The 143,297-nt window shown below is 32.1% G+C and overlaps 14 protein-coding genes across 18 annotated transcripts; 8 read left to right on the top strand and 6 right to left on the bottom strand.

The window, feature by feature from the left end:
- Positions 1–3,717: 3,717 nt before the first annotated feature.
- LOC130813218 (RNA-binding protein BRN1) lies at positions 3,718–13,387 on the top strand. Its single transcript, XM_057678994.1, has 9 exons — positions 3,718–4,146; positions 4,378–4,460; positions 7,635–7,686; positions 7,835–7,960; positions 8,105–8,184; positions 10,472–10,654; positions 10,739–11,057; positions 11,226–11,369; positions 11,443–13,387. The coding sequence occupies exons 1-9, from the start codon at positions 3,975–3,977 to the stop codon at positions 11,568–11,570; spliced, it is 1,287 nt and encodes a 428-aa protein (XP_057534977.1). The 5' UTR covers positions 3,718–3,974; the 3' UTR covers positions 11,571–13,387.
- A 4,116-nt stretch (positions 13,388–17,503) lies between these two features.
- Positions 17,504–18,016, top strand: LOC130813632 (uncharacterized). The gene is made up of 2 exons (XM_057679468.1): positions 17,504–17,822; positions 17,874–18,016. Exons 1-2 carry the CDS (start codon positions 17,504–17,506, stop codon positions 18,014–18,016), a joined length of 462 nt encoding a protein of 153 aa, XP_057535451.1.
- A 4,509-nt stretch (positions 18,017–22,525) lies between these two features.
- On the bottom strand, positions 22,526–26,727 carry LOC130813310 (rho GTPase-activating protein 2). The gene is made up of 4 exons (XM_057679118.1): positions 26,211–26,727; positions 24,253–24,373; positions 23,793–24,143; positions 22,526–23,491 (listed from the first exon to the last, which is right to left on the bottom strand). The coding sequence occupies exons 1-4, from the start codon at positions 26,522–26,524 to the stop codon at positions 22,973–22,975; spliced, it is 1,305 nt and encodes a 434-aa protein (XP_057535101.1). The 5' UTR covers positions 26,525–26,727; the 3' UTR covers positions 22,526–22,972.
- Positions 26,728–33,195: 6,468 nt separating this feature from the next.
- LOC130813349 (peroxidase 56-like) lies at positions 33,196–35,187 on the top strand. The gene is made up of 4 exons (XM_057679173.1): positions 33,196–33,488; positions 33,680–33,871; positions 34,085–34,250; positions 34,714–35,187. The coding sequence occupies exons 1-4, from the start codon at positions 33,243–33,245 to the stop codon at positions 35,121–35,123; spliced, it is 1,014 nt and encodes a 337-aa protein (XP_057535156.1). The 5' UTR covers positions 33,196–33,242; the 3' UTR covers positions 35,124–35,187.
- A 62-nt stretch (positions 35,188–35,249) lies between these two features.
- On the bottom strand, positions 35,250–42,194 carry LOC130813348 (uncharacterized). Its single transcript, XM_057679171.1, has 12 exons — positions 42,009–42,194; positions 41,826–41,925; positions 41,633–41,741; positions 40,133–40,221; positions 39,952–40,008; positions 39,714–39,822; positions 39,526–39,627; positions 39,258–39,322; positions 38,846–38,949; positions 38,680–38,744; positions 37,898–37,952; positions 35,250–35,701 (listed from the first exon to the last, which is right to left on the bottom strand). The coding sequence occupies exons 1-12, from the start codon at positions 42,064–42,066 to the stop codon at positions 35,541–35,543; spliced, it is 1,074 nt and encodes a 357-aa protein (XP_057535154.1). The 5' UTR covers positions 42,067–42,194; the 3' UTR covers positions 35,250–35,540.
- A 4,986-nt stretch (positions 42,195–47,180) lies between these two features.
- Positions 47,181–48,510, top strand: LOC130812879 (uncharacterized). The gene is made up of 2 exons (XM_057678512.1): positions 47,181–47,463; positions 47,566–48,510. Exons 1-2 carry the CDS (start codon positions 47,254–47,256, stop codon positions 47,791–47,793), a joined length of 438 nt encoding a protein of 145 aa, XP_057534495.1. The 5' UTR covers positions 47,181–47,253; the 3' UTR covers positions 47,794–48,510.
- Positions 48,511–59,087: 10,577 nt separating this feature from the next.
- On the top strand, positions 59,088–68,319 carry LOC130813631 (sugar transporter ERD6-like 15). The gene is made up of 11 exons (XM_057679467.1): positions 59,088–59,156; positions 59,324–59,377; positions 59,464–59,477; positions 59,645–59,977; positions 60,956–61,049; positions 62,354–62,428; positions 62,549–62,633; positions 62,876–62,991; positions 67,691–67,744; positions 67,847–67,906; positions 68,185–68,319. Exons 1-11 carry the CDS (start codon positions 59,088–59,090, stop codon positions 68,317–68,319), a joined length of 1,089 nt encoding a protein of 362 aa, XP_057535450.1.
- A 12,555-nt stretch (positions 68,320–80,874) lies between these two features.
- LOC130813239 (gibberellin receptor GID1B-like) lies at positions 80,875–83,590 on the bottom strand. The gene is made up of 2 exons (XM_057679026.1): positions 83,172–83,590; positions 80,875–82,570 (listed from the first exon to the last, which is right to left on the bottom strand). The coding sequence occupies exons 1-2, from the start codon at positions 83,208–83,210 to the stop codon at positions 81,569–81,571; spliced, it is 1,041 nt and encodes a 346-aa protein (XP_057535009.1). The 5' UTR covers positions 83,211–83,590; the 3' UTR covers positions 80,875–81,568.
- An 11,346-nt stretch (positions 83,591–94,936) lies between these two features.
- On the top strand, positions 94,937–109,097 carry LOC130812536 (LEC14B protein). Its single transcript, XM_057678041.1, has 10 exons — positions 94,937–95,051; positions 95,416–95,956; positions 96,082–96,201; positions 96,348–96,425; positions 98,194–98,367; positions 100,591–100,668; positions 103,181–103,356; positions 103,887–104,042; positions 106,598–106,658; positions 108,463–109,097. The coding sequence occupies exons 2-10, from the start codon at positions 95,543–95,545 to the stop codon at positions 108,604–108,606; spliced, it is 1,401 nt and encodes a 466-aa protein (XP_057534024.1). The 5' UTR covers positions 94,937–95,051; positions 95,416–95,542; the 3' UTR covers positions 108,607–109,097.
- A 4,189-nt stretch (positions 109,098–113,286) lies between these two features.
- On the bottom strand, positions 113,287–115,149 carry LOC130813703 (LRR receptor-like serine/threonine-protein kinase ERECTA). Its single transcript, XM_057679548.1, has one exon. It carries the CDS (start codon positions 114,737–114,739, stop codon positions 113,549–113,551), a length of 1,191 nt encoding a protein of 396 aa, XP_057535531.1. The 5' UTR covers positions 114,740–115,149; the 3' UTR covers positions 113,287–113,548.
- A 1,733-nt stretch (positions 115,150–116,882) lies between these two features.
- LOC130813352 (histidine-containing phosphotransfer protein 1-like) lies at positions 116,883–122,354 on the bottom strand. Its single transcript, XM_057679176.1, has 6 exons — positions 122,019–122,354; positions 121,780–121,910; positions 121,619–121,687; positions 121,220–121,291; positions 117,329–117,401; positions 116,883–117,205 (listed from the first exon to the last, which is right to left on the bottom strand). Exons 1-6 carry the CDS (start codon positions 122,079–122,081, stop codon positions 117,155–117,157), a joined length of 459 nt encoding a protein of 152 aa, XP_057535159.1. The 5' UTR covers positions 122,082–122,354; the 3' UTR covers positions 116,883–117,154.
- Positions 122,355–123,162: 808 nt separating this feature from the next.
- LOC130813867 (receptor-like cytosolic serine/threonine-protein kinase RBK2) lies at positions 123,163–126,975 on the bottom strand. Of its 3 annotated transcripts, XM_057679769.1 has the most exons (9): positions 126,474–126,967; positions 125,948–126,037; positions 125,786–125,845; positions 125,526–125,680; positions 125,027–125,106; positions 124,791–124,926; positions 124,552–124,701; positions 123,572–124,030; positions 123,163–123,484 (listed from the first exon to the last, which is right to left on the bottom strand). In XM_057679769.1, exons 1-8 carry the CDS (start codon positions 126,817–126,819, stop codon positions 123,926–123,928), a joined length of 1,122 nt encoding a protein of 373 aa, XP_057535752.1. In that variant the 5' UTR covers positions 126,820–126,967; the 3' UTR covers positions 123,163–123,484; positions 123,572–123,925. The 3 variants fall into 3 exon arrangements, with proteins under 3 accessions (XP_057535752.1, XP_057535750.1, XP_057535751.1); XM_057679767.1 differs by having other exon boundaries at positions 125,786–126,037; positions 126,474–126,975; XM_057679768.1 differs by having other exon boundaries at positions 125,786–126,007.
- A 4,358-nt stretch (positions 126,976–131,333) lies between these two features.
- Positions 131,334–136,990, top strand: LOC130813285 (sugar transporter ERD6-like 7). The gene is made up of 18 exons (XM_057679088.1): positions 131,334–131,635; positions 131,738–131,800; positions 133,025–133,114; positions 133,181–133,240; positions 133,320–133,385; positions 133,520–133,585; positions 133,712–133,787; positions 134,091–134,155; positions 134,231–134,323; positions 134,458–134,538; positions 134,673–134,757; positions 134,860–134,903; positions 134,992–135,054; positions 135,132–135,191; positions 135,481–135,534; positions 135,647–135,706; positions 135,792–135,906; positions 136,616–136,990. The coding sequence occupies exons 1-18, from the start codon at positions 131,492–131,494 to the stop codon at positions 136,729–136,731; spliced, it is 1,401 nt and encodes a 466-aa protein (XP_057535071.1). The 5' UTR covers positions 131,334–131,491; the 3' UTR covers positions 136,732–136,990.
- A 1,895-nt stretch (positions 136,991–138,885) lies between these two features.
- Positions 138,886–143,026, top strand: LOC130813286 (sugar transporter ERD6-like 7). 3 transcript variants are annotated; one of them, XM_057679089.1, is made up of 16 exons: positions 138,886–139,020; positions 139,312–139,374; positions 139,498–139,587; positions 139,823–139,882; positions 140,086–140,151; positions 140,306–140,381; positions 140,922–140,986; positions 141,082–141,174; positions 141,268–141,348; positions 141,698–141,782; positions 141,894–141,937; positions 142,018–142,080; positions 142,176–142,235; positions 142,483–142,533; positions 142,650–142,764; positions 142,889–143,026. In XM_057679089.1, the coding sequence occupies exons 1-16, from the start codon at positions 138,964–138,966 to the stop codon at positions 143,002–143,004; spliced, it is 1,185 nt and encodes a 394-aa protein (XP_057535072.1). In that variant the 5' UTR covers positions 138,886–138,963; the 3' UTR covers positions 143,005–143,026. The 3 variants fall into 3 exon arrangements, with proteins under 3 accessions (XP_057535072.1, XP_057535074.1, XP_057535073.1); XM_057679091.1 differs by having other exon boundaries at positions 142,634–142,764; XM_057679090.1 differs by lacking the exon at positions 139,823–139,882.
- Positions 143,027–143,297: the final 271 nt, after the last annotated feature.

The raw sequence follows: 143,297 nt of genomic DNA, 5'->3' as shown, positions 1-143,297 counted from the left end.
TCAATTTGCCATTCATCAAATAAATCTCTACAATCATTAAGGTATATTTCTAAAGCATGTCGTTGACGGGAGTTCAAATCCGCAATCCGCGTAGGTAGTCTTGCCACTTGAGCGAATCGACTGGCCCATTCTTTCGCGAACTGAAAACACAAAAAGACAATGTGCGTTATTAATTCATTAAAAAAAAGAACCTGGAAAAAAAATTGATAATAAAACTCACGTAATCAGATCTGCTCCGACCAGGACCAGGACCAGAAGCCAGCAATTCGTCTCGGGATATGTACGGGTGCGAGCACACTCTAAACCATTCAACGTAATTAGGTTCAGTCTCTGAAGGAACAGTAGCCCGTCGAAGTCCATGCTCTACAAGGCGGGCACTGTAGGGGAACCTACTCCACGCCTCCACAAATGCAGCAGCAGAAGAAGGAAAGGTCGCGGAGTAGGTTCCGTGTGCCGGTCGAAGAGCCTTGGCTGGTCTAATAGGAGCCGGAGGAATAGACTGCACGAACCCAATCTGTCGCAATGCCCGCTCCGGCAAATACACCTCCACAACATCAAAGCAGGTGATACCCCCGATGACTGTGGTGCGTGGGTGCTCATTCAGCAACGCAGCAGCAGAAAAATTGTAGGGAGTCCATTCAACCTGCATACAGTCCAAGTTAAAAAAAAATTTCCTACAAATAAAAAACAACATGCATGACAAAGTGTAATGTAAAATACCTGAGTCTCTGTCATTGAGTCCAGAACCTTGCGGAACTCCATCAACCTGTCCAGCTCACGACCTACTTTCTTCGGCGTCCACATCTCCGCCCTAGTCATGTTTGGCACATCATCTCGGCGAGGATGAGGGCGGAAAGCGGGTAAGTACTCATAGATCCATGTCTGGAGCAATGTGAGGCATCCAGCAATGGTCTTGCAACCAGCCCTAGATGCCATTCCGAGCTGCCTGTACAAGAACGCCAAGGTCACCGCACCCCAGGCCACGTCCTGTTCATCGTCGTTGACGACAACTATCGGGTGAGGTCGCATGCCAGTCCTGGTCTTATCCGCCAACAAGGTAGAGCCGATGACAGCCATGTAGTACGCTGTGGTCTGGGTATCCAAGGCCTGCGACCTATGACACAGTCGCATCAGTTCAGCAACGCTTATGCATCCGCTGGTGAATGAACCTTTACGTCGAAGCTCAGACAGAGGCTCGCCGACCAGATTGGTGATACCAACCTCCCACTCCGCCTCCGAAGGCTCAGCCGGCAGAAAACCATCAATAGAAATGCCCAATATGCGTTGCACGTCGTGCAACATAATCGTCATCTCTCCCCAGGGCATGTGAAAGGTGTTCGTATCCGGCTGCCACCTCTCGACGAACGCCGATATCAAAGCAGAGTCGATGTGCTGGTGCATAATGACCGGTAGTCGACCGAGGGAAGTGGAAGGTAGAAAATCGACTAGCTCATCGGACATATCCCTCAGTCCGATGATGGACTCCACCGGTCTCTTCCTAAAACGGCACTCCAGAATCGGAGGCGTACGCTCGGAGCCGTCATAAATAAGTTTAGCTATGTGCCCGCCATAGCTAGGGATCAGTCGCGTATCTGTCGGCCCCCCGGGCTGGGGTGATGTCACTAACCAGTCCGTGTTAGTGGACTGTGAGGGCCTGCCCCGTGGCGGCTCATTATCGACAAAACTTCCTCCTGCACGCTCAGATGCGGCGGAAGAACTCGGGCCGCCAAGGGCAAATCTGCCGTCGGGGCCACGAACTATAGTCCAGTCCAATGGGGCAGGCTCAGGAGCTTGGAACTGAACATCATCAACATCATTATCATCATCACTATAAACCCCCAACTACTCTGGAGGCTATCAGCCTGGTCATCAAAATGAGTACGCACTTGGTTCAGCGTACTCGACCTTTGGGCCTCACTGTGTTGGCCGCCTCTTCCTGCCTAGCCCTCCTAGCAGAACCCGTGACCCCCTCCCCTCTGAGTAAGGTAGGCCTAGAACTATTACCTCTCAACAATTGCCTAAAAAAACCCTTTCCTTTTCCTTGATTACCAGCCATTTTCTACAATTTTTTACGGTTTCATTCAATATTATAAATAATAATATTTCTAAAAACATAATAATCATAAATAAAATATGGAAAAAAATAACATAAAAAACAAAATAATTAATTAATAATACAAACATAAACAATTATATAACAACAATAAATTAAATTATTATTAACTATCACAATAACAGTAATAACATAAAAAAAAATTATATTTATAATAATAATCACCTTTTTTTAAAAAAAAAATCAAAAAAATTATTAATAATAATCACCTTTTTTTTTCCAAAATTAAGTACAATATTAACATTTTATTAAAAAAAATATATAAAATTATTAATAATAATCATGTTTTTTTTTTATATTTCAAAATTTAAAATTATTATTCCTAAATAAACGGAAAAAAAAAACAAATTTAAAATAAATAAATAAATAAATTATTTACAATATTAACATTTTATTAAAAAAAATATATAAATTTATAATAAAAATCAGGTTTTTTTTTAAATTTCAAACTTTAAATATATTTTTCCTAAATATAAGGAAAAAATTAAAAATATATATATATATATATATATATATATATATATATATATATATATATATATATATATATATATATATATATATATATATATATATATATATATATAATAATCAGGTTTTTTTTTTAAATTTCAATTTTTAAATTTATTACTCCAAAATATACAAAAAATTAAAATAAAAAAAAAAAAAAAGAAAATGAGTCGCCCAGATCCGGGCGGCTGGACCCCGGTTCAGCCGCCCAGATCTGGGCGACTCATTTTCTTTTTTTTTTTTTTTTTTCTGTAAAATATAAATAACATATATATACACTTACTAAAAAAAAAGTAAACATTACAACATACAAATTTAAACTAATAATTTATAAAACAAAACATAAACATATATTTAATAATAAATAAAAATAACAATAACAATAATAATAATAAAATTAATGATAACAACATTAACATATATTTAATAATACAAAATTAACAATCACAATAATAATAATAAAATTAATAATAATAACATTAACATATATTTAATATTAACAAAAATAACAATACAATAATAATAATAATTAAATTAATAATAATAAAATTAACAAAATACATACGGAAAAAAAAAAAAAAAAAAAAAATTGGAGTCGCCCAGATCTGGGCGACTCCTATTTTTTTTTTTTTTTTTTTGATGATTAAATTTAATTAAAAATAACTTACCTCGATTGATAAATTCCGGATTGAACTTAATTTTTGCTCCCAAATTTTGCTTTTGTATGTTGGTTTTTAGTTGTAGTGAGAGAATTTTTAGTGTGAGTGTGGTTTATATAGAAAATTTTAGGTTTAATGGCATAATTGTAATTTTTTCAAAAACCAAGGGCAATATGGTAATTTACTAGGGGGTGGCGAAAAAATGAATAGGGTGACGAATTATAAGAATTGGGAAAAACAAAGCATTAGGGAATTGGACAATCAATAGATCACATCTTATGATTTTTATGTTTATAAAGACATAAGACATGGATTGGCCCCCACTTCATCCACCCTGTAAATTAAATTATCCATCCCATTTATTTTTATATATTTAAATCCAATTTATTAGGAAGGTTACTTTTCTCATTTAATTGCCATTCTACTACCCCTTTATTTTAGGCCTAATCATCCTAATATCAAGGGTATTTCCGTAAATACGACCAATAATCAAGTCCACTAATCCTTGATTGACGAAAATTTAAAATAATATTATACGGAAGCGAAGATCCAACTTTGCCGTTTAGAAAGACGCCATTTTCAGACGACCAAAGAGGAGAGAGAAAATTAGACAGTTGCATTTGTTGAACAGAGGAGAGGGGAACTAAGGTTACAAAACTGAGAAATTGACGGAGTAGAATAAAGCTTCATTAATGGCGGAAGAGCAAAAAGGCGAGCGAAGGCATAGTGAAGAAAGCGTCAAATTATTTGTAGGTCAAGTACCTAAGCATATGACGGAAGCTCAACTTCTTGCTATGTTCAAAGACTTCGCTTTGATTGATGAAGTCAATATTATCAAAGATAAAGTTACTAAAGCTTCTCGAGGTTTTGTATTTCAATTTTGATTTCTTTCTTCTCAATTTCTTGTTATTATTGCTAATTGCTATACCTGTTTTTTTTGAAAAATTTGGTTCGGTTATGTGTATTTTGGTGATTTTTAATCGAGGATTACAGACAATGCGAGTTGGTTTTTGTTGATCTGAGTTCAGATTTGCGTTTATTTACTTGTTTTGAGGTGCTTTTTGCTGCTGATTTTGAACTTTTCCTGGTTTTTAGGATGTTGTTTTGTGATTTGTCCGTCGAGAGAGGAAGCAGACAAAGCGGTCAATGCTTGTCATAATAAGAAGACTCTTCTTGGTGTAAGTATCTGTTTGATCTCTTTTTACTGTTTTTTTACTTGTTTCTTTCTATGATCTACTTCGCTTTCTGCATTTCTATTCATCTTCTTTGATTAATTCCACTAGTTGATTTTGCTGCATCGTTTATATTCTTCCACCAATTTGTTTTATGTCTGCTAAGTTAATTTTTAGTAATGTTCGCTTGTTAGAATCTTTTTAGGTGTTTACTATGCTAATCGTTTTAGAGAATTTTACGGTATTGAATTTTTATTGACAATGTAATTCGTTCAAAATTGAATTTGCTCAACTTGCGTTTTAGCTAGATTTGTGGTTGTGACTTTGATATTGAAAATCAGCCACAAAGTTGGAGTGTTTTGATTTGTTGGGGGATACAAAAGTCTTGCATAGTTGGACTGTAGCTAAGCTCTTCCCCTTTTTTTGAGTAGTCCAGTGACCAAGAACCAATAGTTTTTGGTGTCCATAAGAGATCTAATTTGCATCGAACCTGATATTGAACTTGGAGTGGATGTGTTTTTGAGTTTTATTGCTAATTACTACCTTCGCCCCTTTGAAATTTCTACACTTTTCTTTTTAATTGCTATATTTTTTGTAATTCATACTGTTCTCCTGATTTTGCTACAACTCCGAAATGTCTCTATTACTTTTATTAGTTCTCGTCGACACATATTTTCTACTTTAATACAATCTACACATTTTAAAATATTTAACTTATTATCCCAACAGCCAAACTATTTGCTAAATTCATGTGCTATCACAAATATAGTAATCCCAACAAGATGGAGAAGTTGAGTGTTTATCTATAAATAATCCATTACGAGCTATTAGTTTGCCAGCATAAATGATAATTTTCAACATTTATTTTGGGACTAATTCAAAAGGTGGTGCAATCATAGGAAAAATTATGAGTGTCCTTCCAATTGCGGTTATGGTCATGATGCTTTAAACATGGCGCCTCGAGGAGTCGCGGTGTTACAATTCATTTTGCTGTCGTTGCAATGTGAATTGTTAACTTGAAAAATATCATGATTCAATTTTTTACAACATATATAGAAGTATAATTTATATAAACCTTTTAGAACCTAATACATATTTAAAAAAAGATTATAATGACTAATTTGTTAAAATAACAACATACAATGGCTTTTAATCCATAATTTTAATCACAAATTACGTAATGGATTTTTTCGGAATGATACCATCAAAATCGTTCACAAAAAGCCGAACAACCTCACTTTTTATTCTATGGATGCAATAAACGATTACCAATTAAATTTTGTTTATTCAAGCTTTGAGATTGACATTTTACTTAATTATTAAGCCTATCTTTGCTTGAAGATACAATTTCTTAAAAGTTAAAATGTTCAATCACCTACTATTAGATTGTTTGATATTTATACAGAATAATTATGTTAACGAAAATTAATATTTATATAAAAAAGTGAAAAGATGGGTTATTGCCGGGGGAATTATTTCCTTTTTACTACTATCCTCCGTTTTATTTAACTAGTTTTAGGGTTCTTTGAATCTTTTTCATTCAATACATCATAGTTCATATTGTTGGGGTGATGATTTTAAAATCCTTCACAAAGCACCAATATAAAGGAATGACCTTTTCTTTATTTTCAAATCCAACCTTATTATAAGGGTTTGGTTCGATTCTTTATTGGACCCTAACGTTTCAAATCCAAGTCCAATTAAAAAATTAAGTGTTTGGGTTAGAGTCTGAATCTAATAGAAAATTCAAGGGTCTAGATTTTAGACTTAAAATCCTCTTATGAAAATGTTTCTATAGGCTTTGGGTCCAGATCTAATTTTCTGAACCCTTAATATCAGTCTTCAGATCTTGACTCGATCTTAAAATTAAGGTTTGAGTCTAGACCTGACTAGAACCCTAAAATGCTCTTTCCTTTTGTCATTGCACTTTTTATTACTCAAATGGATCTTATAGATTCTCTCAACATCAATAGGAAAAAACATGTGTTAGTAAGGGCCTTTGTGCAACCCATATCACCTATCAATGATTACCTTCACCTTCACGTCATGCTTCAAACTACTCGAAGGGGAGATAACCTCCCATGTGCCCTCACAACGTAGCCTTGCATCCTTCCAAAGCAATATAGATTTTCCTTCTCCCACGCTCCATCCAACACTTCTTTCAAGTAACGGTCTAGAACTTTACAACTCCTCTATGCATAGCTTGGGTTGAAGCCAATAGGAATGCTCCATCCTAAAGAACGAGGAGTGTATCTTTCTTTAAGTGTTTGAGCAAGAAAAGTATAAGGGTTGCTATGAAGACGGCATAGTTGCTTTGCTAGAAGTGCCATGTTAAACTTCTCAAGATCTTGGAAGCCCAACCCTCCTTTCTTTTTAGGCTTCAACATATGATGTCATGCTTTCCAAGAGATCCTCTTATTTGAGTTAAAGGCGCCCTACCAGAAGTTCAGAATGATTCTCTCCATTTCTTTGGAAGAGAAAATAGGGAGCTTGACGTTAAGTTCTGGGACATAGAGAGATCTTCTTCTAGATCCTCTATAACATTCTCCTGAAGGCATTTACTAAGGATATTTCACGCTTCTCAATGTTTAGTTTTTGATATTTTAGGACATGAGACTTGATCGCCTTGGCATCTCTCATATTGTCCCTTGAGAATATGATGTTGTCCTTTGCAAAGAAAAGAGTTACAAGTAATAGATATACCGTACAATATCTTATTTGAGGACTAATAAATTATGTTGCATTACCATTGACAAGGAAGGAATAACAAACTGTGGAAGCACATGTCATAATCTGCTCCTCGCATCTAGTAGGAAAGCGCATCTTTAGCATCATAGAGCACAAAAATTCCATTCAAGTCAATCATACGCCTTACTCATATCAAGTTTTAGGTCATTCAATGAGGAGTGAGATGGAGACATGTGGTCAAATATTTTTAAAATAACAACCAATCATTTTATTTTAAAGTTGTTGTGAGAGATTAATGGTCAAGTTCATTTTTGGTTATCAATATCTTATTTTATGCGATTGCTATCTGTTTACTCGGTTTGTATTTTGTATTACAATATTTTGATGTTTTCTTCAATTTCACCTATTTGGTTCTTGTGATATTATGCATGTGTTAATAGTTTGTGCTTTCTCTTGTTTGACAAATTTTAATACGTTACTATTTGTCCTCAGGCATCAAGTCCCTTGCAAGTGAAGTATGCAGATGGCGAACTTGAAAGACTAGGTCTTGCTGAATTCTTTTCCTGGGTTTCCTCTTACTTAATATGGCTTCTGCTATAGTTTGCAACATCCTAATGACAATTCTCTATAAATTAAAAATTACTAGTTTGTTTTCTTTTTTTGACTTATCCTTTAAAATCTTTCTTTACCAGAGCATAAGCTTTTTGTTGGCATGCTTCCCAAGAATGTCTCCGATGCTGAGGTTTCTGCTTTGTTTTCTCAATATGGAACAATAAAGGAGTTGCAAATCTTGAGGGGGTCACAACAGACAAGCAAAGGTTTCAATAATTAAGTGAATACCTAATTTTAAAAAGTTTGTTTATGCACAATTTCTTTCCTGTTTTTGCAACGTGTTCTTGTATCATGCTTGCAACGGTTTTTTTGGTCACTTGTTTATGTCAAAGTTATCTGATGTGTGGCAGGATGTGCATTTCTGAAGTATGAGACTAAGGAGCAGGCTCTTGCAGCCATGGATGCTGTCAACGGAAACCATAAAATGGAGGTTTGTTCTTCTATCTTATTGTGAACTTGTGTATCACCATTGAAATCTAATAAGCATGTTGTTTTTAAATAAAATCCTACTAATATATTTGATATATTCTGTTTTTGTAATTATGTGATGTTCTTGCTGTTGCCTTGATACATTTTTTAGTGAAGTGAAAAACTTAATGTAATTTGCCAGTCATTATTATACTTATATCAGATTTTGTTGTCAAATGGGATCTTTAGTTTTCATTCACATTTGGTTGGTGTAGGATTTTCATACAACAGTTCAGTGCACGGTCATGTGTACTTTTCTGTCTTGTGGGCTATGGTCTCAGTTACTGAATAGGGATTACCAATCTCCCTCTTAATAAACTTGTTTTTTTAAACCCACATTTTTGGACTCTTAAATTTTCTTCTGCTATTGGATGGTCCTCTTGTGAGCAGGAATTGACATTTAAAAAACCATCTTGAATATGTAGGGTCAAAAGCTAATTTAACATTTTAGCATTGTTTGGCTGAAAAAATGGACCTCAAAAATTTTGTTCTAATCCCTAGTAGCAAGGAAGTACTTCTATATGAGCTGATGGCTTTTCATTATTATTTCAAGGAATTATAAAATGTCAATAAACAAAATTTTATAAAGATAAATTCAAAAGCAATAATGATGATGAACAAGTACATCAGTCGATTCTAATCAGTCATGTCTGGGGAACACCCTTGTATACTAGTCAAATGTTGTTAGAAAGACCATGTTAGGAACTGACCCAGGTAAGTAACTCCCTCAATTTTTGTATGTTCATAGTTTGTTGCAATGTAATGTTGGGACAAGGAAAGAGAGGGTGGGGGTGGGGGAGAGGAAATGAAAAAAATTCAACATGGGTTCATTGGGTGTACTTGAACTCATTCTTAAAAAGAGAAAACAATTCAGCTTAGCAACCAATTGAAAAGCAATCATAAAATCCAAATGGATCCCTAAATTTCAAACTCGATCGCAAGACCCAATATTTTAGTCACTAATGTGCAATTACCAAACAAAGTATACTGGAATGAGGGTTTAACAATTTCACTAGTGACCAATGTTTTACGTACGAATCTAAGTGGTATAAGTCCCTAATATGCCAAACACTTAAAAGCAGAAACAGTTGAAGTTCCACTTTTGCCAAAAAAGGAATAAAGTAAAAGTGTAAAAAAAGTCCAAGACAGTCTATAAAAGGAAGATCTTAAAAGAACAAATGAGTTTTACTTTTAAACTAAAGTGTATTTAATGAAAAGTGAAAATAACTATTTATTGTATGTTCGTAGTCCGACATTGGGTTTATATGTAAATGTAAAGTTCGTGTCATTAAAAACTATTAAAGTTATCCTTATGTTCAACTTAAAGTGATCTAATTAATTTTGAAAGGTTTGAGCTTAATGTATCAATAAGTTGTGGGCCAAGAATGTGTAATGGCTTATTTTATGATCTATGACAGTGAATACTAGTTTAATATTATATATAGCTGTAATAGGCCTTAGGTTAGACATATTCAATTTTTTTCTCCATGCCATCTCATTATCGGAGAGATTCAAAAAGTGAGAACATTTTAGATCACTACATAGAATGCGTATCAACTTGAAAAATCTAACCGCTATCGTTCTCTAAAATTTCTCTTGTGCAAATGAGTCATGTAACCTTCGGTTTTGTCTTTTATTTGTTTTTTAATTCAACATAATAGATCATGTTTGTTAGTAATGGTTTTCACCATTTATGTCCCATCATTTATTCCCTTTGTCCCCGTAAATATGCAACACCCAACATTTGCACAAGTATTAAGAAAATGTTGGAAACACTCAAATAATGTGGATAAGATTAAAAGTGTCAGAAGTCTGTGGATAAAAATTAAAGAAAGTGGTGGGAACATTAACCAAAATAAAATTGTTGCAAATTAAAAGGGATAATGAAAGTAATACATTACTTTATAAGAGAAGCTTAAATTTATTGTTTCTCATCACAAGGAACTGATGAATTGCCCTCCCATCAAAAGGATTATGTATGGTTATTCATTGTAATTTATCTCTGAGCTAAAGGAATCAATGCCATTGTCATTTGGTTTTTAGGCTGTGTTTTTTAATAGATAACTCTGTAAATCTAACTCGTTTTGTTTTACATGACTTTTGCTTTCATTCAATTATCTGTGCAAGTATGGTACAAATCTATGGCGCCGATGCTTTATACATGAAAATTTCTGTGGTTACTTCTGAGATTTGTGTGGTTTGAAGATCTTTACATATATGTCATCTAACAGTTTTGTTTCTCCTATTAGGGCTCAAATGTTCCTTTAGTAGTTAAGTGGGCTGATACCGAGAAAGAAAGGCAAGCTCGAAGGACTCAAAAGGCCCAGTCACGTGCTTCAAGTTTGGGAAATGTTGATCAATCACGGCATTCTTCCTTATTTGGAGCCATGCCAATGGGTTATGGTCCTGCATATAACGGTTATGGTTACCAGGTTTGTTTTCTGAACAAGTACATTGTCAAATTTCAACAATCTGTTCAACAAAATTCCCAATTAACAATGTCTTCGGAATTTTAGGCTCCTGGAAGTTACAGCATTATGCCATATCATATGCCCCCAATGCAAAACCAATTCCATAATATAGTTCCTCCTGTAAATCAAGGAAATGCTTTACGTGGTGTAAGACCTGCTCTTTCTCCTGGGGTAGCACCAAGAAGTTATGTGGGATCTGGTTATCCTACAGTGCCAAATCTTCAATATCCTATGGCATATCCTGGAGGGATGATGACTCACGGACCTGTTAATGGTTCTCCAGGCTCCATACCATCTGGTGTTGTAGATAATCCCTCGGGATCGTCTCCTGGTGTAGGTTCAAGTTCTGGAAGTCAGGTCGAAGGTTGGTAACTTCCCATAGAATTTGTTTGCTTAAATGACTTATTTTTCGAACTTTGAATGGGTTCAATATTGCATCAGAAATATACCAGACGATGACAGTTCTTTATGTATTTGAAACTTTTCTGTACAATTGTTCACTCGTGATTAACATATGCTTTCTTATAAATAGGACCATCTGGTGCTAATTTGTTTATATACCATATACCTCAAGAATTCGGTGATCACGAATTAGCAAATGCTTTTCAGCCATTTGGCAGGGTCTTGAGTGCTAAGGTCTTTGTTGACAAAGCAACAGGCCTCAGCAAATGTTTCGGTATGTCATTCTTTTTAATGCATACTGCTGACATAGTCAGATTGCTTGGATCTTATTTTGTTGCATTTTACAGGATTTGTTAGTTACGACTCCCCAGAAGCTGCACAATCTGCTATCAGTATGATGAATGGCTTTCAATTGGGAGGTAAGAAGTTGAAGGTTCAGCTAAAAAGAGATAACAAACAGAACAAACAATATTGATTTGAAGGCATACCATGCATTGGATGACGGTCAGCTTCAAAGTCTTCATTCAAGCAAGAGAAGTGAGTGGTACAGAGAAATTGGTATCCACTTTGCGCTACTCTGCCCAATTGAAAGTTCCAGCGGTTGTAAATCTCGCAGGCTTGTAGCTGGTGGTGCCGAGACGACCAATGTACTTGTATTTTATGTATCATGTAATTCATTTGGATGTTTAATTCTTAATTTATTGATTCTTCCTCGAACATATCATGCAGCTATGACTCTGTATATTCTGCAAAAGCGAAAAAAGGGGTCGTTTCTTCATTATTTAACTCATTGATCTTTCATACCACAACTAATCCCAACAACCCCCCCAACTAATAGATGTAAATTCTTTTATTTCTTGATTCTTGATGGATTTTGCTTGATAAGCATGATCTTAAAGCTGTAAATATTTCTCTTTCTTTGGATTGTTTGGGTGCTGGTAAAGACAAATTTTTCATAGTTCGAAAAGCCCAAGCAGAACCGTATGCACAAGACTTCTTTCAAAAGTTCAGTGACCTATTCTATGCTGTCGAGATTGTGCTAATCCTGCTAGACTGAAGAACTCTTGCATTATACTCCTATATATCGAGGTAATTATTTTTAGAAATTAATTTATTTTGATAGCATGCACATCATATGTATATTTTTACCCTACTTTTTCAAAATTTATTTAAGTGCTGGTTGCTTTCTGGAGGTATACAATGAAAGACAGGAATCTTGCAGGTATATCTTATTCAACTTTTTTTAATCCGCAGAAGTTGCAGCTAACTTTAGTATTGATTGCTTGATTAAAATATTTCTCGTGTGATATTTCTTGCAAAAAAAAGTGGATCCTCAGCATCTAGACATGAGTAGGTGAAGAGCCTTTGTTGACTGATTTCTAGAAGTCTCGCTAAGGTTAATGTGAGGGCTTCATTGAATTTGGTTTTATGTCATTTTTATGGAAAAGTCTAATGATACACTTATAGAGCTAAATATTTATACATTTTTGGTTGTCGGTTGTAATGAATTATAGTAAAATGACTTAATAATTCATTGGAAAAATTGCCCTCAATAATCCAACACTTATTCGATTTCTCAACAATAATCCTGACTTTTAATTAACCATGAATAATACTAGTTAAGAAGGGTTGGATCTCGCTAACATTCGAAATTACTTTGAACTTGTTAAACAGGTCATTTAGGAAAAAAGAAACTTAAAAATTAATCCAAAATCACTAATTTGAGTCAATCCACCACCATTGTCATCATCATCTTATCCAGTGTATCTCGCCCTTAAAACTATGAGCAGAGTCTGGAAGGGAAGGATGGCGACAACTCATACCCATAAACTGAGAGCGCGGCTAATAAATGCCTCAACTCGAGAAAGATCATGAGTATTACTTACAAAGAATAAGACTGAGTGAAGTTAACGTTAACTCCACAAGCATGTATCTTATCAACCCACCATCATTGTCATTGAAAGGAAAGATTAGTGGAAGCCATTTCAACTACCACTCCTCCCCTTCCCCCTCTGCCACCAATCTCATTTCAACCTTCGTAACCCTTTAATGGTTCATCTTCATTTTTTCCCTTCTCTTCATCTTCAATCTAACAACACCAACACTTTAATGGCTTTAACTTCATCCTGAGCAATCATAACCCTTTAATGGTTTTATTTTTCATTTTATTTCTCTTCATTTACAAATTACCTACAATAGTAGGTAAATATATTTGCTTGGATGCTAAAAGGATCCCTGAATTTCCGACCCCTTAACGAAACCAAAACCGTAAAATCGGAGGTGTTACAAAAATACCCCTTTTAATTCATATTATTCATGATTAATTAAAAGTTGGGATTATTGTAGGAAAATTAAAAAAAGGTAAATTATTCTGAATAATTTTTTCTAATTCATTTGCATTTTTTATTTCTATGTAGTTGGAGATAGTGTTTATCATCAAGAGTCAATCGAAAACAACTTTTTTCTTAATTATTATGATATTGGTAAGATCGTGTATATTCAACACCTTAGAATTGAAACCATGCCGAGACAAAAGCTACTTGATTTTATATTTCTGTTACTTAGAATGCTACTGTGTTTTTAAATTATAGACTGGGGTTTGATTATTGAATTTTGATTGCCAGTATCTATAGGTACTTCATTATGTCATTATGTGAAGGATGGCACACATCTTTAAGATTATGGCCATCATTTTAGACAAATACTTCTCTTCTAGATTAATTTTTATACTCGTGTACTTTTCCCATTTTCTTTGTTTGAAAGGTGACGACCCGACTGGCTAGTGGCTATCTATTGATGTCTGCATACTGATGTATCTTCAGCAAGCTGAAATGGACCAAATGGCAAGAGGCTTGAGCACAAGTATACTTTTTATCTAATACTAACTTCGTTCCAAAGTACTTACAACATTTGCTTTTTCACAAAGTCTAATGCACTAATTCAATCATTAATATCTCAAATTATATATAATAAAAATTATAAAAAATTAATATTAATAATTTTTACATTGAAACGAATTAAACAAGATTTTACTTGATTATGTAATCACATATTAAAAGTGATGAATGAATAATGTAAAATATAAAATACTAAAATTAATTTTTTTAAAGATTTTTTCTATAATTTTCCAAAGCCTAACAACTATTTTTATCAAGTATTTTACGCAATTATTAGATGATTTTATATTTAAAAGCTACAATTATACAATCCTATATAAAACTGGCGATTATCTAGTGTCAAACAGACCAATCGGCGTGTTTAATAGAGATTAGAGACAATGCTCTTAATTTGTGTTCCATATCTCTTTCCAAAGTAATGCTCCACTAGCTAAGCTCCTGCGTATGTGTTCAAGCTTCCAAGCCAACAGGTAGATTATGTAGTGGAAAATGCAATGATTAAAATATAAGTGTACAGAAATTGAGCATTAAATAGCGATTATCATACATAAATATGAATATTATAATTAAGGAAAATGATTAGGGCTATCTATAACCAGCTAATAATAGAAAAATGAACATTACTCCAATTAATAGATTAATGTGATTTTGTATAATTTAAATATAATGCTTGTTATATAACCTAATTAAGTAAAGAACCCAATCTTTGAAGTCATTATGTGTGTATTTGGCGTAAACTTTAATTATTTTTTATCAATTTAATTTTGGTTAAATATTAAAATTATTAACATTGATGTTCTACAATTACAATTTAAAACATTTTTTAAAATTTTGGAATAGCATTTAGTAAAAGCTATTGGAACTACTTTCTAAGTAACATTTTACAAAAAATTATTATCTTTAGCATTTAAAAATAAAATTTAATATTTTCATATTTAATATGATTACTAAATTACTATTACGACCAAATTGGTTGAATGGAGTCATATGTTTATGTTTACATATTGCACAACAAGACACAAGTTTGAAGACACTTGTTTGTTTGGTTTATTTACTATGATTCTGAGTATGTGTAAGATATCAAATCGCGTAAGACTCTAAAAATTTAAAAGTCTCAAATATTAGTTGACAATAGTATATATTGTTTTTGCTTTAGTTTTTTCAGGTATTAATTTTTTCAAATTTTCAAAAAAAAAATAAATCAAACAAACTTTAAATATTATAATTTATTTTATTCTACCCTTATATATTATCTTATAATTTAAAAAACATATTTATCTCATGCTTAATTGCATATGGCCTTATCCTCTTAATTGAATAATTGTTTTTCTCTAATTGGTTGCTCCGTCCTGTCTCTACATGGTTTCCCATATTTAAGTCAGTCCAATTTGATTTGGTGTACGTCCCGACGTCCATATCAAAACTCATTGAATGATTTGATAAATTTGACTTTGAGAAATTAAATTGCGCTCATTTTCGTACCCACACAAATAAAAGCGTGCTCCTTAGCCCAAAACGAAGTCGTATTGGTCAAACTCAAGACTCAAGGTACTACGCTTCACCTTCGCTGAAGTTAAGACTTGGCCTGTTGGCCACTTGGGTTCCATACTTCCATTTAAGATTCCTGTCCTGGACCCGTGGTCTGTGCGGTTGGTAGCACTCAAAATTGAAATAAGGACTTTACTTTATTTTTTAATTTTGAAGCTTTAAACAATTAATTGAAATTAAGTAAAAGTACTATATAGGATTTTGTGCACTCTAACACTTCAAATATGTCCAAAATTATGTCTAGCTGAAATAGTAGACTATTTAAAATTGATAATAGTAAAGACATTTAAATATAATTATATATCAAATTCATTCAAAATAATAAGAATATTATTTTATGGTTGTTAAATAATATTTCATCCCTGCATAAGCAATTTTATACAAGAAAAAACATTTAAATCATGAACAACAATAATAATATACCTATTTCCTTCACATTTTTTCTATTTGTTCATATATTTTAATTGTTAGTTTCAAAACTTAATCCACTTCCAAAAAAGTTTTATAAAAAATATAATTGTGATATGTTTATTTTCAAAAGTCGTGTGCAAATTTTCAAATGAGACTCTCTCACGGTGAGATTATTACTATTGGACTAGTCCAATGTAGATTTATTAACTTTAAAGTGATTATATAAGAGTATAGTTTTAAAGTTGTCATTTTTTTATAATATTAAAATAATTAATTATAACTTTAAAATAATCATATATATATATATATATATAACTTTAAAGTGATCAATTAAAAAATAAATTAAATTATATAGAATCCGAGTGACAATGAGACAATGTTTGAAAGTTGAGGGTGAAATTATGCTTTGAAAATGATAGAGGGTAGGAGTAATTGTTTACCAAAAGTAAATTAGCATGTGAATTGATGCAATAAAACGCCAAAAATAGGGATGCTTCCTTCTAGATGGTTAGGCTTCTTCTTGCATTCAACTTGTAGAAGTAAATTGGCTTCTAGAAAGCCACCACACCTGTAAATTGTGGGCTCCATTAAACAATATCAAGTGTTTGATTTGGTATCATTATTGGTCTCCCACACTTTACTAGGAGTAATATGCAAAATTAAATCAATTGGGTGGGGCCGGTCGGCCAAGAGCATTCAATTAAAGCAACCCATTCCAACCTCTCCAGCTGGTCTTGTACGAGATTGTTTCATTATGAAACGAGCTCATATTGTTGTTTATTTTTTAATTGATTATTTTAAAATTATAGTTGATCAATTTAACATAACAAATATATATGCGTCAGCCCATTAAAGATGAGTTCGTCCTGAGACTATCTCATTTAAAAAATTTTGTTTTTTTTATTAAGCTCCTTTTGTATGAGTTCGTTTTATTATGAGATATATCTAAAAAGGATTTATTTGAAAAAACAAAAATATTAACTGATTTACATTAATTTTCCAAAATTATTTTTTGAAATTTTCTTTTATATTTGCTTTTTTAAATAATTATAATTTGAATTAACCCAATATAAATCGTCTCATCGTAACAAAAATAATTAGTATTTTACTACTTTTTTTGTTTATATCTTCATAAGATTCAACTATTTAACATTTCATAATCAGTGTTTTTATTTATTGCATTATCAGACGAGACATTTTATCAAAAGAGAATGAAGTGGGACCAAGAAAAAATCCGTGATTCATAAATAAAAAATAACTTTTTTTAAAAGTTTCCATTACACCTAAAAAAATTCCATTAAAAAAATAAATAGCACTATCCCCCCCAAAAAGAAAAAGCAAAAGTTGAAAAGCACACAAGCAAACGTCACCTTTCGTTCCCTTTTGTTGTCAAAGGTTATCTAATTTCATTGTAGTATCATAGGATTATATAAGTATTACTATCATTCTTCTTAAATCCTTACATACTCTTCTTCAACATTCACAATAAATATAAATAGTATAATTAATTACTATTATTTTATTGCAATTAAATTAATTAAAACTTCTATTTATGGAAAAAAATGGTGATCCCAAGAAAAAGGTAATGGTTGATCTATCTCCTTTCTTTCTATTAGAAGCAGCTGGTGATTCTGAAGGTGATCTTGATGATACTCATCATCATAACATGCTCAAGATGATGGAATTTGGATCTCATGATGACCATGAAGAGGATGCTGAATCATGTAGCTATGACGTATGGGATGCTCATGCTAATGTTGTTACTGCTACTGCTACTGCTTCTACATCATCTCATATCATCAATGAAGGAAGAAATGATCATCATGTATGCAGAGGAATTGTACATGGGAATGATGAATATGATGATGATGGTTATGAGGATGATGATGATGATGATGAATTGATGATGAAAAATTTAAAAGAAAATGCAAGTAAATCAGAAATAATGTCAACAGCAAATACAGCAAATAGCACAAGAAAGTGTTGTGTGGATTCAAGTGAAGGTAAAAAAATGAGTGAAAAAGAAAGGAGTAGGCTCTTTTGGGAGACTTGCTTGGCTTCTTGATTACTGTCATTTTAAGTTTTTTTTATATTAACACAAATTAATTGTTTTAATAGGAATTAGGAATCCAACCTGAAGTATAAATATAATAATATAACAAAATTGGTTTTTCTGTTATGTTCTTTTGTCTTTTGTTATGGGTTTTATTATTATTTTTATTTTTTTTAAGTTTGTGAATATGGGGTGATTGTCAATTAATTGTTTTAACTATTTAAATTGGTTTAAGGTGTTTGGCTAATATATTTTAATATATTTTAAAATTTGATGGAGTTGTTTGGTTGAGATAAAAAGTAAATTTAAATGAAATTTCTTAATTTTTGAAAGTTATCTTCTTTATTCGATTTCTAATTTTTTACAATTATAGTTTATGGACACTTTTTTTGATAATTAAGTTCCTACACTTTGTAAGAATATTCTGGTTTTATTTTCACCTATGTCTCCCTTTTTCTTACCCAATCTTGTAATTAAAAAATTTATTAATTATTTATTTATAATAATTAAATAACCTACTATTTTAAAAGTCAAAGAAAAAAACAATTAGCAAAATAAACATTTTTAGATATTTGATCAATAAAAAAGCTAAAAAAATGAAGCGTTAAATTAAGAAAAAAATTCAATTACCAAATAAAGGCATTATAAAATGCATAGAAATGAGAAACCCAGAAATTGGTTTTTCAAAACTCGCCAGTCAACAACCAAGTGGCAGAAGCAGAGGTATGAATAACACTACTTGTAGCCTATAGGTGAGAATTTATCTTATATGATTTGAAATAAATTTAATATTTACTCCGGTCCATATTACTTGTATTAAATAAATTTTTACGCAATTTAATGCGTTTGTTGGATTGTTTATATTTAAAGCTATACATCACTAAAAATTATTAATATTATAAAAATATGCCTACAAATAAAATAAGATCCCACACGACTATGTTTTTTTCTCGTACAATAGTCGAAATATGCAAACTATTATAGAACGATGAATAGTGCAAAAGTTTGGTGCATGTAATTTGAAACGGACGAAATACTATTTTCTTTGTTAAAGTTTCGAGATCGATTCTCACCTAGTCTTCTCCTCGTATTGAATCTAACGCCCTCTAATCGGAAAAATAGTAGTAGGTGGGTTTTGGGCATTATGCTCCACACTTTCAACACCTTTTGAAGTTTTGAACATTGATTTTCCTAACCACACTTTCGTTTATAGAAAATTATAATGCGAAATTCGATTTGATTTTAGTCTAGTGAATATTGGATTTATATTACTTTATTAATGAGAGGAACATCTCTATTTATACATAATTAAGACTAAAAATAAGGAAACAAAATATTAACCAAAATCTAAATAAAGGAAACAAAATAACCTTAATATCCTAAATATTTAAAAGGATCTTAACTTCCTAAAACGTAATATTCTGAAATAATATCTTTATTTTATTTTACTTTCTATTTTTCTACACTCTCCCTCAAGTTAGGTCTCGGGATCACCGAAACCTAACTTGCACAATATCATTCAATGCTTTTGATCCAATTGTCTTTAAGAGAAAATCTGCTAGTTGATCTTTTGATTTCACTGAGGACATTTTGATGATCTCTTTGGCGAATTTGTCATAATTGACTTTCAATTTTTTGAAAAAGGTCATAAAATAGATTTGGTTGGTTTAATTTTTGTTTTGGATCAATAATTTAAATTTTGGGTTTTTGGATTAATTGAGATTCAAAGATAAAACTGGGTTGATTTTGTTTAAAGGGTAGATAGGTAGAAGATATGGGTTGGTGGGTTAATTCGCGGGTTAGTGGGTATGGGGTTTACAATCTAGGTAGTTTTAGATTAGACAAGGATAACAAATGAGTAGCCTCCATATCTACTCATTTTTAGGGAATATACTCTTAATTTCCATATTTAGTCTTTCTTTCTCTATTGATTTTTGAGATCCTAAGTTTGTGGGTTTAGGGATTTGGTTATCCTTGCTTACTTCTGCCTTTGGAGAACCTTTCTCGGTACGTTTTTCGAGTTGGGGTTTGGGTGTTTTTGCTTCTAGTTCGTTTGTCCCTTCTTCTTTTGGAATTTGATTTTTGTCTATCTCTTTACTCCCCTTTCACCATTGACTTGCGTATTCACTTCTTTTATATTACTCCTCGTCGCGACCTCACGCTGGATGGCGACATTCACGAGAGGTAGCGAAATTGGCCCGTATAAAGTATGAATCCAAGTCCATAATTCAAGGGCAGTAGTAGTGAATTAAATAACGAGATCGATGATGTCAGAGTTAATACATGCGAGAATCCATGACATGACCCTGCTATCATATTGTTTGCATTGTGGAGTTATGGTCATCGGGGGAATGACGGTGATATGATTGAGCATCTCCCCATCACCAAGTTCAATTTCCATTTCTTTACATCACTTGGTGTAATTTTTTCCATTAGAGTTTTCAAATACTTTTTTTTTTATTGATTTTTGGGTTTGTATCGATTTTTTGGTTTCTTTGTTGGAAAAGGAGGATAATTTGCTCAACCTCTGCCAATGAAAACATCATGTTTTCCATCTGATTTTTTTGATTGGTTTGGTTAGATTGGTTTTGTTTTGATTTGTTTTCTTTTGTTTGAATCGATTTTGGTCGATTATGATCAATGATAAAATACCGATAGAGTTTTTCCGTCCAGGAAAACGTTACAACGCTGGTACCATGTAGAAAATCAAAATGGGGAATTCGGTTTGGTTTTAGTCTGGTGAATACGGAATTTGTATTACTTTATCAATGAGATGAACATCTCTATTTATACATGATTAAGACTAAAAATAAGAAAACAAAATATTAACCTAAATCTAAATAAAGGAAACAAAATAACCTTAATATCCTAAATATTAAAAAAAAATTTTAACTTCCTAAAACATAATATTCTGAAATAATATCTTAATTTTATTTTACTTCATATTTTCCTACATCTTTTATTTAAATTAATTTCTACTGACTTCCAAAATTTCTTTTATGACATGCTTATCAATTTCTATTTGTTTTATAATTGTGTTGACTTCAAGTAATGAATACTCCACTTCAAAAAAATAATGAATACTATAAATTATACTATTCTACGTTTATTTGAGTTTGCAATGAAAAATTGATATTTGATTTTTTATGCAATCCAATGTGTTATTTTGATTATTTATATATTGAATTATACACATCTAAAAATTATAAAAAAGTTAATATCATGAAAGTATGCGATTAGACGTTTCAAACAAAATCTCATTTGACTATATTTTATCTTACACAATAGCCGCAATATATAAAATAAGCTTGAACGATAAATAGTGTCAATCACTACAACATAATTTGCTTTTAGTGGGATATATGTAGTGACATTTAATTTAAATGTCGCTACTTCAAATTTCTAATAGTATATATAGAGGATTTAGTGACATTTTATTAGACGCTTGAGCAGCATAATTTAAAATCACACTAAAGTCTTTTGTGACATAGAATCTAGTGACATTTGTCATAAATGTCACTAGACTATATTAACAATTACATATGCCACCAAAGATCAAATAAAGTGTCATTAAATTACATAAAATTTGCTCTAAATAAAATGATATTTAATTCTCTATTTTATTAAATGTTAAATTAAGTGATATGTCCCAAATTCATTTCATATTACATACAACTCCTCTTTTGATTCTAGAAGTAAAAATACTACACATAACAAGCCACTCGGCCTCTTTTGATTCTCTAAACAAGGGATGGATATTGGATGGTTATGGCCACTTTGCCTTTTCACTTTATTTGATATCTTAAATCAATCATTAACATCACTAAATTTAAATGATTAAACATTACTAAATAATTAATAGTAATAAAATTTACCGTAATAAGAATGTAATTGAACTTAATTTGACTATTCCAAATTATAATTAAATTTAATTGATATTATATGAGAGAAAGAAGTTTAGGAGCCAATTAGACCTGTTAAAATGGTCGGTCAATCGAGTTTAATATTGAGTTATTTTCAATCAGGTCACTACAGGCCGGATAAATTTCAAGTCAGGTTAAAATCTATGTCGGTCATTATCAATTTGAAATATTTTCATTTTGGTCGAACCAACGGTATTTAGTTATTTTAAAAAGATTAATACTAAATTTTTTCAAAGAAAAAGATAACAAAACTCTTATAAAAATATCAATTAATACTTAAGGCTTTAACAAATAAATAAAAACTAAATTACAAAAATTAATAAAAAAAAATTATTTGGCCCCAATTAAAAAATGAGGTCAAAATTTCCATATTTCAGTCAAATTTTGATTGAATTTCAAGTCAATTTCAAATCGGATCAAAAATTAACAAACGGTCCTTCCCTTCCGGGTTTCCCGAACCGCCCCAACTACTTTAGCTCCTGCATGTGAAAGGATGATGAAGTTGCTACAAATTCTACTCCAAACAACCATTGTCAAAGCTTGGAAAATCTTGCCAAGGACTTCATCAAACATTCAACCAAGGACCAATACTTGTTAGTAGATCAACTAACTACATGTTTTGAAATACTCCAATTTCAACATTAAATTCTTACAAATACACAAATTTTCATGGGAAAATGCATAAACTTTTATGAGACTTGAACTTTCAAGTTCAAATACTCCAAATCCTACAAAGTCTTCTTTTTCAGCTAGACTAGAAAAGGTCAGTGTAGCAAACTGACTTTCACCTTGACTATAAGGAGTATTGAGTCTTGACTTCTTAATCCCTAATGCTCTAACTAATTTACAAACACAACAATCCACATACAACAACACATATTCATGTCATTCTGGAACAACCTCTTTGACCTGACCTCTTTGTTATCACTAACAAGGTTTAAGGTTGTAAACATACGATCCTATAAAACCCGTCTTAATGGGCGTCATTTAATGGCATTGAGATAACAGAATGTTGGTACTTTGAGAAAATCGAGGCTCCCTCATGTCAACTGATCATAAACAATGGCAATGAAGTTGAAGTCTCCACCAATTGATCCATTTCTATATCTTTTACTTTGTCGTACCTTTCGGATAAGCTTTTGGTGTCGAAGAATTTTCCGTGCTCACTTGATCTATAACTCCATCTTTTACTGTCAGCAATCAATATGTTGGTCTCATCCTTCTGGTTACCGATTCCCTTGCTCTGATTCAAATGCTGCAAGAAACATTCCTCTATTTCACTTAAGCAAGGAAATTCTTCTTCATGTTCATACTCTCTATTGTGACAATAATCAGCTGACTCGTCACAATCAGAACCAGCCCCTCTTGATTCATAGTTAGTATCGATTTCACGTTGGCTGTCGTATTCCTCCTCACTCTCTTGGCCTGAAGAGCGGGATGACATAGGTGAATAGTTATCATCAGTGACGGACTCTTCACGTTCCCTTAGAGTTTTTGTTATTAGGGTTTTGAGTAAGTTCATAACTTGAACAGCATGCATTAGCGCTGTCAATGGATCAGACATCTGCATCAACGGGGCAAGAAAATAAATCGGTTTGAATACCCCTTAGAAAATAAACAGACTTTTCTTACTAGTACATAATGAATTATTGGTGGGAGCACTGTCACATGAGCCACTAATCTCCTAGCAAACCGCGAATCAAAAAATGCAAACTATGGTCGGTTTTGGGCTAATTTAGGGTTCATTTTGAGCGAATAGTGAATTCAAAAGGCAAGTGAATTATGTTACACTGGGAATTTCGTGTAGCGTTTCAGTTCATGATCTTCTAGGTATTCAGAAATTGAATGCAAGAACTTTGTTATACCTGAGTCATGTTTGGGGCGAAAACCATAGCAATATTTCTTGCATTCATCTTGTTGAGTTCCTCATCCTCTACTACATCGGTCATAAGATCAATTGCCCAATTAAGAAGTGCAGCTTCCATTGGTTTAAGCTGCTTCACAAGAAGAATGTAGTCTTCTTCCGTGTTGCATTGAAGAACTTGCTCTGGCGAAAGGCCATCAAGCACTCCAGAAGGGAGTTCCCGAAACCAGGTCTTGATTAAGCCGGCTAAACAGTGCACATCTATGTCGTCTGGCACAATCCCCCTATTAAGCTGGTCTCTAACTTCTTGTTCTTGACCGTTTTCAGGGTTTATGCGAAATATTCCTTCTGCCTGCATTTAAACATAAACCCTTCGATATAAATCAAGAATATGATAGTGCAATGAACCAAATGAATGTATAAATATTCCTTTTCCCAATGAAAATTGAAAATCCATATACCTTAAGACCACCTTGAGAGTACAGCCTCTCTTGCATTAGCAGAAGGATAATGGGAACACTATTTCCTTTGGAATCATAAGAACATTGCATTGATTCTGCTGAAACACCAAACACGCTAACACTGCAAATATAAGAAAAAATCAAGGGACAAAAAAATTTCGAGAGGTTAACATTGCTACAAAAGTATTATAATGTTTGTCAAAAACAATCTCTCATATTGATTTGTTTTGGTTCATACAGCCGAGCCATTTTGTTGGATTATGGCTTTAGCATTACTGTTGTAGTAAAGACTTACTTTGTAAAACCTTCGTACAATACCATTTTAAGTAACATTTAGCCATATATCACTCCCTCAGTAATATCTTTACAACTTGCAAGGTAGTTTGATTTAACTATATTTCAAAATGGTTCGTTTGGTAATAACCAATGATTATTGCAATCCTTTCAGCCTTAGTGTTTCACCAGATTAATCTTACAAGCATCACAAACAAAACAGAAAAAAAAAAAAAAAAAAAAAAGAAGTTCACCCATCTTTACTAAACCCATAATAAATGGCAATCAAATATTTTATCCATGAAAAGAATTATGTCACTCAATGATTCAAGAAATGGCTTAGTAGTGGCTTAGAATTGAATGAATTAAATAAATTGGCTAAATCATTTTATTTTATACTTCTAATAAAAGAGGTATATCATCTAAAAATTGGTCAGTCGACCTTGAGCGGCACGAACTGGCATGTCGGCATCATGCATGTCTATAAACAATAGCATGAAACATGAATACTACACCTCATGAAGGAATTATGTGGGCATTGGGCAACAATATGAAGGTAATAAAAGAAAAAACAATATCATTAGTCCTCCCATTAATAAAGGTGGTTCTGTACACGTGAAAGGTGCCCATCGCACAGAGTCTCGTAAATTAAAGGGCCTTAAATATTAGTCACAAAATTATGAATAAATATAAAATAAATAAGCTTTTAAAATTAAGGTGTATTTTTGTTCCGCCCCTCCTCCTTAACAATCAATTACAAAATACTACAAATAACATTCAAGATGATTTACGCAATTAAGGATCACTACAATAAAATTTGATGGTAAACGTTACAAACATTCATTGGTTCATCCCTCTAAAACTCGCCTAGGTAATAACTTTAAGTAGACACCTAAGTAACATTGGGTTAATTGAATGTTGTAATCTTTACGTGATATAGAATAATATAAGTATATACATTATTAGATTTTAACCAAAGAAATGATATTCCAAGTCTCCCATTTTGGGTACAAAAGCAATATCTCATAACTAAATCCTAGAGTGAGGTTATTATTTGTTCAATAAATTGTACATCATTACATGTAAGTAGTTACTCAAGCATCTAGTTGTTAAAAGGGGAGGAAATCCATCCCCATGATCGACCATGATAGTTTTCTTTCTTCTTTTTCTCTAGTATAGTGCTCAACTACTCATAATACTACAAAGTAGTAAACCCCATTTTACATTAATTTGCTCCTCTCTAAATTCTAATCAAATACCACAAATTGAAAATTAGGTTTTATCTCAATTAGGGCAAAAAAGCAAGATCTTAATTGGATTCTCACCTAGCCTTTAAAGAAAAAAAAAAAAAAAGGAATCCTAGGTGAAATTCTATTGGGCATTAAGCGAGGATTTTAAATTTGAAATGTCAATGGTAGAAGAGTAAAGGATTCATTAAAGTCATAAATGAAAAAACCTCGCTAACTACTCTCTTATTATTTATTAACCTTGAAATTTAAGTCTGGAATAAATGACTCTCGTGAAAAACTGCACCAACTAGTCAAGAAATTTAATAGCAGAAAATAAATATACTGCATACAAATTCAAAATTCAAATAAAGCTAACGAACAGATTAAATTCACAAAATCAATAACAAAACAGATTTAGAATTCAAAACAAACCGAAATAATTATGCAAAAATTTACCTGGCACTAGGAACTTTGCGAGGGATTTCAACTTGGAATTCAAGGGGAAGACCAAGAAATCCATGAAAAGGATCAAAAGTAACATGAGTAACATGCTGAACATTAGTAGGGCAACCAATATCCATAGTAGAAATAACTTGTTCCCTTGAATCAACACGGCAAGAAACCATAGATTTCCTAAGAGCAGCTAAAATTAATGCAACTAATGATAGCTGGTTTTGTTCATCCGAAGAAGATGGTGTTGGGGTTTTTGTAGCTGCACCTCCTCCTCCGCCGCATCCTCCGCCTTTAGTAACCATTACAAGCCCAGTCATTTCTCTCTCTAACTGTCTCTCTCTAGTATTGTGTAAATTTAATTTAATAATTTAAAACAAATGAAAATGGGAAGTTTGTCTGTTTGATTGTTTGTTGTGTTTTAGGAATTTAAACTTGGGATACTTTTAAAATTTCTGGGGAATTGGGATTCAAACGGCCATTTGTGCTTTCAAATTTTTGTATGGACATTGACATCTTTTACTTTATCTTTTTCTTAGAGTACTATTTATTTCCTGTTCTACCCTTCTATTGACGTAATTATTATCTGTCAAATAATGGACCAGGCCCAAAGAGAATGTGTCGGGTAATTCAAAACCCTTGGCCCATCAACAAAACACACCCGCAAGCGAAAATTTGAAATCAATAAGTGAAAAAATAAAAAAAATTAACAAAATAATCTAAGTTTCAAACTTATTCCAAAAGTAAGCGTAAAATTTTCAAACCTGAAGTTTGGGGCTGTTCGCAGTTACTAACTGCGAACAGCTATTTGGTCTTTTTTGACCTGTTCGCAGTTAGTAACTGCGAACAACCCCAAACATCAGGTTTGGAAATTTCACGCTTACTTTTGAAATAAGTTTGAAACTTAGATTATTTTGTTAATTTTTTTTATTTTTTCACTTATTGATTTCAAAATTTCCCCGCAAGCTGCATAGTGCCTCTCCTGAGAGACCGTCTTTATAAGAGACGGCTTTCCGGGCCCATGCCAAATCATTAACAAAAGAAAAAAAATCTAAAAAACTGACGCTTGTGGTTGAGCCTATTTAAAGTTAGTGTTATAACCTATTGGAGTTGGTGTTATAACCTATTAAAGTTGGTATTATAACCTATTAAAGTTGGTATTTGGAGTTGGTGTTATAACTAATTAAAGTTGGTATTATAACCTATTTGGAGATACCAACTTTAATAGGTTATAATACCTACTCTAACAGGTTATAATACCTACTCTAACAGGTTATAATACCAACTTTAATAGGTTAAAACACCAACTCCAAATAGGATTATACAGCACGCAATTTTTTTATAAGTTTTTTTCTGTCATAATGGGTCGACCCATTTGAGATGCATCTCTTATAAAAACGGTCTCAAGTGAGAATTTGTGCAAGCCACATGCTTGTGTAATGGGCCGAATATGGGCGTAGATCAAACTTACGATAAATTCAATTGAACATAGAAAAAATAAGGTTTTTTAAAAAATTCAAAAACTAAACTTAAGAAAAAATTATTTCCTAAAATAAGCACTTCCGGAAAATTGCTATCCAGAGCAGCGTTTTTGAGTCCTATTTGACTGCAGCTGAGTTTGAAGCTTTGAAGAAAAACGTTGTTCAAGCCAGCGGTTTCATTTGCTGACCCTTTGACTGCCCTCGTCTGCATTTTCCTACTATTAATTTTTTTGTTTTCTTTCCAACTTAACTCCTATCTCTTAAGTCTTGACCGTGGCTTTTGACCAAGAAATCGCTGATTAAGGTAGTGTTTTTCTTGATTTTGTTTTTTTTTTTTCATCTACAACGCCTGTAAATATATACTTGTAGTAAAATGAAATATATGAACTAATTTTTATTAATTTTCTTATTCCAACACCAAACATATAACAATTTAAATAAAATTACATAAACAAATATATATATTTGACAAAAACAAAGATCCCTTGCATCTCAATTCCCGATTTGTCGACCAAAAAATAGCCGGAAATAAGTACCTAACAGTAAATGCGAGCATAACGCTTTACATCTGCATCCTCAATATTGGGGACTGGTAAATGACCAAAGTTGTTAAGCATCCACGTTACCTTCACCGAAGACACAATTATTACTTCGTCAGGTGATAAGACCCCGAACATCCTATGTATCCGCTATTCAGTATGGCTCGGACTAGGACTAGTGACAGCCCTCCTACTCACCGATAGGTCGATAAGTATAGTAACATCATGCAGTGTGATGGTCGCTTCACCTACCGATAGATGAAAGGTGTGCGTCTCAGGTTTCCATCACTCAACTAGAGCGATAATCATCCCTCGATCTAAAGGCATTTGACCTATTTGATGAATACCATACCGCTCACACACGTATCTCAAAACACCTATCGTCTAAGGCATCTAATCACTATCGAGGGGTGGTGTCGTGTCTGAAGCAATGTATTGGAGTCTAATTGTCTGATCCAAATAAAATGCAAAGGATGTGTATGATGTGATATTAACACTGAAAGATCTATAGGATATATAGGTCCAGAATTCTTCATCCTATATTCATTAATGAAATTTGTTCACGTCAACATCAACATCAACATTCATTCTTTTCAATTCAATTCAATTTTATATTCATCCATTCATCAAGTTCATATTTCAAGTAATCAACTTCATTATTTATTCATTCAACATATATCTCAAATAATAAACTTCATTATTAATTCAATTCAACATAAATCCCAAGTATTTAACAATTTCAACAATTTATTCGTTCAATTCAACCTTAACATATATCCCCAAATAATCAACAACAAACATTCAATTCAAGATAATAATAATAATAATAATAATAATAATAATAATAATAAGAAGAAGAAGAAGAAGAACAAAATAATATACAGGACACTTATATGAGCAATTTTGAGGAGACGCCCAAAGTCCCTTGTGACAAGTTTGTATGAAACAGGACGTCTACCCCCAAAAGTAAATTTGTGTTATGGGTGATTATGTTAAACAAACTGAGAACAAAGCAATACCTCAAACCAATTCATGTGTTGGATGATGATACGTGCCCTATGTGTCTCTCAGCAACTGAATCCATCCAAAACTTGTTCTTTCAATGCCCCTTTAACTCCAAATGCCTAAAGGAACTTCAGAAATGGCTTCGAATTAGCACTCTCCCTTGTAATTTGGGTGATATTATGAAGAAACGTTGAAAAGGTGACAGATTCCGCTTAAAAGTTATTATCTCTAGTATTATAGCTTGTGCTACCATCTCTGGCAAACTAGGAATCAATCAGTCTGGCTTCCCCAGATGAGCACTATTGATAAAATTATGCATTGTATCCGTCAAGAAATTAGAATTAGATTTACTGCTTTATACCCTGTACAATCTCAAACCGACTTGTGGTTTAGAGATCTATAGGTAGTAGGTTTTCCCTTCTTGAGGCTCTCTCCCCTTTATTATGCATAGAGTTGTTCATTCGGGTGATCGGGTCGATTTCGGACGGGTGTCATTCTGTTCGATTGAATTTCGGATCGGTTATTAATCAGATGCGTGTTACGGCGGGTCACATTTGAGTCGGGTCGGTTAGTCACGGTTCAGTTGAAGATCAGTTATTCGAGCTACCGAGTTTGCATCAGTTCGGTGTTGGTTGAAGTTCGAGTCGAGTGTCAATCGGTCTCGGGTTGTTATCGGTTAACTATTGGTTCGGTTTGATCAAGTACAGATCGGATTCGGGTATTTTTTTTCAAGTTGAATTCGACTATGAGTTACTAATTACAATCGATCGAGTCAATGTCACATTAAGTTGCTAGTCACATTAAGTTGCTAGTCATTTTTTAATTCATGACAATATTCTCTTTACTTAAGGAAAATAGTTAAAATGCAAATCAATTAATAATTATTACTTTGTTATTTTTACTTGTTTGACTGTAAATTAAAATTAAAGTTCTATCATTTTTCATCCAATTTGATTAAAAATAGTTTATTAGACATTAATCATTGATTATTTACTTTAAATATATAACACCGTGTATTTTTAAAATTTAATTTATGAAAATATCTATCGCTTTATTAGATTAACTAATAAGATGATTGAATATGAGTTAATCATACATCTGTGTTAGAACTTGGTTCAGGTTTATATCAGTTCGATTAAAAATTGGTTCGGGTTAAGTTGGTTATAGCCGGGTTGAGTTCGATTTCGAGCATGATACGGGTCGGATATGACTCAGTTCGGTCACTATTAGGTTCGGTTAATTTCGGTTAACGGTTACATGTCGGTTATAAAAATCGATCGCAGTTCGGATTCAGTTTTCTATTTTCAGTTGTCAATCGATTCAGGTGCAACTTTGATTCGAGTAATGTCGGTTCGATAAATCTAAAAAAGAGACGCATTTTCGGGTCGGATAACTTTTGGTTTCGGGTCGGATTTCCGGATCGAGTCACATTTGAATAGCTATAATGATGCACGTGAAGAGTGGGCTTGAGCAACCCTACCTAAAAGGTGGGCTCTTGTTCCATACTGATGCAATCTATACTTTGAGGTGAGTTCCTTTGTTTTTATAGCTTGTATGGATTTTATTTGTTGCAATGATATTTTTCATTCTCCAAAAAAAGAACAAAATAATAATATTATTAATAATAATAACAATACTAACAATAAGTAAAATAAGTAAAAGTCAATATAAAAAATTCAATAAATATACGTAATAATAATGTAAAACACAAAAATCCTCATTTGTAATTCTTTTAAATGAAAATTCAAAACTTACCTCAATAGTAATTACTATGATTAATGAAGTAAAGACTGAGGATTACAAGCCCTGCACAAGAAAAACACACATTAATAGCCGAAAATATAAAACCATAATCGTGATTCTTAAAATGAAAATTCAAAATTTACCGATCTTCAACCACGAAATTGAACAATAAAAAAATTTACTGATCTTCAACCACGAAATTCAAAATATAAAACAATAGATAACTGTCGTAATTTACCACTAAACTTTTTCTTTTTTTAATAAATTAAAATTAAATCAGCTCATATTATGTCATCTCACAATAAAAAAATCTTAAAGAATTTGTTAAAATATCTTCATTTGAAAAAAAAATAGCAATTATTTTCAACTACAAAGATCATAATTTCTCAAATAGAACTTTTCCGAAGTGGGAACAAGTCAAATTGTTTGTTTGTTATAGACAAAGTATTTTGTACTTCTTCAACCTTAAAAATAGGAAAATTCTTCTTTTTTCTTGCTTATTACTCAAGATGAAATTATGAAAAAAAGAATGTTTCTTTGGGTGAGAGGCATTTAGGAGTAATTAGCTAGCTGTTAACCGTTAAACACACACAAATCTTAGCAAAAAATTATAAATAAGTGGATATATCATCATCACCGAATGTCAACGCGAGATATATCAACACCATTATTCAAAATATAATGATGCTTTAATTATAAACAAACCCAAAAGTAAACTCTTAGCTTAATATTCATCCTCAAACATCCAGGCTGCTAAGTCCTTATCATACACTTGATTAATGAATGAAACCTTTGTGGCCATGTGGAATGATTCAAAGAATTGACTAATCATATTTTTAAATTAGTAACGATATGAGCCAATTAGCGTTTATCTCTTTGAACACTTAATTAACTTTGAAATTAGTTAGAAACTTTGAATTTATATCGTAGACCATTATTAGTAATCTTTGCCATGTTTATTATTTACGCCTTTATCTTTGTTAGTAATATTTCTTTGGTTTGTAATTTGTCTTCATTTTTGAATTTCCTTCACTTAAATTTATCAAGGAATCAACTCAACCAAAAGCTTACGTTTAAGGTTAAGGCCACCAGATATGTTATATACTTTAACATGCACCCTCACACGAGAACGCTTTGAGCTATAAGTATGGATGCATCACATCCCCTCTTTATACAAGGCGCTAAATATTCCACTTTAAATGAGGAGTAGATGAGATTCGAACCCGTGACCTCTTGTTTACACTGGCTTCTGATACCATGAAAAAATCAAATACAAACAGTATTAAAAATTTCCACATTTAATTTCTTCGACATTGTCCTGCTTTTTGTCTTGTCTATAACATGATTCGTGTTCTTTGATTTCACTTATGCTATGTTTGGGAACGATAATTTCATTTAGAAATGAAATTGACTCAAATTTATTGTTTGGCAAATTAAAAATTTTTAAATTTAAATTTGGATCAATTTCACCATTATTTTTAAACTACTTAAAGTTGAGAATTTAAGAATCACTTCTCAAACCTTATCATTCTCAAATTCTTCCTTTGTGATTTCATAATTAAAATCCAAAATTTGAAATGAAATATTTATTGTCAAACACAACATTATAGATTTTCTCGACCCTAGGGTCTTATCGACAACAACCTTCTTATCTCTTTGATAAAGGTATGGTCGTCTGCCGTATTCCACACCTCCACTTCAATGTTCATTCCTAAAATTTTTTGGCTCTAGGCAAAAAAAAAAAAAAAAGACATTTTCTCTAGAGGGTTAACTTCGATCTTTATTGAGCATTTGGCCAAAGCAAAGTTTCAACATTACAAGTAGTGTTCTACGTCTTACATGAAAACATTGTTGAGCCCTATTTAATTCTGGGCCCTACCTTGTATACAATCAAAAATAATCCTGCTTTATATATCCTAATTACAGCTTTTATGAGCATTATATACTGGATAAGATGATGATGATTTCCAAATAATAAACTAATATGTCAACAAACATTCTGAATCGCTCCAGCGTAATTCGCTCAATAAGGAATAACTTGTAAATGATAAAGCTCGTGGTGAGTACATGCATTAATAAAGATTATCTTTGAATACTAAAAAATAAATCCAATTATTGTGGAATGAAATTATAATAATTATAAGGGATGAGAAATATATTATTATATACTATAGTCTATATGTGAGGCCTATAAAAGGAGCCTGTACTGTACCATGCAACTTCATATCTAAATTCTAAAGTATTAATTTTATACACTATAAAGAAAAAAAATGAGTAGTAAAGTTTTATTATTGCTATTTTTAGCAATTTCTAGCTGTTTTATGTTTTGTAATGCAGGTTATAAGGGCTATCCCAAGTATAAAATCAAGAAAAATACGCTGAAGGATCATTTTTACCGTAAAACTTGCCCTAATTTAGAAGAGATCGTGCAAACTGTAATCGAGAGACATGTTCTTGGCAACCCAAACTTGCCTGCAAAGCTTATCAGGATGCAATTCCATGATTGTTTCGTTAGGGTATTGTTTTTTCTTTTTTTTATTATTGGGTTGGTCAAAAGGATTGAACTAGATGAAAATCAAACTCATAATCTTTTATAGAAAATAGTACTTACTCTCCAACTAAGATTAAGTGCTATATACTATAAAATCAAAGAATGTACTATGAATCTATTATAACGCATAGAATTAACACAATTACATGCATGTAGGGTTGCGATGCCTCGATATTACTGAACTCGACTGCTGATAACCGATCAGAGAAAGAAGCACTACCGAACCTAAGTATATCTGGGTTCGAAGTTATAGACGAAATTAAAGAAGAGGTTGAGAAAGAATGTAAAAGGGTTGTCTCTTGTGCTGATATCTTGGCTATTGCTACTAGGGACGCAGTTTCATTTCCAGTAAGTCATTTTTATCAAATTTAACTTAATCCACTACTTATCATTTGAGATTGCTATTAACAATGACATTTTCCCTCATAATATATCACTATCAGCAGCAATCTCAAAAGGACAGAAAGCAAATTTTAGATGAAGTTCGATTCGTGTATTATTTATGACAATATTATTAACATAATCATTATTATTTCTTTTTTGTTACAAAAAAACAAATAGCATGGAAGACAATTATGGAAAGTGCGCACCGGTAGAAGAGATGGAACAATATCATTGGTTTCAGAAGCAACAGCTAATATTCCATCCCCATTTTCAAACTTCACTGTCCTTAAACATCAGTTCCAAATGAACGGCCTTTCTGTTCGTGACCTTGTCGTTTTGTCAGGTACGTTTAACTTCATCATCAAGCTATACTAGGTCAATCTGGATACCACTGGATACTATTACACGGTGTACCAAATCAAACATTCTATCTTAGTCTTACCATATCATATCTATGTTGAACTAACTTGTACGATACATTTCAGTACTAATAGGTTTTAAATTTAATGAACCGAGTTATTATCCAGACAGATCCACGCCTAGATTCTACCCCGACTATTAGTGACTAAATAGGTCTTTTATATTATTTTATTTTTTTTGCCAAAATCACCCCTTCTAATACAAGAACCCTACATTTAAACTGAATAGAATAGAACCAAACTTGCAATCTTTCTGTTACTTTAGCTTGTGATACCATATCAAATAACCAACTCAGCCAATAGTAAAAGCAGATAGTTAGAGCTTCATGATATAGTATATACTATCAGATTTGATAAGTCGCTTAATTGACTCCTCTCCTACTGCAGGTGCGCATACAATAGGACGAGGACACTGCAACATAATCCTTAACAGGCTATTCAACTTCACAGGAAAAGGAGACCAAGACCCTTCATTAAACCCAGCATATGCAGATTTCTTAAGAACAAAATGTAATGGAGGACCCACTGATCGAACCACCACAGTAGAATTGGATCCAGATAGCTCATTCTCCTTTGATAGTCATTACTTCGAAATTTTGAAGGATGGTAAAGGTCTTTTTACATCGGATGCAACTCTCCTAACTAACGAGAGAGCTAAACATATCGTGTTTGAGCTTATCGATCCTGAAACGTTCTTGGATGAATTTGCTGTATCTATGGAGAAAATGATAGAAATTGGTGTACTTACTTCTCCAAAACAAGGCCAAATTAGGAAGCATTGTAGTATAATCAACTAACTAATTTAGTTGATCTTTGTAATGGAGCACATGCTAAACGATGTTTAATAATTTCTTTTTGTTTGTTGTGAAATGCTACTTCAAATGTTGCTTGTGTTATTGTTAACGATTATGTTAGCAAAATTGTCCAAAGTTACTTCGAAATAACAAAAACTTCATTGATTATTACCCCCTCCGTCCCCATAAAAATTGTTAATGATTATCTTTCCATTTGTTTTTTCACATGTCAATGCGCTAATTCGAGCAACAACATCTCGAATTGTGCATTATTAAATATTATACAAATAAAATATACAGTTAGGTGAATCAAACTATGTTTCACCTATTATTAAAAAACTAATGCAACAACCAAGCTTGCCTGGCTAATCTAATAGGAAAAAATTCCAAAAAAATATGTTGCTTGAACAATTCTAAATTCTAAAGGCATGGATTTGGAAATCTAGAATGAACCTGGTTAATCTCAGCAATTACTTCGGCTCTTAGCTTAATTTGGCATGCATTCAGAATCTCCTGAAGCTGGCACATCTTGGTAGCACCAAATACAGCACTTGCTACAAGAGGGTGCGCCAACACAAAGGCTGCCAAAGCACAAAATAAAGACTTTAGTTTCGATACCGACTAAGATAATTTTGCATTTTTGATTCGGAGTAGGCTAGACTCTAGAGAATCCCTACAAACAAAATAAGATAATTGGATGCGCTTATATTGACTAGAGCTTGATACGAGCAGATATTCACATAGAATACACATTAATCAATGAAAAATTCACAGATTAGGTTATATACATGCATTTTCAACAATGATCATTAATGTTGACAGTTAAATGTTATGCTCTAGAAGCCCTAGCATCTGGAAAGACTATACCACACCCTACAGAAGTGCCCAGTGCCCTAGTAAGATCATATCCTTCAGGTGATGAGCATTCAAGGCACCTCTTCAATTCAACCAAACAAGGAAGAACTCATGCATGCCGGTTATCTCACAGAAAAGGATAGCAATAATGAATCCTCAATCAATAGTGGCTAAAATGTAGACCCAAAAAGTATCAAAGGTCTAATGCAAGTTCTTGCACACTTAAAGCAATTCTGCACTACAATTTACAGTGAAGAATAGTGAACACAACCGTACCTCGAAAAAAAATGGTGAACACAACCGACTAACCACCGGGAGATATCACCGAGCTATACTCTCCTGTATTCTGAAATCTATTCCCCTCAATAACCCCCTCCACCCCTACCCCTAAAGAAAAACATACTCTTAACATTTAGTCGCTTCCATTAAATGCAGTTATTAAGTTGCTTTAAAGGTAGGAATTGCACTCCGCATTAATGAAGCACCTGGTGAAACACTACCACGTAGCCCCCATCTTTTCAATGTCAACTGACTTGCATGCACTAAAAGTCAATCCAGTTTATAAGCAACTATTGTGCTCTGCTATACGGACCAGTCACAGCTCCTCTTCTCGAGCCAATCCTATTACCAGTCAGTCAATATAGAAACTTACTAGAAGCTGGTGCTATTTGTGCAGCTTGTGTCACTGTTACGGAGATAATGCTTCTGCAGCTACCTAGGACATGGTTTGTAATTGAAGAACTACCTCTGTACTTGGCTCTGAAACTTCTGCACTCCAGATATCTCATTCGGGATATACTGGCAATAAAAGAGAGATACGCAAGACCCTTGAGCAAGATGGCTCCACTTTTCTATATTATTACTACAGTATCTTAAGAGTTAAGTGCCAGTCTAATTATCCTATTTTAAAATTTAACAGTTCCTCGTGGATAACTTCCATATGGACTTCCAACTATAGTTCTTCCAGAAACAAGATTGAGCACCAACACTAAACCCCACACTAAATTGATGCTTTCTAACACCTAGAATGAGAAACAAACACGACATAGAAGAATTAATGAATATCCTTTCTAACGAAAACACTCTGATTTCGAATCTAAGTGAGAGTTTGGTGCAAGGTGATGAGTGCAAAGCAGAAGCTTAAGGATTTCAGGGATAAGAAATTGTGCCGGCTTCTACAACACTTTCGCGTGGGAGTTTCAACTTTTAGGAATGTCTCAACTGTCCTACATGCATATAATAAAGCAGTACTAAATGCAAAACTAAAATATTTCTAATAAAATAGGGAATATAATAGCTATTCTGACATGAAAGGTTGAAGCGTTGCGTTAAACAGTCGAATCCCTAATTTATAAATGGGTTGTGCAGCAGGTCGCATTTTCTACAACTTCTAGCTTACATGCTTTAAGTGCTCTATCTGCAACATTTCTACACTACAAACTTGGAGATCTTGTTTTAACTCTATGTCTAAGTCTCCAACGGCGTAATAAAAACCTAACATGTGGAGCAACTTTTATTTTAGCTTGTTAATAAGAAAGTGGTATACTGTTTCATGTACAGGCATCAATCTTTTAGGATTAAGGCTCGGGGATGTTGTGAATAAAAAAGTAATGACCCTGAACATAGATTTACAATACAGGTGTACTTTCTGCAAATCCCACGACAGCTATGGTCCCTCTGTTGCTAAAGAGACAATGACCTCAGGTGCAACAAAGTCCATATAGAACAAAATCTCAGTTTCATGAAGATGGAATTCTACTTTCTGAAGAACCAAGTACCCACAAGATTCGTTGTGCAACTGTCACCCCCACAGAAAACCCTCTAGGCATACATTGTTCAAGCTTATACATGCAGAATCAACTGTAGAAAGAAATTAGGTTCAACAAAAGAAAAGGTGAAAATGAAAATGAGATTAATCATACCTATTGCCATGGAAACTGGATGAAGTCCATACTTTTCTGCAATCTGAAGGTATTCCTGCAATAAAAAAAGAATACTTGGAGAGCAACTACGAGAGTAAACCTTCTTCAAAGTCAAGGTTCCATCATGTTGCATGACTCATGCATACATCATGGGTGTTTGAAAAATGACTTTTGTATTGGCGTATGACTTGTTGGTTGGTAAAAAAGCCAAAAAAAAACGTAATTGGTAAATGACTTACCAGCCGGCTGGTTTTTGACTAAAAAAGGCTACTTTGATAGGCTTTTTTCGGTGTTTTTGGCTTCTTGGCCCACTATTTCTCTAATTAACACTAAAAAGTCAACACCTAATTCTCTTAACATCTCTTTAAACAATTGGTTTATCCAACAAGTATTAAAGGCCAACAAAAACAACCAATACTTTCTTTTAATCAAACAAAGCAACTAAAATGTTAGCAGCAACAAGCGACAACCATCAGTCATTTTTGCAAAAAAGGGTGTTCGATGAATGGATTTGAGTTCGTCTTTTGATTGAGTTTAGCTTTGGCTTGTTGATTAGTTGAAAAGCCAAAAAGGCGGTTGAGAAATAGTTTTTCATAAGCCAAAATGAAAAAGTAGTTCTTTGTGACTTTTTTCATTGTCTTTTGGCTTATAAAGCCCACTATTTTCCAATAACAACCAATAGCAACTACTCATTTTAATATCTACACTGAAAGAGAATAGAACATGAAAACATTTTGAACAGTTCTAACAAAGTGCTTCATTGGTCAGAGAAGAAATCATACCCTAGTGGCTACCCTTGCTACAGGACTTGATAAATTATATCTAGATTCACCCTCTTGGTATCTCCCTGTTTTCCGACAGAGAAAATAATCAACATTTAACATAGAAAATAAAAAGTAGGAATCATAAAAACTAACAAGTACCTTAGAACCATGTAAAGTAGCCTACCTCTGAAAAGATTTAATCGAGCATCTGCTGGACCTCCTTCACCCATGAAGTATTTACCTGATAGTATTCCCATAGCCAGAGGACTATAGGCTAACAAGAAGATGCTGCAAAGGAATGAACAAATAAAAAACAATAAACACCTTGACTGAATCATTTCAACACAAAAAATGAAAAGCAAGATGTAGGACAGAGAAAAAATAGCAACTTAAATCTATAATAACTGACAGATAAAACTTGTTAACAAAACAATCATGGTCAAGAGTAAAACTGCACACCACAAACTTTCTTTGAGAGTTTCTACCATAAATTTCAGAAAAAATAATTCTTAGAAAGATGTTTCCTTCTCAACCAACAAGAATTCAGATTCCAGGAGCTAATACACAATCACAAAATGAAAAATGAGAGTATATACCTCTCATGATGACAACATTCAGCCAAAGCAGAATCAAATGTCCGACAAAGTAAACTGTACGAGTTCTGTGAGATAAAATCACTGTTAGGAGACATCTTTCACAAATTTGGAGTAGCAGATGTGATAGATGATACTATCACTAATTTTGCGTTCTACAAGAAAATGTGAGATATAAACACTCATATATCTACATCTAAAAAAACAAATGAAAATAAAGAGAGATCCCAGAGTAGGACATGGCAGTCAAGGAGGCAGTGAGGAACAGAACCTGCAAGGACACTATTTTGGGACAGCCCTGAATTCTGTCAGCAACTTGAAGAAACTTCATAACACCATATGGTGTTTCATTACTCAGTCCAATATATCTGACCTACAATTAAGATAACAGCACTAGTAAGCTGCCTACTAGAAATTTGGAAAAAGAAAAAGAGAAAAAATGTGGCCTACAATCTCTACCTTGCCAGATTCAACCGCTTTAGTGAGTGCATAAAGCTGCTTCTCCATAGGGATAGAAGAATATTGTCTAGTTGGATCATATTCAATTTCTCCAAACATGGGGACGTACCTGTAAAAGATACAAGATACAAACCACTAACGCATGAAGCCATATATTTATTCAAAGAAAAATACAATACTGTCTATTACACTACGCCAGCAATCACAATTGATAATACAAATAAAACAACGTACAAACCGATCAGGCCAGTGAATTTGATAAAGATCAACATAATCAGTTTGCAGGCGCAATAAACTGCATAAAGTTAAGAGGATATAAGTTTGAGAAGAATAGACAAAATGAAAATTTAAATAGATAGTATCGGTCAAGAAGATGGTGAAATCAAAATATAAAGGAGATGAGAAAGCATTGGAATGACCTATTATCTATAGCTTCGGAAATATTCTTAGCATCCAAACACTCTGGCCCACCTCTGATCCAAGCCATCTGTCCAGAAGGCCCAGCAACCTGCAGAAAAGAAAATTACTATTCCTCAAATTAGAAATCCATATTTAATTGAGAAACATGATCAATATGTTCTTCAATGGAGCCAATGATTCATAATTCTTTGGTTTCAAATTATATTGTATTATGTGAAAATAACTCAATAGATCATGTATATATATATATATATATATATATATATATATATATATATATATATATATATATATATATATATATATATATTATTTATTTGAACTAATCAACAAATAATCGGAAACAATTTCTTAGCTATAACATAAATAACTATTAAGATTGCATACATTTCCCCCAAGTGGGAGCCTTTGTATGAGTCACTTAGTGGCATTAGAGTAATGAAATAATGTTAACTAGCTATTGCAATTCCTATTCCCTTCATAACCTTAACACTTCCCTTTTGATCTGTTTTATGATAAACTTGACAACCCTTTCTTGGAACTTGGCTGCTTTGACCAAATGCAAGCAATTGAAAGGGGCAGCTACTATGTATATTGTGGCTGTGGTGTTATAATTCCTTTTTAAATATGCTAAATGCATCACTCTTCCTTTTCCCACAGCTTTGGCGATCATTGAAAACATTGTTTGGCACACCAAAAGGCTCCTAATGTGGTAGCTACACGCACTTTAATTACTTTACTAGGGAAAAGGTTGCTCTGGGAAATTAGGGGCAAACTTCTAAGTTAGTATGCGGCAAATTTTTCTTTTTCAAATACGGCAACAGGTAATATTGAAGTTATTTGGCACCTATATACTAATCCACAAAGAGAAAGAAGTAAAAGTGACAGAAAATTACAAGCAGCCAGGTGTATTCAAATGCACGCATTAGCTTATAACATAAAATCCTAAAATACTTCTATGATGCAATTTTCCAATATTTTGATACTCCTATAAGTATTAGCCCCAAATAAAGGTTCCTCATTTCATATTCCATTGGTGTTTGGTATGAAAAGTGAAAATGAAATGGAAAACAAATGCAAGATAAAAGTAATGTTACGTGTTATTATTATTATATGTTTGGTATATATAGATGTAAGGGAATGAGAAGAAATGAGAAAGCCAAAAGAGAGAAACAAAGAAAAAAATTGGATTTTATGAAAAATGAGGGGTAACAATTTGGAGGTAATGGGATTAGGTTAACTCAATCTCATACCAAACATTAACTAATAAAATATGAAAAGTGAATCTGTTACTTGACCCTATAAATATCATACCAAACACCCCCTCAGTCACTCAGAGTCTACTACTCTACTTCATCTCTCTCAAAAATTGCTCATCTAATAACAATATGAAAATTTATCAAGCATCAACATAAAAATAACAAACGGAACAAAAACGCAATGTGGAATAAGACCTTGGAATAATTAAATAAATAACAATGCATAAACATTAACACAACCTTAGTAGCCAAAACAACGGCATCTCTGGGAATTTTCCGGTCTGTAATCCAACGACCCAGATATTCTTCGCTCCTTCCCTGAGTCTCAGCACGCTGCGGCACCGGATACCTCGAAAATCCCACAAAATTCAAACGGAATAAAGATAAGATGATAAGACACAAATTGTACATCTTTTCGAGTATCTTGACATACATTTCTGCAGAATCGAAGAAGTTAATGCCAGAATCAAAAGCTTTATCAAGAAGGCCAAAGGATTCACCAAGCGAATTCTGTTCACCAAACGTCATGCTTCCTGTGTACATAGAAGGATAAAGTAAATTATGCCGCAAAAATTAGATGAAAAAAGGTACGTAAATAGGTGAATTGAACAAGTACCAAAGCATAGCCTGGATACGGTCATATCAGGAGCAAGATTGAAGAGAGGAACCGCCATTTCTCTCGGTGAATTCAACGAAATCGGAAACCCTAGCAATATCGTGTAGTTATGGCGGGAACTTGGAAGTTTGCTTTATCCGTTTTTGGGTCGGACACATATGGGATTCGCAGCAGTTTAAGATTGAGTTGTTTGGTAGTTGGTTTTGCCGGTTAATTTTGACATGTTAGTTGGATAAATAGTTAAAAAATATATTTGGGAAATGACTTTTAAGAAAGCTAAAATGGTAGGAGTAATTTTTAAGTGAAAATTAAAAAGTTACTCCAGTTAATTTTTTTTGCTAAATTTTAGCTTGTGAATCTAATTTTTAACATATCATATGGTAACTTTGTACTGAATATTTCACAATTTTTTAAAAAAATCAAGCCTTAATTTCGAGGTTTATCATATTTAAGATCATGTATTTTTTGTAATTAAAATAACAACTATTCTTGTGAGAGACACTCTCTCAAAGAGACGACCTTAAAACAAGAAACTCACATTCTTATTTTATCTTTAAATTATATTAACTAGGATAGAACCTCGTGCAATGCACGGATTTTTAAATACGTTTATAGTCTAATGAAATTTTAGATTGCAAATCATATTTCACATTTTTTCTAAATATTCAAAATTATAATTATGGTAGTCTAATAATATAAATGGCTGATTTTAATGATCAATTAATTTAATTTTATGTCATTTTAGTTTAAAATAACAATTGAAAGGGACTATTATGTACTTCAAGTAATTTCCTAAATTGCTATATAATTTTATACACAAAGTAATTTTGCAGTATAATTCTCTAAATTGTGTAATTCCAATTACATTGAAATAAATGTAATTTATTCTGTAGTATAATTTTCTACGCGATATAATTCGAAAATTTTATCAAACAATATAATGTTCTATATTTTCCATTATATATTTTTTTAAACAATGCATTTATATACAACTGTGTAATTGAAATAACTGTGATTTATTGCATCCATTAATATATGATTTTTTCCGAAAATATAAATTTGTAAATATGGTAAGTGTAAAAAATGTAAATAAGTCAACTTTCATTATTGAGCAATAAAAAAAAGACAAATGACATGATCACAATCAAACTTCCTTTTTTCTATTATAAAGTAAAATTAATATAATGTATGATTGAGCTATTTAACTCATATATCTAACGCATCTCTCAGAGAGACTGTCTTTCACAACAATTTGTCAATTTGTGTGTTAGATACTTCCTCCATTCCAAAAAAGTTGCAACGTTTACTTTTTACGCGGTCCAATGCACTAATTGCATTCTTAATATCTCTAGTTATGTATAATAAAATATTATAAAAACTTGATATTTATAATCTTTGCATCGAGACGAATCAAACAAGAAACCGTCTGACTACGTTTTAACTTATAATTTAAAAATTAATTACATATTAAAAAAGATATGTAAATAGTATAATAATTTTCAATGTTGCAACTAAAATGGAACGAACAAAATATTTGTTTATTTTCGCACAAGGGCTACATGCAACCCAAAATTAGATACATGGCAATAAATAATCTCATCTTTCATCAAAATACAAATCCTAGTTATTTTTCCAAAAACACTATAAACCAATTTTTGCTAACAAATCATTCAAAATTTCTCGAGTAATGAATTATTTTTGTGGTTCATCGTCAAATTCTTTTAATTATAACACACATTCGAACTTAATTAAGAAGAAAATATCCTTCTAAGTTGTCCATGAAACATATTAAAGGTGGATTTTTTAAAAAAATCTTATTCAACTAATTCAACTTAATCTTGATTGTAAAAAATAAATTAATCTATCATTTTTCAAATTTTCATTTATTTTGCACAATATTTAGAACCACAAAGGTGAAATTATTGAGTGACAATTTAGACTAAATTATCAAAAATAATACAATATTTTACTTATTTTATAACAATGATATCAACTTTTGATTAAACACGAATAATAAATTAACTGGTGTTTCCCTATAATATCCCTCACATGTTAAAAATCAAACAATACCAAATTATATGACAAAAAATAGTAAGTTAGCTAATAAACTAAAGTTGACATTATTTAATGAAAAAACCCTTAAGTTGGTATTATTCACGATTAATCAAAAGATAGTAGTATTGTTGAAAAATTAATGAAATATTATATTATTCACGGTAAATTTTCTTTTAAAATATCATAATTTAGTCATCAAATCAATCAATTAGTTACAATATATTTCTATTACACAATGATTGCCTTATATAATTCAGCTCGTCTTATGTAAGATCGTTTTACCATAAGATGGACTCATATAATTAGCTCATTTCTTTACTTGATTGTTTTAAGATCATAAGTAATCATTTTAAAGTTATAAATAATCACTCTAAGACTATAAAAAAGTGAATATTTTAAGATTGTAAGTGATCATTTTTACGTTATAAGTGATAATTTTAACGTCATAAGTGATCACTATATTAGGCTAGCCCAATAGAAATGGTCTCACTATGAGACCATCTCATTTAAAAATTAGTGTAAATAATTAAATTTAATCAATTATTAGGCATCATTGAAATTTAAATTAAGTAAAATTAACTTGGTTTAAATTAGACAATACTAAATTAATTTATTTCATTATGTAACATTAAGATAATCAATTACAAAAGATTGAACATATTATGGAGTCAAATAAATCAAAGTTAACATTTATTAAAGTAGAAAAAAGGAGTCAAAATCTTAAACCTAGCAAAAAGATGAAAACCCTAACTACCTATTTATATTCAAAACTCTAACTAAACATACTCACCCATTAGTCCCATGTCAGTGATGTCACCCTTAGATCACTCACTATCAACATTTCTCCATCGTGTCAACTACAATTCTAACTATATTCCCCTCATTCTCCCAATGATGTTTCTACTCTAAATACCTCTTCCTATCAAAACTAGGAGAGATTAATTTAGATACATTTTACTTTCAATTTATTTATTTTACATAAAAACATCGGAATTTAGACGTCCTTTACATATCATTAATATTGTGGAATTCATATCTTTGATCAAGTCTTATCTAATATTTCAGGCTATTATTGTTATCATTCAACCTAACTCAAATTATATATATTATTAATTTTATTGTATAATAGCAAAAAGAAAGGTTGATTGTATGTCATTTGTCTTTTCTTTATTGAACGGTATTAATAGAATTTCACTTATTTGCATTTTCGCACTTATCATATTCACAGATTATATTTTCGGAAAAACTCTACATTTATGGATGTAATAAATCACCAGTATTCCAATTACATTGCTGTATATAAATGCACTGTTTAAAAAATTATAATGAGATTTTACTGATTTGCATTTTTACATTTACCATATTTACAAATTATATTCTCGGATAAATTAATACATTTATGGATGCAATAAATCACAATTATTCCAATTACACTATTGTATATCAATGGATTGTTTAGAAAATTATAATGGGAAATATATAATGTACTGTGTAGAACATTATATATAGTCTGTTAAAATTTTAGAATTACACCGCGTAGAAAATTATACTACAAAATAAATTATATTTTTTCTAGTGTAATTGGAATTACAAAATTTAGAAAATTATACTGCAAAATTGCAATATAAAAGTATACAACAATTTAGGAAATTAATGAATCATTAAAGTAGTCATTTACAATGTTAGACTACCATAATTACAATAATGAATTTTTAGAAAAATGTAAAGTATATTGAACCAAATGACATTTTATAAAAATAAAAATGTATTTTCATTTTAATGGCAGAAATTACATTCAATTAAAAATAGTAACTAGCAGTAAAGGATTAAGAATTCTCATATGATACAAGAATGCTGAAATATGTACTACATAAACTCTTTAATTAACAGCCTATTTTGTGTTTCTTTATATTTAATTCTTTTTTAATTACAATATACATATGTAAATACTTTATTACGCACCTTCATTTAATATTTTCATTTGTCTAAAATTTCATTAAAATATTAACGAATTTATAAATTTGTGCATTGCACGAATTTCTATCCTAATATCCGATTATTTTCCCACCTTTTATATAGAAGTTTCATCAATGATTTTTCATTTAATAACTTGGCTTAAATTAGGAAATACTATATTAAATGAAATTTATAGTACTCCCTCCGTTCCTTTTTGATCTTCCACATTACTATAACGGGTAGTTTCAAAAGTTCTTCCACTTTAGAATACTTTCTATTTTTAGAAAGTTTTTATCTCACTTTTACTCCTTAAAATCCCCCTTTTCTTTTAATGTACCCATTTTCTTTTATTTATAATTATTTTCTCTCTCATACTTCCAATACAATCATTATTTCACACTACTATTTAATTAAAATAATACCCACTACAACCTCATACTTCCAATACAATCATTACTTCCCACTATTATATAATTAAAATAATACCCACTACCACCAAATATTCTCTTTTTCTTAATCTTTGTGAAATACTCAAATAGGAAGAACAAATAGGAACGGAGGGAGTAACATTTAGTTCTAAAAATGTCACATTTAAATTTAGGTGATCAATTTATAAAAATATAACCAATCAATTATCTTATAGCAATTCAACCTTTATATTATTTTTTATAAAGACCTGTATAACTTGTAATAGTCAAATTTATCAAAACCATCTAGAGTAAAAACCGTAAATGTTATATTTTTACAAGATGAACAAAATGTGAGAATAGTGAGATTAGTTGAATTCAATTATTACAGTAAGTAATTTTTTACAAAAATTAAATTTATTTTAGTAATTTTTGTCTATTTTTCTTTTTAACTGAACAAAATTAACTATTGCTTATTGAATATTGAATATGTCTAGAATTAATTTTATCATAAATTTACGTTACAAGGAATGCAACACAAGATTATTTATTTATTTTACTCCTATTAAAATTTTGGCCTTTGGAGAAAATATTAAATGGTTTGAAATTGAAGCGAAAAGTCCCGAATATTTAAAAAATAGGCGGGCAACCCAGCTTAAATTCCACGCTGGCAATCCGTGTTGTACCGATTCAACCAATAGAATCCAACCGTACTCCCTATATAAACAATTCCTCCCAAACTTCCTTCAGACGCATAAAATTCTCAGTTCAAATTCTTCGTACTGTTTTCTCTCAGAGTTCAATTTCATACCTTAAACCATAAAAAAATGGCCGGCAAAGATGGAGTTACAGCAGCCAAGCATGGCAGAGGCAAACCAAAAGGAGGCGAGAAGTCAGTTTCTTGCTCAACCAAAGCGGGTCTCCAATTTCCAGTGGGTCGTATTGCTCGTTATTTGAAGAAAGGTCGTTATGCGCAGCGTGTTGGTTCTGGTTCCCCCGTTTATCTTTCTGCTGTTCTTGAGTATCTTGCTGCAGAGGTACTTTTTAATTCTCTCTTTCGATTACTTGTTTTGATGCGCACAGTTGATTTGTGATCTAGGTTTTCTGATAATTTGAATGGTTTGAATTTGAATATCTAGGTTTTGGAATTGGCTGGAAACGCAGCAAGGGACAACAAGAAAACTAGAATTATTCCAAGACATATTCAATTGGCTGTTAGAAATGATGAGGAATTGAGTAAGCTTTTGGGATCGGTCACCATTGCTAATGGCGGTGTTTTGCCCAAAATTCTTTCTGTATTGCTGTCCAAGACTACCAAGTCTAAATCTGATAAGACTGAAATTGGAAGTGCTTCTCAGGAATTTTAGTATTTTTTTTTGTTAGGTAAATGACACATGATGGGTTAAAAGGGGATGTTAGGTGTAGGCTGTGTTTAATTGGAGTTTTTCGGTGGACATATTTTGATATGGGGTTTGGGTTTTAGTTGAGTGCTCAATGCGGTGTAATTCTGTAAATACATCAGTTATGATCATGAACAGTATCTTCTAGATAAAAATTCCCAGGATTTTATAAAAGAATCTTCATTTCTTTAACATGGATTATGCTATTACTAATTAACCAAAATCCATGCTGATTGTTGCTACTTTTTATAAAAGCCTTGTAGTTGATATGTTTGTGATATGTTTTAGCGTATTAATGTACTCCACATTCTCACAAGGTTGCAAGGGTCTAGACGTCTAGTCAAAACCTCAATGTGTTTTTGTGTGTTTAAGTTGTAACCAATAGCTACACTAGAATATATTTTTATAGGCGGGACAAGTTTGAATTCATATGAATTTTTATTATAATTATTAAAAGGAAAAATTTTAAAACTAAGGGTTTATGGTTGACTCTGACACCCTCAACGCAGCCTACGCTTGAAACTTCAACATAACACATAGGTGTAAAACTCCTTTTCTTTTATTTAAGTTTCGGGAATAATTTTTAAGTTATCAAATGTTGAAAAACTTGCTTTGGTCTGATCCATTTTGGCATGAGCTCTGTCATTGATATGACGTTTTCTTTAATATCTCATGCTTTTGCCATATTAGGCTAATTAAGCCCTAAGAAAGAACAAAAAACATTAAAAAAAAATCTATTTATTGAACTTTTTAATCTACCATAGAGAATGAAGTATGCGAAATTATTTTTTTATGAAGATATTAATTAGTTTAAAATTGATTACGAGTCATAGCTCACCCTTGAAAAAATGGATATTTTTTTTTTAACAATTTTAGGTAACAATTAGAATGTTGTAAGTATAGAGAAATAGGAGTAATAATGAAGGAAACAACTAGAAATCTAGAACCGTTACAATTCAATTACAAGAAGTAAAATGTTTTAGGCCGGCCAGATCCGTCTTAAAATTTTGAAGCATAGGAAGGTAAGGTATGCTTTATGATCAATCTGAATAAATGTAAATTTCTATCTTAATAGAAATTGTTTTGTTGAAAAATATATTGAAATAGATTTTTGTTAGGATGAGTTAGAATTGAAGGAAAATGTATTCATTTTAAATTTGTTTAATCTAAATTATCTTTTAATGAAAATTATAAATGATGATTCGTTTCATTTTGTTTAGTTCTTAAGAAAATAATAATTTTGAAAAATGGAGATGTTGAAGTTGAGAGACCAAAAAAAATTTCCCTAATTTTCATGAATTGCTTTTAAATTTTCACTAATTTTCATGAATTGCTTTTTTTTTAAGTAGTTTTTTAGTTGATATAATTTGGCCAAGCATAAAAAGTACAAATTTCCTTGAAAGTTCAAATTTATATAAAGTGTACGAATTTATTTACCAAGGAAAGTGTGTGTAAATTTAAATTTTTGTATCAATCGTAATTTATTATATTCAACCAAACAGAAGCCAATTCCTAAAATTTGACAAAGAAATTAATTTCCAAAGAATAGAAATACTCTTAAAAAGAAAAATACCAATTCTTACTAAAGACCGTCTCTTATAGAGACATCCTATTTTGGGTCGGCCCATTTTTAAAATTTTAAAAAAATCAAATCCTATTAATTACTTTCTCTTTCTTCCATTTTAAAACTTCTTTCACTAAAAAACAATACAACTTCTATTTATGATTCTTTCAATTTATATCATTCTGGGTTGATTTTTTTTCTTCTTCATCTTCAAGTATACCATTTTGGGTTTCTTCTCAAATTATATTACAATGGAATATTTAATATGGGAATTCGATTGTTTTGAAAGGTATGAAAATTTAAGATTTTATTTGTTGAAAATGATCGTAATTATAAATGTACAATCTTCTGTTTTTTTTTTCAAAAAAAACTAAGCCTCGTCAATGGTGGAAACCATGATGTTGAAGAAGACAACAATGTGTTCCGTTTGGGAGACGGTAATGAAAGAAATTGCGGTTATAAATTCATATATTTGGGGATATAATTAAATATAATTGGTGTTATAACTATGAACATTTGACATAGGTTGATGTAGTTGTGAGTATAACATTATTTAGTGTGGGTTATATCATATTTTTTAGTCGAGGCTATAACATAATGTAGTTGGGAGTATAACATTGTTTCGTTGGGCTTATAACATAGTTTAATTGGGGTTATAAAATCGTTTAGTTGGGGTTATAACATTATTTAGTTGGGGTTATGACACAGTTTAGTAAGGGTTATAACATTGATTAGTTGGGGTTATAATATAGTTTAGTTGGGGTTATATGTTCAAGTTGGAGTCTTAATACATTTTTTATACATATGACTATATATGATCATACAAGCAAACATTCATAGTTATAAATTTATAATACCAATTACGTATAATTCTATTACCAAATGTTCAGAATTAAAACTCCAAATCCTTTTAGAAAAAGTTTTGTTTAGTCAAACTAATGTCAAATGTTCATAGTTATAATACCAATTATCTTTGGTTATATCCCCAAATATATGAATTTATAACCACAATTGTTTTTATTACCTTTCTTTAAATGGTAGACATTGTTGTCTTCTTCAACATCACTGTTTTCCACCATTGATGAAGCTTAATTTTAAAAAAAATCAAAACATTGCATTCGAATAATTACATCGAATTCAAGCATTAAATCTTCCATCGTTAGATGATTTGAGGAGCAAACAAGAATGGTACAGTTGAAGTTTGTACAAGGAAGATGAAAAAAAAACTAATTTCTTCATTTTGAGGAAGTAATAAACATGGGGAACAATAGTTTTTTTTTTAAAAATGAAATTAACTTGATAGCAGATTTTTTTTTTATAAAATTTAATAGACTGGACTCTTGAGAGCTAGAAAAGACGGTCTCTCAAGAGACTGCCTTGAAGAGGAATTGAGATATACCATTACACTCAAAACTTTCTTTTAGTCACTTGTTATACCGAAAACAAAAAATGAAAATATTATTTTTGAGAAATATGTTTTTTCAAATCAAATACTTGCTCCATATAATGACCACATTTTACAATTTATTAACATTGAAGAGTTAAATGGAGCCACTTTTGAGAGTTTTGGGATAGATTAAATTTTCTATTATATTGTATTCTGTTTTTTTTATTATTGTGAAGATCAATAGATTATTCTCAGGTTTGGTGAATGTAAATGTTAAAAATAAATGTCAAACTAATATACCACTTTTGTTCTAGTGACTTTGTCCCATTTGACTTATTAATACTATTTATAGTTCACCCTTAATTTGTATTTTATTTTTAATTTATACGTTAAAATATAGTCAAGTGAAATCTTGTTTAATTCGACTTATCTCAATGCAAGGATTATTAATATTAACTTTCATAATTTTTAGTTATGCATTGTTAGAGATATTGAGATTTCAATATATGTTTTGGTAAACGTGCATAAATAAAATAGGACAAAGTCATTGAAATTGAGAAAGTACCATTTAGTCTATTCTCTCTTTATTCTTGATTACTATTTGATTATTGTTTTTTTTTATCAATTTTTTTCTGTTACACTTCTACTATCACAAAATAAATTTTGTGTATTTTTTTAGAAGTTATTTATATAAGCTAGTTTTAAAGTTTTTTTTTAAGTTTAGGGGCATATGGATATGGGAAGTAAGAACGATGCTTATAGAAGTGTAGAAAGTGATGCAAAAGATCCATTACTTGGATTTGGAAAAGTTGATGAAGGTTCCTTTAAGATTGTGATTTTTAGCAGCTTAATAGCAGTTCCTGGATCTTATTCTTTTGGCACATGTGTAATTCAATATATAATTAAGCTCCCACTTTACATAAACTTTTTTTATTAGTCTTATCGATTATTCTTATTACGTTTGCTATTAAGTGTTAATTGAAACTTAAATAACTGTTTTGTTAGTCTTATCATTAATAAGGAGAAGATTGCGTTCAATCGACCCTTTTAAATTAAACCACATCCTATTAGGAGCCACTTTATATATAGGATTAGATTAATAGAATGTTGTTTGACTATTTATTTTTTATTTATTTATTTTTTATTTTTTTAACGATATTATTTGTGAATTTTTCTTGAGTCGACTGACTCCTTCGCCGCACACTTCTTTAGGGTATGAATTGTCGTCTTTCTTTCCTTTTTAGACTCTATTTTGTAGTTGCTTATAAGCGGAATGATGAGAGCACTTGTATAACTCTTTGTATGTGTTGTGATTTTGCAGATAGGATGTACATCACCTGTGCAAGAAGCTTTAATTAAGGATCTTAACCTAACTATTGCTGAGGTATGTTTAACACAACCTATTTTCCATGTCATTACATATTTACATATATTATTATTCTTAAATAGATATGTTGACTTTTAACCTTATCCAAGGAGATCCGGTTGACTTAGCTAGGTAGATGTGAGTCGACCAATAATAGACATCGGTGTAATTTTTACAACCTTCAAATAAAGGATTATTTACAGAATTTAACATTTCAAAGAATTGTCGACACTAAGGGTTTGGATATTCGTCAATGTGTACCGGTGGTTCATTATCTACCGATACTACATCATACTGGAAGGGAAGAAACTGATGGTAAGTGTCTGGAAATACACTAGCTACTGCATCATGCACCATCTGTGAGTATGAATTTGGATTGTTTGACGATTTCTTTTCCACTACCGCTACAACATTAGATTGTGTTTCTACCTGTGTGTTTTGATGATATTCCCACTCATAGTAATTTTCAACAAACCCCCTTCTCATTAGATGTTCTCTTATTTCATCTTGTTCCTTATAACAACAAACTTTACACTTTTTACAAGGACATCTAAAAACTCTTCCAACCCTCTCATAAATCTTAAACTAAACTTTTCACTTTTTTCATCGGTTGTACATCCAACGTCTTTCTTGCCTAACATTCATTTTTAACACCTATATATAATATAATAATATAATTATTCAATTGATTAGTCAAGTAAGTTAATGTCAATAAAAGTATATAAAAAAATTCATGAGAATAAAATATATGATAATAATATAATTATTCTAATATGAATTATTAAAGCAAATTAATGACAATAAAAATAAAATATAAAAAAACTCATGTAAATAGCAAAGAAAATAAAATATGTACTAATTAAATAATAAAATTAAATTAAATTGATGACAATAAAAATTAAATATAAATAATAAAAATAAATAAAACAACTCATGTAAACATTAAAAACAAGCTACCTAATAGAATAAGTAAATCACTAACCTCTCTTAATGCTTTGGTTTCCGAAATATGCAATGCATAACAATTATACGTCTGGACTATTTATACAAAACATGGCGACAAAACGATGAGTACAAACCCCTCGCTATTTTTCAAATTCAAATTTCAAAAATACGGACGAACAAGGGCGACGAGCTGGCTACCAAACTACCTTCGCCAAAGATTAAAATAAAAAACAAAAAAAAAGTACTAGTATTGGCGACCAAAGGGCTACCAACCAAGCCCGTCGCCAACTTCACGAAAGATTAAACTTTTCTGACAAGGCTACGAAAAAAAAAAAAATCCTAGGGGTGGCGACGAAAGGGCCACGAAAAGACTGTCGCCCAATGTAAATAAAATCAAAAAATAGCCGTTAACAAGTATAGCGTCGATATGGTGACCACGCTTCTCGTCGCTATTTTGTTTTTCTTTCTGGAGATCACTTCAAGCCGTCGCCCTGCCATCGCCAACTTTTAAAAAATAAACTTCGCAGCCAATTCGTCGCCATTGGCGATTATACCGTCCCGTCGCTTTTTTCCATCGCTATTTTAATACTTATTTGTAGTGTATAATAAAAGATTAAAAAATTGAATTCATCCCCCCCTCTATGTAAGTGAAATACGTATTTCTGTAGTACTGTTATATATTCATCATTATTTTCCAAAGTGCAAAATCATCTAAAAGCTCTTTTAATTTCTTTTAATTCATTGTATTTTATCATTAAAAATCGTATTTCAAAGTAAAATAAAAATGTAAATGTTATTATAAAATTAGCTTTTCGTATTTATTTTTGAATCTCTATAGTTGATGATTGTTTTTGGGATATCATTATTCCATGGAGGGAGCTTGCTATTCATGGTAAACTTTAAATCATTAAGATTCTTTTTTAAAATTTCTTATATAGAAATTTTGATAAAATTTGTTTATACTTGAAGGGATTTTTCCATGTGTTGTTATGCTTCTTGGGTTTTTAATGGTTCCTGAATCTCCAAGATGGCTAGTAAGTAGATATTTAATTAATCAAACTGTTTATGGCATACAAAATTTTCAGAAAACCTTGTGAATTTAAGTGAAATGAGGACGATTTTTAAAATAAAAAGTATATTCTCACAATTTATATTAACTCTATTCAAAGAAAAGAAAATTTATATTAATTAAATTATTTAACTTATATACAGAGTATGTCTTATGGCGCGATTGTTTCGTAAAACATCGTGTGCAAAACTTTTGTAGATGTTACATACTTCCTCCGTTCCATAATACCCGCTACATTTTCTATTTTTGGCAATTGCATATTACTTGATATATTTCCGTTTTTAGTAATAAACAATCATTTAAAGTTCTACCTACCCCTATTTTTATCCTACTCTATACTCTATAATAAAATACTATACTATACTCTATAAAGTAACCTAACAACCTATTTTCTCTTTTTCTTTTTTATTTAACAATAATAAAATACTATACTTTATAAAGTAAATAATCAGCTACAGTGTAGGTCAATCACTTTTCTTAATTTCTGTGTCCATGTAAATGTAGCAACAATATCAGAACGGAGGAAGTATGAGATATGACAACATTGGACCTCTCACGAGTAATTTGATTAACACGCAAGAGTAAATTCGCGTTGTGGGCCATGACTAGATATTTCTTAGTGGAAAGATTGAAATAATTGAGATTATTTATGTACTTAATTCTAAATATAAGATTCGGAAAAATTTATGTCTCAAAATAAGCTTCCGTACGTCCAAGACTAGCCTCGGGTAAATCGCTGTTAGTAACAGCGAATTAGGGGAAAAAAAAAATTTAAAAAGTTGAAAGTCGCTGTTAGTAACAGCGACTTTCAACTTTTTATTTTTTTTTTAAATTTAAAAACTAAACTAGCCATTGTTAATTAGAAAAATAGCCGTTAGGAATGTGAAAATAGCCGTTGTAATGTTGTTGTATAAATAGGTCCATCATTTCTCATACTTCATTTTATCCATTCTACATCATTCTTCTTCTTTTCAATCAATTGTTAAAGTTAACATAAGGTATTTTGTTAGTTTTATTATTGTAAATGTAAATATTATTTTTGAAAGTTCACTAACGTTACTATATTATATGTATTATGTAGATGTCAAAGGAGCATTGTATTGAAGAGCTTTGTGATTGTGGTTATGAAGTTGAGATTAATACTGATTGGAGCGACTTCGATCCAGGGCGTGAATTTGTTTGTTTGTTTCATAATCTTTACGTTTATATACTCAAATATAGATACTATTTACCTTGACGTGCAAGTTCTAGTGTTATGACCGTCAATACCACACCGTCGACAAGCGTTGCGTCTCCGCGATCCTTCGTCCATTTCGTTCGCGATCCTCCTGGACTTAGGTCTTCCTAATCCACGAATGTGATCTGGATCGTGTAACACCTCAACACCGGTGTATTGAGGCCATGCCCTCTTATCAATTAACGGCAAGAATATGCATTCATACTTGTTAACATAACTCTGGGTCTTGTAGTAGGAGTCCACAAAACGCTCATAGGATAAGTGTCGTTTAATGCAAACGGCAAGAACATGAGAACAAGGTAAGTGAAATATGGACGGTTTGTTACAAATGCATTTCATCTCGCTCATATCCACACTTTGTATTTTACCACCCTTAGCCGATCCTCTATTACCACGCCCAGTCTTAACTTGGAAAAGGCCTCGTCTGTAGTCAAATGCGATGATCTCATGGTAGTTTGCCTTCTCGGTGTTACGGGTGATAATGCTAGTGGCGTGTGAAGTGTACTTGTTTCCCCCAATTAACCACGCGTTTGCATTCTCGCATCTTTTTACAAAATAATCATTAACACGATAGAAGGTAAACTCCACAAGAGTGGTTATAGGCAAGAAACGCACACCCTTCATCACGTTATTGAATACTTCGGCCAAGTTCGTATTAGTAACACCGTACCTATACCCTCCATCGTGACATATTGACCATTTAGACATATCACCAACTTGATTAATCCAAAAAAGTGCTTCACGATTAACAACACCAATGGCCTTCAATCCCTCGACGACTTTATTGGGTTGTCTTTGCTCTGCAGTCCTACCATACATTTTCTTCAACTTCACATTACCCATTTGACGATTGAAGTTGCTTAACAAATGCCGCAAGCAAAACCTATGATGGGAGTTTGGAGGTTGCCATTCCGGCTCCTCCATGGTTGCTAGAATGCCCGCATGCCTATCGAAAATAACGCATAACCCTGGACTATGCATCACATGCTTACGAACACAGCCCATAAACCAAGACCACGCGGCTATGCATTCTTTTTCGACCAAAGCAAAGGCAAGCGGGAATATTCCCTTGTTCCCATCTTGGGCAATCGCAGTCAACAACGTATGGCGATACTTACCATAAAAATGTGTTCCGTCAATGGCAATAACGAGTTTGCAATACTTGAATCCCTCAATACTAGGTTGGAAAGCCCAAAACACGCGTTGGAAAGTTCTAATACTAGGACGGACATACACACCGACATCATTATCTTCCTTAAAGAACCACTCAACTACGGTACCGGGGTTTGAAATTTGCAGTGCCTTCAGGAAGCGTGGAAGAAGAGGATAAGAATCTTCCCACGTACCATAGATGGAGAGAAGGGCTTGCTGTTTAGCACACCATGCCCGCTTATAGGTCACTTCGACACCGAATTGGTCTTTCACCATTTGACGGACAACAGAAACCTTAATTGATGGGTCTTGAGCAACACAATTTCTAATACGATTGTTAATCACGGAAGATGTCAAATGAATGTGCCCAGCTGACACGTTTTCAGTACTTAAAACACAACCCCCATGCTTCCCTTTATAAGTAATTATCTCCCATGACGGTGAATAGGAGGTCTTCCTAGCCCTAAGCCTCCAACCACACCCTCTCTTACACTTCAACGTGAGCACGGTTTGATTTGAAGTCTCAGTTCTGTACTCAACGTTCTTACGAATATGATACAATCTAACAGCGTCCAACAAGGCATCCTTATTGTCAAACATCATACCCTTTTGAAACTCTCCTTCGTCGGTGTAGGTTGTATCACAATCCCAAGACCTCCAAGAGTTGTCCTCAAAGTGTTCATCTAGAGGGGGAACCAGTGCATAGGGTGTAGGAGCAACGATTGTGGGAATGTTTCCTAAGGTCATGTCATTAGCTAGAGCCTCCTCGTCAACACCCACATCGTCCTCAGAAGGAGCCTCAACGAATTCATTACTCTCACTATTAACATCATCCCAAGGCTCATTTGTATCTTGTAAGTTAAAAGTAACATCATTTGACACTTGAAATTGAACTTGATTGGGTTCATTACAAGGATAAGAGGAAGATGGAATAAAGGGATTTTCGGTTTCTTGGGTAGGGAAGGGCGTATGAGAAGGGGCAGAAGAAGTTATATTCATAAATGCATTTGTTTTCAAAACGTTCACATCTTCGTTCCCTAGGGGTACCTCTTCTACATATAACTCTAAAGAAGGACTAGGGGTAGACCTTGAATACTCCCACATTGCATCTATAGCCTCCTCATCCTCAACCGGAAAAGCTAACAAATCTCCACTCAGATTGTATTTAAAACTTAAATTAACAGTACTTCCTGTAGTGTCAATGCCAATCCTAGAGCATATAAAATGTTTAAATTCATTCAAATCCATGTATGAGTTGCATGCAAACAGTTTACGTTTTCCGCCAACATACTTAACATTGTTACTAGTTGATCGAATTGAACCATTCCAAAAGCATACAACAGTCACACGAAATGAAGCCATTTCTACAACAACACATAAAAAATCAACATCACCATCAAGTCTATAAATATATGACCACTATACATTTTACATTCAACAACAAATTCTGGAACAAACTTTTAAAAATGAGGATCAATGTAAATAACAACTGCATTTGACATAATCGTAGAGCTCAAGTGCAAATGCCCACTATACATGACATACAGTTTAAAATCACCACCAAATGAAAAAATTTATAATAAAAACGAACCTCAATTAGCTGTAAATCAAGAAGAATTACTTAATTGCAAGCTTGTCAACCTACATTAATGTGAAAATTGATTAAAACACAACAAACCCTAATTTTTTGAATATTGAAAAAAAACACAAAAAAAATTACCTTAGGTCGATCTAGGAGGACTACAACACTAATTACTGGTACAAACTTGAAATTTGATGACTTTAGTTGAAGGATTGAAGTTTCTTAAAAGGTTGGAATGAAGAAGGAGAAGTTTCGTAGGGATTGCAAACGAAATCCAAAAATGCGAAATGAACTGAGGAAGAAGATGTCTGGAAAAGTAATAACCTGAAAGTCGCTGTTACTAACAGCGACTTTCAACTTTTTAATTTTTTTTTTCCCCTAATTCGCTGTTACTAATAGCGACTTACCCGAAGCTAGGCTTGGACGTACGGAAGCTTATTTTGGGACATAAGTCTTCCCGAATCTTATATTTGGAATTAAGTAGATAAATAATCTCATTTATTTCAAATTTTCTTTCTTAGTGTGGATCGTAAAGTAATCTCATAACCTCATCCTCAAGTATTGGGCCATGACTAGAACTTTGATTGAAAAAAATAAGATAAATAAACAATTTAATTCCAAATATAAGATTCGGGAAAACTTATGTCCCAAAATAAGCTTCCGTACATCCAAGCCTAGCCTCGGGTAAGTCGCTGTTAGTAACAGCGAATGAGGAGAAAAAAAAAAAAAATTAAAAGGCCCTAAGTCGCTGTTACTAACAGCGACTTTAAAAACAAAAAAAAAAAATTTAAAATTTTAATAGTATTAAACTTAAAGTCGCTGTAATTTATTGATTTTAGAGCAACTCGTTTTTTAACCTTCAAACAGTTATTTAATAGCAGATGAACTAACTATATAAACTTGTTATTGTTTGATTAATCTTCCGATGTGGGACTGTTTTCTGGAACACATCAAAATAAATGAAACCAAAAATTAGCTTACGAATAGAGCACCGATGTGGGACTGATGTCGGCTCATCTTTGAAAGCAGTTAGCATCTCATCCATAAGTTAGCTTCTTCAATTCCAGTCATATCTTTTGGGGAACAACTTGAAAGAAATACTGGTATTGGCATACTGCTAGAATTTCCACCAGCTTTATAGATGTTATGTCAAACAAGCTTCAGGATGACATACTTTGTTACATTGTTATTGTAGATGGCTCTTTGTTCAATTCCAGTCATATCTTTGTTCAATTCTAATTTTGACCTTGTAATGTTGAATTGTTTTGAAACTACTCTTTTGATTAATTGGAAGATGCAGCATTGTTGGATAACAACTTAAGCGTTTCATTGCAGGGTGCTGTGGTGGAGTTTGTTATGTCATGAGTGATTTGATGCAGTTTTTGAGAGGCATGACACAATAGTTCAATTCTTTACAAGTATTTTAGGTGTTGCATATAGGAATTTATAATGTTTGGTCTCATATGTGTCCATTCTTGGGATGATGGCTTGAATAAGGTAAATTTGCTTATCGCAGGCGTCCTTGTTTCCTTTCTAAGAATTTTTACAAAAGCAGTATATCCGCAAGATTACCATGGCACGGGGTTGGAATCGTAATAATTTATGTTGTGACTCTATCCATCTTTCCTGGTTTCATTACTGAAGATGTTCATTCAACATTACTTGGAGATTGGTACCCAATTCTCCTATTTACTAGCTTCAATGTATTTGATTTAGTGGGCAAGTCTTTAACTTCCCTCCATCTCCTTGAGAATGAAAATGCTGCAATTGGTGCCTGTTTTGCTCGACTTCTGTTTTATCCTCTCTATTGGGGATGCTTGCATGTACAAGTCCCACATCGGAAAGGAGGGTAGGGAATTGATTGGAAAAACCCACAGTCCCACATCGGAAGATTAATCAAACAATAACAAGTTTATATAGTTTGTTCATCTGTTATTAAATAATTGTTTGAAGTTTAAAAAACGAGCTGCTCCAAAATCAATAAATTACAGCGACTTCAAGTACAGTACTATTAAAATTTAAATTTTTTTTTTTAAGTCGCTGTTACTAACAGCGACTTAGGGCCTTTTAATTTTTTTTTTTTCTCCTCATTCGCTGTTACTAACAGCGACTTACCCGAGGCTAGACTTGGATGTATGGAAGCTTATTTTGGGACATAAGTTTTCCTGAATCTTATATTTGGAATTAAATTGTTTATTTATCTTATTTTTTTCAATCTTTCGATGGTTTCTCGAGAAAAACATTTTATAGTCCATCTAAAATATATTATGAAGATATAAATTTTTTATTTAAGATCGTCTTATCGAGATTCGGTCTTTCACAACATAGCTCTTCAAAACCATCGTCCAATGAATTCATGTTAGGTCAATATCAATCATAATTATTTTCAAATAGGGTTGAATTTAGCTGGGCTTTAAGGGGTCAAGTATTTTTTATTAAAATTTCTTTATGATTAAATTTTTTTCAAGAAAATATCTAATTATATCTTTTTGCTTTTATTTATAAAAAATTTCTAGTGAAAATGAATAATACCGTTTTTAAGGTTACAACAAAGAATTATTGTCTTAAAAAACCAAAATTGATTATTGAAATTCAATATAAATGAAAAAACTCAATTTTTTTAGTATTTTCAAGTTAGGTCCTTTTAGGGATCAAAATTTTCTATGTATGATGCACTAATTTTAATCAGATTTCAAATCATATCAAAAATTAAGAGGTTTAGCCATGACTATGTGATGCAATTTGTTACAACTTACAAGTAAAGTATGACGGTTTTTAAAAATTGAATTAAATTTATCTATGCGGTTATTGACTTATTGTAAATTAGGCAAAAATGGGGAGACCATATGATTGTGAGAAATCTTTTAACAAGACTTCGTGGAGAGGATGCCGATACTACACATGAAGTTGCCCAAGTTCTAGTAATTACACCTACACTACATTTATTAAATAAATTCATGTGGGTCTCTGTTTCTTTAAGATTGCTACTTGAAAAAACGACGATGAATTAGAGTTCGAACAATGTGTTTCAAACTCCAATATTGCCAAGATCGAGTGTATGAGGTTTTGTAACAAACAAATTACGCTATCGATAATATCGATGTTTGTAGGAGAAAATAAAGCAATAAAATGACACAAAGATTTAACGAGGTTCACCCAACTAAGGCTACGTCCTCCGGTGTGTAGTATCTCTTATATTATCAAAAGGAGTTCAAAGAACTCTCAAATATGGAGAATTACAATAGAGAAGAGATAGGCTAGTGTTTGGCTTGGGGTGTATTTTGTGGATATCCATTTGATGATTGAGAGCTCCCTATATATAGTACTAGGTACATAAATGTCATTAGCTCACTAAATACAGAATTAATATTGAATAATGAATGACATGAAACTTCTCCAAGAACTTGAAAGGTCGAAAACAGCATCTTAGGCACATCAGAGGAACCGCTCGACTGGAACAGAGAGCTCGCTCGGTCGAGCGGAGTACAGACCCTTTCTGGATGCATTCTGTTTGCTCGCTCGATCAATCAATAAGGCTCGCTCGGTCGAGCGAACAGGTCGAGCGATCATTCTGCTTCTTCTGTCAGAATTCTGATCGAGCTTCAATAAATCAAACATAAACCAAGTCCTTTGCACTTCTTCATTAAGTCCCATAACTCTCACACTTCATTACCTTATTAATCTACACTTAATCATCATTATAAATCAATCATCAAAACTTAACTTAATACATCCATATTAACACATTCATGGGATTCCATCCCAAAGGTCACACATGAATGCACCTCATCAAATGTGCACTCAAGTCACACCAATTACAACACTACTGATAGTAATATTTCACCAAAAAACGAGTTAATCATTATCGCTTGCAATCTCAAAGGGATGGATAGACAGGATGGAGTAGGGTCATCCCGTTCATTTTTGGGCCTTAGAGCAAAAGATAAAAAGGACCCCTAAACACTTATGGCGTAACAATTAATATAATACACCTTTTGTTTTTTATTGTTAATATTTAAACTACTTTATATAAAAAGCACTAAAAACACATATTAGTTAGCATAAGTTATAGAATATAAATTTAATTTAAATTAATATCATATATACGTATAAGAATAAGTATTTTAGGCCTTAAAAAATTCTAGACCCTAAGCGGTAGCCCACTTTACCTTTGCTAATCGACCGCCTTAAAAGTCAAAGTATTGATAAGGTTACTTGATGACAGAAAAGCCTGGATCTTGTAAAACATCATCCTAAAGTAGGAATCTTGGATTTATTAGAAACAAGATATATGCCTTCTGTGAGACGTTCTTAAATTAAATCACTTAAATTTATTATTATATTAAATCACTTAAATTTATTATTATATATTGTTTATAAGAACTATAAATATACTTGTTGCATTGTATACCTTAATTAGCTTGCAGTTGGGTTAATGGCTTTCCAACAATGTGGAGTCGTCATTGGTATTGGATTTTATACAAGTGAAATTTTTCTTGCAGCAGGTAATTCAATTAATTAGATTAACATCTTCCCAATCCAACAACATGATATATTATTAATGTTACATACTTACATTATAACAATATTTAATTGCACCAATATTGTTAAGTGGCTAAAGGTTGGAATGTACACGAGAACTTTTTAGTCCTAGTATTACTTTCGCCTAAACACACGTGATTGCGATATTTTGATGGGATCCGGTGTATTAGTACTGGTATGATCGCATGTAAACCTATTAAAACAGTCAAACGGGCGGGTTGCAAGTCGGGTCACTTTCGAATCAAATTGATTACAAGTCATATTGATGGATTTGGATTGGGTTCAGTTAGATGGAACGAGTCAAAAGATTTCATAATAGAAGTATATGTTTATCATTAAGATTTTATAAAAAAATATTAACTCAAAATATAAAAATTTTGAAAAAAAAAATAATGACATAAAATATAAATATTGACGCGTAAGTGAAAATGACATGATGTAGAAATGAAAATGGGTCAAAACAATTTGGTTGGGGTTTCGTTCATATTTGAACCAATTTTTTCGGTATTTTGGTGTTGGTCAATTTTGGGTCAAGTCTAAATTTTTATTTTATGATCCACTAAATTTAGGTTGGATTTCAAGTCAATTTTAAGTCGGATCAAATTTAACATATTTTCACACATTAATGTGATAAATTTTTATGATTGTTTTAAAAATTAATATTTAATTGCAATCATTCAAAAGATAAAATTCTACTAATATTGAATTGTGTATGACATTGACAATACAAGTGATTAAGTATTTACATATGAAAGTATTCCAAATTGGCGTTGAATATGATGTGATGTCTTAATTTATAGGGAACTCATCACCCAAGTTCGGAATCGCACTTTTTGCCTTCATACAGGTTTACAAAAACTAGCATTGTTTCAATCATAATTAATGTATTAATTAAATAGTTTTAAGTTATTATGATATATATATATATATATATATATAATATATATATATATATATATATATATATATATATATATATATATATATATATATATATATATTATAATAACAATAATTATGAATGAATGATGCAGATTCCTATCAATATAATAACATCCATATTGATAGATAGAACTGGAAGGAAACCTCTCATATTAGTGACAAATTTTATTAGTCTCCTCATTTAGTGTGGTTTTTGACAAATTTTAGACCCTAGGCTAAATATAAAAGAACTTTTCTATATGTAAAGTTTCGGTTTTTTTTTCTGCAACTATGCGTCATATAATTTTTTTTCCCATAACATTAATCTCAAATAAATGTACAAATTTAAGATCATATAACAATAAGGTACTTATGGACAAACTAAATTTTAATAATAAGGATTAACTCAGTTAAGCTTTTTGAGTTAATCCTTTATAAACTGGACCCTAGGCGGTTGCACCTTAAAACTACCCTCAGAAACAGCCCTATCTCCATCCTTATACAATAGCGTCATATAAATTAAGCTTATATATATATATATATATATATATATATATAACAACAGGGACAACTTTGGCATGCCTTCTTATAGGAATTTGTTTGCCTTAAAGGTATGTGGTTAAGATTTAAGAATAATTATGTTAATAAAATGACAAAAAAACCAAACTGAACTCAAACATATATACATACACATATTAAATAATCCAATACCGATAAGTAACACCCACTAAATAGAATTTGGGAATGTAGGATATATGTAACCTAACCAATTGTTAGTGATAATACTAACTAAAAGTTTCTATCCTATCGATTCTTGATAGCAAATATTGGAGGGGAGTAAAGATTTTATATGCCCTATTTACTTTTATATGTGTTTTAGATTGAGATCCTTTATTATATTAAAAAAATAATTTTTTTTCCACTTTAAGAAAAAATAATTTAAAACAAAATGTATTGTAATATTATATTCTAAAATTATTTTAAATCTAAAAAAAGTTTATAAACAAAACACTTAAAGTGTGTTGCTCAAAACTGAGCCTGAATAACACCGTTTAATATTTGAGACCCCTTATTTCTAAGGGCCCTAGACAGGCGACTATCTGAAACTGCCTCAGAACCGACCTTGACAAACATCATATACACCAACTTATATTCCATTAAACATAATACATTCAATGTAGCGTTTTATAAAGCTTTTGGTGGTTTGACATAAGTCAAACCAATATTAATTAAAATTCAACAAATAATATATTTTTTTTAGTTTTAGAAGAAAAAGTCATGACAATTATTTCATAGAAACATATTTTAAATTTCGTACGACTACCTTTTGATAAACACCATACGTATTTTGAATAACTATTTGTCGCCACCCTTTTCATTTTATCGCCACCCCCCTCCTAATGAAATTACGAATTTGCCCCTAATCTTTAAAAATTTACAAATTTGCCATTGAGTTAATAACTTTTCATTTTCATTTTTTTTAATTTTTTTTAATTATTTTAATTTATATTATTATTGTTATTATTATTATCATAATAATAATAATAATAATTATTATTATTATTATTATTACGGTTATTATTATTATTATAACGGTTATTATTATTACGATTAATAATAATAATAATAATAATACTAATAATAATAATAATAAAATTAATAATAAAAATAATAATAATAAAAAAAAATTAAAAAAAAATACCTGTCGCACAAAACGTGCGACTGACAGTCGCACAAAGCAGTCGCACGTTTTGTGCGACTGGTATTTTTTTATTTTTATTTTTTTTTTATTATTATTAATTTTATTATTATTATTATTATTATTATTATTACGGTTATTATTATGAATTTTATTATTATTATTATTATTATTATTAATATTGTTGTTGTTGTTATTATTATTATTAATATTGTTGTTGTTGTTATTATTATTATTAAATTATTATTTTTGTTTTAATTATTATTGTTATAACTGATGTAAGAAAGAAAGCATAAAAATTGACAAACACAAAACACACAGAATTTACATGGTTCATCGACTATGTGTCGACTAAGTCCACAGGCAAAGGAGAGAAAACTTTTATTACTAAAGGAAACCCAAAATGCAAATATTGGCTAGATTATAGAAAATAAGAGTTTATAAATTACTTCAATACATAAAATCTTAGCCAAAACAGATTTTTTTAGGATTATGCAAAACTAATGCCCAAGACTCCTTTTATAAGGAGAAGAATAACAAGCCTTTGTTATTCTTCCGATGTGGGATAATGATAAACATTAATCTTCCAATGTGGGATAATGAAAAATATTAATCTTCCAATGTGGGATAATGACAAACATCAATCTTCCAATGTAAGGTTATGTCTTGAATCCCACATTGGAAGATTGATGTTTGTCATTATCCCACATTGAAAGATTAATGTTTTTCATTATCCCACATTGGAAGATTAATGTTTATCATTATCCCACATCGGAAGAATAACAAAGACTTGTTATTCTTCTCCTTATAAAGGAGTCTTGGGCATTAGTTTTGCATCATCCCAAAAAAACTTGTTTTGGCTAAGGTTTTCTATATTGGAGTAATTTATAATCTCCTAATTTCTATAATCTAGCTAATATTTGTATTCTGGGTTTTGTTTAGTAATAAAATTTTACGCTTTCTTTCTTACATCAGTTATAACAATAATAATTAATACAAAAATAATAATTTAAGAATAATAATAATAACAACCACAATATTAATTATAATAATAATAATAAAATTAATAATAATAAAAAAAAAATTTTAAAAAATGCAAGTCGCACAAAACGTGCGACTATTTTGTGCGACTGTCAGTCGCACGTTTTGTGTGACTGGTTTGTGCGACTATCAATCGCACGTTTTGTGCGACTGGTATTTTTTTTTAATTTTTTTTTTATTATTATTATTATTAATAACCGTAATAATAATAACTGTTATAATAATAATAATAACCGTTATAATAATAATAATAACCGTAATAATAATAATAATAATAATAATAAAATTAATAATAATAATAAAAAAAAATTTAAAAAAAAATACCAGTCGCACAAAACGTGCAACTGCTTTGTGCGACTATCAGTCGCACGTTTTGTGCGACTGGTATTTTTTTTTTAATTTTTTTTTATTATTATTATTTTTATTATTAATTTTATTATTATTATTATTAGTATTAGTATTATTATTATTATTATTATTATTAATAACCGTAATAATAATAACCGTAATAATAATAACCGTTATAATAATAATAATAACCGTAATAATAATAATAATAATAATAATAATAATAATAATAATAATAATAATAACTATGATAATAATAATAACAATAATAATATAAATAAAAATAATTTAAAAAAATTTAAAAAAAATGAAAATGAAAAGTTATTAACTAAATGGCAAATTTGTAAATTTTTAAAGATCAGGGGCAAATTCGTAATTTCATTAGGAGGGGGGGTGGCGATAAAATGAAAAGGGTGGCGACAAATAAGAATCGGGAACTATGTTGACGGTGATAAGTGACTCGGTAACACTAATTTTTTTTCACCTTAAAAACTTATTTAGATCTCTTTGGCGTAAAGTAGCTGTAGGGTGTTTAATGGGCAAAATAAGGGTTGGATTGGACTTAAGTAAATATGGGTCGGATCGGATAAGAGCCTTTATAATAAATATTGGCCGAGCTTTCAAAGCCCGGCCCAGCCCACCTCTGCCCATTTTTACTACTAAAAATTAGTTTACTTCCCATTTATTAATTTATAATAATTAAACTATCATTTATAATAAATAAATTGAAAAAATATTAATAATTCCATTGACATCGTCATTTATAATATTTAAATTATAAATTAATTATGCTATTTACAAAAGCTCGTTTTCGGCTCTTATTGCTTCATTTTAATTATACTATAGCCTGTTTTTGGCCCGACCTATTTTCGACCAGCCTTTACAAAGCCCTTCTAAAAGCGGGCTAAATAAGGGCTCAAAATGGAAGCCCGTCCCATTAAACACCCCAAGTTGTGAGGTAGACAATTCTAATAACATGATAGTAAGACATAATTGTTAAATTTGTTACAGGACCATGATATGCTACTAGAATGGATACCATCTCTTGTATTATTTGGAGTAGTGGTAAGAAAACTGTCCAATATTATTATAGCTTGGTAATTATTAGTAATTGTGTTGTTGCTCCTTAATCCTAATTATGATATTGCTACAATCCTGAATCCTCAGTGGTTTATATCCTCATTTTCTTCTGGTTATGGAGCCATTCCTTGGGTTATAATGTCAGAGGTAAGTATTGTTTTTATGTGAAATTTTCTTTATAAAAAAATTGTAGCTATTAAAAAAAATAATATAATATTATTCTGAATTTCTGATGTTTTTTATTCTCCCTTGCCCGTATCTTTCTTAAATTATTCACGGTTAATCAATAGTTGGTATTATTGTAAGAAAATTAACAAAATGTTAAATTATTCACGGTAATTTTTCTATCTAATTTTTATTTTTAATTTTATCTTTTTATGATAAGGTTCAAACTTGTGTTGTAAGATGCGGGTTTGCATATTTAGTTTCATCCAACCCTTTTTGTTGAAGGAATCTCTCTTTCTAATGATCTTTCTCGAGTCGAGGAACTTTTTGATCGCATCCTCTTTCATGGGTATGAGTTGTCATCTTTCTTCCTCCCCCAGACCGACATATTCTAATTTTTTAACCTCTTGAATAACTATAATCTGATCTTTTGGATCATTCTCAACTTAATTTTTGACATCTCAGTTCACACATAAAAATAGATTTGACTTCCCTATTATGTTAATTACCATTTATTTCCTCCGTTTTCTAATGTTCTTTCCATTTAGAATATTTTATTTTGGAGAAAGAAACTTGATTAAGATTTTCAAGACATATAGATATGATAAAATATATTCATGTGAGATCTTGTTAGATTTGTCTTAAAGTATACTTTTTTATTATATATTTTTTATAATTTTTTATGATGCGTATTTAGAGATATTAAGACTCAAAATTTACTTTGAAAACTGTGCAAAAAGTAAACATAAAAAACATTAGGAAACAGGGAGAATATTATTGTTAGGTTATCTTTTTAGAGTTATCCCAATGGTGGGGATATTTTGTTTGAGTGAAGTTTTTTTTTGGGTAAAAATGTATCTCAATGGTGAAAACCCAAAAAAAAATTCTCAAATGTTTCTAAATAAAACTACTTGGGTGGAAAATTTTTAGACAACATCTTTGTTCACCCAACATATAAGAACTTGACACATGTCCAAACAACTTTTATTATTTTTTAGGGAAAATTGCAAAGAAACACTTTTTAAAACCCGTTTTTTGTAAAGAAACACCTTTTAAAATTTTTTTTGCAAAAAAACACCTTTTAAGACACTTTTTGTTAAATTAGACACCTTAATTGAAATTCCGGAGGGTTTTGTCCAAATTCCGACGTTGACTTTGCGTTTTGACCTCCAAAAACGTGCGCGTGTTTGCAAATTCCTTATAATCCACGCTCCTTTCTTTTCAACCTCCATAAACACTCCATTTACACCCTCAAATACCATTTGAAATCACTCTTCTCTTCTCTTTCTCTCTCTATGCTTTGAAGTTCAATTTCTAGGGTTTTCAAAGGTTGATGCTTTGATCTTCCATTTAGTATGTCTTCTTCTAGTGGTTCTTCTCGTGCCATTGAAAACTCACAACCTTGTAGATGCTACTTTGGGATGCGAATTGCGATAATGAGGTCCTGGACCCCCAAAAATCCTGAGCGTAGGTTCATGGCTTGTAAATTATATGACATTGAAAGTGGAAGAAGGGGTTGCTCGTTCTTCAGGTGGATTGATGCGGATCAAGTAGAGTGGCAAAGGGTAACTATTAATGAGTTGGTGGAGGTGAAGAAGGAACTGATGAATGAAGTGATTGTGCTGAGGAGTCGGTTGAGTAGGTCGGTGTATGACAAATCATGTATTTTTCCTCACTTCAGATCAGACGGTTGGCATGTTGGGAGGTTGAAGGTGGCCAAAAACTGCAGCAAATCTCAATTTTTGGCTCTTTTGGTTGTTTTATTTTTAGGAACTGTATTTAAGATGATGGACTAGTTTGGTTGTTTTGTTGGTTGTTTTTGCGTTTTCCTCAATTTCAATATGTATTGTTGAAGTATTCAACCAAACTCATCGGTTGTTTTTGTGTTTGCCTCCATTTGCTAATGTAAACTTGAAGTATTGAATTAAATTTGTTAGATGTTTTTGTTTTTGTATCCATTTCATACTGTGCAGCTTAAATATCATCCATTTGTTAAGTATTCAACCAATTTTCATAATGCATAATATCATCCATAACATGAAAATACATAAGTTTAATTAGTTACATCAAAGATACTAAAGTCATTGACTAACTAATAAAAAGTAATAATGTTTAACAAACTAACTTCAAAGCTACTAAATTCATGTGTGAGATGTTTGAGATGCTTCTACTGGTTGTGAAGAGTTGTTGTTGACTACTTCTTGACATTGGCTCATTTCTCCCCTTTTCTTCTTTATGGCTTGTTTTGGAACACCATCACCCATTGGCCTTCCTGTTTTTGCTGGAGGTTTAGGGGGTGCAGGTGGGTTCTTGCACTTGCTTTTATTGTGGCCTAGACCTCCACAGTTACTGCATGCATTGGGCTTCCTCTTTCTTAGTACTGGAGGTTCAGGTTTAGCTTCCCCTTCACCCTTCTCTTTGATTCTTTTTCTTTGTGATGGTCTGCCAGGGAGCTTTTTCATACCAGGAGGGTTAGGTTTGGGATGGTCTGTAGAATCCCATTGCTTCATTCCAGGCATTGGTTGTAAAATAGGTGCATACGCTAAGGCATACATCTCCTTACTGTATGCCTTGTGCACATACATTTCAGGGTTGCCCCTGAATGCCATGATGCATTTGAATGCATGACAGCAAGGGATTCCTGTCAAATCCCACCTGAAACAACCACATGAATGCCTTTTCAAGTCAACCACCCATCTATCTCCATCATGATCCACCTCAAACAAGTCAATATCAGAAATTGTCTCAAAGCAGTTCTTGGCCATATCTTGGGTACTTTTGAGCACCTTCATAGCAGCTGGCATGATTGACCCATGATAATTCCTACATCCCTCCCTTTTGTTGAAAGCCCTTGCCATGACATATCTTCTTATCCACTCCATCATGCTCAATATTGGTTCGTTTCTACACTCCCTCAAAACCGAATTAAATGACTCACAACAATTGTTCAACACCATGGCTGACTTGGTCTTGGGGTTGAAAGCATGCCTACTCCACCTTTGAACAGGGATGTTGTCCAAATACTTGAAAGCATCAATAGACAACATCTTAATGGCTTGCATTTGTTCATTGAATTTGTCCTGCATTATTTAAGTGTGATCATTGATTATTTAAGCATCAATACACAAAAATTGCCTTATTTAAACAAGAGAAGAGTTTATAATATTGCCTTGGTCCCTGCCCTTGCTGCCTGCCAATTCAAAGACTTAAAAGCCGTTCCTGCAAAATTGAGTTTGAAGTTGGCCCATATATGTCTGCAACAATACCTTACATCTGCATTTGGCACTACTTTGGAGAATGCATCCAATAGTCCCTGTTTCACAAAAATTGTGTTAAAATTTGTTATGGAATACTTGAAATGGAGCAAAACAGAGGCACTGTATTGTACCTTTTGCCTGTCAGACATGAAGGTTAGCTGCTCATTTTCATGGACCCAAGTGATGTGTTCAGTAACATTACCAAGATCTTTGGTCAACAGATCAAGAAACCATGTCCAACTATCTTTATTTTCAACTTCTGCAACAGCCCACGCTATGGGAAACAAGTTATTATTCCCATCTTTACCAACAGCTACCAAACATACTCCTGGCCATTGCCCTTTCAGGTGGCAACCATCAACACCAATTATGTGCCTACAACCTTGTAGAAACCCCTCCTTACAAGGCTGCAAACAGATGTACATTCTTTGGAATGTAGTTGGGGGCCTTTCTATGTCACTCACAACAACAAACGCAGCTGAACCTACTACGTACTTCCTAACTACAGCAGCATAGTCCCAAACCCTTCGGTATTGCTCTAATGCACTACCATGAATCATGTGAAGAGCAATGACCTTGGCATAATAGGCCTTGTGATACTTCACACTTACCCCAATGTCCCTAAGAATCAACTTCATGAAGTATTTGAGCTTCAGATTGGGGTCATCCCTAAAATGGTCTAAATACCTTTCAGCTAGAAACTCAGATGTAACTTTGGGATTTGCACTGTGAAATCCACAACTATGTTCACTGGTCATACTTTTAATCTGCCCAGTTTCCTCCAATTTTAATTTTCTACAATGAATTCTAAATAAACACTTCTGCTCATCACATATGCATTCTATATACCTACCGTACTTTAAAGGGCACTTGCATCTATGTTTACAGTATACACTAACTCTTCTTGTATTGTTATGCAAGAAATAGTAATCATACCTGTTCATAATAGCATGGTGCCTAATGGCCTTCCTAACATCCTGCACACTTTCAAATCTGATTCCCTTCTTCAACTCCACATTTTTTTAAGTCAACCTTAGGATTGAATACTGGTCCCTCATCCACCTTATCATCATCTGATTCTGCTCCACTGCCTTCCTCCTCTGAGTCTTCATTCAAATCATCATCTTCTCTCACTTCAACCTCTTCATCCCTAACAGTCAGTTGAGGGAACTTGTGCTGTTGCAGGCTGTTCTCAACCCTACTATCCAAGTTCTTGGTGACACCTTCTGCAAATAAATTCCCACCTACTGGTATATCTTCATCTGCGGCACCATCATATAATACATCATCCTCTGTTCCAATCTGTGGTTCTGGTTCTTCAATGGTTATTTGTTCAAAACAAGCCTTTGTTTTTCTCCTGAAGGCTGCTAGTTTTTCTACTTTTTTGCACTTAGGGTTTTGTCCCATTTCATTGTGGTCTAACTCAACTTCTGGGCCAACAAAAGTACTTGGGCAACCTTCTAATACCTTAGGCCCAGCCCAACCACAATCTTCAATGTCCAAATTCTTTGCAGCATCTTCAAAGTCAGAAATGTCCTCACTTCCAGCATCATCAGTATCCTGCTCAAATCCATAATTATCATTATCCTCCTCAACTCCACCACCAGCATCCAAAGAACCCACATCAAATGTACAATGATCATACTCCACATATACAGTAATGAAATCATTCTCATCTTTCGTTGCCAATACATCAAATAAAAGTGTGTTGGGTGTAAATTCAGTTAAACCATTCATCAAGCTCCTCCCTTTACACCTATAATATACAGTAAAGTCAGCATCTTTCCTCAGAATGACCTTCCTAACTGATTGTACAACACCAAAAAAATTAATTTCAGAACAACCCACTTTGATATCAAGGCACCCTTCATCATACAACCTCCTTTTATTCTTAAAAACAAACCGTCCCTCATGCCATATTTTTAGGTTGAAAATGCTTTTGATTCCAGTTGAAGGATTAAATACATGATTTTTTGTCCTCATCTGCACAATTACCAAATACAAACCCTAACTTCAGAACTCCACAAACACAATATACTAATGCGTACCAATTAAACAACTCTATTAACAATTCAATTAACAATGCAATTGACATCAAAAAGACAGTAACTTTAATGCGAAAAAACCCTTACCTTTAACAGTCGAAAAGAATTAACAGAGCTACGAATCTTCGGTCAAAATCAACAATGGTGAAGGGAAATGTGGAGGGAAGGAAAGGAAGATGAGGAAGACGGAGAAGAAACTCACGAACAATTGACCTAATTACACTTCCCTGCGTTTGCAATCACTCGCGCATTATGCAACTGATATAGCATTTTCAACGTCGGAATTTGGACAAAACCCACCGGAATTTCAATTAAGGTGTCTAATTTAACAAAAAGTGTCTTAAAAGGTGTTTTTTTTGCAAAAAAAATTTTAAAAGGTGTTTCTTTACAAAAAACGAATTTTAAAAGGTGTTTCTTTGCAATTTTTCCTATTTTTTAAATTGTTTATATATATATATATATATATATATATATATATATATATATATATATATATATATATATATATTATTGGTTATAAAATTTTATGTTCTATAATTAAACACCCATTTTGCTATATTTTAATATGCTTTAAATTTTTTATTTTTTCTAATTCTACATAAATTAGTATTTAAGAAGTGGTGAGAAAAAATTTTTGTTTTTTCAAAATGGGATGAATATTTTATGTCAAAAATTTTCACATGAAAAATTAATTTGAATGAAAGAGAAAGTGTAGAGAGAGATTTGTGAGAATTTTTTTTTTTTTAATACTAATGAGAGTGCTCTTAAACCTTCTATCCTATGTTTTTTTATTCCTTTTTTCTTTGGTTCTTTCACTTTCTCCTTTAATTGTTTGATTGAGTCATGTGTAAATATGCATTTGCACCTACCCACCTCACCTTCCGTAAGTAAGAAGAAGAGTTTGCGTGAGTGGCCGAGTCTTTATTCTAGAGACATGTTTGGGAGCAGCCTTATGTTCAGGACTTCATGATCTTTGACAAATTTGTTAAAAGCCATTTTAATTGATTATACGCGTGAACCTATTTTCACAAACATTTATTTATTTATTTATTTCGAACGCATATGAATTAATAAATTTATTGAAAATATAATAATTTTAAAAACAAATAACTAAAAAATAAAACACAATTTTTATGAGTTATTATTTTCTATTTTGAGTTTTAAAAAAAAATTAAAACTTAAAAAAATATAATGAATGGACTTTGTTTTGTTACAAACTTACAACACAAGTTACAACCAAATTTCTTTGCTCGAAAATGCTTTATAAGATCACTCGATGTTATTCACAGCACGTACAAGATCTTCAATTGCTAAGAGATTTTAAATAATACTTTCTCAGTTTTGCTTTCTTTATCCACTTTACTTCTTACAAACATTTCAAGTAAATTTTGAGTCTTAATATCTTTAAGTATACATCATAAAATTTGTGAAAGTATATATTAAAAAACTTTACATTAAGGAGAAGCTAAGAAGATTCCACATGAATATATTTTATTTTTAATATATACTTCAAAAATCTAATTTATTGTTAGCTACATTTGAATTATTCCATATATGAAAAGATAAATTTTTAATATGATTTTTCATGAATAAAGTTAAAATATACTCGTATGATGTGAGATTTTGTTAAATTTGTCTCAACATATAGAATTTTTAATATAAATTTTTTATAATTTTAATAAATTATATTTAAAAATACCAAGACCCGAAATATATTTGAAAAATCTGCAAATTAAAAAAGTATTAAATGTAAACCAATATGATAAAACGGAGAAATAGTATTCTATGGAATCTGGTCATGAAAGGGGAGGGGAGACCAAGACTTATTCCCATGTCTTTAGCAAGTTTTGTCTCTTAGTACACCAAATTATACAATTAGCACTAACATTACTTTTTTTTTTTTTTTTTTTTTTTTTTGAATAAACACTATCATTACTCATTATACATTAAGTTAACTTATTATATTATTAGAATTTGTTATTATTATAACCTAATCTTCCATTTTCCCATCTAACTTTGTCGCTACCCATGACCTAAGGTCTAAGGGCATCCTCTTTTTACAAAAGGACCAACCTTTCGATCTTACGCCTATTTGCACATAACTATCCCAATCACATAAAGACAATATTCCATTAACTCGGATCATTACTCGCTCGAGTTACTAACTAACTCGGATACTGCTTAAAGACTGTACCCTAATAGAATCTCTTTCTCGTGTGAAAGCACTTCTACGAACAATTTCATTTTTATTTTTTATTATCTTTCCTTCTAGCCCTGTTTTTGTTATTAAAGTGTTCATTCAAGTTATTAGGTTGATTTTAGCTATGATGTTTTAAGTCAAGTTATCAGGTTAAAGTGGATCAAAGTCAGATTTAGTAACAAGGTTAATAGACGTGATCGGGTCTATTTAGAATACCTATGATTTATCTAGGTCTAAAAAAGTTCATCTCACTTGCTAACCTAACCTAACCTGGATTTAACTCATAATTGTTGAGTTTGAGCTAAGACTTTTGACCGAATTAAATAATTGGGTCAGTCCATTATAATCTGTTTATGGGTTAGATTAAGGTTAAAATCTTAAATTCGAAACAAAATAACCTATTTAATTAAACGAGTTATATTTTCGATTCAGGTCACTTCGTATAATCTAAACTTAATTTATTTTTTTGTAGTATATACAAAATAAAAACTCGTAAGCCAATCATTTTAAAACGAAGGCCTAAACAAACATGTTAAACAGCCTTTTTAAAATGTATTAAGTTTGTACATGTATAAAAATATAAATAAATTAAGTGGGTTAACATCAGGTTGATCTGATTTGTCATATGTTAGAGTACATAATATATTTTGGGGTCTCAACCATCAGCTAAAGCTTTTAGTTGAGTTGGTTTCTTAACAGCTAAAACTCTGGATGCAGCACAAGACATTTTCATACTTGACGCTAAATATTCCATATTAAATAAGGGGTGGTTGAGATTCAAACTTGTGTCCTCATGTCACATTCACTTTTTGATACCATTTAAGGAACCAACTCAACCAAAAGCTTAAGCTAATGGTTGAGACCTCATAATATATTATATACTCTAATATCATAATTCGAACAACATTGTGATTTTAACCCAATAAACGGGTTAGGTTTGAATTGGTATGGAGTAAAGGGTATTATAGTTTACAGGGTATGATACTAGCAAATCTTACAAAAATCATAAGGTCATGATTAATCATTGGATATGATTGAAGAAAGGGGATCATAATAAATTCATATTTTTGCTTATAGTATAATCCTTTTTGACAATCCATAATATAGATGAAAGAATATGTGGAGGTGATGTAATGTAATGGATTTTGACTAGAGTTTTTACATCTGAGTTACCCATGAAAAAAAGTAAATAAGTGAAAATATTCCATTTAAATGGAAAAAACTTCAAAAAATATTGTATGTACTTAGTCTATACTAAATTATTTGAGGGCATTGGATAAATTTTTTAAACACATAGGCGAAAGCAACTTGTTTTAAATAATTGATTCTTAACAACAAATTGTTATAATTAGTTCCTTGATATAATTTTAAAAGTTGACATGAAAAAAAGGTCACATGTTTAAATCTCAATTACCTTATTTAAAGTTATCAAGTATGGGGAGGGTCTATGGCAGTATGATGCATTTACCCTATTCACTCTAATAGTTTCATTTGACTGGCCGACTGGGCATAATTATCGATGCAATAATGTATCATTTAATTTTTCAAATGTGCATAGCTAAAAATTGTAAAAAAATTAATATTAATAATCTTTACATTGAAAAGAAACAAACAAGATCCTACTTGATTATGTTATAACTTATATATTGAAAATAGAATATAAGTTAAGAGTGATTAATAAACAGTATCCAAAGCCAAAATAAAACTACTCCACCACAAGTGTCTTATTTATTTTATGCACTCTATCTAATGCACCTATTTAATCCTTAATATCTCTAATTATACATAATTAAAAATTATGAAAATTCAATATATATAAATAATCCTTGTATTGAGACGAATCAAACAAGATCTCACTTGACTATTTATTAAGTTATAAATTAATAATAAAATACAAATTAAGAGTAAGAAATAAATAATGTCGAAAAGAAAATGAGACACCTATAATGAATAGAAAGAAGTATTAAACTAAATAGGAAAAAATATATTTAGAGACTTTAACTATCTATTTAAGTTTTTAGTTGAATTAATTTACGAGAAAAAACGTGAAACAAAAAAGAGAAAAAAACAAAAGAAGAAAAGAAAGGTAATGATAATAGTGTTGGGAGAGGGAGAAATGAAAGAAGTAATGAAGGTTGACAATGACACGGCAATGTCTTTATTTGACAACATATTCAAACAAATGAACCACCATCTTCACATACCGACAAAATTCAACACTAGGAGACAACACTTGGGTAAGCCAAACAAGTAACGCAATTTAATAATTCCAAAACTAATTGCCCCCACTCCCCCACCCGGCCCCACTCACACGCATCGCATCTTACATGACCTAGACAAACACCAACATTTTTTACTTTTTTTTTTCAATTAATTATTTTATTTTTTTTGTTTTTATGCAAAATCATTAAATACTTGTTAATTGACGTGTCTATATAAAATTCCATTGAAAATTAGAAATTTATTATTCCGAAATTTTGACGTAATAATATTACATGATTTAGGAATATTTATTAAAAAATGAGTCAAAGTAAACTGCAATTCAAATATGATTATTTTGACTTTTTGTATTTTTATGGTTTCATATTATTATTATTTTTATTTAGATTTGAAATATACTACATTTCAAGTTAATTTTTGAATTGTAAGCTATATATTCTTTTATAATATATTTGGATGCATATCAAAAGATTTTTTTTTTTAAATATGTTAAACTTTATTTTTACAAGAAAACAAAAAATAAAAGATATTTTATTTTTAAAAATAAGGAATTTTTTTAACCTTTTGACTTATATAGAACACTAAAAATTTGTCAAACGAGAAATGATATAACCTGAAATTTGCCTGTCCGACTGTTTTGAGAGATCTATTCATATTTTATCTTGTTTAGTAATGAATAATGAGTAACGACTATGACAAAGGAAATATCTTCAATTAACTCTTGATAATAGAATTTCGTATCATACAATTTAATTAGTTATTTAATTATATTTATATCAAAATCATTTAATATTGACAGGTGCAAAGCTAAAAGAAAAAAAAGAGGAGAACCATTAGATTTTTGGAGTAGTTTAAGCAAAGTTTAGGCCAACTAAGTCAATTAAAGCAACCACATTAGATTATTGGTACTTTCCTAGCTTCCACACAACAAAACTAAGTGGTCCCTCATAATGCATCCAAAATTTTCCAACCACTATTATTATTATTATTATTATTATTATAATATTATTATTATTATTTTATTATTATTATTTTCTTTTATTTTCTTCCTTTCTTTTTGCTGTCTGCTTTCTCTACTACTAGCATAATAAAGTCAGTTATTCTATTAATATTTTCACATAATACAACTTAACATCACTAACTTTTCCCCATTACATAATCACATGATAGGTTATCAACTAAGGTATTTCAAATAAAACCCATACATTTTCAATATTTCATGAGTTATCACATATTCGTTTTTATTTATTCTCTTTCATTATAAATTACTAACACTTTAAATTATTTTTTCTTCGTGAACACTTTAATTTATAATAATTTTAATTCTACATAAGTATACCATTCGTTTAAAAATAAATCAAAACACTTATCTCCAAAATCACATCATTATCATAACCCAATGTATCCCACTCGTGGAAACTATGATCAGGATTTTGGGAGGAAAGGAAGGCGGCATCTCACATTTATAAAGGAGAATGCGGCTGAAGAATCTCTCGAATCGATGACTCGAGAAAGATTCACAAATGAATCCTCAAAAACATAAAATAAATAAAATACATAAAAAGACAAAGGCAAAAATAAGAACACCAACTGGTAAGCGAAAGAGAAAAATAGATAATTAAAAAAAGGAAAATAATCAATGGCGGAGTCACACATGGCCGATTGAGGCCCGACCTTACCTTTTCGTCTATTCTTGTAGCCTAATTTTTAGTTTAACACATGCATATTTTTCAATAATTTATTGTAACTTTTAGAAATATATTTTTCTATCTCCACCTCCTAGTGATAATATTTAGGGAGTGTTTGGAAAATTTTATTGGACAATTTTAGTTTATTTTGACGCAAATAGATGTTGACCGATCAAATAACTTATTGTTGTAAATAAATTGTTTTAAACAAGATGTTACAGTTGATTAAATCAATAAATTAAATCAATTAGTCAAATTAATCACTCCGCTTAACTACTAGCTATTAGCCATATGCAACAAAAAGATATTTATATATTGAGACTACGTAGACATAAAATCGTAGAGGAGTCCAAAATAAGTAGAAGCAAAGCACCTAAAATGGGAAACGAGCAGGAAATGACAAAGAAGAAATAAAAAAAAAAGTTGCAATGTAGTAGGAGAGGAGTATTAGTGTATTATGATGAGAATGGGGGATAGATGCCCAAATTGATGGCTCTTGTGTCCTTTTGCTTAACCCCACCACCCTATACCCAATCATTTTTATTGCCTTATTCTTTAGTGGCAGTCGTGGATAGGGTTACTCTTACTTTTTTCTCACAACCTTTTTTTTCTTTTATTGATTTGAAATTCCATCAAATCTTATTTCAACCATTTTTCTCAAATTGCCTCTACTATTTTACTTTTATGTTAATATTTTGTTTATAAGTTATTTTATATTTTTGTCATTTTTTAATTTTAGTTTATTTTTACAACTAAAATCTAATTATGAAAAAAGAATTAATTTGGTGTTATCAATGTATTATTATATAGCTATAAGAATAAATTAATAATAATAATAATAATAATAATAATAATAATAATAATAATAATAATAATAATAATAATAATAATCCCCTTAAATCAAAAACCAATATGACATAATGGTCGAGGCACAAAAAAACTTAGACCAATTAAAACACAACATAACACTTCTTTAAAAAAAGAAAAATAGCACTTACATGAACATATATCTCCCAATCCCACCCAAATCACTCCAAAATACTCCTACAACATATCTCTATATAGCACTCATATTAGAAGCCATTAATAATTGTAAGGGAAAAAACAAATGCTAATTTTAAACGAAATCAAATCATATCAATAATCAATCAATATATTAAAAAATGTGCACAAAGAGTTTAATCAGATCAATACAATCATATAGCAAATCTTAAACAACTTAACCAACACATATATTAGTATTCCTACTTATATGATTTTATACATGATTAAAATGCTGTTAGTTAACACTTCACATCATTGACTACGTCACTAGAAAAAAGGAATTAAAAGTAGAGCAAGGTCAATAAATAATTTTGGAAGGATATAGAAAGTGAAAGCAAGAATCATGCACCTTATATTTCCTAGAGTATAAAGCTTGACTTAAAAGCATAATGGAGAAAACAAGGCATATCCTACTTGAAGCTCACCAACCATAACAAGATAAAAGAGCATAATCTTTTGGGTATGAGTACATAACTTCAAACAAACATGAAGTAAATACACAAATCTTAATCTCAAGCATCCAATTCCTTCAAAAGAACAATTTGTACAATGTACCACAAGTACAAAGCCATTGCATTTGCACCTGTACTTTCTTTATCAACTATGAATTTTCCGAGCATCAGTTCTTTGGTTCTGAATTATAATCGTTTGAATTACCAAGATTATATAAAAACACAAGTTTCCTTTATATTAATAACTAATAACAAATTAACAACAGTATATGATAACATTAACAGCATGGATTGTAGCCAGGCAACACATAATCCATGTTCTCTAAAATTAGTACCTTATGACAATACCCTATCACAGAAATCCAACCTTTGTTGATTTGTAAAACTTCGAACATCAAGCAGGTTGAATCCCGTCAATTCTGATGATGAAACCGGAATCTGGACGTAGTTCTGCGTTTTCATTGAACGGATTGATCGCAACAAGGATAGAGATAGTAATTTGCAGAAAAGCTTGATCTAAAAGTCGAATCGGTAATCACCACCATAAATGAGAGTATCAAGTTTATACCAATTAACAGTCTAAGCACAACAATCTATCTTAACTACACACCAACTTAGGAAATCAGAATAAAGGAAAAACAAGGAACTAAAGGGAAAATGTCAAAAGCTGTTTTTGTCATGTATAAGAAGGATCTAATGATGTAGGTAAATGGGGAATGAAGAAGATAAGGACTACTATTAACAGTTAGGATTCACAAAGTTCTTTATCTCTTCCATTAGGGTATAGAAATGGTCATTATTAGGTAAGAAATAGAACCCAATTGTGGCTTGTTCTAAGTATAGAAGCTTCACTTCATGCCCTGCTTCTTTAAGGCCTTCAACATAAGCTAATTGCCAATCTTGTACCAAATCTAAACCAGCTACTACGACTAAGCTCTTTGGAAAACTTAAACCCTTAAGATCGCGTCCTCTTGGACCGAATATGTTACAAGCGGGATGATCACGATCCTCCCCTTCAGGAAGATAAGCCCTCCAATACCAATCTCGATCTTGAACTGTAACGAAGTATTTCCCATCTAACGTTTTCTCGGAATCCATCCTCTTTTCACCACCAAACATAGGGTGTAGTAATATGTTTCCGATCACCTCAACACCTTCCTCAGCGGCCTTGACTGCTACATGATGGGCAATGTTGCCCCCAGAGCTATCACCAGCCATATAAACATGAACTTTTCGGTTTGAATCTTTCCCACTTTGAAGCCAAGGTCTTGTACTCACCCACTTAACAGCTGACCACCCATCATCATACGCAGCCGGATATCTATGCTCAGGGGATCTTCGGTAGTTAACCGAGACAACAACCGCCTTGCAAAGACTAACAAGGCGGCGACAAAGGGTGTCATAGATTGCACTATTAGCTGAAGAATGGGTAAAGCTCCCACCGTGAAAGTAAACTATAACAGGCACTATTTGTTTTGTACTAAGAGGCTTTTCTAGCTCAGAAACACCCCATTGAGCATCATTTCCAGATGAAGGCATGTATACCCTGTTTAAAAGATTTGTGGATTTATCCACAATATCAAAAGAAAAAACCCCATCTACTGGGATTGTATTGGCCGGAACTTTACGATCTAGAAATTCGTTTAATTCTCTGTTAAATGTTCCATCTGGTCTTCGCAGAAGATTATATGCAAGCTTGAAATTTGATATCAGAATCCATGTGTTTAGTGGAACTACTTTCTGCACCAACAATTTCATATGATTGGAATCATGGAAAAATTATATAAATTAAAAGATTTGGAATTAAAAGTCAAATTAGATTAATTAGAAGAAAAAGGGGGAAAGTGATACTTCTATTTATTATGAGAAATTTATTTGAGTGGGTGATTATTGATCAATTGATTAATGATCAATTAGGGGCAAATAAAATCAAACAATACAAAACAAAACAAAACAAAAGAAGTTGAAGAGACTGTATTTCAAATCAAAGATATATAGTCCAAATTTATACACTTATACCTATTTTTCAGATTAAGTTCCTGTTTCTTAATCTTGACTTACCTAAGCAAGTAAAACTGACCAAAAATGGAAAATTTTACAGAGAGAAACAAGCTATTCAAACAAGAAAAACGATCAAAACAAACGAAATTTGACATTGATTTAAAATTTGAAATATTTCTCCCTAAAACCGACAATCAATATTCGATTAAGTGATTAATTAACCTGAACTTTATGAACATCCTAATTTCTGGACTTAAAAAAAAACCCAAATGTAAAATTAAGCAAATAGGATGAATTCAAACTAAAAAAATAAGAAAAAAGGGGGAAAAATCAATAGTACCTTGCATTCATTGACGTTGATTTCATTACTCCCAGCCATATGATATGGGTATAAGACCAAAAATCAGGTTTGAAATCAGATGTAAAACGAAGCAAATCCCAAGACGAAACCGAGAAAATCAATGATCTTGTTGCAAATCAGGAAAAAGAAAAGGATATGATCTTTGATTCTTGTTCTTCTTCGCTACAACAAAAGAAATAACATCCATATAAGTTATCAATTTCATCAATCATACCCACGACAAATCTGATCAATCTTCTGTTCTTCAAAGTAAGAGTAAAAGTAAAACAGAATACAGAGAGAGAAATAAGAGAGAGAATTTTTAGAGAGAGAAATAAGGAGAGATAGAAATAGTTGAAATACAGAAGGAGATATAAAAGGAGAAAGATAAGAGAGGAGTCAAAGGAAAAAGGAACGACGGTGGTGGACGGAGACGAAAGAGACGACAAAGAAGGGCGGCCGAAATAAACTGTATTTGTGGGCTCCTTTTTTACTTTTTTTTTTTGTTTTTATTTATTTTTACTTTTACTGTCCTTCTGAATTTGCATCAAATGATTCAAGACACTTTCAAATACTTCATCCGTTTTATAATACTTGCTACTGAGTGTGACACTTTTCGTTTCATAATACTTGCTACTGAGTGTGAGATCTTGTATGAAAAAATGTCACTATCAGTAGCAAGTATTATGAAAAAATGTCACTATCAGTAGCACATATTATAAAACAGAAGAAGTGTTTTCTCGAAGTGAGTGTTATTATATTAGCTTCCTTTTGAAATACTTTAAACTTTTAATGAAATAGAAATATTTTTTTGCTATTGCCATGAAAAATTATAATAGATTAAAGGTATGAGATATTTAGAAAAATAAGATAATGTAAACATTTGGTCTTGTATAAGACCGTTTTATCATAAGAGGAATTCTATTTCATTGTTGTAATTAGTCACTTTAAAATTATAAATAATCATTTTAACATACTAAATGTACATGTATCAGTCTAATAGAGATGGTTTTACTATAAAACCGTCTCATTTAAGAAATTATGTTATGTAAAACATAAAAACAATAAAATTTTAATATTGATAAAATTTATATTAAGACAAATCAAATAAAATTATATTTGACTATATTTTGAAATTTAAATTAAAAAGAAAATACAAATCTAAATTAATCCATAAATAGTGTCAAAACATGACATTTACTCAGGCATTAGTTTTATAGGAGTACTTGTAATTTTTGTTTTTTAATAGGAGTGTTTGCTTTTAACAATAGAGAAATTATGTCACTTGGCAGTTGGCCGATTGGTTCACTGGATTCGAATATGTTTGTTTTTGTTTTTGTTTTTCTTTTTTTTTTTTTGTTTCTTTGGCTCGTGTCTCTAGGGAGGAAAAAAAAAACAAAATACTCATTTAAGTTTTTCACATTTTTTTCAAAGTGGTAAACCAATATGTTTGACTTTCAAAGCAATATTCGAGTAAAGTTTTTTATTTTTTTTATTTTTTTATATTAGCTGAGTTTTTTATTGTCTTTTTCTATTTGTTGGACTAGACTATAACGATATGGAATAGTACTTAATTTGTAATTATCGTGTCTAGGGATGGAAAATGAGTATTGGATCCGATTTGAATTCATAAATTTGTATCTATTTTCATGGATCTGTATCCTAAAAAATAGAACCGTTGGATTTGGTTTCGGATTCGGATCTGAAAAAAATATCCAGACTCAGACCCGCGGTTCTGGAGGATCTGTTTTATTTTTTTATATATTAAATATATATAATCTTGCTAAGTTGTTATTCTCGTTTCCCTAACGCAGTGAGTTGCTGACTTACTATACTACTCATATTCCCATTTATGTTGATTTATGTTGAGTTTAGAATTTTGACAAATTAGGAAGGTTGGATGACTAAGAACATGAATGATCGACTTTTGTTAATGATATTAAGTTATTTTGAATGAAAGATTATGTATCGCTATGTTTATTTATGTAACAAACAATTTTAATGTGTTCGTTGGATATTTTCAAGACAATTTTAAGTTGTATAATGTTTTTGTGGGTGATCGATTGTGAAATTATATATATTATTATCATTAGTCTATAAATATAGCTTCATTGCAATCTCGACGCCATTCAAAAATTAAAAAAAAAAAAGCAAAAACAAGTCAGACTCGTTTTGGACTTGGATCCGCAGTATCCAAGGATTTGGATCTAGGTCTTGCAAGACTGGACCCGCGGATCCGGGTCCTGATCTGGATCTTGTTCTTGAAAACGGATCTGTATCCGGGTCCACTGACTCGTTGCCATCCCTAATCGTGTCATTGTGTTCATCTTGGGATAGAGCATATACATGCTGAGCAGAAGGTTTGGGGTACGACCCCTTTTGGACGCAGGAATTAGTTGGAGGGTTTCTTAACTGTGCGCATCTTCTTTAATCCCTCCTTAAGGGGAACATGTATGATTTATCCGCATCTTTCAGGAAAACAAAACCACACCCAGACTCTACCTTGTGTGGGATACTGGGAGCGTCCTTTACTTTTACCTTTATCTTGGAATAGTATTTCTCTTATATTGTACAAGTTGTAAAATAAATGAAATGAGAATTTAGTTGGAGAATAAGATAAAGAACAAGTATATAACAGGAATGAGTGATTAAGATGACGGGAGAGTATAACTTTATAGATGAAATAAAAATAAGAGTGATTGTAAAAAAACAAAATAATACAAAATCAGTAAGACTAAAAAATAAAAAGCTGTGCAAATTAAGAACACTCTCAATGGTGAAGGAAAAAAATTTCTTCACTTTCTTTCTTATCCACATCATATTTTTGTGTGGAAATTTTTAACGTTGAAAAGTTATCTCATCAACGAAAAAACAAAGCAATTTTCTCACCACTTCATAAACACTAATTTATATAGAATTTAAAAAATAAATTTTTTAAGTATGTTAAAATATAGCAAAATAAGTATCTAATTATAAAGCATAAGATTTCATGACCATTGATATATTTATATATATATTTTGATAAATGTATAAAATAAAATATTTTTTACTCCTTTGTCTTCATGAGGTTGCTCCTCATGAATTGACTCGACTCACTATGATTAATAAATGATATGTGTGTATTATAGTGGAGTGTTATAGGTTTTAATATAGTATTTTACTTGTTTTAAATTACTTAAAATATAAAGATATGGATATTAATAATCCTTGCATTTAGATGAATCCAGCAATATTTCATTTAATTATGTTCGATCTTATAGATTAAAAATTTAACACAAATTAATATGATGAATGAATGACGACAAAGTTATAATATAACAAGTAATTTAATACGGATGAAGTAGAAAAAAAAAATTAAAATGTGATGATGATAAATAAGGTCATGTTCAAAAATAATTAAAGAGGAAATTAGATGGGACAAATTAAGAAATACATTTACTAAATCAGAACGATGAAGGTCTTTTCTCATTTAATTTGATGTATTTTATCTTTGGCCATAATTTTATATTCTTTAATGATCTTCTTTATAAATATATTCGTAGCAAAAGCAAAAGAATAAAAAAAGTAGAGTAATATATATTGTTTTATTTTATGACATTGAACCTTCTGGGGTCAAAAAATATTTGCTCTAATGTTATTCATCATCATCATCAACCTAATATTCCGCTCGAAAACTGGGTCCGAGTGAGGAAAGGTGACGAACAATCCATATCTATCTCCTTTGAGAGGGAATACTAGAGGAAAGTGATCAATTTTATCTTCAGAAGATGAGAGCCCTGCATAGAGAGGAATTGATTAGCACTGTTTCTTGGAGAATCAAAAACTACCTGCAGAAGAACTACAACAGCCAAAACAAAGGTTGGGATAAAATAATAGACTCGATGGGTACAAAAAGAATAGGGCCAGGTAAGTAAACAGCTAGGCATCAAGGCAAGAGAGACAACCATCATCATCATCATCATCCAATCCAGTATATCCCGCTCATAGATTAAAGCTATGGACATGGTCTGGGGAGGGAAGGACGGCGGCAACTCATACCCATACAGGAGAGCGCGGCCAAAGAAGTCCCTCAGCTCGAGAAAGATATGGAGACGTAGCTGCACGTGAAAGATAAAAAAACCTATAAATAAAAAAGTAGACCCACCTACAAAATAAAATAGAAGGGGACAAAAAAACTAATAAAGAAACGAGAGAAGCAGGATGGTAAGAACCCAAAGAAGTAATTTACGAGGGCATTAGTAATCTAAAACATGGATATGACGTCTCCAACTACCCCTATCCCTAGTCAGGCCTTCGGAGAGGTTTAGCTCACGCTAGTCAACTTTTATCTACTTATCCCAAGTTCTCCTGGGTCTTCCTCGACTCCTCTTACCCTCTATTATAATGTTTTCTACTCTCCTCACAAGGGCGGCGAAGGTCTTTCTCTGCACATGTCCAAACCATCTCAATCTATTTTCGCGCATTTTTCCAGACATAGGGACTACCCCTAGTTTGTCTCTAAACTCTTGGTTCCTAATTTGATCCATCAATGTGTGCCCACACATCCACCTCAGCATACGCATTTCTATGACTTCCATCCTATGTTCAAAAATCTTCTTAACAGGCCAACATCCGGTCCCATATAGCAGAGCAGGTGTAATTGCTGTCTGGTAGAATTTTCCTTTTAACCCACTTAGAAATTTCTTATCACATAGCACCGCGGTGGCTGCACACCACTTGATCCAACCCGCTTGTATGCGATGGTTTACATCTCCATCAATCTCTCCATCCCTTTGAATGATCGATCCCAAATACTTGTACTTGATCGTACATTTAACAACTGCTTCTCCTATGGACACCTTTGGTTCATTTACCGGTGCTGTCGCACTAAAGGCACATCGCAAATACTTAGTTTTCGCATGACTAGTGCGCAACCCTTTACCTTCTAAAGCTTCCCTCCACTCATCCAATTTATTACTAACCTCCTCTCTAGTTTCTAGCTACCAACACTATGTCGTCCGCGAAAAGCATGCACCACGGTATCGTCTCTCAAATAGATTGAGAAATCTCTTCCTTAATGACGGTAAAAATGAAAGGGCTTAGAGTCAATCCCTGATGTAGCCCAACTTTAACCAGAAACGGCTCTGTTATTGTAATATCCCAGATTTAGATTGAAAAAGGATTGATAGACTACTCATATCAACAAGGTGCATCTTCTTTTCTAGGTAGCCTATTTGCTAAGAACTCCACAGTTAAGCGTGCTTGATGATGAGCAATCTTAGGATGGGTGACCTCTTAGGAAGTTTTCTCGGGTGCGCACGAGTTAGGCCAAAGTGCGCTGGAAAGACTTGTGTTGGTTTGTGGGGCCAGTCTACAGTCTCTGTGAGTAGTCACCAGCGGTCCGAGGGGCTGGGGTGTTACAGTTATCCCCACCGGTGTTTTAATGTTAGTCGACACTCTGTCGTACATATCATGTATAGCCTCAATGTACACTGAAGAAATACCTTTAGCCTTGAGGCTATCCCATATGACGCCTCGTGGTATGCTATTATACGCTTTCTCCTAATCAATGAACACCATATGTAAATCCTTTTTTCGCTCCCTATATTTCTCCATCAGTCTCCTCAATACATGAATTGCCTTAATGGTTGGCCTTCTTGGCATAAAACAGAATTGGATCTCTCTAATCACCATTTCCTGTCTAATTCTCCTCTCTATCACTCTTTCCCACAATTCATTTTGTGGCTTAAAAGTTTGATACCTATATAGTTCCCACATGTTTCCTGTCTAATTCTCCTCTCTATCACTCTTTCCCACAATTTCATTGTGTGGCTTAAAAGTTTGATACCTCTATAGTTCCCACATACTTGCGCATCGCCTTTGTTTTTAAATAGAGGTATTAGTGTGTTGTTCTCCATTCTTCTGGCATCCTATGTGTCCTCAAAATCGTATTAAAGAGGTTCGTCAACCAACGGATGCCCTCTTCTCCTAAACCCCTCCACATCTCAATCGGGATGTTATCTGCCTGACTGCCTTTGCTCTCCCCATCTTTTGAGAGTTTCTCCTACTTCTTCTGTGGTAATAGCATTCGTTGACCCATCTTCCAATGGTCTTTGGACGTCAGAATATTGCTTATCCTCCTCCTTTGGCCCCCTAGACTCATTGAGAAGCTGAGAGAAATACTGGAGCCATCTGGTTTTGATGTCCTCTTGTCTCAAGAGGACTCTCCCTCCCTCATCCTTGATGTATTTCACTGCCTCTAAGTCTTGCCGCTGCCTGGACCTAGTACATGCCAACATAAAAATCTGCTTTTCCCCCTCTTTAGTATCAAGCTTCTGATAAAAATCCTCATAACCACGGTTTTTCGCCTCCGTTACCGCTTTCTTTGCCGCTCACTTTGCTTCTTTATAGTTCACTTTTCTATCCTATCCTCTCTTCCGTGCATGCCATAAATTCTTTAAACCTCCTATTTTTATCCTTTATCTTCTTTTCCACCTCCTCATTCCACCACCACGACTCTTTGAACACTTTTGGTTTACCCGACGACACCCCTAAGGTCTCTTTTGCCACTTTTCTAATGGTTTCTGCCATGTTCGTCCACATTTCATTTGCATCCTTTGACTGTCTTGGGAAGCCCAATAAACTTATCTTGGTTGATAGAGTTGTGGCCAAGTCCCTTTTGAGTCTCCCCCACATGATCTTTCCCCTGGACTAGAATTTCTTCTCTACGATTTTCTTACTCATCCTGAAAACCAGTACTAAAAGCCTGTGTTGGGTGGGCATCTCTATACCTAACACAACCTTACAGTCCAAGCATGATGCCCGATCTCTCTTGCGCACTAGGAAATAGTCAACTTGGGTTGCATGCCCACCACTCTTATATGTGGTCAAATGCTCATCCTTCTTTCTAAAGATCGAGTTTGCTATAACCAATTCTTTTGCTAGCGCAAAATCCAGAAAATTCTCGTCACTCTCATTCCTTGCCCCCAAACCAAACCCACCGTGTATCGAGTTATAGTTGCCTGCATCTCTGCCTATATGTCCATTAATGTCTCCTTCTAAGAAAACTTTCTCGTTTTCCGGGATAGTTCTCATGAGGTCTCCTAGGTTATCCCAGAACTCGCACTTCACCTGCTCTCCGAGACCAACTTATGGCCCGTACGCACTGACTAGCATGATCCTGTCATTACACCTCCTACTTCAACCAATTGCTTTAGGATATCATTAGACACTAGGATGCCAACCCCGTTAAGTCTGCCGTCCAGCCCTGCATACCACAACTTATATCCTTTTATACCTTTTGCTTTTTGCCCCTTCCACCTAGTCTCTTGAACATACGCTACATGAATCCTGTATTTAGAGAGCTCATGTAACAGTCCGGGTTTAAGTGACTCGGAAGATCATATGAAAATACGAACTCCGATTCACACAGCGGATACTAGGGAAGTATCTCCCCTAGGATCGTCAACGTTCCATCGATAAAGAAATAAAATAAAAGCAGAAAACAATACCAAAACGGTAGAAATAAGTCAACAGAAGTTCCAAACGTACAACTCGAGAGCCTATTGGCCTCTAGGTAAAACAAAAGAAAAATAAACGAAAACAAAAAGAAAACCAAGTCAATATTCGGTTACATAACTGTAATAATTTCAACTTAAGATCTTATTACAAAAGAAAAACATAGTCTTGATGATTACAGGTTCTAACTTGAGTCCTCACTCCATCCCCCACCTGCAAATCAACCTGCTAGCCGTCGTACAACAACAACGTAGTAAGTTCCAAAGAACAATCCAATACACGTCTGAGACTTCATACAAAATATTAGTTAGGTTGTGTACAAGCAATGTGTTTACCCTAGCATGCAATGACTCTAATTCATTCATCACTAACTTAACCCCAACTTGTAACGTAGCCCGTCCTGTTCGGGTAAAATCAAATTCATTTGGAGAATTACACATGGGAGAGCTAATCCCAAGGCAACCACCGACCAAAGACGTTGTCCGTCCTGTGTGGGTCGTCAGAGGTAAAGTAAGCATACCCCCATGGTGACCGTATTGATCCAAAACTGCCATGGGAATAATAAATGTAATAATCCAAACCAAAGTATTAACCCAAAGAGTAACAAATACACCAATCCTCAATTACCAAGTTTAACTTCTTTCAAATTATTTGAGGTGTCTAAGCCTTAAGTGATTTACAATGCCACAATTAAGATGAAACAACACCACTTTGCACAACCAATTATAGAAGTATGGTCTAAGCGTGTACCTCGAAGCGCTGCAAACAAATCGAAGTTCAACACGATAGGAATTTCACCCTCTTATGAATCGAAGTCCTAGACACCACACACATACAAAAATCACGTATTAGTACATGTTTCCACAACAAGGACATTCTACACTACCAAGGCATGACTAGACTTCATAATTTTAATTAATTAAACCTTAATCTTAAAATTTCAAAATTCCAAAATACAACCAGAAAGTTTTCTGGCCTTTTTGGACAGATTCGAAAATTCAAACGGAAAATCCGACTTTACCATTGCGTCCGGAAGACACCAATTATGTTGGGTACCAAATATCACAATTTTTAACATCCATTTACTATTTTCAATAGATTTTAGTGTTTAACGACTCTACACGATACCGATGAACAAGACGATAACAAAACGCAACCCAAAACACATGCCAACGTGGCACGCTTGTCGAGACGACATGCTGCCCCAGAAAACAGATTATATATATATATATATATATATATATATATATATATATATATATATATATATATATATATATATATATATATATATATATAATGTGAATCTGGCGTCTCCAACTATTTCTATCCCTAGTCAGGTCCTCGGAAAGGTGCAGTTCACTCAAGTCTTTCCTTAATTTGCTCAACCCCCGTTTTATTAGGTCTTGCTTGACTTCTCTTACCCTCCACTATAATGGTTTCTATCCTTCTGACAGGAGCCTCTATTGGCTTTCTTTGCACATGCCAAAACCATCTTAGTCTATTTTCGCGCATCTTAGAAGATAGTGGAGCAACCCCTAGCTTCTCTTTGAACTCCTGATTTTTGATCTCATCCATCATCGTTTTACCGCACATCCATCTCAACATTCGCATCTCTGCTACTTCCATCTTTTATTCGTGGATCATCTTTATGAGCCAACATTCTGACCCATACAAAGAGCTTTGTCGCCTAAATCTTTGTCGCAAAAAAAAAACTTATCGCCTAATTTGTCGCTAACATTAATTACAGGTAACAAAAAAATTGAATATTTGTCATTATTATTAAATAATAATAGTAATTACTATTATTATTTAACAATAACAACAAATATTCAGTTTTTTTAACAAATATACATTATTAATAATTAGTAAATTGTTAATGGTTCTTTATTAGATTGATGATTTCCTAGAAAATTAATTATCCTTTTCAAATTCTGAAAAATAGATAAAATTCTAAAAATTCATAAACGGTCCAATAATATGGAAGAACAAAAAAAACCCATAATTGAAAAATAAATGACGAACATAAACAAAAAAACCCAAAGACCCAACACAAAAAATCTAAAAAAAAAATTGAGGAACAAAAAGCATGAAAAAAAAGCGAATAACAAAAATCGAAATTGAAGAACAAAAATATGAGCAACAAAAACAACAAAAACAAAAACCCAACAACTTAAAAATGAAAAAAAAACGAAGAACACAAACTTGAATAAATGAAGAACAAAATCGAAGAACAACAACACTAAATCGAAGAAATAAAAACAAAGAACAACCACCCAAAATCGAAGAACAACAATCCAAATCGAAGCATTCAAAACTCAATATCGGGAAGATTTTTTAAAAGGTTTGAGATTAGAGAGAAGATAAGTGTTTTCTTCGAAGGAAGGAGAACAAAGGGTAGTAACTTCTATTAATGAAGTGATTAAGCTTCTTGTAGAGATAAATTTATGGGGGGTTTAGAGAATGAGAAGAAATGTATTAGAGAAGGAAGATGGAAGAATATGGAGAGAGATATGGCACAATTGAAGTATTTAGCTTATAAAGAAAATGAATTAAGTTTTGGTGACAAAATGTTTTGTCGCATAGTTTGTCACCAAAATTAAGAGACATAAAATGGCGATAAAGAGTTTGTCGCAAAAAAGTTTTTACCTTTCAATCATACTTATTCCGCCCAATTACTAAAAAATAAACCATTTAAAAAATTTTGAACAACAATTTTGACGACAAAAAATATCTTTTTGTCGCCAGACGTAGAGACAAAAGCTTTTTTTTTGTCGCCAAACTTTGTTTTTTTGTAGTGATAATTCCTACAATTCAATTCAAAAGTCCCATTTAAATTTTAACCACCATTAACAATGCATTCTTAGTTAAATTTTATTTTCAATCAACCATTTAAAATATAAATAAGTGAAATTTTATTTAATTCATCCCATTATATTTTTATTGTTATTAATTTTTTCTAATAATTCAAATATCCACAAAATGTTTTAAAAAAAAAATATTACTCGTAGTTTAAATTGAAATAAAAAAAACCCAGTATATGCCTCTAAATGATTTTTGAGAATAGTTTTTTTTTTTACTTTTTTTTTTTTGAAAATTTAGATTTTTAGATTAGTAATGAAAAAAATTTTTAGAATTTCCAAATACATACTTTCTCAAATGTATTTAGAAATATTGTAATTCCCACTAAATAAATTTTAGTTTCCAATCTACCGTCCATATAGGAACATTTTTGCAATTGCAGTGTGAACCAATATATATATATATATATATATATATATATATATATATATATATATATATATATATATATATATATATATTAACCGATAAAACTTTCTTAGTAACATTGTCATATTTTTACATTATCTTATTTCCATATATAATATGGAAAGTTTAAAATGTATTACCAGAGCATTTTCTCATACAAAATATATTTCTTAATTTCAATAGTAAATAGGATAAAATGAGTGGACGGAGCATGATGGAGCATGCCGTTTATAGCTAGAAAATTGCTTCATAGTCCCTCCCTCAATGGTCAAAAATTTTGCCACATTTTACTTTTAAATACTATTAAATGTAGTGATTTAATTATTAAAATATTTAATTATGTATAATAATAAATTATAAATAATAATAATAATAATGATTCTTGCATCATAAAACTCAAATAAAATTCAATTTAACTTCTTTTATATTTTAGCTTATAAATTAAAAATAAAATATATTCTTCATATTTTTTAAGGAAGTTCTTATTTGCCATTTTGAATGTTTTATTTGTTGGTATTCTCGTTTGCTGTTTTTGTAAAGAACTATTTATATGGCATATTTTGTCAAAAATAAACTTTTTCATCCTCAATTTAATATTTTAATAATACTTATGGTCTTTATATATTTTTCACTAACTTTATTTTAATATTTTTATATTTCTTTATGGTCCGTTCATATTTCCTTTTAACTTTATAAAAATATTCTTTTATTAGTTTTGATCCCCATATTTTTCCATAAACTTTTTTTAGTATTTTTTAATGTTTATGATCTCTATTTTTCTTATTAAATATATTTTTCAATAAAATAATACATATACCCTCTAAAAAATTCTATTTGTTAAACTAACACCAATTAATAAAATGAAAAAAATACAAATTGTTGTTAAAGACAATTTCTTTAAAAAATATATTACATAAATAGATTAAATAGCCTAATTAACACACTTAAAATAAAAAATTAGAATATAAGGTTCATATTTTAAAGTATTCTCGTCGAGACACGAACAAAAAATGTTGCAAAATATATTAATGGCTATGGCTACTCTGACTTCCTTATCCAAAGAGATAGACCTCCTCATTCAAGGGACAGATCCATTTTCTTGCACAATTTCAAGTAAGTACTAACCCATCACCGTACTACTTCATTTGTCTTATATACTTCCTGTACTTTGTACTCCATGTTTGCTTATTTGCTGCTTTAATTTCCTCTTTCCATATCTTTCATTTTTGTCCTATGCTTAAGAAATTGCTATCAATGTTTGCGGAATATCAATTCAATTGTTGAATTATTTTTCGTCATTTAATTCAGGTTGAATATTGGAATTTGAGATTCTTTTTGTAATCAAGAGGAATAATTAAACTATTGGGTGAATTCAAATTGAATTTATACTGTATTGGGTATTGAATTTGCAGTACTGTAGCAGTATTTTTGTAAATTAGCTTATTTTCTGCAACTATTGATCTGGTATATATTGTAGATGTACAATTGCTGAGTCACTGTGGACTGTGGGTAATGAGTTCTTGGAGGGCACTGCTTAACAATCTTCCTGATCGATTATTAGATTAATAAATCGAGAAACCTTTGATTTTCATTGCTGATTTGAAATGCATTTTACACTGGCTGAGGCAATTTGGAGGGAAATGGGTCATTATGTAAATCAATTAGAGATTGATTCTGATGAATCAGATACCAATGATGGCTATGATCAAGGAAATGATGAGTGTTTTGCTTGTTTGGACAACGACATTACCCATTCGACTCAAGTTAAATCGAAACCCAATGAACATTTGAGTAAGATTGCTCCTGGGAAGAGAAAGAAATCTGTATCAACATTAATGATGTTGGCTGGTCGAGAGGCGAATTATTCTGGGAGAGGGAGGTTTACATCTGCTGATCGTTGCCATGTATCTAGCCGGTATCTGCCTGTTAAAGGACCTTGGCTTGTTGATCAGATGAATAGCCGAGCATATGTTTCACAATTTTCTACAGATGGGTCTCTTTTTGTTACTGGATTTCAGGTAAATACTAAAATTCATGGGTACGGGATTACATTTTCTGAGTATCAGCTTGCTGTTATTCTTGGCGCGTTGGTCATAGGGGTCTTCAATTTATAATGATCAGTAAATTTATTATGGTTTTGCAGGGAAGTCACATTAGAATATACAATATTGATAAGGGATGGAAGTTACAAAAGAACATTATGGCTAAAAGCTTGCGTTGGACTATTACCGACACATCCCTTTCACCAAATCAGCAGAAGCTTGTGAGTGATTATGAATTGTCTTCTTTTAGTTGACTAAAATGAGCTATCTTTCATGCTGGAGGGGGAAGGGTGTTTGTTTATAAGAGATGGAGGATATATTGTTTTATTGACTTGTTAAGTTAATGATGACTACAATGTTATTTCAGGTGTACTCCAGCATGTCACCTCTTGTACATATTGTGGATATTGGTTCTGCTGCTATTGAGTCTCTTGCGAATGTCACTGTATGTTCTTCAACTTTCTACTATTTGGAGATTTCTATTTCTGTACATCTGAATACCGAACTATGTGATTCGAGTGCACTACTTGCTTTATGATGTTTATTGTTTGTAGCTATGTTACTTGAACTCGGGTACTGATGTCGGATACTAACACGTGTCCAAGTGTCGAATACGTATAAGTATTCAATTTTACGTTTAAAATGAAGTGTCTAAGTGCCATACCGATGTCTGAGGATCAAGATCGGACAGGGGTACGTGAAGCAAGATGAAGAGTCCGACTGTCCGAGTAACATAGGTTTGTAGTATACAGCTGAGACTATAAACTGAAGCTGAAGACATGGCATTCCAATTCCAATTTAGTGTTTTTGTGCTAAACATTGTAAAAAGAGTGACTTCAGTTAGCTATCACACTATTCAATATTCATGTCAGTTAAGCCTCCATAAAGTAAATTTTGTACATGTTATTGTGATTAGGATTGTTATTAACTTTTCATTGGATTGTTGGTAATGGTACTATGTTTCATTATTAAACATTTGATTTAGCAGCTGTATCATGTTGGATCCTTTGACAGACACTTGGATCCTGTGACAGACACCAAGACATTCTCAAATAGTCTTAAAAACATTGTATAAATGAGTGTCCAATCTTGTGATCCCTACTCATGTTCGATACTAGTCTGAGTAACATAGGTCAATAGAAATAATTTGGAGTGCCATTCTAGGATCTGTCTAAGATGATTGTTGTCTTGATCCTTTGCGTCATGTGATTTTAAAGGAATATGAAAAAATGGATAATGCTTATCTTATAGTGAATCCAGTATGATTGAACATGATTTGAGTTGAGATTTGGTTGTTCAGGCATGGTAGATTGCTTGTTTTAAGCTACCCCGAGTTATATCCCTACTTCTCCCTTTTCAACAGAGCCAAGTAGCATAAAGGAATAATCTAACTTAGCTCACTATATGGGGCACATGTTTTCACTTTTTCTTGGTTCAAATTACTGTAGGAAGGTTCTACTGGATTGGCTACAAAGTTAAGGAGATGATAGAGGCTTAAATTACAAAATTTGTGACATATCTCTTTTTTAAACCGAGGTTATTAATGTAAAATGTGCCTTTATGCGGTAAATGGTAAGAAAAGCTGATGTATAGACAATTCTCTTTCTCCTACGTTATTTCTCTCTCTCTCTCTCTCTCTCTCACCTCTCATCCATTGTCAGATGTTTCTTTTCCTTGAATTATGGTGAGAAGGCCTAGCTAAGAGTGATATCTGAGATCAACTTAGATTTTTTCCTGAATTGAGATTCCACAATGTTTGTGCAAGATGAACAGAAATTGATACCCCCTGCATTAAGTTTTACAGTAGGGCAAAATTGCAAAATGCTATCAGCAGGATTTCGAAATAATGAAAGATAAACATAAAATTTTCTGCCACTTTAATTGTTTTCTGTTATGATAGGAGAGAAAACTGAGGTAAGTGCTAGATAAAAGGATACGGTTTCAGAAACAACACCTCTGATTTTCCACTGTTATGTTTCATTGTAACACACTAGCTCAGCAAAATTGAAATCCGTCATGTACTTGAGTTACTCTAATTCTAGTTTTAAAGACTCTGTCTCCAAGCAACTTATTGCACTACTTTCGAGTCTTTAGTGATAAGTTAATATCTATTCTATCCGGAGAGTATTCTGGGCCTTCAGGTCTTGAATTATCTCCTCGAACTTTTTAAATTATTCCCATTTTTATGTTCTGCCGTTATTATTTTTGTGCAGGAAATTCATGATGGCTTGGATTTCTCGGAATATGGTGAAGCTGACTCTTTTGGTATTTTCTCTCTCAAATTTTCAACAGATGGCCGAGAACTTGTGGCTGGTAGTAGTGATGATGCTATCTATGTTTATGATCTTGAAGCTAATAAGCTTACCCTCAGAATATCAGCTCATATGGTACACACCTGACACCACTGGGTTTTTTTTTTTTTTTTTTTTTTTTTTTTTTTTTTTCTGTATTTTGCATTATTTTAACTTTTCTTTTCTTTTATCATGTTAATCCTACATTAATTTAGCCACTGATATTGTTGTTATTGTCACTTGGCAAAGTAGTTTTGTTTTAGCCATGATTTCCCAAAATTTGTAAGGACTAAATGCACATCATTTTGACATAAGACAAATTCTGTAATCTGTTTGTAATTGAATTGGACCTTTTACTCTTCTATCACTAGTTTAGAGGTTTTCACTTGATATGTTGCTGAAAGAATCAGTCATCAACCTGACACACCTTTTTACACATACATGTGATGTGACAGTGAGACCCTATTTTATTTCGATTGGCTAAGAGCATTGGAATAATTTGTAACAGATCAGCCCGTGATATTAACAAAAACTGACTTTATTAATGAATACAATGATACCAAGGGTCGAGTCTCCCAGACACTCCTAAGTATGGGACATTTGAGTCTCCCAAACACTCCTAAGTGTTTCCACTTCTTTCTCTAGATATTTCCTCCTCCAAAACATCCCATACTCCCTTCTATATATAAGAGATTGGATGGGAAATACAAACAAGAATAAAGGCTATTAAAAGACTAACTAACATAACAACCTAAAATACTACTCTAACTAACTTTTATTCTTTTACATTATTTAAGACCCTATGAGTATGCCATGTATGACATAATTATAGGATGTCGTATTATTTTCTGGTTCAAAGCATCGTGTAGTATGTCTTTGGTTACTGCTGTTTGAGGCTGTGACTGGGATATTTGAGGGATCTAGACTTACAATTTTTCCTAATTAAAGCATTGTGTAGTATGTTTTTGGTAACCTTATTTTGAGGCTTGGACTGGGATTTTTGAGGGAGTTGGACTAAAAGAAGGTACCTTATATGCTTAAAGTACCCAAACAGTTTGCCTCCTTCAACTTTTTATTATATTATGCTATAAGATCATTAATCAATAAAGAACGATACTTATGATTGATTGTTCATCTATCATTTAGGCCTTGTTTAGTTCACCTTGAAAAAAAGTAATCAGTAAAAATCAGTTTTAATGGGTAAGCCTCTACACTTTTGTAACTATCTTCCTTTTGTGATTTGTTTGAGAAGACTTTTGTGTTGCTGATTTCTTCACTATTCGAATGACGTTATTTGAACTATGCAATATCAATGCCAAAAGTACTTCAATTTAACTTCAACACTGTTCATAAGCTAAACTCCTGATTGTATTTATTCTCATGCGCAAATACATTTTGCATGATGAAGGATCATAGAAGTGGAGTCCTAGAGGTTTATCCGTTGTTTTTTAGTATAGATGAAAACTACTCAAAATGGATATAGTTATTAATAAGGTTGTTAGAATCGGGATCCTACTTAGCATTGATAAGGGGGTAGGATCAAAGCAGTAGGATCAGATGTTAATTGATTATAAGTTATATTTGTTCATATAAATTCATCTTTAAAGTTTTAACTTTTAAGTTGTAAATAAAGATTTATTTGAAGTCATCTTTTAATTGATTTAAAATAATATTTTTAATAATCATTTATGAACTGCGAATCAGTAAGTTAATGAATTTTCATATTTGTAATGATTATTTATTTTTAACCTATATTTATATGCAAGTAAAAGCTAGTATATAAGAATTTTTTTATGATTGAGAGTTGAGACTACCCTTAAGGGATCGTAGGATTATGTTATAATTCTATCACCTATATTCTTGATCTTAGTAGCATTATTAAAATTGTACTTAAGATCTAGATCTCTCACAAGTTTTTGGATCGTAGAGTCGTAGATGATGGTTATTGGTATTAGTTGCTACCTTCACTTTATAAAGGGCAGCTGCATGCATAAAGTGTCTTCGCAAAGTGAGGGTCTGTGGACGTCCCAACACAAAGTTGTAATCGAGGCAAACCTTACCTTATATGTTTGCAAGAGGTTGCTTCCATGACTCGAACCCTCACCTGAACCGGTGCACCAAGGCTCCCATTATTCTACTTCGCTTTTCTAAGAGGAAAGCTTGAGTTTTTCATTTTAAAAAAATTATTTACCAAGTTATTCAAAAGAATTTGGGTAAACTTTTGTTGGATGTTTGTGTTACCCTTTGTCAGGTCTTGTTTAGTGGGTGCTATATTGACTGATGAGAAAGTGTATCTTCACTGAGTTTTTGGTTGTGCAGTCGGATGTGAACACTGTTTGTTTTGCTGATGAAAGTGGCCATCTCATATTTTCTGGAAGTGACGACAATCTTTGCAAGGTAAACTTTTTAAATTATACTACATGTCTTATGACGATATTTTGGATTTGTATATTATCTAGACTATCCTGAGCAGTGAGCACACACACATTCGATTAATTATCTCCATTATATAAATATGTACTTCTTTGGCCTGCTGAATTCCTGACATGGTTTCTGCCTTTGATTATGCCACTTGTAAGACGATTAAAGAAATGATAGCTTACTTCAAAATTAAGAGGTTATAGTCTTCAAGTTGATGATGGAACTGATGAATGGCAATAATTTCCACATGCATGGACCAAGTAATTTGAATGGATTTACATGCATTGAGGTGGCTTTATATGTAGAATTGGAGATTGATTCACACGAGTTTTTGGGCTGCTGAAATTTATTTATAGATTACTTCTCCAAGTCCTAATTGCGGTAGGAGTTTGAATTGTTAACAACTAAGAAGGGATTAAGCTAGTTGGTTTAATGTTCTTAGACTGTCCTAGTTATATCAAATTATGTTTTGTTACTTCAAGTATCATTGGAATTAGTTGATTTTGAGCTGTAATATGCTTAAAATCTGCTTTTCGTTAATAGGAGTCCTATATTAGTTTTAGTGTTCTAATTAATTTAGGAGTTGAAATGAGAGTTTTTTCTGGTTCTTTTATGTTATAAATAGATTTGATTATTTGAGTTTTAAGAACAACTTTAAAGAGTTTGTTTTGTTTTCAAGTGTTTGAGTAAATAAACACAAAATTACTGTGAGGAACTTGAGAGCTAATGTCCTGGTCTGTTGGTCTATTAAATACTCATAATTGAAGTTTCTAGAGTGAATCCTTATTCCTTACTTTCAGTTAACTCGTAAACAGAGTTTTGAGTACAAAAGGATTTAACATCAAGTTCAATCCTTTTAAGTGCCAATCTTTAAGAATAAAGTATAACCCTTATATGCCTATTTGAATCTCAGTTGTTGCTTGCATGATTAAGATTGATTTAGATGAGAAGCTACTTTTTAAAATGCAAAGTTGTAAGAAACTATCTTTTGAACTTATTTTGACAAAAACCATCTTTTAAACGAATTTTTGCCGAAACTAACTTTGCTAAAGGAAGCTTTTTCCAAAAACTATTTGTTAAATTTACTTTTGTCAAAAATCATCTTTTAAAGAGCAAAGTTGCACAATACTACCTTTGAGTGGTTTGGGAGCATTTTGGTTTCTAGACATCAACTTAAACACAACATGCTGAAATGAGCATCATATACCCCATCCCTTCTTGAAATCCGTCCTTTTTTCCTCCTTTTGGGCGAGTTATTTGCTTGAATTGGGTGAACAGGGAGATAAAAGGAGGGGATAAAAAGGGAGGGGAAAGGAGGGAACATATAGGGTGTTAGGAAATTTAATGGTTGCTTATGCCCAAATCTCATAATGTAAGCCAATTTATGTCTCTAAACGACTCTAAGTTAGTGTTGGGAAAGTACATTAGCAATTTAATTTTTTTTTTTTTGATAAATGGTAGTTAAAAGATTGTTGCTCACTTGCTTGGAACCTTTGGTCTTCAAGAAGTAGTTTTCTACAGAAATCTTTATGCCAACACTGAACACTAACAGGGGATACCACTTATAAGGTTTGGCTGATATCATGGAATGCAAGTGTAACAAAATTTCGAGATGTTACCCTCTTGCTGGAAAACAATGTTATCATAACAGAATTCAGTTTAGAATAGGGAATGCAAATGCAGAATGGAACCTAACTTGGAAACGATTGTGTACAGGTTACATTATGTAAAGAAAATTAATTTAATTATAGAAGATAATAAAATTGCTTTTGTGCTTTCAAAAGTTTGTTTTTAAGCGGAGTTTTTCATGTTTCTAAGCTTTATCTCTTCGATCTCCTTCCTTCTGTCTTCTTAAATCTGTAAATGGAGGCCACAAACCTTTACAAATATTGGTTGAAGGTTTGCTAAACTGGAATGACACTTTGAGCAATTTGGGTCATGTTTTGCTAGTGATTTGAGACTGGCGTTACAGGGTCGCAAAAAGAGGCTACGTCATATGTTAAAAGTTTCTGTTCTGAAAAGAATTAGGTTGTGAGGTTGCTGAAGCTATTTTCTTATTTTCTTTATGATTCAAGCATAGTGAAGGCTAAGCTGAAGTTGCTCAACTGATGGTTACAACTGATAGTAATCTTTGTGTGTTACAACTTGCATATTGCCTTCCACCCCAAATAATAAATCACACTCCTTAAGTAATGTTCTAAAATGATCGGCACTAGTTTCCCTCAACTAGGAATTATTAAAAAGATTCTTTTATGGCAAGACAGAAACAAAAAAGTTACATAATCAAGGACACACACCTATTTGATAAGAAAACAATTATAATTACACTGATTACAGTGCTACAGGCAAGTTCCTCTGACTGACGATGAAAATGGCACAGCCACCTTATTCCACAGAATTGAGTAATTAGTACTATTCCATATTGGTGATGCCTATTACAATAATAAGATGTTTTGAGGAAAAACTCCTAAGATACGAGTATTTGTAGGTGTGGGACAGACGATGCTTTGTAGCCAGAGGGAAACCTGCAGGCATCATGGTAGGACATCTTCAAGGAATAACATTTATCGACAGCCGAGGAGATGGTCGCTATTTCATTTCAAATGGTAAAGACCAGTGTATAAAGTTGTGGGATGTGAGGAAGATGTCTTCTAATGTTACTTGGTAAGTCAACTTTACTCTCATCTAGTTTTTAAAGATTTCATTGTGCAAACATGTTACCCATACATGTCATTATCCTGAGTCCTTAACGCCATCATGCCTCGTAAATAAGAAGTGCAAATAATTTAAAAGCAATATTCATTGTAGCAATATGAGTCCGAACAAAGAATTATAAATCATTGGTTCTATCGAGAATGAACATCAAACATGTTAAACATACGATTTGCTAAATTCGTTCCTTGAGAACTACATTTATGATGTACTTGTTGTAACATGAATTATGTTACTTTGAGAACTCAATATGGTTATCGATAAACTGTTATAATTGTAGTCAAATATGGCAGATACTATAAGTCATATATTGTTAGCCCAGCACTGGATTTTTTTCACATGCCTCTTTCATTATTTGATTGGTCTTTTTTTTCAAGAAAAGCTCTTCTCCAGATTTTATGATTGTGTAGCACTATGCATATTCTGCATTAGCATTGAACTTTCGGATAATGTGATACTGACACATGCCTGCTTTTTTCCAGTGATTTTGATTCTAGGATTGAATGGGATTACCGATGGATGGACTATCCTCAGCAGGCAAGAAATATGAGACATCCATCCGATCAATCAGTTGCCACATATAAAGGACACTCAGTCTTGCGTACATTGATCCGTTGCTATTTTTCTCCGGAACTAAGGTGATGTTAATTGGCCATGTCATTCTTTTTAAGCTATGAGTTACATGTCACTTCTCAACTCACTGCTATGACCAACAAATTGCATAAATGTTAGGCTTTGCTTTCATTTTGCAGCTACAAGTACTCATATTTTCCAGAAACTAGAAGAGCTGACATTTGAACCCTTGCTTCTCGAGCTAGAACATTGAGCTCTATGAGAACTTCTATCATGTAGGAATTTTAATTCTTTGCAAGCAAAGAAGCTAGCACAATGAAAAAAATGTGCTAGTTTCTCTGCTGCCAGTGAGGACTAACTCTTAGTTCTCAGTTCATGGTTGCCTGACTGTTGCTAAATTCCCATCTCTGACTGGCTAGAGTTCTGGATGAAAACTAGTGTCTTTCTCTTTGAAAGACCATGATTAATAATAAACCTGCTTCTTACAATTTCCTTAGTTCCTCCATTTTAGATACCTTGATCTTAATTGATCTTCCTTCTTATTTCTCTTGGATATATTGCTACTCGGCAGTTGAAATGCCAATGCAATTTGTTAGCTTTTTTGACAATGACATAATTAACAAATCCTTTTTGTGTTAGCGTGACCTTCTCATTATTGGGGGACAATTGGCAAGGGGAGGAAAGGTTGATGTTATAAGAGCTAATTTAAAGCATTATAGAGGTTTGAGTGGTCAAATCATCTATTCGAAACCTTGGCAAAGTGGAGTTTAATTTAACAAGATTACCATCACTTGAATAGTTGAATACTCAAACACGAATTGGCGTCGTACCCTTATTCGTCATGTTATGCCTATTAGTTTATGATATTGGTTAAGCTTTAACAACACTTCTATATGTAAACAGTTAAAAGAATTAAAATTTGAATAATTAGTTGGGCTAATCATCCAATGCAATTAGCTAGAAAGAATAGCTATTAGCCATTTTAATTTAGCAAATAGATACCAGGGTCATTCAAGTTTCAAGTCTCATTGAAGATGTGTCAATCTTGAATTGGTTGTTCAGCTAACAAAAATGAGTGAATCTTTTTCTACTGCATAATACATTTTCATCTGTGATGGTAATAATTTTTTTGACATATGAAGGGTGGGAAATATTATTATAAGGTAAAATATCAGAAAGAGGTAAATCTTTTTCAACTGCATAATATGATTTTTTTTGTTACTGAACAAAGTAGGGAACCCCAGATATCTGCCAGAACCTCATGAAAACCCAACGAGCACACACCAAGTTTTCTTCTGTCCATTAAGCATGTCACCGAAAGAGATCTCACGCTTTTTTATTTTCACATTTTGTCTGGACTAGTATTCATATTTTTGGAGAATATCCATAATGACCCCTGCTTCACGTTCATTAGCTCTGGTTAAAAATGATACTTTCAACTGCAAAGAAAATGTGAGTAGTAGCTGGAGCATTTCTAGCTATTGACGTTACATGAAACACATTCGGGTGATAGGCTTTCTTGAACATAGCACCAAAAGCCTTAGCACAAAGAAGAAAAAGGTAAGGTGAGAGAGGATCCCCTTGACAGAGACCTCTTTCGGGCTCAATAACATTAGTAATTTGCCCATTGACAAGAAAAGAGTTAGAAATCGAAGTGACACATTTGAAAACTCTGTTTAACCGTTTGCCACTAAAGCCATTCTAATTAGAACCCATTCCAGAAAATCCCATTCAACCTTGTCATTAGCTTTGCTCATATCAAGCTTTGGGGCCATAGTACCTCTTTTCTTAGCATGGCTATTTCTCATACAGTGAAAGACCTCAGCAGCAATAATGAGATTAGACATTATCAGTGATCGGATGACCCGGTACAAAGGCACTTTGGTTGTCATCAACATTCATGGGGAGAGCGGTTTTGGGGCTGTTAAAGATCTTAGAAATGAGCTTGTAAAACCCGTTACAAAGGCTGATGGCTCTGAGATGTTTCATGTCAGTAGTTGTTTTTACTTTTGGAATCAAGAGAACATGAGTATAATTCAAACCAGTGGGGACGATATATTAACATCTGATTCTATCAAGTTGGATTATTGTTTATAACTTGACAGTTTCTAAAAAAAAGATAGTTTCTCACGAAATCTTGCTTCAAAGAGTAGTTTTCCTCAAAAATACCTCTAATAAAACATTAAGAAATCTTAAATAAAATACAAATTGCACACTGTGAATTGAGTTGATGACTATTGTGGATATTAATGACCATGTTATATAAATCCCGTAAAATGACTTTCCTGTTGTCACTTAGGTCCGCTGAAGTTTTAGGCCTGTTGAGATCAAAAGTCTGCTGAATTCACTCACTTGGCCAAAATCCTCTGGCTAGCTTCTTGAAGGCAAATTAGTCTCCAATATAGCTAAGTAGAGGAACGTCCTTCTGTGTGCATCAGTTGTGATAACTATTATTTTGAATGTTGATATCGTATTCAAGAAAATCTTTTGATCTGTTTACTAGAGCCTAACAGATTTCAATTAACATGCAGGGCCTTTGTTACATTATTTTTTTATATTTTGCTAATTTTTATATTGGTATGACATTTGACACCTATAATATTTGGCGCTCTCTTTCCAGTTCTGGGCAGAAATACATCTACACCGGATCCAATGATGGCAGTGTGTTTATATATGACGTGGTATGTCATTTAACTTTCATTTTGAGCACAAGCCAATTTTTTGAATAGCACAATTGGATGCCTGAGATAAAAGCTAATTTTGTGTGATGTTTTTCCTTATGCAATTTGATTAATTGATTGGCCATGCAAGAAAATGTGTTAAGACACTTAGTCAGCACTCTGTGTAGTCTGTACTCCCTCTGTCGTAAAATGAAATTTACACTTTCTGTTTTAGTCAATTTCCTGTTTTCTTTTAAGTGTATCTTCCCTCACTTTCATTTTATCCTTCCCCCACTCTTCTCATTTCAAGTGTTTCTTCTACTTTCTTCCAGTGTCTCCTTGTTCCCATATTCCACTGGTACAGTAACTCTAAACATCATTAGAAAACAAGTGATCGACTCAGTGAACTTCCCTTGCTTCTTGTTCGTATAAAGCCTATGTGTATTTAACTGAGCATATAAGATCTATGAGATTAGATTCTCTGTGTCTGTTAGGTAAAGCTGTGTTCATGCGAACCTTAGTTATCCTATCCAGGCGGGGGAGTCTCATTTGGAGGCGCTAGGGTTATTCATTATTATTTCATATGTTGGTAAAAGACATTCAACATGTTAAAATTGGCCATGTCTTTCACTTATGTTTTGCAATGTGAAATTTGACTTGGAAATCCCTACTCAAGCCTTCACTTGTATGAATTTCATAATGTTCTTCCCATTTAGATGATAATGCTTCCTGCACTTTAGCAGATCTACACATTATGGAAGCAGAGATATCCTTCCCAAACCAAATAGAAGAGGTTTCTTCATCCTACTAAGATATGATAGATGGCATCACATTCCTATGATCAAAAAACCCACATCCTCCTCTCCAACCTTGCATTTCCCTGATCATAAAGACATGCCCGTAGTCAACAATCACAATAACTAAAATTTATTTCAAAAACTGAAAGATACTTCAAATTACAAAGACAGCAAAGTTGTTGTATGATATGAGGGTAAATAAACTAGTGTTTGAGAGGAAAAACAAGAAGCAAGAACTACAACTTCAAAGAGTGTAGCAGAATTTCGAGCAATTAGAATAGAACAACACATATATGATGGTTATCTTGGATACTGTTCAACAAAGATTGTTTTTGTTGTGTGTAATTCAAGAAATTCCAACTTGAATCAAACACTCAATGTGTTTGCTCACACAAATTTGCTTTCACTCTCTTTATGGTTATCGCTTCTCACAACCCTTAGAATGGAGCTTACCCAATTTCCTGCACTATTAACTACCAATTTTTCGGACAATTTGCGAGTGGTCATGTCACTTACATGAAACCCGTCTCATACTCACAGTCTCACTACACAAAGTCAAATAAAAATCAAGCACATGATTAGTGAAACGATGAGTTCCCCCTCGTAGCGAAAGCTCAAATTACAAGTCAAGCTATGTAACTGAAGCCCGCGTATCATGTCGAGTATTGTACCCTTGCATATTCAACTCCTAAATGGGTGCTTGTCACACAGTAATATGCTATAAAACTTAACATTAATTCTCTTTTCTATATTGCCTGAGCAGTTCATGATTGTATCCATCTAAAATGTCGCTGATTATGTAAAGTATTATGTGAATGTGATTTGAACATTCTATTAGCTGCCATATATTATCTGATTGTGGACTATAAGAAGAATCGGCAATTTCTATTGAGAACAAATACCTAAATCCATATGCAACTTGTTTGTGGTGTTTTAGGAGAAACTCAAAACTGAGGACCACTTTTAGATCAGTTGTTATGTAGTAAATGTCCTTATCTGGATAGTGGTCTGTTTTCTGTGCTTCACAGGTAAGTGGAACTATAATAGCAAGGCTTGATCACCACAAGTCTGCAGTGCGAGACTGCAGTTGGCACCCTAATTACCCGATACTCGTTAGCTCATCTTGGGATGGAACTCTTGTGAAATGGGAGTTTCCGGGTAGTGTCGAATAAGCTTCGCCTTCAATAGATGAAAGAGCAGCATATGACTGAAAGGTCGTCCTTCACTCAACATATACAAGTATAATTTTTAAACTATGTATGTATGTTTGATTCTACACAAAACTGAACTTGCAAACGATGTTTACTACCAAGAGTCAACTGGATACAACCTATTTGGGTAAAGTTGCGTGCATTTGACCCCTAAAAAACCACCCTAGGTGGAAGCCAATTAATGGATTTGGGGTAATAAAATATTGTCGGTCGTGTAGCTACTATAATGAAAGGTATAAAAGTTTCCTTGTAGTATAATCTTTGAAAAGGCATCAAATAAGAAATGATTTTGTTATGATTTAGTTTCCTTATTGTATAATCTTACATCATTTCATGTTATGTATATAATATACTCCTTTGTACTACTGAAAGTGACATGTTGTAAGGAGACAAACGGATTAATTATTATAGTATTATATTTATAATGTCATGCAATAATTGTATTTGTGATTGAGGTTCTTTGTGTCTATACTTTGAAGATAAGGGTCATCAGAATGGGATCATCTGGTGGTCCGAATGCCCACCTAATTTGGTGTTTCATAAATGGGAATAATCTCTTTTTCATATGCCTTCTTTTTACTCTTTGTTTTGCTTTTCATATTATTCATATCAGATCAAATCTTTGATCTTCATATTCTATGATTCTAGAAAGTACCTTTGTAATGTAACCCATTCAAACTTATACAAAAGGAAAGTAATAGTAAAAGTCACAAGTTAGATTACCCTTGACTTGGTGCACCACACAAAACTAGCTCACTTAAATGATTTTGGCACATCCGCTTTAGGGCCATTTCTGACCCTATGATAAGTGTATGATTTTACACTTATTGGTCTTTTATGGGGTGTATCTAGAGTATTAATTAGTGAGTTTTGAAAACAAAGTGGTGAAAATAAGCTAGAATAGGTACATATCTATTTTGTATTATTTGGTGTCTTTATGAATATTTTTGGATATATTCAAGCTACTTTTGATCACTTTGTTCCTCGTTGAAGTCCACCGAACATCAAGGGAGCAAATATGCATAATTGGGACAACATTTGAAGGCTTATGGTTCATGTATTGAGTTTAGAAATATCTTAAATACTATTTGAAGCCTCTGATTTTAGTTGAAGATAGTCTCTGTCGAGATTGATTTCAGTCTCTATCGAGATTAGCTATTAAATCCACTGTCAAATCATTGCTTTAAGTCTCGGTCGAGACTAATCAATCTCGGTCGAGACTGATTGTAATGAAAAGTACTGCCAAACTCAAGTTTAAACTTCGGTCGAAATTGTCTAAACGTGGTCGAGACTACCTAGTTTCAGTCGAAGCTTAGCCGGGAAAAATTGATGTTTTGATCAAGCGAAGTCTCGAGCGAGACTGGATCGAAACGGGGTCGAGACTGCACAATTCCCAAAATTGCTGCATAAAAAATTTGTAAAGTTGTTTCAGAAATTAAGAAGCAATAAGAGGAGATTAAATAAAGGGTTTAAGAGCAAAAACTATTAGAATTCTTCAGAGAGAGATTATATATTCATGGGATTTACATTCAAAATCAATCTCTCCATTCTCCGTCTGATTTTAAATCTAGTCTAGAATTTAGGTTTCTTTTCTTCAAGTTTTCTTTTATTTTGTAATTCAAATTTCTGAGTTTTTATCTTCAAATTTTTTTTTTTTTTTTTATGTTCAAGAATTTGGGTTTATTAATATTTCACGCTTTGGATATCTTTCTAATTGTTATTCTACACAAGCATTTGGTAATTTCTTTCTCTTTTTCTCAATTTGAATATGTTTATGCCATTGAATGTTTAATCTATTTACAATCATGATTTCCATTAGTGAGTAGTCTTGTATGCTAGGACATTGGATATGAACCCTAATATATATATATATATATATATATATATATATATATATATATATATATATATATATATATATATATATAATGATAATTATACTTATATAATTAACTTTTAAAATTGACCCTTTATAGAATTATTATTTCTTTCAGTTTGCCTAGGGCCCACAAATAAGAATGATACTGATCCGCTTATATGTATTTGCTTAATCCAACAAAATACTTCCAAAAGTAAAAGATAGATGGAAAAGTTACCGTGGACACGTTTAATTTTTGATTAATCATAAATAATATCTACTTAAAGAGATGATTTACTTGAATAATACCAATTTTTATTTAATCATTAATTTATTGTTATTTTTTTGTCAAATAATCTTCAATAAAAGTTTGCATTGTTCACAATAATTTTTCTAACATAGTTTAGTTTAAGTTCACTAAAAAAAAGTTGGACCCTTTCATATTACGCACTTATTACTCTTTAATTCTTGAGGCAACAATAAACTTGTTAAACCAAAAGTTAGTTTAGATCACATACATTGCCCGATAAAGGCATGCATTACATGCATTTGCTTGAATCAAACAATATACTCAAAATCTCTTTGAATGAATAATTTGATCAAAGGCACATTTCACAAGACATCATGTAATTAAGTGATCTACAAAATGGAAGAGACATTTTCCTAAGTTTTTGTTGTAGTTGATAAAACATACCTTGTAAAATTGAGGGGACCATAAAAACTTGCATATTGATGACCATAAAACTCATTGCTTCAAAAGGAGTACTCCATCATCATCTTCCTTATAAAAATTAGAAAGTTTTGTCTCTTTAATGCAACCCTTTCTATTTAACTATTTCTATATATCTTTTCAATACACATGCATTCACCAACCTCTATCATCAATATTTAATGGAAATATGGTGCTCATATCTATCATCAAAATGACAAAATAATTATTATTTATTCTGTTCTTCTATCCTAAATAATCAAAAAAAAATATAAGTCTTTCTACATAATACTCCCTTTATCTAGTCATTTAATTTTATTACATAATATATGAAAGACTTACAATTTAGTTTTTATAATGTAACAAAATTAAAAAGACTAGGGCTTAGTAAATTAAGAGGTCATCAAGTGACCTCTAATAAGATCTAATACTTAATAGTATACTTCAAGCATGATTTTTAGTAAATACACATTGGTACAATCTTTTTAAAAAATTCTTATATGTAAATACATGAAAAAAAGATCTACAAGTAATAATCATGGTAAATCATAATATATTAATAGTCAAAGTGCGTTCTCAAATTAAATGTGTTGCATATCCAAGTTTTTTCTAATTTGGATATAACTCCTCTATCTCAACAATTCCCATCGTCACATTATTATATTTCCAAATTTATAATCCACATTTTTAATATAAATAATCTTTGTATTGATACAAATTAATCGAAATGCCATTTAATTATATTTTAATTTATATATTAAAAATAAAAGACAAAATAAAAATAAATTAAAAATAAAATCAAAAAGACAAATAAAACGGAGTCAATAAACGCATAGTATAACAATCTTTAAACATAAATTTGTCCCATGGCAATTAGAGCAAAATCACGAAACAGACACGTTAAAGAAATATGGAGGCAACTTTAATTTGGGTCAACATCCTTCAGTTCCTTTTCCCTTGATTTTGTCATTATTTCCTATTAACCACCAAAACATACTTAAAAGTCTCAACACTATGGACATTATTATTTCAATTAACAATAGTTTGTCAAATAAAAAATATTGAAACTTAGTTTACAAATTATTCTTAAATATTATAAAAAAAGTATATTGAAATTAACAAAAATCTAAAAAAAAATCTACATTAATATATTTTAATTTATATATACATATATATACATATACATATATATATATATATATATATATATATATATATATATATATATATATATATATATATATTGTATAAAACATTTAAAATGTAACTAACCATCTCTTAGGAAGTATATAAACTTGGCTTCACAAAAAAGCCTTGAAACATGTTGTTTAGCCTTTACCTTTAACTTTTACTTTGTTTATTTGTTGATGATTTTCATAATGTTTTAATTTATTAATTAATGTTTATGAAGTCCAAATAAGTATCTTCCAAAATGATTATGCTTCATTACCACGTGCATCCTAAACTACCTTATCATATTTCTTTTTTAATCATTTTAAACTTTCAAGTACAAATCTTTTGTGAAAAGTGAACACTATACACCACTTTGTAACAAAGAATTATAAATGATCTTAATTATAATTATGACATCATCAAACTATATATATATATATATATATATGTACTTCTCGCCTTTTACCTGAATTAAAAAGCAAAATTAAAAATACAAATTGTAGTAAGAGACGATTTTCTTTAAGATAAGCATTAGATTTATGAAATAATTAGCTCAATTAACACAAACTAAAGAAAAAGAAATAAGAATGTGGGTTTCTTGTTTTAAAGTCGTCTTTTTAAAAAACGATCTCTCACAAAAGTGATTGAATTAAAAATGGTTATCTCAATTAATTTGTTACAATTCTTTACATAGATGCAAATCTATATTTTCTTGCGTCATTTGGATCACAAAAGCACATTTTATTTTATACTTACATTTTGTGAAATTTTAAAAATCAAACAACAATAAGATAACAATACAGTCAAGAAAAACATGTAAAAAAATTGTTAGTGAAGTTAAAAATAAAATGTTAGTAAGCTGATAAACAAGAATTGGGTTTTGGTAGTTAAAGTAATTCTCGTTGACTCTTTTTTGACATTTCTCTTCACTCAGCTTGCAACTCCGCACCAAAAAAAAGTAATAAAAGAAAAAAAAAAAAAAGTTATCCACAAGCTTAATTTTCTTATTATATAATAACAATAATAATAATATAATAGTATGATTAATTAAGAACAAAAAATAAATAAATGAAAGCAAAAATGTTTGCCACATAAGCCAAAATAGACATATAATTAAACTAAAATGTGTTTTTTGTCTACTGTCTAGTTTGGAACTTCCAAAATTAACCTCGCCATTCGATACACTGAGCAGTTGGTCGTGTCTTCTCATCTCCTGCTTTCAACGGGCATGCTGACTGCGCTGGTGGGACCATACAATTGTACTGTAAACATAATACACTGCTTAATGGAATCTCTGCCGTTGGATTTATCTCTAATCCTGTTAAATAATTATGCTGCAAATACAACGTTTGTATTGTTGCATCCATCAACCGGTCTACGTAATTTCCTGGGACTAGACCCATGAACCGGTTATTGTTTAGGAATAGATTTTGAACCGTTGATAACATTGGTGATACTTGCCCTGATAATCTGTTGTAACTTAAATCAACGGTTGATATTGTTACCTGTTCTACTGGTTGAACCGGTCCGAAGAATTGGTTTCTTTGTAATTGGAGGTTTGAGATTGGGAAACTGAATATTTGACATGGGATTAAACCGGTGAACCGGTTCATACTTAAGTCAAGGTAATTTAATTGGTTTAGTTTGGGTAAAAAGGTGAAAACCGGTCCGGATAATTTGTTGATTCCTAGTGAAAGGTATTGAATTGATGCAGGGAGAGAATCCGGTTCAATTGAACCGGTTAGATTGTTGTGCATTATATCGACACGAGTTAAGGAATTGGAAATAAATGGAGGGAGTGAACCGGTTAGATGATTGTGAGAGAGAATGAGATTGGAGAGAACCGGAAGTGAACCGAGCGGTCTAGGAATTGAACCGGTGAGCTGATTGTAGCTCAAATCAAGAGTATGTAAATTTCGTAGCTCACCGAAAGCAGCCGGAATTTCTCCCGAGAGAAAATTGCGACTAACGGCGAAAAACCGGAGATTGGATAACTGCGAAATGGTTTCGGGTATTTTACCGATGACCCGACCCGGAACAATGGTGAACTCTGCTAATGAAGATAACTTTCCGATAGCCGGATCAATCCGACCCGTTAAACCAGGCGAACCAGCCCGTGGATCACCGAGATTAAGAGCAATAACCTTATCAGAATCACAGTAAACACCAGGAAAAGTACAGGGGTCGGAAGTAAAATCCCATGATTGAAAGAAATTAGAGCCCGGAACATCTTTTAATGACTTACGAATCGATTGTAATGCCAAGAAATCAAGCGGGTCAAGAATCGCATTTGATTGTAATACAAATTGAATACAAAATACCCAAATTATAACGAACCCTGATTTCCAACCCATTAATAACAATACTCCACAATCACAACAAATGATGAATGAAATGAACAAAACGAATCAAATAATGAATACTACAATGTAGAATCTAAGATTGAAGATGATTATATATAGGGAGTAAGGAGACAAAGTAGACAGAAAAAAACTTTTCCGTGAGAAATTTACCAAATATCTCGTGGGAGCTTTAATGGAGGGAGGTGTTGGTGTAACACTAATTTACTTTATTTTACAAAAGAGAGAGAAATAGATTAGCTTCACAAATACGCAAACAGTTAGAGTTCTTACTTTAATGGCGGAGAAGTATTGTATTTGTTTTAGTGAAGCTTTTTGTAAAAATGGAGGAGAGAGAAATGGAGAAAATTGGCTTGCAAGAGAAGATGAAATCAGTACTACTACTACTACAAGACTAGTAAGTTGTATAACCAACAATGATATGATTAATTAAGTGGGTCCATTTGGGAGTTTATTATGGGGATTTGAGCGGGGACCAAACGGTTGTCCGATCCGTCGTGGATGTGGGTATGGTTAGGTTCGGAGTGACATGTCAGCAGGTTTGGGTACTGCAGGAAACGAAGACCACGTGACCTGGCGGTTTATTGTGACTTGCAATGAGGAACACAAACAGCTCACTTTCTCAAGAAATCCATTGATGCATCACACTTTGACACCTTTTTTTTCACTTTCTTTTTGTTTTTATTTTTATCTTTCATCTTTTTATGACTTTTTTTCTTTTTATTGTCAAGTCTTTTTCTAATTTTTCAACTACACTAGGTCACTAACACAATGAAACAAACTATTTTTTTTTGTCCGTGAGAAAGCATTATATTGCTTAATGAAATTAGATTTTTTTATTTTATGGTGCAAACTCTGTTTGTTACATCAAGTACTATTTATATTCAATTTGTTTTTATATGTTCTTCTTAGATATAATTTACGAATTTTAGAGTCAAACTTTTACTATGATTTCTCATCGATCTATATGAAAAAAAAAACATATACATGTGGGATCTTGATGGATTCATCTTAATATATGCTTATTAAATATCAATTTTTTAGAAGTTTTTAAAAACTCACAATTAAATTATTTGACTTCCAAGTGTGCATTGGAATTCGTGAAAAAAAGTGATTGGAAATAATAAATGAAAATAGAGTAAGTACCAAATTAGTTTGTGGATATAAATAAAGATATTTTGGATTTAATCATTCTTTTTTTATATATATAAATATTGATTATTTTGACTAGAAGCCACGTAAAAATTGCTTAAAATTTTTAAGACCCTATGCCCAATTCTTTTAACATCTTAATAGCGAACTCATGGAAAGCAAGAGGAAAAACTAGCAAAGTTTTTACCAATTGATCTATTCTTAAATATTGTTAATATAAACAATATTTAATATTTAATCCCCTTAATTTTGGGGCCTATACGATCAGGCATCCTGCATTCTCCTAAACCGTCCTTTATTTTGATAGTATTTCGAGGGCATAAATTAAGAATTTTTACTCAAAACAACTACTAATTTGTCATTTCTAATGGACATTATTCTCAATATGGCTCAAATGTTGTCATCCCCGTGAAAACAAAATATTTAAGGAAAATGAATTGTGTTGGCTATTTATAACCTATATGAAGCATGCGTATTCAATCGAAATAAAGTTCGATTCTCACCAACTATAGAAAGGAATAATCCTCCATATATATAGGGATTTTATAACGTATCCCGAATAAAAAAGTTCAGTTTTTCTCCATTAAATCAAAAAAAATTAAGATAAGAATAATATATCCAAAGTGAGGCTTTACCAAAAACATGAAACCCTAGTTTTGTTTCCAATTAAAACCCTAAGCTGTCTCCCCAAACAAAGGAGTAATAAAGGACTAACTTTAAATCCAAAAACCATATAAAAGACCAACATTAAAGAATCCCCCAACTGAATTAAAAGTCTGACATGTTCCAATCTTAATGGAGTAAGCATTAGCATAAGTATCAAATCAATGTAATTAAATTTTACAGATATTAATAGATAAATGCAAGTCAAAACAATATCTAAAACAATAATATCTTAGTTCTGAAATACTTGTAACTGATAATGACATGTTTAGTGGAGAAATGTCACTATCAGTAGCAAGTATAATGGAGAAACCCGAACACAAACTGAACTGGGATGGATCAAGAATGTCAAACAAAAAAATTACAGTATTTTTATCAGCCATTTAGTCTTTAGAAAAATCCAGAAAATTACATATCTCACAGGAAAATGGTATGTAGAATAACAGATTTAAGATTATGTCAGTTATTCACAATGGATTTCAGAGTAATGGAGACCTGCAAAAGGGTCTACCTTAACATTCAGTTTAATCTTACTAACTTTTTCTCTTTGTTCTCGCTTCGCTTTAAACAGCTAGGGGTTCCATGGCTTATTATTCATTGCCTGGATGGAATTGTACCGCCATTGTTCACAATATCTTGCTCAATCTGAAACGACCGTCACAGGAAATCACGAGAGTTATTAGCATTTAGCCATTTAGAATTCCTTATGACACCCAAAACGACATTTGTGCACAAGCCAGACGCTTTTTGGTGTTGTTAAGGGCTTACCTTGAAAAGGAATTCAAACTTCTTTTTCAAAACAAAATATTCCTGCTGCAGGTCTTGCAGACAAGCGACACACCTGCATCAAACAATATAACAAATACTTAACGACATAAACGACAATGCAATTGAACCATCCATTGATAATTGAGTGGTTCGTAAAAATTAAAGATAATAATTCCTCATTAAATGGAATGAAAACAGCATATTATTGCAGTCCAAGCATTAATGAGGTCAAGCTCAATTGTTTAATAGACTTTGATGCTAGTGTTATTAATTCACGATAACAGTTTAGTGTTAAATACATAGACTAATGCAAGAATAACTAGGAAGCAATAAAGAATAATACAATTTCAAATCATCGATGGTGATGAAAATAATTAACAAATTCTTCAAAAACTACAACGCCAATGTACAGATATATCATGAGATATTGTTGAAAGTTTCATCCAATGATCTAAAAGATTATGTTCCATAAACAAACCAACAATTTTTCTAGGGTAAAACAAGAGTTCTTGTGTTGGCATCAAGGCTTTAGCATTTTTATTGAAAATTAGAGTGATCTTTCTACATGACATTGGATGCCTATAGAATCTCAATCCACCCATTCAGTGGCAGATCCAGGAAAAATATAAATGTTGTCAATAATTCAAAAAAAAATTACGATCACCACTGAATAATTTAAGAGAAAATGCGATTTATGGGTTTTGAATCCTAGTCACTCATGTGGAACACAATACACTAACCAACTTATCTAGGTATATTTACATGTATTACTTAATTTTATTTTGAATTAAGTGATGTCAACTAAACTTAAAGATTACACACTACATTCGTCCATGCACGCATTCCCCTTCAGTTTATAGGCTACTATCCACCCAGTAAACTTAAGATTCTCTTACTTATTTCATAATGATAATATTCAGTTATAGCATCTTATGGTGTTTCATTGACTAAATTTCCCTATTCCCTTTGTGTAATCTCCAGGGAAGGCCTAACCCTATGCGTAACACATAGAAGGCCCTTTGTTTCATTGTTTGTAATATGTTGTGCTGATTTTTACTAGCAAATTTAACAGTTATGTACTTTCAAGTATTTTATATTGATAAGACATTCAATACAACATTTAGCTTTCTCTTTTCAATGCTCGGCTGGCAGTATGTATCAGTGTATATATATGACTTGGTATGCAATCTAACTTCATTTTGAGCACAGGCCGTTTCTTTTTTCACAAATAATTGGACGCCTGAGTTCAAACCCAATATTGTTTAGTGTATTTCCTTATATTGATTGGCCATGCATCAATATGTATCAGTGTTGTTTTAGATCATTGGACGCCTGAGTTCAAACCCAGTATGTATCAGTGTATATGCTTGATTGATTGGCCATGCAAGATAATGTAATAAGAAACCTTGTTAGCATTCAGTGTAGTCTATACTCACTCTGTCCTAAAACTATCTTTACTTTCTGTTTCAGTCAATTTCGTGTTGTTTTCCAATAAGTGTTTTTTCTTCTTTCAGGTCAGTCTCTACTTCCTCCACACTATCACTGTGTTTGGAAAGCAAATTAGCAACTTTGGAGAGAAGAAAGAAAATGAATGGAAGGGGAAGAGAGGGAAGGGAAAGGAAGGGAAGAAACTCTTGTTTGTTTTGCAGGAAAGGAAGGGAAGAAACTCTTGTTTGTTTTGCGGGAAAGGGAAGGAAAAGGAAAGGAGATAAGAGTTTTCCCTTCAAATCTTTCCAACTTTGGAAAGATTGATACCTTAACAAAAAATATTCATCCAATCCCTCCAAATCATTTCCCTTCAAATCCCTTCCCCTTCATTTAGTTATCCAAACAATAGATTCCTCATCCCTCCAAATCCCTCCCCTTCCTTTACCTCCATTTCCTTCTATCCAAATACACTCTATTATAATTATAGAGCTTACAAAACTTCCCACACTATCTGAGGCACTCATCTAGCAGTAGCACTATATGCTCTCATATGAACTACTCTCAATCTTCTTCAAAGGAGTCTCTTTGCCCTTTGGTGATACTCCCTTCTCACTCTTTTTCTAGAGTTGTAGGGGGAGGGCTTCATGGCTGGGAAAGGGTGACGGAAGTGTTGGGGGGAGAAAGGGTAGGGAGAGGGGCACGGTAGATGATACGAGAAAACTTATACTTGACTTACATTTTAAATTTTTTAAGAGAAATTCAACATGATAGCAATGAGGTATATACTTTAGAGAAATGCCAATGGTAAATTTATTTTATTTTTCACCACATACTAGCAACAAGGTTTCATGTTTATGAAAGCCGCAGCAAATTCCAGTTAAAAAAGTAGCATGTTCCGTTAGCTTTTGAGTTTTTTTTTATATATATAAATTCATTGTTATTTCATTTTTTCATTATTGAATAACTTAAACCACATAAGATCAAAAAATAATAAAGGGTAGGAATTTTTTAAATAAAATTAAGTTCTGAGATAGAAAATTAAAGGAAAAAATAAATTAAAGAAAAGAGATAACCGACTCTTATTGAAATATACCAATTTTATCAAAATTTCCGTTTTTTAATGTCCAAAAACTTTCAATGCCTATGTTGCTTTTTCTTGTTAGTGTTGGAACTGAATTAAGTCTCACCAATAGAGAAAAACCCAAAAGCCCTCAAATCAACAAAAAACCAAACTTGAGCTCAAGCCTATACAAAACCCTGACTCTTAACTAACATGACACATTGAAAACCCCAGCTATCCTAAAGAAAAATAGCAACAAAACATTAGGACCTGGACAAGCTCATCACGATAAAAGACAACAAAGCCCGAAACCAAACGGGTAGGCCAAAACGAAAGAAACCCTAACTACTCGCCTAGCTACACGAGTCGCCATCCTTCAACGTTTCATACCAACTCTTGTACGGTCACCCATGGTCGCACCAAGCAGGCAAAGTTAAACAGCAGCACTAAGAGGTTGAACGACAGCTAAAGGCACCCATTAGCACTACCTTTACTGGCATAAATACGGAAGGGATGTTTCAGAACATAGCAAAAGCACACCTGAACAACCAAGCTCCAAACCCATTCGACCTAAGCAATGGGTCAAACGTCACCATAGGTGAACAAATGCAACCTAACCACATCAGTACGTTTCAAACTCTAAACAAAGCCACCAGGGGAGCACCAATTACGAAGGGAGTAAAGAGAGTGTTCCTCAGGGCATAAACCATGTACCATTAATGGCATGCGTACCTTGATGGCAACCCCCATCCTCTACAGTTCTCCAATCCACCAACAAGCAGTGACTTTCTGCCAACTTACTCCTCACCGGATAAATTGGAGAAGAGCAAACCTCGCGTAACTCCTAGGCCAACCTAAAAGCTATCCCCAGCATGGCAACCACCGTACTACCACACCTAAAAGAGTTTAAGTTCATGAAAAACAACCATGACTGAGGAACTAGCGGGATTATATACAGTTGAATCGCCCCTCCACACCTTAAAGTCTCTCACTGACCATCATCAAAAGGACAGCAACTCCCATGGGGCACCGTGGGCGACAACAATAGTCCACGGGAAACCTAGCCCCATGGGAGAGCTTTTCTCTACCTTCTCACTAAGGGCCTTCTATATATCTTTCAATTATCAACATTACCTATTCCAAGGTGTATTACTTGTTAAATATCAAATTCACAACGGCCATTAAAAACCTTGATGAATTGAGTTTCTCTTGATAATTAACCAAAGTAACATTCAGCTGACCCAAACTGATTACTTCATTTCAATAAATTTAATATATTTGGATGGCCCAAAAGGCCAAAACATTTCTAGAACTAAACTTTTCAATCTTCCATTTCAGAATTTCATCTCAGATTATAAAACACAGCTATAGTTGATAAAAAAGATGATTAGAAGACATCATACCCTTCACGGTTTTGCTCCTCGCAATAAGCACGAAACTTAACGCATTGATTCTTGACCCTATTTGCTCCAATGCTGCAAAAGCATCAAAAATCAACCACAAAATTAGGATAGTGGAGACTTCACATCTCATAGCCAAAAAGGTGCTATGAATAACAATTCAACCCCAAAACAAATCACCAACACATCTCCATAGTTATTAACAACAACCAATAGACGAAACAAAACTAATATCTGAGTTTGGTGTGGTTTTAAATTTCACACAAAAAACTTATCCCTCATTTCAATACTTCTACAGGGCATTGAAAATTGAAAAGTGCTTCATATTAGCAGAATAAACAGAAGACAAAAAACCCAAATCAAATAAATAGAACTCCTGAGACAAAATAGCATAGAAATTACCTAGAACTACTGCCCTTAAATTGATGGGCATGATTGGCCACTTGATTGAAATCTACAACTGGCTGCTCACTGCATCAAGTAGAAAACAAACCCAGAGAAATCAATAAATTACAACTTAACCAAAAAAAAAACTCCTACTTCAATAAGTTAGTAAAACTCACAGAGCTTTGGTCAAATTATCAATGAGTTTTTCAGAATCTTGAAAAAATAGGGTTACAACTTCAAACACAAAATCTGGATTGCTCTCATCCGCCAATTTCTGCAACTGGGTAAACTGATCATCCACATATTGCTAGCATAACAAATTCAAAAATCGACCCATAATTAGCAAAATTGAACAAACAATAAAACTTTAAAACTTCAAAGAATTTTGAATTGAACCCATTTGATATTGGTGTACCTCCGCGTACAAAGAATTCATATGTTCAATGAATTGGCTCTGCAGCAGCGGGACGACATCCATGGTTTCTACTAACTTCCGACTTCTTCAAATTGAAGACACCAAGTGTTGATAAAGAATAAGAATTACTATGTTTTGTCCTGCTAAATATTACAAGTGAAATTACGCAGACTGGAATTTGGAATATGAATAATTAGCCGCCCTTTGTTAGGGAAAGGAATAAGGATTTCGTTTGGATTGATACTCAGAAATGGCGAAAAGCCGTTTTATCGTTTGTGCGCTTTGCTATATCTAATTGGGTCACCACTCACCCGACCTACTTTTTTCTTTTTTTTCTAATTATTCTTTTATGGTAAAATGGTTTATAGACTAGTGAGTAATTAATACTTTGAGCGTGTTTGGTATTCAGTTTTTGTAGGTAATAACGGTCCACGGAAACACATAATTTAATCCTTTTTATATTATTTGTTTTGATTTCAAAGTAATTGTTTTAAGGAATCCTATAATTTAATACTGTTCGTAATAATCGTGTAATAAATTCTCTTACATTTCTTTGCGTTTTTCATACTAAACAAATATAATAATAATAATATTTATCACCGCCTTTACCTTTATTTATACATTTCCTTTATATTTTAACTTATCATAGCAAATACCCTGTAATAATGTATATCTGTGTCACAATGAAACAGTCTCATCTAAAATTTGTTAATTCAAACATTTGGCTAATATGAAGTAAATTATTTTCTCCGTAATGGCTTTTTAAGATTTCATGTCTTAACTTATTTGACAACATTTATGACATTATATGAGTAATTGATGGAGCATGGAATAAGCTTGTATTTGGATGGATGTTTGGTAATCAATATTAAATAGTGATAATGATAATGAAAATTTAATGTAATTTTGGTGAAAAAATCTCTTAATATATTCGATTGTCATGCTTATTCTACTTTAATCATCTCATTTTCTTCACAAAATTTGTTTTGATACATTATCATTTGAAAATATTTGATGATATAGAAAATTATAAACTGAAAAACCTTCGTATGATTTAAGTTTCATTACTATGAAAATGACATGTAAAATTTCATAAAAATCTACACAACAAATCATTTTTATTATCCCCATTTAGTACCAACCATTAAACAAACCGTGATGGTTTTGCTACTGATTAATATAATAATTTCTCAAACAAATGTTTTAGAATTCAGAATTAAATATCTAATTAATTAACAGTCGAGTTGTTCTCAACACACGTAGTAATGAGAATATCATCACAAAAATAAGTGTTCAGCCCCCCTTATACTAACATTCAGAATTCATCTGTGTCAAGTTCTATGGTTAGGAAAGAAGACATATACATGTTTTGATAATGAAGAATTAATGACAATCTATACACTAAAACTCCTTGGATTTTGTCACGAATAACGAACAGATCAACCGAACTACCTCGAACACGAATCCTGATACACAATTCAAAATCAAAATTTAGTAAACTTACTCATTAAAAATCATTGACAGAAAATGATAAATCAGATTAGTTTGCTTACCAAAGAGCAGTGATCTATTGGCTTTCTGATATACATCTCAAAATTTGAACAAGAACATGTACAAGAGAACATATGGAAGGTTCATATCCATATCTTTATAGTTTCTTCGTTTTCGTTTATTTTTGTTCGGTTTTGATAGAATTACGTTCATTTCATCACCAGAAATTCTATAATGAAGCCAGTTATAATGTCATCTGTATATCTGTACAAGTACTTCACGAAATACGATCATGTACTTGTGTTGTGTAAGAGTAATTAGTAGTGTATAAATAGTGACAATACTATGGACTATGAATTCCTGCAAAAACTTTGTTACCAAACATGGTATACATAGCTTCATTTAGCTGCGTATTTTTACGAGTCTTTCATCTCTTCGTAATACATCTTCCAAAATGACGGTTTCTTGTATTTCTTCATAGAATCTAAGCTGCTAAGGTTGCCTTTCAAAAGCTGTACAACCTGAAGAAATGAATCATTATTTGATTGTTTAGGGTGGGACAATTAAGTGTCACATGATTCGCTAATCGTCTCGTGAATCACAAATCAAAAAAAGCAAATTATGATCGTTTTAGGCTATTTTTCAACCATTTTGGGAGAAACGCGAATTCTAAAGGCGAACCAACTAGCTAATCATGTTTCACTAAGTGGGTACTAAACAAAAGCATAATTATACACTTGGTTTCAACAATTATAACCTATTGCACTATTTCGCTTGTCGCCTATTAACCCATTTTTCCATTTCTAGTTTATGTCATTACGAAAGCATATATTGAATTCGGGTTTTAGAACCAACTATACCTGCTATGTTACTTGGATTTGGGTACTGATGTCGGACATTGGTACATGTCCAAGTGTCGAATACGTCTAAATATTCAATTTTACGCCTAAAATGAAGTGTCTAAGTATCATACCAATGTCCGAGCATCAAGGATCGAACACGGGTACGTGAAGCAAAATGAAGAGTCCAAGTAACATAGTACCTGATTCATTGAAGGTCGTCGAATGGAAGAGCGTTGCACACATAAAGCAGCAGCTAAGAGCACTAGCTTCATCTGTTTTGAGTTGATGTTGTTATCTAGAGCAGGATCAATGAGCTCTCTTGTGTTATTTTTTCTTAACAATGGTTTCGCCTACAACATCATAAAAAGATCATCAGCTCCTAAATCCAACTAAATCTCGTTTTTTGACTTCGAAGATGCATGTAAACGACAAGTCTTACCCACATAACAAGGCTCTGCTGTGAGCAATCAAGAGCACGTCGACCAGTGATTAACTCGAGCAAAAGCACCCCGAATGCAAAAACATCGGTTTTTTCATCGACTATGCCATGCATCATGAATTCTGGCGCAAGATAGCTATTGAGACGAAATTGAAGGCGAAATCAAGTCAATTTAAAGCCAAGAAGAAAACAAAAACAAAAAAGAAAATCTAATGCTGTGTAACTGTACTCTGTACCCAAATGTGCCTTCAAATTTAAGAACAATGTGATGAGTCCATTTATCTGGTAACCACTTTGCAAGCCCAAAATCACAAATCTGTAAAAATTTCACAATTCATGAAGGTTAACAAATACATTTTTAGCTAAAGAAAAATACACTATGATGTAACCATAATGATGATTTTACAGACCGTTTGATAATCGGTACTAAATGGTGGGAATGGAAATAGAAAGTTAATATAATTTTTGTAGAAATATCTCTCGTCAATTTAATGGCCATGTTTATTCTCCTTCAACAATCTCATTTTCTTCACAAAATTTATTTCAATGCATTACCATTTAAACATGTGGTATTAGGTGGTAATAAAAAACTCTGGAAAAAAAACATTTTTAAGATCAAACTTTCATTACCCTTGGATTGACATGGTATTAAGAAAATTTACACCGTAAATCATTCCCATTACCACCAATTAGTACCGTTAACCAAACGGACCGTTAGTGCCACACAAAACATACCTGAGGTTCAAAGTCTTTAGTAAGCAAAATGTTTGCAGCTTTAATATCTCTATGGATAATTCTCCTTTGACAACCATAATGAAGGTACATCAGCCCCTCAGCAATCCCTAAGGCAATCTTAAACCTAATACTCCAACACAATTTCTCCTTTGAACCTACCACATCAATTCAAGGGTGGTGCGATTGAATACCTTGTACATATACAGAACCAATCGGGTAAAAGGATATGATATTGAAAACAAAGAAATGAACAAACTAACCATGTAGTGATGAAGATAAACTACCAAGATGCGAATATTGAAGAACAAGATGCATTCCTCCTTCAACACAATAACCCTTCAATTTAGTTGTATTAGGATGATTAACATGAGCCATTATTCCTAGCTCACTTAAAAAATTTGATGTCCTCTCTTCTTGTGTACCTCTTGTTAGTCTTTTCACTGCAACAATTTCTCCATCATATAGTCTCCCTTTATACACTTCTGCATATCCACCTTTTCCAATCAAATTTTCTACAATTCACAACAAAACCCAATTTAATCACTTTTTTAGAAAAAAGAAAACCGAATATTTTTCAAGAGATTCAACTCTGTGATGAAACCAATTCAACCAAAAGCTCAACCTGACAGTTGAGACTTTAAGATTTATTATATACTCTAATTCGCCCCTCATGTAACAACCGACTAAAAATATGAATGCAATACAGACTCTCCTAACATATCAACGAACCAACTCAAGCTAATGTTTGATACCCAACATTATGATGTATACTTTAACAAACACTGACAACAACAATATCAAGAGATATTTCATATACTCTAACAAACACCAACAACAACAGCAACGTCACATATATGTTAACTACTCTAACAAATAACAACAACAATGTCAGAGCCTACAACTTGATAAAAAAAATAAAAAAATAAAAAACTAAATCCTGAATCAAACCTTGGCTAAAATTTTTTGTTGCAAATTGAAGCTCAGAAAGTGTGAAATTCTTGCAAACTGAATCAGAATTTGAAAATGCAGCAACTGGGATTTCTTCTCTCATACTATTACATCTTAATCCTGATAATTTGTGGGTATTGAAAGAAGCCATTGATGGTAATTGTTTCTTAGATGTAGTTCTTAATAAATTGATAAACCCACGAAAACGCGAAGTTATTTTCTGGGTTTTTTGACATTCATTCTCTTCATGAAATGTTTCTTTTGAAGAATTTGAATCAGATTCGCTTCGAAAATAATCTTCCAATACTCCTACTGGGGAATTTGAATTGTGCCCAGATTTCTCCATGAATGGTTCAATACTGATTACAGTCTAATGGAAAAAAAAAATGGGGAAAATAGAAAGATTACCTGCAAGTGAAGGAGAGTAAAAACAGAGTAATGAGTTGTCAAGTTGTAAGATCAAATCTACAATCCTTGTATTAAATGTGGTGGGGTTCTTAATTTTTTTAAGAATAGAACAATTTAAGAGTAGTGATTGAGTAAAAGTTAAACAAGTAATCATCAAAATATAATAGTAATGAAAAAAATAAATATTTTTTCAAATGATTATAATTTTTGTAGAAAACAAGTGAGTTTTGCAAGGTAAGAAATGTTTTTTTTTAGCATCTACTTCCTCTAGATTTTAATATTGTATCAACTGATCTTATTTGATATATATATTTTTATATGTGTAATATAAAACATAATTAAGTAGGATTTTATTTGATTCGTCTTAATATATATTTTTTCATAATATTAACTTTTAAAATTTTTTTATCATATGAAATTAAAAATATTAAAAATTAAAATTATATATTGAATAGCGTAAAAAAACAAAAATATAATAATTATTAAAAATCAGATAAAGTATTATAAAAAGTATTGATAAGAGAAGAGAATTCGATCACAACCTCTTCGTAATAAGGTCTTCCCTTCTTGGGTGGAACTCGTCATTGAAGAATAGAGTATGTTATCAATATTAAAATGTAGAAAATCAATTCATGTTTGCTATTAAGAACAAAATTTTAAGGAAGAAGGTTGTAGAAGCCAAAAGAAATTAAAGCTTAACCAAAACATAGTTAGTTGACCAAGAAACATTTTCATTTTCAACATATAACAGTAGAAAATTTGAAAAATGGAAGGATTTTCTAATAAAATAAAATATCTATAAATATATTCAAAAATCGGATGTTGACTTAGTATATGAAATTTTTTGTTTTTATATTCTCACTCTCACTATGTACATCGAAAGTGTTAGTATATTAAAATTACAAATTTAGAGATTATCTCTGATTATATACAGTTTAAAATATTAAAAATAGGCATTAAAAATACAGTAAATAAGCATTAAAAATAATGTAAATAGACATTAAATATACGATAAGTAAACATTAATTTTTAATGGGTTGGACTTAAGATGTATCTATCAAAGAGAAAGTCTCTCAAAAATTAGCTGTATTCAAATACCATTAAGTCATATAAAAGAAAAATGAAAATTGAACCAACAACTTAGCCAATACGAAGACAAAATGACTAAGTACTTTGAAGTTGAAGAAGAAGATGAAAGGCAAGATTATAATGCAATCAAATGGAGTTGGGCTTATTTAAGTAATAACTAATAAGTATTACCTTCTATTCAACCTAATTGTCTTATTTTTTTTTTGGCAGTATTCACTTATCACTCTTAATTTATATATTACTCTTAATCTATAAGTTAAAATATAGTCATATGGGATCTTGTTTGATTCGTCTTAATACAAGGATTATTAATATCAACTTTTTATAATTTTTAATTAAGAATAATTTGAGATATTAAGGGTTAAAATATTGTCTCGATAAGTGTAAAAACCAAATAAAACAAAGTTAAAATATAATCATATGGGATCTTGTTTGATTCGTCTTAATACAAGGATTATTAATATCAACTTTTTATAATTTTTAATTAAGAATAATTTTAGATGTTAAAGGTTAAAATATTATCTCGATAAGTGTAAAAAGCCAAATAGAACAATTGGGCAGAATAGGAGGAAGTATAATAATAATTAATAAGTATGATTAAGGGAAGGTGAATAGTTAATGATGTTTAAATGAAGCTGGGTTTTAAAGCTAAATGAATGTATTGTTAAGTAATCAATAATTTTCATAGCAAGACAGGAAAAAGGAGGGCCCACAACCAATTCTTAAGTTAAAATTGTGGGAAAAATCATTACGCTGGGATTTGGTGTAGTATTTTGCAAGACAGAAATACTCTTTGAATCATTAATTCAAGTATTCTCATTCTACAAAAAAAGCTGTTCACTTCATGACTTTATTGTTTATGTTTCGCAAGCATAATTTTGGTTTTTGGTAATGCCAACCAAACTATCCGTTACGTTGACCTCGTATATGTAGTTGTACGAAATAAGAATATTTTATTCATATTTGATTTTTATTTAATTTGTAATTTATTTCATAATTATTTGGTGACCCATAGCTACCTAGATTAGCTTTCCTAATTTTGTATAAATAAAAGCTTGTACCCTCTCTCACAAATAACATAAACTAAGTACTTAAAACCCAAATACTAATCTCTACTTTATTATTTCCGCATTATTAATTTTTTCAGTAGTAATGTTTGTTATATTTCGGTCATAGGCACTATTTATTATTCAAACTTATTTTATATATATGCTGCTAATGTGTAAGTAAAAATATAGTCAAGTGGGATCTTGTTTGAATTGTCTAATCGCATAATTTCATAATATTAACTTTTTATAATTTTTAGATGTGTAATACTTAATTTGCGTAAAAAGTCAAATATAACAAATATAATAAAATAAGAAAGCGTCATTCTATCTTCTTTCTACACTCAGTGATTTAATGCATTTCATCATCATATTCAGCTTATTTCACTCACAATCACAATTATATACTTAAAGTATTAACTAACTATTTTTCGTGATAATAGAATATTGTGTATTCTATTTTAATTATATGCATCTAGTTAAGGAGTCGATTTAAAAAATATTAGATTGTTCAAATTTTCAAGCAATAATATAATAGTTAAAAAAAATAATTATATTTACAACCCGTAGAGATGTACATAAAAATTAACAAATTTTCTTTATAATCAATAATTTTAGCTTTTTAAGAGAATTTAATTTAAAATTTGAAAAACAATTAATATTTTGTATAATTGTTTTAACTTTCTAAGAAAAATTAAATATTAAACTAATAAATTGTAATAAAATCCTTATTCGCTAATGTAAAAATTAATAATAAATTATTTAAAATAAGGTTGTATATTCGCTAATGTGAAAATTAATATTAAATTAAATAAGGTTGTTAAAAAAGGCTAAAGAATTTATTATGCAATGACAATAAAACATATGAGTATGTCATATGACTCATATCACATGACATATGTCGGTTTTGCAAATAAGCGGGAAAATTTGTTGAAAAGTCGACACATGTATAAATTAAAATGTTTATTTTAGTATATTTATATGATGATTTATATCATTATTATAATACTTGGAACAGCTTTATAAATATTGTAATTCTAATTATCAAAATTGAAATACATAATAGTAATTCTTGTTGAGAAAGTCATCAATTGAGCTAGAAAATACTTCATCAAGACTTTAGTTGTTGTATACTAGTATTAATATATTATTAATGAACTATAATTTTATTAAATTTTATCAATTAGGCAACTAAATAACTGGATTTAAAAATTATTATCTACAACAAAAAATAATAAGTTGAAGAAAATTTAATACATAAACGACTAGAGCTTATGAATTCTCATTATTTCACATGATTTTCATAAAAACATTATCTTGATATATTTTGAATCAAATAGAGGATTAAAGTAGATATTTTTAATCAATTAACAAATTTATTAAGGTCAAGTTGCTCGTATTCTTAACTCTGCAATATCAATGTAAGACTAACAAGAATTCAACTTAATACATCAAGACTAAACTAATTCTACACTCAACTTTCGCAATTTGATTGAACATCAATAAAGAATTCAACTTGATGGTTCATTTATTAATTAGTTTAATGAATTATCCCATTTAATAAAAATCGATATGTTAGACATCAATTCAATCATGCATGATATGTCAATCCATTTAAGACTCCGGATTCATCAATTCTGATGGATTTGGGTGCAAATTATTTAGAATTTTTGAGTTAACGTCTGAAGTTGGGTTTGCAATAAAGAGAATTCATAGTAAACAACAAAAAACACAAATGAAATAAATTTGTGTGTATTCTAATTTTTAAAATTAAAATATATACATTGCTTGTTTCATTACAAGTTTTGCCGGTTTATATTACCCCACATTTTTTATTTTTTTATTTTATAAGTTGTAACTTTGTTCTCACCACTTAAATTTACGAGAAATTTCATATGCTAAGACTTGTAACCTTAACGTTTCAACATTTTCATGTGGTAGCCAAATCTTTTTTTAGTTCATGTAGTGACCTTGACCTTTTAATTTTTCTACGTGGTAAACAAAAATAAAGTTTTTTTTATCAACTTTATGTTATTTTTACCCAACGTAATGACATTTTCTTAAAAAAACAAACGTTGTGATCACTCTAATTGACCACATATTTTGAAATCCAGTCGAATAGGTGCATAATTTAACCAAAAACTTAATATTTTGATTACTAAATGAAAAAAGTAAAAAATTCAAGGCCACCACAAATTTTAAAAAACAAAAAAAAAAAAAATCATAATTACCATATGAAAATTCCTTAAATTTATTATCATTCCCATATATATATATATATATATATATATATATATATATATTAGAAAATATCAATATAATTTTTATGTGTCAGTTGAAGGTGGTGCGATTTGACGAAGATGGGTTAGTATACTGTAGGAGTACTATACTTGTATGTATCTAATTGCGTATCTGATTAGCATCTCTGTCAAGTTAAAATAGGATACCAGACAACCAAAAGAAAGCTGTTAGAATATGGCTTTTGGAGACGATGAGAGTGTCCAGCAACCATTGATTCAGGCTAAGGAAATCACCATTCATGGCAGAAGAAACCATCCATGGATGGTTTACCTTAGTACCTTTGTTGCTGTCTGTGGTTCTTATGAATTTGGAGCTTGTGTATGTCCCTTTCCCTGTCGCTCTTTCTTTTCCTACCGTAACGTTTTACATCGTATGCTTAAATCTCTACTAACAGTAACAGATCATCTACTTGTATTTCAGGCAGGCTATTCGTCTCCAACTCAGTCTGCCATTACTGCTGAACTTGGCCTTTCTACTGCCGAGGTTTAATTCCTCTTTTCTTATATTTTTAGGTTACCTTAATTTTTGGTTACTTTATTTAGGTCTGGAATTAAGTTGTCTGTGTATCCAATGGCGTTCTCATGATGAGGGTATTATATGCCTTCTTTCCCACCCTTCTCAAAACCCTGTTTTAGGGAGGACTCATTGGGACGATGATGATGATGATGATGAACTTAGTTGTCTGTATATATCACTGATTGGAGTACTTTCTTGGAGGTTTTTTACTTCATTCACACAAATCTTATCAATTTGTAGTTTGTTCTTGAATTTGTAACGCAATTTTAAAGTGTCAGTTTGGATTTATACAAGAACAACAGCATTCCATATCACCAAATGTCATTAAATGACTCCACATAAGCCGGAGTTGAGGATTGGATGTACACGGTCTTAGCATTATTAGTGATAACAAAGAGGTTGTTTCTGAGCAAACATCTTCCATAGCTTCGGCCAATTCAACCAAAAGCTTATATAGAGTATATAACATATATTGTAGGCTCAATGTCTGTTTAACCTTCTGGTTGATTTAGCCTCTTTAACAACTTCACATTAAATAAGAAGTGTGCATGCTTTAACGAGTCTTCTAATAGTCTATTATATTTCGAAACCAAAGAACTTATAAATTTTTGGCCTACCAAAATAAGAGTGAGAACAGATTTTTTCATGGGACTTCATTACGGATTTAAAACATTTAGTTTGGCCATTTTTGCCCAAAACTACTGATAGTTCTGACTTCAGATTCATTTAAATTACAGCTTGTTCTTGATAGGTACCTTCTTGAAGACACAATTGTCAGGAATAATTGTTTGCTTCAGTTCATACAAGGACAACCAAGTTTAATATGATGTCTTTTTTTATATACGATGTCTTATGTTAGCTTATTTTGGTTAATGGCTCATGAATTCGACCTCATATATTAAGGGAAAGGCTTACATTGTTATCATTGTAAAAGAGGCAATGTTCTATATGGCTTATTTTAGCAAAATCAATTCGAATAAGTTTACATAAGTGTATAAGAGCCAACAAGTTTATGCAAGTGTATTCGATCAAATATAGCTGAAGCCACACGTTATACCTTAGAGCTGTATTGCTTCGTATAGGCTGATGATTATTAATATTTGACACTTAGCTGTGTTAGAACTTAGAGTATCCAATTTACATGTTTGCTTTCACTCTCCATTTTTTATGAAAAATTTTATTGTCATGTAGTTCTCACTATTTGGTTCTATCCTGACTTTTGGGGCAATGATTGGAGCTATCACAAGTGGACCTATTGCAGATCTCGTTGGAAGGAAATGGGTATGACGTAAAATTTACGTGGGAATTGAACTATTGAGCTTTTGTGAATTGTGAAAATGTTTGCAGGCGATGCGAGTGTATTCTGCATTCTGTGTGGCAGGATGGTTGGCCATATATTTTGCCAAGGTCAATCTAAATTTTTTTTCATCTCTTTAATATAAGTTTTGGAGAAAAATTAACCAAAATTTTCTGTTTTACATATCAGGGTTCGGTAGCATTAGATGCAGGAAGACTCGCAGGGGGATATGGAATGGGTGCTTTCTCCTATGTGGTATGTATGTTTTGAGTTAGTTTTTAGATATATGACATTTCTCATTCTAGAGAAAACTTCATTCAACAAATCAAGGTTTTGTAATAAACAACATGAAATGTTTCAACGGACACGATTCATGGGAGATTCAATAGGTACCTGTTTACATTGCGGAGATAGCACCTTTTAGTCTTCGAGGAGCACTCACAACGTTAAACCAGGTAGAGATGCTCCTTGCATAACTAAACAGAGCAATCTTCTCTGTTTATGAGTATTCAATATCTAATTGTATGATTCATACTGATTCATCGTGTGCATCTGTTTACACTCTTATCTCCTTTTCACAGCTCATGATTTGCACTGGAGTCTCAGTGTCATTTATTATAGGCATAGTATTACCGTGGAGGGCTTTAGCACTAACAGGTAACAATTTCAAGGGAGTATAGAAAGCTTAGGACTAAGTGTGCATGACTATGTTATCTCCTCATGTCTCAAATTAGGTGCTCAATTTGATTTTAAGAGTGACGTAATATTGTTTTAGATCATTGTAATATAATTCGCTTGCTAATTTGCATTCGCGATTCCCTCAAATAGCTTAAAACCGACCATAATTTACTCTTTTCCATTTGTGATTCGCGGGGAGATTACGAATCACTCGCAAATCATGTGACACTGTTTTAGGTACTGCTATTTGGTGAAAGAGACTTACCGGGAAATATATTGCAGGACTTATACCATGTGCTGTCCTGCTTTTGGGTTTAGTGTTCATTCCAGAATCTCCACGATGGTTGGTAAGAATGCAAAAGCAAACAAATGTTTATCTATACAATACGTGGAACAAATCTATCTATCTTAAGTAAATACAGGCAAAAAGAGGAGCTCACAAAGAGTTTGAAGCTGCACTTCAGAAACTCCGTGGCAAGGATGCAGATATTACGCTTGAGGCTGCTGAGATCCAGGTGTGAGTTGCCAGATTATCCACCTATATATATATATATATATATATATATATATATATATATATCCAATGATAAGAATGCTTACATTTAACTCATAAACTCAAATTTTCACATTCTATTTTTTCGATGCACAGAATTACATACAAGAACTTGAACAGCTCCCAAAAGCTAATATGTTTGATTTATTTCAAAAGAGGTATCTACATTCTGTCACGGTAAGTTCCCATCTATCCAATAAATTATGTGCTCATACCCCGTAGTTTAATTCAATGTGTGATTCCGTGAGATTTTAAACTATGTACTCGTTATGTGCTCATGCCTCATAGTTTAATTCAATGTCTGATACCAGATAGGAGTTGGATTGATGGTTTTCCAACAGTTTGGAGGAATTAATGGTATCTGCTTCTATGTCAGCAACATTTTTGAGATGGCTGGTAAAGAATCTTTCGTTTAAATTTTGCTTGTAAGAGCCAGATATGACCACCCAATACGAAATTCTTCCCATACGTACCTGACATTTATTTACATATGCACAGGATTCTCCCCAAGCGTTGGTACTGTAATATATGCATTACTTCAGGTTCAAAAAACCCGTCATTGGATCACATCAGCGATGTTCTTTGTGTCGACTACATGTTTCAATTTTTAAGAAAATATTGTTCTTGCAGGTTGTGATTACAGGTATCGGAGCTACTTTAATTGACAAAGCAGGAAGAAAACCACTGCTTTTGGTAAATACTAGCTATTTCGTGCGTTTAAGAAACCTTCATCCCCATAATTCAACGTGAACTTATTCTTTTTGCTACAGTTTTCTGCAGTTGGGTTAGTAATTGGTTGCATATTGGCTGCTATTGCTTTTTACCTCAGGGTAACTTTTTGAACATACTTTTGATGATCACTTTTAAGTGTTTGGCAAATGACTTGATAGCTGACCGGCTAATTGAGCTGATTTTGAGCACGCTGGTGTTGTAAATTAGTTGTTCACAACTGGTTGTTTCAGCCAATTAATTTACTAACCACTAGCGTTAGATGGTTTGGCCACTCAACCATTTACTTGTACCTAAATAGACTAAAATTGTACAACAAGCTATTTTGCCAAACACCCTTAACTTGCAGAGATATAGAATGGGTAAAACTTTCAGTTTTTTATAAACCAGGCTCATGACACATCGGAGAAAGCAGCAGCAATACTTGCGGTCACTGGCATACTGGTACCGCGCTCATTCATTCATTAGATTTGACATTTTTTAGAATAATGATTCCAAATTATGTGAGATGCATAGGGGTCAAAGATGTAACCAAATTGGTTTTATCTCGAATCAGGTGTACATATCCGCCTTTTCAGTAGGAATGGGAGCAGTTCCATGGGTTGTAATGTCAGAGGTGATAACATATTTTTTCCAATCTTAAGATTGATGGATACAATATAGATAGTATATTACTGTCTGATGTTTTATTTTTCTAGCAGATATTCCCCATAAACGTGAAAGGAGTTGCTGGAAGCTTGGCTACCCTGGTTAACTGGTTCGGTGCCTGGTTGATTTCTTACACATTCAATTTTCTAATGGAATGGAATTCATGTGGTATATGCTTAAGCCTAATCTTAATGATACTGCTTGAATTACATAATTTCTTGTACATGGAGTAGGCAGCGAAATCCTTGATTGGGTATATATCCTAGAGCTCCAACCTTCAACTATCAGCTTACACTTTTGGTTGAGATGATTTCTTGACAAGAAATCAAAAGTGACAAGAAATCAAAAGTCAATGTGACAAAAAGTTATGAGTTTAAATCTTGCATACATACTTCTAGCCCAACCAACTCTCATATAAAGGGACATGATATAGTATATAACATATCACGAGACTACAACCATCAATGTAAACTTATAGATAAGATGGATCCTTGATATCCGATCGTTCAGCCCATTGAGTTTGCAATTTTTTTTTTGTTTGATATGGAGATAGGATACAACATCCCTACAAACAAGGGTCCATTAGCTGGTGAGTTCTGAACCTAAAACCCTCTATCAGTATAACTTAGGATTCTCGAGTTTGCAACATGTCATTTCCCCATATGAAACTTTTTGGGATATACGTAGCAAACTTAATGGGACACAGACAATAGAGTTTATGGCATATCTTAAGATTTAAACGCCGGACTTTTTAAGATTTATAATAGGGGATTGCAATACAAAACAAAGGTAGTGCTGGGTTTGAAAAAATGCTCTAGTGTACCATTAGAAATTTATCCACATTATGACACATTTGTACAATGTTGATCTTCCGCAGGTACCTTTATTATTTACGCGTTAATCAACGCAGCATCGATCATATTTGTCATCATGGTCGTCACCGAAACAAAGGGCCGAACACTGGAACAAATCCAAGCGGCCATTAATGCTTAAAGCTAAAGAAGAATCAAGAACACATTATTTTCTGAGACAAAATTTGTTTGTTCTTTTTAAAAAGCTTAAGTAGTCTCATTCTTCTCATATCACTGTTGGTGTGATTAATTGATTGTGGAGTATCCTTTGTTGCGTCTTTACAAATACTAGTATAGTATAATAGTATCTGATTCTTGATTTTACTGCTTTGTTAACAATAAGCTACTGTATTGATATGATGATAAATATTACTTCTGTCTTATTAAATTTATTCTATCGACATTTAGTGAACAAAACATGAAAACTGAGACTAAAATAAATATTTTTAAAACGTAAAAGAAATATGTGAATAAGATGAAAAGTTAAACTAAATATATAAAAATTAACTTTGGGACGAATTTAGTGGGATAAATTTAATATGACAAATAAAAAATAAATTTTGTGGAACATGAAAAATGGTGACAATACGTTATTTTTTGATAAATGCTTCCACCAAATTTTGGCTTCAAATAGTGCCATCAAGCATCAACAAACGTATCATAACAAAGTGACAATAACCTAACAAAAGGATTCCAAATAGCATTTGTTTCATAATCATCTTTTATTTATTCATTTCCAATCAAATCTCATATCTACTAGTTAAGTCAGTGTTTAGTGTGAAAATAAAATGAAAAAGATATAAATCTAAAGTAAATAGCTTATGTATTTTGAACAATGTGGTAATAAATAATGAGTCAATTTAAGAAAAATAGCTTACCAACGCACACGACTAACGAGTCCTAAATTTTTCATATAAAAAGACACTGGAGAAGAGTCACATATAGCCTATTTGTTTACAAAATAGACCGAGGACAAAGGGAAAACTTGGTCAGAATCCAACTCAAACCCGTGATACTTGCTTTTTAATGAAGAGTTTGAGATAAAACCGATTCTCATGTATGGACTATTTATTAATAACTTCTTCATCATTGTGCCATGGCATGCAAGCAAAATATTATTCATCCAGCTACTTTTGTGAGAGACCGTCTCTTAAAAGAGACGACTTCAAAACAAGAAGTTTACATTTTTATTTTCTCTTTGATTTGTATTAATTAGACTATTTAGCCCATATATTTAATGCATCTTTTGGAGAGACGGTCTCTCACAACAATTTTTGTGTTCATGCTTTGCTTTATCTAACTAGAATGAACGTTAATTATTTTAAGAATTTATTTATATTTTCAACAACAGATAGTCTCTTCAGAGACCTATTTCAAGCCCAATCCATTAAAGATTAATACTTACTTACCGTATTTTTAATACTTACTTATATTATCCTTAGTACCTACTTACCGTATTTTTAATGCCTACTTTCATTTTCTTAAATGTCTATTTACATAATTTTTAATGCCTACTTACAATATTTTAAAAAATATATAATTAGCCGATCTAATTAGAGATGGTCTCTCAAAGAAACCGTCTCTCACAAAAATTTATGTTTCAACAGGGACTTTCTTATTTCTTAAAGTTAAAAAATGGTAAACTAAAATAGTAACAAGCTGACAGTATAACACGTGTCTAAAAAAATATATATATATATATTTTTTTTCAGAAAATATAAAAGAAAGGATCTCTTCGTAGAGAATAAGAATATGGAGTATCTATTTACCATAGATTCTACAATAAGCTAGATGAAGAACAAACAATGATCAAACCTTTTTACCTTGCATAGGGATCCATTGAACACTTGATAAGATATGCATATTGCACTAATTAAAACAACAAAAAAATTAAAAGCATCCTAAAAAGTTCAGCTTGTCTTGTATGAGACGTGCCATATAATTAACCCATTTTTTAATTGATTATTTTAATATTATAAATAATCACTTTAACACGCTTAATGTACATGAGCCAACCTAATAGAGATGGTCTCGAGACCGCCTCATTTAAGAAGTTGGGTTGTAACTTTGCTTCTAACAACAAAATATATAGTTCCTTCATTATTCCATACAAAAGGGTGGGAAATATTTCATCCATTTTCCTGACAAATTCACATTATAAGATAGTTTTTTGTTTAAAAAGTCGTTATAAAATTTAGTTAAGCAAAATTTTACTACATCTTCAGTTTGATCTTTGTGTAACTTCAAGGTGAAAACAAAGAGAAGCATAAAAATGTCTGCTAGAGAAGATGAGGGGACAGATGTCAACATAGAAGAAGGCGAGATCGAGGGCAAAGTAACCATCTTCAATGGTAACAACAAAGGATATCCATGGATGGTTTACATTAGTACTTGTGTTGCTGTGTGTGGTTCATATCAGTTTGGAGCTTGTGTATGTCCCTCATCCTTCTTTGATTCAATACATGTACAAAGAGATAATCTTACACCAGAGTTTGCCTAGACCACAACCTGAGTCATTTGGTTCAACACACATGTATAGATAATTCATCCCTACATATATATGTAATCAAACAACAATAACGACAAAGTCTTGATTCCAAAAATATGGGGTCAACTACATGACCCTATAGATCAGTTCTATTAGTCGTCCAAACGAATTCTTCTTCTTTATTCATTTCGATTAACACCATGTATACGTAATCATACTAAAAAAATGTTTCAGGCAGGATACTCATCGCCTACTCAATCTTCCATAACTTCAGAACTTCATCTATCTACTGCTCAGGTGAGTTCACCAATGCACAAGAAAAGTATTGTGCAGGTTCACAAGTTTATTCAACTGTTTTATATATGCTCTTAACTGTTTTATTAATTTTCTGATTTATGTTTGAAATGGAATATAATGCAGTTCTCACTTTTTGGGTCTATACTGACATTTGGTGCGATGTTTGGTGCTATAACTAGTGGACCTTTAGCTGATTCGCTTGGTCGAAAATGGGTATATATCAGGTTCATTTTGTTTGGATTCAGGGGTAGGCTAGAAATCTCTATAGGCGGGGAGAAAGAAAATTAATCTTTCCCATCAGTGGTGAAAATCAAACTCCTATTACAATGATGAAAGAAAAGCCCTCACCTGCTAGGCTAACCCATGACTCTCTCCTTCAAATATATAAAATGGGTATGAGTCATTTGATTTTGTACTCTTAGTTTTATAAAATGCTGTGTTTTTGTAGGCCATGAGAGTTTATGTTGGTTGCTGCATAGCAGGGTGGTTAACTATCTATTTTTCCAAGGTTGTGTTTCAGATTATCTATTTCAATAATTCTCTCATATTCACATGAAGAAAAAAGAAAACAATGGTTAAAAATCAAGTTCTATGACAACAATGGTTAAAAATTGAGCGAGCCTATGCTTAAAGTCTTCACATAATTTTTCAAATTAAAAGATAAAGAGATGCAATTTTAATAGTCAAGTTGCATATTTGACAAATTTACAGGTACCTGTTTACATTGCTGAAATAGCACCTGTGAACATTCGAGGAGCACTTACAACATTAAATCAGGTAAAACTTTTGAGCATATACACTTTGATTAACAGAACTGAATCATACATACAAAAAAAATATCAATGATCTTAGGAATATAGCTAAACCTTTTGCATACACAAGTTCAGTGGAGATTAACATTTGCACCTAATTGTTCTTATATCTTCTACAGGTCATGATCTCTACTGGAATTGCAGTTGCATTTCTCATAGGCTTAGTTATATCATGGAGAGCATTAGCATTAGCAGGTAAGGCTTTAAAAATACATAAAAACTAATAACATTTGTTTAGAGAAGGCCTATATGGACTAGCTGTACTCATCAAAAACTTAAGCGGATGGTTGTAGCCTCAAGATATGTTATATAACTTATCACTTCCACTGACACAAGAGCCCTTTGGGCCAGAGGCGTAGATGAAATTCGAATCCGTTACCTTCCGTCACCTTGACTTTGGTTACCATGTCAAGAAACCAACTCAACCTAAAGCTTAAGTTGATGCTTGTAGCCCACTAGCCCGAAGATATGTTATGTTTAATAGTTCTTTGGTTTCGGATTAAAATGGACTATAGTTACATGACTCATTAAATCAAGTACACTTCTTATTTATGTGAAGTTGCACATAATGTATGCTACCAGGGTCAATCGGAAACCACCTCTTAGTGTTATCACTAACAAGGATAAGGTTGCGTAAATTCGACCCTTGAAACCCCACCATAAGTGGGAGCCACTTCATAGCATTGGGGTAATAGAAAGTTGTTGTTGTATCACTAACCTACTCTGATTTTGAAGAACTATTTCCTTGTGCAATTATGCTGTTGGGCTTATTTTTCATTCCAGAGTCTCCAAGATGGTTGGTAAGTACACATCATTTGATGGGTTTTCACATTATATTACTAGAACATGCAGTGAGAACAAAATTGCTTCTTAGTACTTACTGTGGTTGTTATAGGCAAAAAGAGAACATCAGGAGGAGTTCAAAGCTGCACTTCAGAAACTCCGGGGTTGTGATGCAGATGTAACCCTTGAGGCGGCTGCAATACAAGTACACAACATCCAAAAAAACACATTTCGAAAACATTAGGTCGGGGCGGATTGTTTAAAGTATTCTAATTACTGATTAACTTCCATTGAACAGAGTTGCATAGAGGAGCTCAAACAGCAACCCAACGCTAGCATCTTTGACTTGTTCCAGAAAAAATATGTGCATTGTGTTACTGTAAGACTTCCTTATCCTTAAGCTAATATGTTTTTCATATCAACCTTTTGATGTCATGCAAGCTAGAGTTTACTATGATTGTATATGTGAGTTATTCCGCATTGAAAAATTATGGAGGGACTAATGAACTACTCCAACTATGCAAATTTTTGGCTTAAGATGAAGTACCATTTGGACTTGTATGCGTTCAGGCTCATCGATCTCCTCCAGAGTAAATCTGTGTTCAGCTATGCAAATTTAACTCAAGGTTTTCATGATGTCTACAAACACAAATGATGACAAATACTGATACACATATTCAATGTTCCTTAAATGAGTTTTGATTTACTTGCTAATTTGAGTTTTTTAGATTGGAGTTGGGTTGATGGTACTTCAACAAATTGGAGGAATCAATGGGATATGTTTCTATGCAAGCAACATTTTTGAGACAGCAGGTAAAATCCCTTGTTCAAATTTACATAACTCGTTATTCTAATTTTTTATCTTCACAACATTCTCCAAAATTTGTAAGAAGATTACTTAAGAACCAATTCTTTTTTTTGCAGGATTTTCCCCAAAGATTGGAACAATTGTATACGCGCTGATTCAGGTTAGAAGAATATATTTGACCCTTTAATTCCAATACCATAAAAATATTGTTGCATGTGCCACTTCTCTCAAAACTCGCAGGTACAAGTTCCATCTGTCGGAGCTACCTTGATTGATAAAACAGGAAGAAAGCCGCTGCTATTGGTAAGGCTTTGCACAAATAACTATTACAATATAGGTAGTTGTTTTACATTGCACAATATATTTCTAAGGTTAAACTTATCATTCATTGTATGTAGGTTTCAGCAATAGGATCTGCTTTAGGTTGCATGCTAACAGCTATTGCTTTCTATCTCAAGGTGATTAACGGATGTTTTTTTCTTAATAGCTTTATAACATATTAATGAACTTGTAATCAGCCAAACGCAGTGGTGAAGCCACACCACGGCCTACTTTCATACTCTATTCATGAGGCCTTATTTCTTAGTTCGGCCTCTGCAGATTTTTCGATAGTTGCTAGAATTGCTTCACATATTTCCCACCCCCAAAAAAATTTCATTCTATGGCATCACCCCTGATCCAATGACATTGTTCTTTCTCAACTAGGTGCACCATGGACACACAAAAGCAGGGATACTTGCAGCTACTGGTATACTGGTAAAGCTTCTTCTAGTTTTTGTTTTTGATAGTAATAGAGTAGTTATCAAGAATAATTGTACAAATTAGGCTTCTTTTATCTTTATGTATACGTATATAGTTTGTATTTGTGGAAGATTTTTCCGATAAATTTAAAAGGAGTGGCGGGAAGTCTTGCAACACTCGTAAATTGGTTTGGCGCTTGGGCTGTCTCTTACACATTCAATTTCCTTATGGAATGGAGTTCTTATGGTATATACTAAAACTCATCATTGGATAATCCAGTATTCAATTATTCTGAGCAACTCAAAAAAAGTCTGATATCATGATTTGAATAGTAAAAAATTAACAATACATAACATCTGTGAATTGTTAGGTACCTTCTTTCTCTTTGGAGTGAGTAATGCACTGGGAATCATATTTGTCATCAAGGTGGTGCCGGAAACAAATGGCAGAACTCTGGAGCAAATCCAGCTCACTATTAAAGGATAATAAAAGAGTACATGATTTTAAAATCTTGCAGGATAAATGTGACCGCCTGCAATAGAATATATACACAAAAATCAGTGATGACATTATCGTAAATGGGTGAAGCACTTACAATGAACAGCTTCAAATAGCAAAACTTTCTAGCTACATATGCCATTAAAAATCAGCATTTGAAATTCAAGGCATTTTTCCATTGATGAAGATTTCAATGTTGATATCTTTGTGTATGACAATAAGAAGTATTTCTAACTTTTTCCACAAAAGAACCTGCGCATTACATATTAGTCAAAATCATA

This window comes from Amaranthus tricolor, chromosome 5, assembly GCF_026212465.1.
Source record: "Amaranthus tricolor cultivar Red isolate AtriRed21 chromosome 5, ASM2621246v1, whole genome shotgun sequence".
NCBI lineage: Eukaryota > Viridiplantae > Streptophyta > Magnoliopsida > Caryophyllales > Amaranthaceae > Amaranthus > Amaranthus tricolor.
This window is presented reverse-complemented; position numbering and strand designations above follow the sequence as displayed.

What these genes read in the sequence shown, in the direction of transcription:
- LOC130813631 (XM_057679467.1), top strand. Translation starts at nt 59,088, where the DNA reads ATGAAACCAAAAATTAGCTTACGAATAGAGCACCGATGTGGGACTGAT. An exon ending in TCGGCTCATCTTTGAAAGCA is followed by an intron (nt 59,157 to 59,323) that starts GTTAGCATCTCA and finishes TTGTTATTGTAG; the next exon opens with ATGGCTCTTTGTTCAATTCC. An exon ending in CAAAAGATTTCATAATAGAA is followed by an intron (nt 62,992 to 67,690) that starts GTATATGTTTAT and finishes AATTTGTTACAG; the next exon opens with GACCATGATATGCTACTAGA.
- LOC130812879 (XM_057678512.1), top strand. Translation starts at nt 47,254, where the DNA reads ATGGCCGGCAAAGATGGAGTTACAGCAGCCAAGCATGGCAGAGGCAAA. An exon ending in TTGAGTATCTTGCTGCAGAG is followed by an intron (nt 47,464 to 47,565) that starts GTACTTTTTAAT and finishes TTGAATATCTAG; the next exon opens with GTTTTGGAATTGGCTGGAAA.
- LOC130813348 (XM_057679171.1), bottom strand. Translation starts at nt 42,066, where the DNA reads ATGGCGGTTCCTCTCTTCAATCTTGCTCCTGATATGACCGTATCCAGG. An exon ending in CCGTTGTTTTGGCTACTAAG is followed by an intron (nt 40,222 to 41,632) that starts GTTGTGTTAATG and finishes TCTTTTCTGCAG; the next exon opens with GTTGCTGGGCCTTCTGGACA. An exon ending in TCCAGTTTCCATGGCAATAG is followed by an intron (nt 35,702 to 37,897) that starts GTATGATTAATC and finishes GTGCTTTGGCAG; the next exon opens with CCTTTGTGTTGGCGCACCCT.
- LOC130813632 (XM_057679468.1), top strand. Translation starts at nt 17,504, where the DNA reads ATGGAAAAAAATGGTGATCCCAAGAAAAAGGTAATGGTTGATCTATCT. An exon ending in TGATGAATATGATGATGATG is followed by an intron (nt 17,823 to 17,873) that starts GTTATGAGGATG and finishes AAAATTTAAAAG; the next exon opens with AAAATGCAAGTAAATCAGAA.
- LOC130813352 (XM_057679176.1), bottom strand. Translation starts at nt 122,081, where the DNA reads ATGGATGTCGTCCCGCTGCTGCAGAGCCAATTCATTGAACATATGAAT. An exon ending in TGAATTCTTTGTACGCGGAG is followed by an intron (nt 121,911 to 122,018) that starts GTACACCAATAT and finishes TTGTTATGCTAG; the next exon opens with CAATATGTGGATGATCAGTT. An exon ending in GATAATTTGACCAAAGCTCT is followed by an intron (nt 121,688 to 121,779) that starts GTGAGTTTTACT and finishes TACTTGATGCAG; the next exon opens with TGAGCAGCCAGTTGTAGATT.
- LOC130813239 (XM_057679026.1), bottom strand. Translation starts at nt 83,210, where the DNA reads ATGGCTGGGAGTAATGAAATCAACGTCAATGAATGCAAG. An exon ending in TCAACGTCAATGAATGCAAG is followed by an intron (nt 82,571 to 83,171) that starts GTACTATTGATT and finishes TTGTTGGTGCAG; the next exon opens with AAAGTAGTTCCACTAAACAC.
- LOC130813703 (XM_057679548.1), bottom strand. Translation starts at nt 114,739, where the DNA reads ATGGGTTGGAAATCAGGGTTCGTTATAATTTGGGTATTTTGTATTCAA.
- LOC130813286 (XM_057679089.1), top strand. Translation starts at nt 138,964, where the DNA reads ATGGTTTACATTAGTACTTGTGTTGCTGTGTGTGGTTCATATCAGTTT. An exon ending in CACTTACAACATTAAATCAG is followed by an intron (nt 140,152 to 140,305) that starts GTAAAACTTTTG and finishes TATCTTCTACAG; the next exon opens with GTCATGATCTCTACTGGAAT. An exon ending in TTGCAGCTACTGGTATACTG is followed by an intron (nt 142,534 to 142,649) that starts GTAAAGCTTCTT and finishes TATTTGTGGAAG; the next exon opens with ATTTTTCCGATAAATTTAAA.
- LOC130812536 (XM_057678041.1), top strand. Translation starts at nt 95,543, where the DNA reads ATGCATTTTACACTGGCTGAGGCAATTTGGAGGGAAATGGGTCATTAT. An exon ending in CACCAAATCAGCAGAAGCTT is followed by an intron (nt 96,202 to 96,347) that starts GTGAGTGATTAT and finishes ATGTTATTTCAG; the next exon opens with GTGTACTCCAGCATGTCACC. An exon ending in ATGTCTTCTAATGTTACTTG is followed by an intron (nt 103,357 to 103,886) that starts GTAAGTCAACTT and finishes GCTTTTTTCCAG; the next exon opens with TGATTTTGATTCTAGGATTG.
- LOC130813867 (XM_057679767.1), bottom strand. Translation starts at nt 126,819, where the DNA reads ATGGAGAAATCTGGGCACAATTCAAATTCCCCAGTAGGAGTATTGGAA. An exon ending in AAATTTGAAGGCACATTTGG is followed by an intron (nt 124,927 to 125,026) that starts GTACAGAGTACA and finishes TCGTCTCAATAG; the next exon opens with CTATCTTGCGCCAGAATTCA. An exon ending in GACGACCTTCAATGAATCAG is followed by an intron (nt 124,031 to 124,551) that starts GTACTATGTTAC and finishes TCATTTCTTCAG; the next exon opens with GTTGTACAGCTTTTGAAAGG.
- LOC130813285 (XM_057679088.1), top strand. Translation starts at nt 131,492, where the DNA reads ATGGCTTTTGGAGACGATGAGAGTGTCCAGCAACCATTGATTCAGGCT. An exon ending in CAACATTTTTGAGATGGCTG is followed by an intron (nt 134,758 to 134,859) that starts GTAAAGAATCTT and finishes ACATATGCACAG; the next exon opens with GATTCTCCCCAAGCGTTGGT. An exon ending in GAAGAAAACCACTGCTTTTG is followed by an intron (nt 135,055 to 135,131) that starts GTAAATACTAGC and finishes TTTTTGCTACAG; the next exon opens with TTTTCTGCAGTTGGGTTAGT.
- LOC130813310 (XM_057679118.1), bottom strand. Translation starts at nt 26,524, where the DNA reads ATGACTGGGCTTGTAATGGTTACTAAAGGCGGAGGATGCGGCGGAGGA. An exon ending in CGCAAAGTTCCTAGTGCCAG is followed by an intron (nt 24,374 to 26,210) that starts GTAAATTTTTGC and finishes TTATATTTGCAG; the next exon opens with TGTTAGCGTGTTTGGTGTTT. An exon ending in TCGCCCCAAACATGACTCAG is followed by an intron (nt 23,492 to 23,792) that starts GTATAACAAAGT and finishes CCGTTGATGCAG; the next exon opens with ATGTCTGATCCATTGACAGC.
- LOC130813218 (XM_057678994.1), top strand. Translation starts at nt 3,975, where the DNA reads ATGGCGGAAGAGCAAAAAGGCGAGCGAAGGCATAGTGAAGAAAGCGTC. An exon ending in TGGCGAACTTGAAAGACTAG is followed by an intron (nt 7,687 to 7,834) that starts GTCTTGCTGAAT and finishes TTTCTTTACCAG; the next exon opens with AGCATAAGCTTTTTGTTGGC. An exon ending in GTCACAACAGACAAGCAAAG is followed by an intron (nt 7,961 to 8,104) that starts GTTTCAATAATT and finishes GATGTGTGGCAG; the next exon opens with GATGTGCATTTCTGAAGTAT.
- LOC130813349 (XM_057679173.1), top strand. Translation starts at nt 33,243, where the DNA reads ATGAGTAGTAAAGTTTTATTATTGCTATTTTTAGCAATTTCTAGCTGT. An exon ending in TCCATGATTGTTTCGTTAGG is followed by an intron (nt 33,489 to 33,679) that starts GTATTGTTTTTT and finishes ACATGCATGTAG; the next exon opens with GGTTGCGATGCCTCGATATT. An exon ending in TGACCTTGTCGTTTTGTCAG is followed by an intron (nt 34,251 to 34,713) that starts GTACGTTTAACT and finishes CTCCTACTGCAG; the next exon opens with GTGCGCATACAATAGGACGA.